The 144,179-nt window shown below is 38.7% G+C and overlaps 8 protein-coding genes across 14 annotated transcripts in view; 5 read left to right on the top strand and 3 right to left on the bottom strand.

The window, feature by feature from the left end:
- Window positions 1-17,777, top strand: part of cgnl1 (cingulin-like 1) — a 33,453-nt gene extending 15,676 nt beyond the window's left edge. The window contains exons 9-19 of the mRNA XM_081359722.1: window positions 4,241-4,447; window positions 4,720-4,824; window positions 5,724-5,876; window positions 6,120-6,290; window positions 9,858-10,016; window positions 10,134-10,223; window positions 14,113-14,196; window positions 14,326-14,450; window positions 14,562-14,670; window positions 15,106-15,269; window positions 16,225-17,777. Of these exons, the coding sequence (XP_081215848.1) occupies window positions 4,241-4,447; window positions 4,720-4,824; window positions 5,724-5,876; window positions 6,120-6,290; window positions 9,858-10,016; window positions 10,134-10,223; window positions 14,113-14,196; window positions 14,326-14,450; window positions 14,562-14,670; window positions 15,106-15,269; window positions 16,225-16,378 (1,521 nt within the window). The 3' untranslated portion in view covers window positions 16,379-17,777. The remainder of the gene's footprint in view (window positions 1-4,240; window positions 4,448-4,719; window positions 4,825-5,723; window positions 5,877-6,119; window positions 6,291-9,857; window positions 10,017-10,133; window positions 10,224-14,112; window positions 14,197-14,325; window positions 14,451-14,561; window positions 14,671-15,105; window positions 15,270-16,224) is intronic.
- A 10,528-nt stretch (window positions 17,778-28,305) lies between these two features.
- On the top strand, window positions 28,306-45,220 carry myzap (myocardial zonula adherens protein). Of its 4 annotated transcripts, none has more exons than XM_081348964.1 (15): window positions 28,306-28,469; window positions 28,997-29,640; window positions 30,416-30,490; window positions 34,779-34,874; window positions 36,148-36,306; window positions 36,430-36,522; window positions 37,566-37,679; window positions 37,871-38,023; window positions 38,958-39,083; window positions 39,479-39,607; window positions 39,689-39,783; window positions 43,049-43,154; window positions 43,284-43,367; window positions 43,649-43,755; window positions 43,845-45,167. In XM_081348964.1, exons 2-15 carry the CDS (start codon window positions 29,572-29,574, stop codon window positions 44,194-44,196), a joined length of 1,758 nt encoding a protein of 585 aa, XP_081205090.1. In that variant the 5' UTR covers window positions 28,306-28,469; window positions 28,997-29,571; the 3' UTR covers window positions 44,197-45,167. The 4 variants fall into 4 exon arrangements, with proteins under 4 accessions (XP_081205090.1, XP_081205092.1, XP_081205091.1 ...); XM_081348966.1 differs by having other exon boundaries at window positions 28,316-28,469; window positions 29,510-29,640; window positions 43,845-45,220; XM_081348965.1 differs by having other exon boundaries at window positions 28,351-28,469; window positions 29,229-29,640.
- Window positions 45,221-46,279: 1,059 nt separating this feature from the next.
- Window positions 46,280-57,864, top strand: wdr93 (WD repeat domain 93; the record flags this gene model as incomplete). The annotated part of the gene is given in 15 exon segments (XM_081389537.1): window positions 46,280-46,543; window positions 46,662-46,863; window positions 46,974-47,038; window positions 47,135-47,245; window positions 47,247-47,381; window positions 47,652-47,736; window positions 47,813-47,999; window positions 54,108-54,178; window positions 54,287-54,361; window positions 54,486-54,617; window positions 54,737-54,935; window positions 55,020-55,080; window positions 55,320-55,476; window positions 56,841-57,030; window positions 57,789-57,864. Coding segments are annotated over 15 exon segments (2,010 nt in total).
- Window positions 57,865-59,273: 1,409 nt separating this feature from the next.
- gnrhr2 (gonadotropin releasing hormone receptor 2) lies at window positions 59,274-61,232 on the bottom strand. The gene is made up of 3 exons (XM_081352115.1): window positions 60,614-61,232; window positions 60,110-60,314; window positions 59,274-59,956 (listed from the first exon to the last, which is right to left on the bottom strand). The coding sequence occupies exons 1-3, from the start codon at window positions 61,145-61,147 to the stop codon at window positions 59,451-59,453; spliced, it is 1,245 nt and encodes a 414-aa protein (XP_081208241.1). The 5' UTR covers window positions 61,148-61,232; the 3' UTR covers window positions 59,274-59,450.
- A 15,570-nt stretch (window positions 61,233-76,802) lies between these two features.
- slco3a1b (solute carrier organic anion transporter family member 3A1b) lies at window positions 76,803-96,678 on the top strand. The gene is made up of 10 exons (XM_081350277.1): window positions 76,803-77,261; window positions 79,867-80,326; window positions 86,736-86,834; window positions 86,979-87,239; window positions 91,668-91,832; window positions 91,951-92,149; window positions 92,334-92,469; window positions 92,742-92,914; window positions 93,027-93,091; window positions 94,727-96,678. The coding sequence occupies exons 1-10, from the start codon at window positions 77,124-77,126 to the stop codon at window positions 95,101-95,103; spliced, it is 2,073 nt and encodes a 690-aa protein (XP_081206403.1). The 5' UTR covers window positions 76,803-77,123; the 3' UTR covers window positions 95,104-96,678.
- A 755-nt stretch (window positions 96,679-97,433) lies between these two features.
- katnb1 (katanin p80 (WD repeat containing) subunit B 1) lies at window positions 97,434-119,853 on the bottom strand. Of its 3 annotated transcripts, XM_081394531.1 has the most exons (20): window positions 119,255-119,853; window positions 117,966-118,048; window positions 116,032-116,167; window positions 115,788-115,918; window positions 115,593-115,710; window positions 114,590-114,690; window positions 111,712-111,753; window positions 108,983-109,066; window positions 108,762-108,877; window positions 108,541-108,612; window positions 108,310-108,460; window positions 107,855-108,039; window positions 105,364-105,515; window positions 105,092-105,210; window positions 104,787-105,005; window positions 103,460-103,609; window positions 103,173-103,249; window positions 102,996-103,070; window positions 99,914-100,030; window positions 97,434-98,968 (listed from the first exon to the last, which is right to left on the bottom strand). In XM_081394531.1, the coding sequence occupies exons 3-20, from the start codon at window positions 116,069-116,071 to the stop codon at window positions 98,833-98,835; spliced, it is 2,085 nt and encodes a 694-aa protein (XP_081250657.1). In that variant the 5' UTR covers window positions 116,072-116,167; window positions 117,966-118,048; window positions 119,255-119,853; the 3' UTR covers window positions 97,434-98,832. The 3 variants fall into 3 exon arrangements, with proteins under 3 accessions (XP_081250657.1, XP_081250656.1, XP_081250658.1); XM_081394530.1 differs by lacking the exon at window positions 119,255-119,853 and having other exon boundaries at window positions 117,778-117,972; XM_081394532.1 differs by lacking the exons at window positions 117,966-118,048; window positions 119,255-119,853 and adding an exon at window positions 117,772-117,912 and having other exon boundaries at window positions 97,874-98,968.
- Window positions 119,826-123,412, bottom strand: tmem208 (transmembrane protein 208). Its single transcript, XM_081394563.1, has 6 exons — window positions 123,152-123,412; window positions 122,904-122,999; window positions 122,656-122,715; window positions 121,120-121,256; window positions 120,920-121,004; window positions 119,826-120,825 (listed from the first exon to the last, which is right to left on the bottom strand). Exons 1-6 carry the CDS (start codon window positions 123,155-123,157, stop codon window positions 120,682-120,684), a joined length of 528 nt encoding a protein of 175 aa, XP_081250689.1. The 5' UTR covers window positions 123,158-123,412; the 3' UTR covers window positions 119,826-120,681.
- Window positions 123,413-124,516: 1,104 nt separating this feature from the next.
- On the top strand, window positions 124,517-131,888 carry LOC308686888 (cytochrome P450 2J4-like). Of its 2 annotated transcripts, none has more exons than XM_081358962.1 (9): window positions 124,517-124,736; window positions 126,055-126,217; window positions 126,345-126,497; window positions 126,679-126,839; window positions 127,212-127,385; window positions 127,501-127,639; window positions 128,463-128,650; window positions 130,410-130,551; window positions 130,967-131,888. In XM_081358962.1, the coding sequence occupies exons 1-9, from the start codon at window positions 124,575-124,577 to the stop codon at window positions 131,173-131,175; spliced, it is 1,491 nt and encodes a 496-aa protein (XP_081215088.1). In that variant the 5' UTR covers window positions 124,517-124,574; the 3' UTR covers window positions 131,176-131,888. The 2 variants fall into 2 exon arrangements, with proteins under 2 accessions (XP_081215088.1, XP_081215089.1); XM_081358963.1 differs by lacking the exon at window positions 124,517-124,736 and adding an exon at window positions 125,733-125,851.
- The last annotated feature ends 12,291 nt before the right edge of the window (window positions 131,889-144,179 follow it).

The raw sequence follows: 144,179 nt of genomic DNA, 5'->3' as shown, positions 1-144,179 counted from the left end.
TTTGGAGCCAGAGTGAAGCTTGAGTCTTTGGTGTTGCTGTGGTATTCAAAGGCTGAGCACTTTGTGCCTGGCTGATAAAGTTTCAAGAACCTCGTATGACCTGTCGCTTATGTTCCTATGGTTGTGTATTCTTATCTTTCTGTCGAGTTACAGCACTTTTATTGAGAAAAGCGCCTGGCATGTAAACAGAAGTCACATTGAAAGGTTGACCATAGGAATAGATGACTAATTGGCCTTGGCTCTCACAATGAAAACACGAGCTTGCTTGCTTTCATTGAGGTAAAAACAGATCTGAATTTTGGACACAAGGAAAGCAGGATTTCCTGTAGTTTTGCACATTCTGAGTATAATGTAGATGAAATCACTGCTTACACTTGCTGAGGGACCAGTTAAGTATCAATGCTGTGAATCATTGTCATCATTACAGTTAAGTAACCAATGCAGAGCATTAAAACACTGTGCACAGTTGTGGTTTGTTGTAACAATTTTGTTACATGCGATTTATTTATGAAGGTCATTGTGTTTTAATGGGAAATTACGTGGGGGGTTTTCTAGTGATAATTTCTCTAAATCTAAACCGTTTTAACAGATCTTTAAATGATATTAGTGTGTGGTCAGTAGACAAATGTGACTTCTTTTTCCACCTTTTTTCAACTTTAACTTTTTGTCAATTTAATATATTGCGAGAGAACGCAAAAGAATTTACTTTTTTTTTCCATCCCATCTCATATTTTTTAAGGGCTTTGTAATATTTATATACTGTATAATGAAGAGTAGAGCAGGATATTTGTAAATGGTGCTGGGTTTGACCTGTGATTTAAATTTTGCTTTTGCATTCTGGATGGCTTTAAGATTATGTTGTACCCCGTCAGATTATAAATCTGACATGTAAACTTGAATGATTTGAGAGTGGATTAGAGAGGTTTAACTCTTATGAAGTACTGTGCTGCATGTGAAGGAGAAAATCATGGTGAATTTTGTGTGGCTTTAGGCAGGTTTATTAGTTTCACTGAAGGTTTAGGCACTAAAACGGTGCTGTGAAGATTTAGGACGCAAAGCTTCAGGACACTCTGTATCCTTGCTTGGAGTTCATGAACTGATTGTGATTCTCCCTCCATTGTTATTCTCAAGCTTTTAAACATACTCACAATGCTGGTTAATGCCCAACTATACATAAACAGCCCGAGCAGGCTAGAGCACCATTCAGAGCACACTGCTTTCTCTGAGACTTTGAAATGCCTCTGTCAAGAAAAGAAGCTCAGAAACAAGCATTACTCCTCTCTGCCCTTCCCTTTCTATCAGTTTCTGCTCTTCAAAGACCTGACTGCGGGAACTGGAGCATGGAGGGAAAGGGAACGTGTGAATACAAAAAGAGTTTAATCACTTTCACCCAATGCAACAGTTTCTCAGCGCTATCCTCGTGTCCTGTAGCTTATCAGTACTAAAATGTCTCACTCCAAGTAAAGGGAAGAGAATATTGCCACAATTAAACCTTCTCTGAAGGACACAGACATCATGATAAGCCACCTCATGTCGAGCCGCAGCTTTTCTGAAGACAAAAATGTTAATATTTGCAATTTGAAAAGGTCACTGCTTACTAAACTTTGTCAGTGAATGTTATCTCCTGCAGTTTTGCAAGCATAGAGTATGTTGTCTTATGCTAGGTACATATTAGCGAGGCATCACCTTCTGGCCTCTGTAGTTTAGGGGTGGTGGTGTGGCGTAACAGACGTTTTGGTTTGTTTTGGGGGTGGGTGGTCATGGTTATTTTGGGAGGTATCATAGTTAATGAGTTAAGCATTACTGACCAGTGAGGCCAGCGGGGAGAGAGAGGGAAGGATTCTCAGAGGGGCTTCAGGACTTTGAACTGAAAGCAGAACTGACGTAAATCCACCCTGGTCTGCTAATGAGTCACTGTGTTATGAGTTGCTGTGTTAGGGTTGGAATGACTTTACATTAACCCACACACACACACACACACACAAATAGCTGTGTGTTGTCGTCTGGATGTTCACTGATCATAGGTTTTGCAATTGTAGTTCCACTCCATTAGACAGGTATTTTAGACACTGTCTAAAGAATCTGGTGTCTCTTACCTGTTGCAGGATGTATCTATTATCTTGATCTAAGGTATTTACTTCTGTGAATTCTAAAAAGCGCATTAGAAATATGTAAAACAAATAACGTTGACTACAGTAACAATTTATCAGACAAAACTAATTTGATTGTTTTTATAGTTAACTAAAACTAAAACCATACAAAACATTTCCATTTCTTGAAATAAAATAAACCTTAACTGAAATTATATTTTTAAAAAAACCTTAAATTTGTTTTGTTTAAGCTAGTTGCCAGGGCAACATTTTTCAAATTTCATTTAGTTTAACTTGATGTACTAAACTAAAACTGAAATAAAAAGTACTAATAAAGAAATGACAAAAACGCACAACAAAATTACTTAAACTTTAACTAAAATTAAAACGAAAACATAAAATATAAAAATAAGAACTAATTTTAATACTATCTCAGTGGTAGTGAAATAAGGCTAGGATTTGTTTTTTTGTTTAGCTATAATTGAAGTATTGTCTTTGTCCACAGTTGCAAACAGTGGATGGTTAAACCAGTCGGGTGACATTCTCCCATGCATAGCAAACGATCTACCTGCTCATCCAGTTCTGGAACCATCCGTGTTGTGTGTAATCTTTGAGCTGTCATCAACAGGATAAAGAATATCCTTCGTTGCATGACAGCTGTCTCGGTTTGTTAGCTGAAATCCCCACAAGGAGTTCTGTGTGTGTCGGTTTAGGTGTCTTTGTCCATGGGTGTCTGAATTGCAGAATGAGTTTGAAATGGCACAATGCATTTACACGTACAGCAGCTCTACAGGACAGTCTCGCTTATTCATAGAAGTTGGCGAAGAAGAACACCGAGTGCTCTGTAATATTGGCCGAGCAAAAGCACAAACCAGACAAAGAGTCAGCCACCAACAGAGCACAGCCTAATTAAGGAACTTGTTCACGTTCGGAGACGGCTGCTGAACCCGTAACTCGTCAAAAGGCTTAAGGAATCAGGAAACTGTATATGTGTCTGGTTGAGTCATTGAGAAACTGAAGGAGACATGCTTAGCTGACTCTAAATGGACGGCGCTAATAAATCGTACAGGGCCGTTCAGTTTAACCTCACCTCTGTTGCCTGTGATTCACTGCATTTATATTGGCCCACATCATTTAAGAGGGTGTCAAAGGTCACAGGCCTGTTGCCCTAGACTCACTTTTCCATTAGTCGCATTCAGTTCAAGGAGTTCATTGACTTGATGTGTACTGCAGCTCCTGCACTACAGTCTAAAATGCAACTTTTAAACAGCTTTTATATATAAATATATATATATTTTTATATATAATATATAATGTGGGACCGTTTCACCCAGAGACATTGATTACTGATTGGGATTTTTAGTTTTTTTCCCTCATATTTCATTCTGATGGCTTAATGCAGGAATATTACTCATGCACTACCATTCAAATTTGTGGGCTTTGTATGAATATATATTTTATTTATGATTTTTTTTTTATGTATAAATTAATGGTTTTATTTAGCAAGAATACATTGGATTGATCAGAGGTAATGTAATGTTTCATAAGATTTATATTCCAAATAAATGTTGTTTTTATAAATGTGTCCAGAAAAAAATGCTTCTTGATTTCCACAAAAATATTAAGCAGTACAGCTGTTTTTGACATTCATAATAATAAGATTAATAATAGCCTCTTGAAATCAGCATATTAGAATGATTTCTGAAGGATCATGTGACACTGAAGACTGAAGTAATGATGCTGAAAATTCAGCTTTGCCATCACAGGAATTAATCAAATATATTCAAATAGAAAACTGATATTCTAAGTTGTAATAATATTTTCACAATATTATTATTTTAACTATTTTTCATCAAATAAATGCAGCCTTGGTGAGCATAAGCGACTTCTTTCAAAAACATTAAAAAACTCTTACTGAGCCCATGTCTCTACAGGAAGTTCTAGGGAAAAGAAAGCTTAGATAAATCTTTAATATTCTAAAATTTCTAAAAAAAAGTTGCTGGGTATCTGCCATTTTTATTTAATCAAAAAAATTATTTTACTTGCATCTGGTGTTAATTTTGGAGCCTGAATGAAACTATGTAGGTTTTCAAGATAATTGTGTACGTATATTTAACACTCTCTATCTTTGTTTTGTGCTCTTTCTCTAGAACAAGGTTACAGCCAATAAGGAGAGGGAGGAAGTGGAGGTAGCAAAGAAGGTGTCCGAGGGCCAGGCAGGCCGTCTGTCTCAGGAGGTGGAGAGACTTCGCAAGAGGGCACATGAGCTGGAGAACGAAGTGACCAAACTCAACCGCATCATTGATGAAGCCAAGCTGCAGGAGAGCAGGCTGGGGGAGCGAGCTGGCCGCCTGGAGGTACTTTCAATTCTCTCTTTGATTTGAGTGTGAAAAAGAAACGCTTATATTTATACACATTTATACCAATTCGATTTATATTGCATTCTAATGGTTACATCGACCTGAGGCCGTTTCCCTAGACGAAGATTAAGATTGTCCTGTCGGGACATTCCATCAGCATTGATTCCCTTTTAACTCTTCCCCTTTAGTCTGTGGGAAATGTTTAATCTGTGTCTAGAAAAGCAGACACCGAGAAGTAAAACATCTTTAATGTGTTTGTTTGTTACTAGAAAGAAAAAAGGCAGTTGGAGGAGTCTCTCGCTGAGGTCAGGGAACAGGAAGAGGAAATGACCCGTGCAAACCATGCGCTTACCACTCGCCTAGAGGATGTGCAGGTGAGACCTGGGAAGCCCAACTTCATGGGAAGCCCAAATCATGTTTGGTTGAGTTGTTATGAATTTGGGGTCGGTAAGATTATTTTAATGTTTTTGAAAGTAGTCTCTTATACTTACCAAGGATGCATTTATTTGATAAAAAAAACAGTAATATTGTGAAATATTATTACAGTTTAAAATAACTGTTTTCTATTTTAATATATTTTAAAATGTAATATATTCCTGTGATGCAAAGCTGAATTTTCAGCATCATTACCAGTCTTCATTGTCACATGATCCACCAGAACTCATTCTAATAAGCAGATCTGTTGCTGTAGTATTATTATCATTATTATTATTATTATTATTATTATTATTATTATTATCATTATTATTATTATTGTCAATGCTGAAAACATTTCTGCTGCATGTATTTGAAACGTATTGAAATGTATTTTTGTTTCAATGTAAAAGTCTTAGGCCCGGTTTCATAGACAGGGTTTAGATTAAGCCAGGATTAGGCCTTAGTTTAATTAGGACATTTAAGTTGCTTTAATAAACATGGCTTAGAAAAAAACATTATTGGTTTGCATCTTGAGACAAAACAATGGCACTGACATATTTTAAGATATGTGTTTGATACTTTTTTTTTCTTACATAATAAAAGTATTAACATTTTTCATGATCTCTCTGACCCCAAACTTTTGAAAAGTAGTGCATGAAAGTCTAAATTAGTGGTGAAACAGTAGTATTTCTTCTAAATGTCATTTTTACAACTTCAGAAATGGTTTTTTTTTGGTCACACAGTGTTAAAACTATCTATCTATAGTTAAAACTAATCAGAGTAGCATTACTGTTTCAATAATTGGCCTAAGGGAAGTCATGCTTTACTTTGTTAATTGATACTTTTCCATCCATAGAGAAACTTGACCAAAATGACTCAAGAGCACCATGAGCTGCAAGAGCGACTGAAGGAGGAGAAGAGTCAGAAAGAGCAGTTTAAAAACACCAAGAATGAGATTGAAGACGAGAGGAGGCTGCTGGACCGAACTGTGGAGAAACTTCAACGGGAGGTGAGAGACTGGACTTCACCCTGAATGATGATGTGCTTTTTTTATCATGTAAAGGTCTTAATAAACTTTTAAACAAGTTTTTGTCTTGCTTTATTTTTAATTCACTGAGGAACACAAAACCTGAGCTGGTTATACAACTTTAAGTGTGATTTGTGTCACTGACACCTAGGGTAAAACTGGAATTGACCAATTTAGTTTTCCTCGGTCCTGTTGGTTTTTCAATATCTCTCTCTCTGTCTGTAGATGAATGAGATAGTGGAGGCGTCTCAGAGCTCGACTCAGGAGCTGCAGGAGCAGATAGACATGTATAAGGAGAAGAACCGGAGGGAGATGGCAGAGCTGCAGAAACAGCTGAGAGAGGGAGGACTGGAGCTGGAGAAATCCCGTCTTACCGCCAAGACCCTTCAGGAGGAGGTGGGTGGGGGAGGGCGGCTAAAGTTCAGCAAAAAACGACCAATCTGAAGCCAAGTCGAAAAAACAAAGCAGATCATTTCTAAATTCTGAAATGCATATGTTCAAAAAACTTGACTGGACTAAACCAGCTTGGTCTGAGCCACAACTGCTTAATTAAGGCCCGTTCAAACCAAGAACGATAACTATAACCATAAGCGTCCATTAATGCGGACACTAACATAGTTATGTTTATTATAATTGTGCACTGCAGTGAAGTCTTCTGCCGCTTTAAAAGCTTACTCTCTTTAAAATCGGTGGATTCTTATTGGCTGTCAATGTTTTTAGCATTGTTTAGCTGGAAAACATTTTTTTCAGTGATAGTTCATAACGTTATAGTTTTAGTGTGGACTTCCCTATTCTTATTGAATTTGAATTATTATTAAAACTTTTATAGTTGTCCTCTATCTTGAATATTCTTTACATACTCGTATACCTTATAGACCTTGGTGGACCTAATTCCTTAAAAAAACACAGTACTGTTGTGGTGTTACTGTTGATGATATCAGGCGGTAATTCCATTTTCTGTTGTTACTCAGTGGTTAGCGTTTTCATTTACCAAGATTTTAAAGGAGGAAAGTGCTACAAAATCGTGTAAAAGTGTCCAAACACATGGTATTACCATGGTACTAGGGCTGTCAAAATTGCTAAAAAATGACGTTTGAATATTCCCTTTAAAAAACACCCGAATATTCGAACTATTCGAACATCTGGTTGCGCATTACGTCAATAACAGGACAAATTAATACAAAGAGACATAACTACTTGTATAGGTAGTTAATTTAAGTTTAAACATATTTGACAATGTATTACCAACACAAAACCAAGTAAATAAACTAATGGCCAAGACCGCAGACCTCACTGTCGCTCACTCGCAGGCACTCTCACTCTCTCTCTCTCTCTCTCTCTCTCTCACTCTCTCGCGCGCGCTCACGCTCTCTCTGCGCAAATTAACAACAGTAAGCACATGTTGAGTGCAAGAGTTTTGTGCGAGCAATTTAAGGTTGCGACTCTTGTCCCAAATATAGCAGACTTCATTCAGTGATTGAAACAAATTTATTAACATTAATTGAAGTTTTACAGTATAGAACCGACATTGAAAGCTCCGAGCGAGCTGTGCTGTGGTAAACATGGAACTTTTCTGTTTAACGTTAAATAACATGAGGCACACAATTCCGAGAAATGTGACAACAAAGAACTTTTACCCTGAGGTTCATAAAAAAGTAAAGTGCTATTAAAAAAAGAAAAAGGCTACTTACATTCTTGGTGCTTGTATTAAAAAAAGAAAAAAAGAGAAAAAACTGACAATTTATTCCATTGTCAACTTTCAGCAGTGACGCTGTGCTAGACAGTGCACTCGTGTGACCTGTCCCTGACGCCTCAGGCAGCGCGCGCGCCCACTCGCAAAGCAGACAGCAGCGCCTCTGCTTCCGCGGGCGTGTTTTTCCATATTTGAAATTCACATTTGAATATTAATTTTCATGTTCGAATTTCTGTTTTTTAAAACTATTCGAATATATATTCGAATTTAGAATATTCGTTGACAGCCCTACATGGTACATGTCCGAGAATGTCCTCTTATGCAGTTTGTTTGACTTGGAATGCAGATAGGAAAATCCCATTTTATTGGTACGATTATCCAAGCTAAACGTCTGAGAACGAAACACAGAGGAGCATGTCAGTGTTTAAGCCCTTATGCTCAGAGTTTATGGTCTATTTATCCAACAGCACAAAAAAATCATGTAAATATGGGGAAGAGTGTCTAGCCAAAGTTAAGTTTGCATTTCTTGAAAACCACGTGTTTCTGAAAAAGCACAACAGTCAGCTGGAGTTATATTTCAGTGTAAACTCCATCAAATGCCGTGTTAAATATTATTTGCATAACTTGTTATTCAGTTGCTGTCTCTGTCTCTCTGGAGATGAATATCCTCATATCAACTATCTCGGTGTCAAACACCTGGAATGTTCCTTGCCACCATTAATCATCAGCCGACATTCTTTTGGCAGATCAGATTTTTCAGTCACTTCAGTTCCTATTCGCAGTCCCTGTCTTTCAGTTTATATACTCAACAGCCCCAAGTGGGACTGACCTTTGACCTCTGCTGTTATGCGCTTTAACCCTGTCAGCACTGTGGCATTTGAGGAATGTTATTGTTTGATATGAGAATCAGGCATTATAGGTCATCCCTGTGAATGAGGTCCCATGGAACAGTGGGGAACAGTGGGGACCACCCCCCCCCCATCTCATTAACACTTTATGAGCTGAGAACAAGAGTGTAAAATGGCCTGCTTTCAGCACTGTAATTCTGTGCTGCTGCCTGTGAAATATCAGTTCATGGGTGGAGAAGGGAAGAGAGCGTCAAGAAGAACGACACAAAGAAAAGCAAACAGTTAAAAGAAGAAAGGAGTGAGACATCCTCCTCTGCACAGCTGTGTGTGAAGGAAGAGAAGGATGCTGTGTTCCCGTGGGGAGTGTTGGGTCTGAGCGATGACCTACTGACACCTCATCCTCCCAGAATTCCATCGTACACATGTTCTCCTCTCTGACACACTCTCCTCATACAGATCCTGACCTCACTCCTACAGCTGTTTCCTCTGGAGCGATACACCTCTGCTGCTAGCTTCTATAAAACCAAATCACACACATCAAAACGTGCTAGATGCTTCTTACATGCAGTATACACAGTTACTCATTTTAGTCTGCTTCCCTGAGTATTTGTTACCCAGTTTCTTCGTTAAAATCATGTCAAGCTCAAAATATTTTTTTTGTGTACACTTCACATGCGTTTTACTTCACTCTTGACAAAGGCAGCATCTTGTGGCCAAAAATGTAACTGCAACAACAGGACAGCAAAAGGTTGAACTCGTGTAAAAGAGAGATTTACTGTGCATGTTGCACAGCATGAATATCATGGTTCAAATTAAATTGAAATGATGTTTAGGGACTATATATCTCTATATATATAGTCATGGTTGTGATGTGTTTATATACGTATATATTTACATGGATCACAACCATGCTGATATAGAGCCATATCACACTTCTGCTCCTGTGATATATATAAATTATAAATAAATATATTTTATATTATAAAAAGTTTTTTTTAAAGAAATTGATACTTAAATTCAGCAAGGATGCATTAAATTGTACAAAAAAGTGAAAAATAATCAGTAAATAATTTTATAATGTTACAAATATAGTATTTCTATTTCAAATAAATTCTGTTCTTTTGAAATTTCTATTCATCAAAAAAAATCAGATTTGGTGAGCATAAGATACTTCGTTTTAAAAACATAAAAAAATCTTTGTGTATGTCTGTCTATTTATCATTATAAATCCCTCTCCATTTATGGCTTATTTAATTATGCTTTCAGATACCAATAAGAGTGTAACTCTGTCTGATCACATCTAGACCGAATTAAAATCCGCTACGGAATTCTGCACATTTTCTCCCTACATCAGTTCTGGAAATGTTCTGTTCCGTTCACAGCTATCCGAGACTAGAATGAGAATGTGTTTGTGTGTTTCAGCTGGCTCATGTGCAGGAGGATCTACGTCAGTGTCAGAAAGACAGAGATGAAGCGCTGCAGAGAGTGAAGGACCTGGAGCAGAAGGTTTTTGAACTTGAGGTCGAGACCGAGACCAAAGCCCACTCGAACGACAAAACCAGACAAGTCAAAGTCTTGGAGGTGCAGCACTAATAGAGACATGTCTTCTTTTTACTGTCATCAGCTTTACATTGAACCGCTGACTATGTTGTAATGTAAATTTGTTGTAATGTACAAGGTGTTTTTATCTGTCTATAGGACCGTCTGTCTGCGGTAGAGGTTGAGCTGGAGGAGGAGAGGCAGAGTGGAGACTTGCTGATGGAGAGAATAGACCGGGGAAGAGAACAGGTGAGATAATATTGACACTCACATTTGTTGTTAATATTTTACAGTAACAAATAGTGAAATGATTACAATTATGCAACGACACAAACTGATACATGGGAAATATGCAGTGACCAAAACTATCTCTATTTTAGAGTCTTTATTTTATCCCAGCTCTTATTTATGAGGTGTATCCTAGGGCCACATGAATACTGGACATTGTTGACTACGTTTTCCTCACTATCTCATCCATTTAAATGGTTTAAAATATTCGTTTCTAATAAAAATTCACACATAATGTATTTGTCTAACAAACTAATGTCAAATGTTTAATCATAAGCCTTTTGATTTAAATAGTTTTTACTAGTACTATGCACATTAGATGATGTTAAAAAGCTGGCATTTTTGCATTTACCTTAAAATCAACTGTAGAAATGCATGAATACAGTTTTGAATAATGCCTGTGCCGCTCATAATGTAGATTGAGATGTTTTCAAGATCTCCTTCTCCACGAGTACACTTTTGACACACACACACACACACACACACACACACACACACACACACACACACACACACACACACACACACACACACACACAGTTCAATGCTGGTAAAATACAAGTGATGGAATTAAACTTGAACGCTTGATCCACTGTTTCTTCTTTTTGAAGGGATTCTTCTTTTAAAAGTTGCACTCAAGATTCAGAGTTAATTCACACCAGAGTGAGAGAAAGATGAAGTGGGAGTGCATTGTAAATGGATCTTGCGTAATCGTTCTCTTTGGCAGCCTGCCTCTTGGTGAAAGAGTGTCCGTCTGAATTTCAGGCGTCAATTAAGAGCTCTCTCTAAAGCTTTACTTTGGCCAAAATATGCAAGAGGCCAGCCATCTCAAGTCAGCTAGTGGCAAAGCTTACTTTTGTTGAAACATCCAGAATCGCCAAAGCAGAGGTTTAAAGCAAGGGGCCGGAGAGAATTCTTCCTTCCTGACCGATAAGGCCGGGAAGGGAACATTTTTGCCAGATGAGTCAAAGATGATACATGTTTCCTAAGAAACAATGACTGTTCTACAATGTCAGTCTTAAAGTGTTGCTACGTTGCTGGACTTTTATGTGTACTTTTTTGAAACGAGCCATTTAATTTCAGGATCATGCATCATTTGGTTGGACCCATGGCTTCTTGAACTTGGACCTTTTCAAACTTTCTTCACAAGTAGCCCAAATTTGTCTCCTCTCTTATTGTTTCCAAAAGCTAAGGTCCGATTGCACCTGTCGCACTACATTTAGACCTCTTAAGAAGCGGCAAATCTAGACCAGGGCTGAAGATGTGATTAATAGATTATGAAGGAGAGGAGCGTGTGAGCTTTTTTTAATTGTCTGGAAATAGAGAATCGAGGCAAACATAATGACACAATAGTGTTACGCTAAGGCCGAGGTGAGTTTGTGTGGAAACAGTAGAGGGCTCTGTGGAGACGGGGTGGGGTGGTGTCAGGATGGGCACACCTGCGTCCATGGCAGCAGGTGCATGAGCGGCTGTCTAAATGAGAGTAATCTCCCGCTCTTTGCTCACATGCTCTCTGGCTCTCTCCCTCTCTCTCTGTCTGTATCGCTTTCGTGCTTTGATTAGTTTCAGTGTGTTTTCTGCTCTGCTGACGCAGCGCCCTGCAGGGTAGAGCGGCACACGCGGCCCATCCCTCATCCCTGAGCCCCGCTGTCACGCGCTAATTGGCATAAAATATCATCCACTCTTAGCGCCTGGCAGCAGACAGAAAGAGCCATCTTCTCTCCATCCATCGATTTCTTTTTGTCCTTTTCAATCTTAATCTTTTCTTCCATATCTGTCTTCACTGTCTTAAAGCAAGTTTTTAACATCTTTTTAATGCATTTAATGCTTTGAAGACTGGGGTCCATGAGAAATATTGTCTGTTTGGAGAATTTCAGGCATGTGCTTTGTAAATGAATTATAGAATTATAGAGAAATGTGAACATTCAATTCAAAAAAGAAGAGTAAACCGCTGTATATGATGATATTGCTCCACGTATTATCCATTATATTTTAACATATCAATTTGAGAAAAAATCCTTGAGAAAAAAGCAGCAAATCAGCATTTTAGAATGATTTCATGATGAGGTCATGTGACTCTGAAGACGGGAGTAAAGGCCTTTTCACACCAAGAACTATAACCATAACTATATTAGCATTCACACCAATGCACAATATTGGTCTGGTTTTTTTTTTTTTCTAAGCGCACGCTGCAGTTTTGCCGTCTGCCGTTTTAAAGGGGTCATATAATGTCATTTTTGTACAAGCTAATATGATTCTTTAGGGTCTAAATTAAAAGTTTGTAATATACTTATATTAAAAATTCTCATTAGTATTGTAAGAAAACACTCATTTTACATGGTCAAAAACAGCTCTGTTTTCAGCACGCCGTTTGAGTGCATGTGTCTTTAAATGATAATGAGCTTTGCTCACCCCGTCCCTCTGTTCTGTGCGTACACCGTTTATAACACAATAACCATAACGCGTTGTTTATTATAAACATGGGATTATGAATTATATTGAGAACGTCATACATAGAAAACATGCTGTAATGTACCCTGAGAGTAAAAATAGCCGCATTCATCGTGAAGCGTGCAGCAAGCGATTTGCAAAGATTAATATAAAGATTAATAAAACGTTACACTCACTCACTTCTTCTGGAGGTGCAGCAGGAACACGAATAGTTGGTAGTACCGATCCTTTTTTCAGGAACAGCTTCTTAGTAAAATCAGCTTTATACTGACCCTCGTTTGTAAAGCAGTCTGGTGAAATGATTCACGCAAACATGAAAGTATTGACGTTGATCGCGGGGAATTCCCTTCGAAAACAAACTCATCCACTGCGTCTTCAGCTGTACGGATTTAGTAACATCAAAATGACTGTTCTGTTGTGTTCGTTATTACACCCAAGAACACCACAATCACTTAGACGCCATTCTACTCCGTGCTCCAGCTATCAGCGATGAACGCGCCTATGGTTGCTATGCTAACGGGCTATGATTGACAGCTCGCTCACGAGGGCGGGTCTGTGTTGAAACGCTGCTGTCAATCAACCATTGTGGGAGGGACGTCGATTTTGTGACGTCACAAAATCGAACAGCTTGATTCAGGAGAGGGGGAAACATATAAGAAGATTTAAAAAAAAACACTGGATGGATTTTTATCATTTTATGGTGGTTGTGTACAGGCACTGCCAACACACATTTCAGTACAATCAACTTGTAAAAGTGAATGTACCATTATATGACCCCTTTAAATGCTGCACTCTTTAAAGCAGATTGTACTCTGATTGGCTGTCATTGTTTTTATTGTTTATCAAAAATCGTTCTGAAAGTCATTGCAACGATATCGTTTCTCTGTGCCATTGTCGTTATAGTTGTGGTGTGGAATATCATCTTTAGTGTGAAACGGGCCTTAGTTGTTAGTGAAAACCCAGCTTTGCCATCACAGGAATAAATTACATTTAAAAAAAATATTCAAATAGAAGTGTTATTTTAAATTCAAATTGTAATAATATTTCACAATATCACTATTTTTACTGTATTTTAGACCAAATAAATGCAGTCCTGGTGAGCATAAAAAAAAATATTTAAAAATCATACTGACTATAAACTTTTGGACAATAGTGTATCACCAAATTATTTGTTTTTTAAAATGAATTGTCATATAAATTATCATGAAAATATGAATCGTATGGTCTTTTAGGACTCCTTATTCCAAATGTGTGAAGCAAAAATGTAAAGAACAGACAAGATGGGAAAATCTTCACAAACAACTGGCATGTTTTTAGTTGAAGAGGAGGTTGTTATTGTTGGTGTGTTGCTTTAGGGAGGTTTGCCATTAATGTTTGTTAGGCTGTGTTTGTGTGACAGTTGGAGCAGATGAGGAATGAGCTGATGCAGGAGAGAGCCAGCAGACAGGATGTGGAGTGTGACAAAATCTCCCTGGAGAGACAGGTAAAAAAACAACCCCGTCTGTCTCTGATCGATGCCTTAAACCACCCGTCATCTGTAGCTCTCGACCTCTGCAAAACATTAACCTTCTTTACATAGAATTATACATTCCTTTTTCTTTTCTGTGTCAAGAATAAGGATCTGAAGAGCAGGATTTCTTATCTGGAGGGATCTCACAAGCCTAGTAAAGAGGGATTGGTGGTCCAGCTGGAGAACCGCATCCAGGAACTGGAGGAAAGACTGGAAGGAGAGGAGAGGTAAACAAGGCAACTAATGCAACTAGTGTGCTAGACGGCACATCATTGGATTTTTGTAAAATGTCTGTTATTACGTTTAAAAAAAATGTAACTTCATTAAATATTTATTAGGGATCGAGCTAACCTGCAGCTGGCGAATCGTCGGCTTGAGCGTAAAGTGAAGGAGATGATGATGCAAGTAGATGAAGAGCATCATTCACTGCAGGATCAGAAAGATCAGGTCAGCAGCAAACGTTTTTTTTTTAACCTTTATTTAACCAGGAGTGTTTAAAATCTCTTTTTTAATTAATCTAACTTTTCCAAGTTAGGCGGCCCAGTTATACAAATACACACATAACAATAACACAATAAAATATCATTAAAAGTACAATCTTAGAAGCATTTGCTAATCACTAAATCTTTTTCTGAGAGGAACATGTAAAAAAGAGAAAATCTTCTAAGCTAACTTTCTTTTTAACCCACCATTTCACGTTTTATGAAAGCATTTTTTCTTTAAAGAGTCAGTTTTCTTGTATAGATGGATTACTATAATCAAAAACTAATTCTGGAAATAATGGGTGTTTTTAGGTATGTTGCAACACTGTGCAACAATGTTGAATTGTGATGAATCTGTTGTCAATATTGTACTTTTCTAATGTGGTGTGTATGTGTGTAGTTGAACTTGCGTCTGAAGGCTCTGAAGAGGCAGATGGATGAGGCGGAGGAGGAGATCGACCGGCTGGAACACAACAAGAAGAAACTGCAGAGAGACCTGGAGGAGCAGCAGGAGGCCAACGAACAACTCCAGAGTCAGCTCAAAACACTGCGCAGCGAGATGAGGTAACGATTCAAACCTCACTGAGATGAATGCAGGACTGCCGATCTGGGTTCACTACCACTGATGGAATGGCATCTCTCAGTATGTGCTGTTGAAATCAAGCTATACTCTTCATCGGTCTGTCCAAGTATATATGACACAATGGCTACGTTCACACTGTCGGTTTATGGAGTTCAAATCGCGAAATGTTCACACAGTAACTTAGCAGCGTCTTGAATACTGTCTGTATGAACGTGCAGTAGGAGTCAAGTCCGTATTCTCTTACCAGTAACCATACAATACACACAAATTCTGACCCTTATGGTTTTTGATACATATCCACGTCACTGTAAGTTATGTGCTGAAACCACGCAGTAGACACGTGTTTGTGCCTCGCAAAGCGTCTCTCTCGCACTGGATGACGTGACAGACAAGAATGCGGTTGTTACTCCTGTAAATAACTGAACTGGGTGGAACGGAACTGTATCCAGGACTCAAATACAGGACTGACTACAGTATTCTGCTGCTGCGTGAACATGGCCTATGTGTAAAAGGGTTGGGCCGATAGACGATGCCATGACGAAGCCCCTCCTTGTGAAAAGCACAAAGTGCTCTGATTGGTCGCTGGATCTGTGTTGTGATTGGTCAACCACTTCCAGTGTGTTTCAGAAATGTCACGCCCCTTACCATAACCGCAAGTTTCAACACACTACTAACTCAATCTGCAAATGATTTGTGCGGGAATTACGTTAAATAACCATGTGTGTACGTTCCTGGAAAACAAACTCAAGACTACAAACGAGGAATTTCAGAAACAGTGCTTACCGATAAAGAGAATCACTCCCTTTGGAGTGGACTTTGTAACTTTTGAAAACCATTTTCATGCTCAAACAGCAACATGTTGAAAATGTAAAAAAGCATATAGAAAATTATACTATTCGTCTAACTAAAAATGCTCATTTTTGTTAACCCACAAAGGCGTAAGAACAACTCTGCACCAGTCCTGAACGCCGATGATGATGATGATGAAGACGATGATATCAGCACTGATGGCGAGACCTACTTCAGCTCTTCATCTGGCTACAAGCGCTCCAGCAGCCAGGATGCCTTCATCTCCAATTTCTCTCGGTGAAAACACTACTGGAAACTGAGGAGGAAATATAAAGAAAGATGGAAATATGTATTTGTGCTGTTATAAACTCTTTGCCACAATTTCATGTAACCATGAGCCCAATGCCTTTTTCCTATGATTATATATTTTTGCTAGATTTTTGTACATGTAATCTTTTATGTGTTCAACCCTATTGGAAACTGTATAGCACTGTATATCTGCGTTAAATACAATGTTTCTCAATTCTGTTCTAAATTTTTCTTTTTTTTTTTTTTTTCTTAACTCTGCAGTTCCACTAAATACACTTGCATAAACAGCCTTTAAATTATGCAGAAAATGCCATTTGTTATTTAACTATCCGGAATGTGAAGGACTGACAGATCTTTTTCAAGAAAGTTCATATAATACATAGTAAGGGAAGTATGTATGAGGGAATTATTATTTTTTTTTTTACATAAAAACATATAGTTATGGCCAAGTTTTTTTTTTTTTTTACTTAATGAACAAGCAGATATAATGTTATTTTTATATTCATTTGAAGCTGCTTTCATTTCTGTCCATTTTCAATATTATTCCAGACATAAGCAGCTCGAAAATGTGCAGAGGTGCTCTGTTGCAACTGGCTGCACCAATCTGTACACCTGAAATGTTACATTGTACTGACACATTTATGTTTCCAGGAGTTTTCATTCCTTTCTGAAGCACAAAACAGTGTTATGGATCAAATCGAATGAGCCTGTTGTATTATAGAAAACATTAACTTGTTTCGCTAAACCTTTATGCCACTCATCGGATGCTGCCATGTACCTGCTCAAATGTGAAAGCATCTGTGTGCCTGTTGTTTCAGAGGTGGAAGAGAAGTCCTTCCTTATGCAAACATTGTATATTACTGTTCTGACAATCACCCTTTGGACACTGTGATGATTTGCACTGTATGTTGAAGTGAACTCGTTGTGTGTCTGGTGCTTAAATGTTGTTAAATGGAACAAAAAGCGTTGTTATTATTAGTCATTAGTGCATCTTTTTTTTTTTAAGGTTCCAAAATGAATCCTGCCTCCTACCTCTTTGTAAACATCTACATTTAAAAAAAACATAAAAAGAAATAAACTCCACAGTTAATCCCATGATGCTCTAATTGTTTTCCATTCCTTGCTTTTCTTATTTGTCCATTTGTGTACAGGGTGTATAGTTTAAAATATAATAGAGGTAAATTCCCATCAACAGTGTCATTCTTGTGCATAAAATGAGTTTCTGGCCTTGCGTATTCCTTGTCATTCCTCTAGTCCAGAGGTTCTCAACCAGGGGGCCTCTGCAAACTTCAAAGGGGCCCCAATAAATTATTTCAATTGAGTTATTTTGCCATTTTAATTTGTTACACAAAAAAAGAAATAAAGATGTAAAACATTAAACTGACATTTTTAACAAGTTGTTATTTCTTTATTACAGCAGAAGTATTAGAGGTACGTATCAGTGTAGATTGGAGTGCCTTGAAATACTGAGAAGTTGAGAAGAACCACTGCCCAAATCTAGATCCGGGTCCTATCCACATTATTCCTACGCCCCATGACGCTTTGCTCTATGGGTGTAACAGTGAAAGACTAGCTCTATGGACGCAAACACGCAATAATATATATTTTTAAACTGTGTAAAATGACATTACATTATTCTACTCACCTTTCAACCATTGAACATTAAAAGCACATTTAAAAGTGTAAAAGCATCAACAAGTAGTGTACTTTCAACAGACCATAAATAACCCCAAAGCGTGAATCTTTCCACAGCAAAATCGGACGGTTAAATATCACTGTGGTATCTGTACGTTGCCTTAATAATAATTTTTTTAAAAAATTATTTACTTCAGCATTGCGTGATACTATTTCAAAGTGATTTCAGTCATTCTGAGAGATAATAAATTGTATTTACCTGTGAAAATAAACCTGGAAAGAGACGTGAGGACTTGGGGAGAAAAAAAAGAGAGATTCTTCGTGCATTCCAGTGAATTATCGTAAATTAAAATCAAAACAGACCACAGATGTGCAGTATATCGACCTTTTTCATAATATTACAGCGCATAATATTACGCAAAAGGAAAAAAGAAAAGAATCATGAGGAAAAGAATGCAGTGACTAATTGTTGTTATAACATATCACGTTAAAATACCAAGTGTTATGTTATTCTAATGTTATTCTTAAATAAAACATGAAAGAAAACTGAGCTCATTGAGTCAAACAGACGGATACGCTTTATTTGTTGGGCAACCTTGTGATTTGAAATTATTTGTTTCAGTCTTTTTGAATGAAAGTTCCCCAAACCGAAAGTGCCACTCATAATTAAAAACGCAGTAAGCTCAGGAATAAGGTGGATTGTGCCTTTAGTCAGAGAAACTCGTATAGTTCCTCTAGTCTAGAAGAGCAGAGAAAAAGAGGAATGCCTCCCCCAATGTTGAGAGAGGACAGCATATGTGGTGAGTGAATGTCATGTCAATATAGCTGAGCACCGGAGAGGCCAGGCCTGAACCCCTCAACAAATCCTCGTCTAGGCTGTTGTCTATGAATTACAGAAACCTTCTTAAGTTAAGATCTGACAAGTTCATTTTGGATTTTTCACAAATTCGAATGTGATTTAGGTGTTCAACTCTCAGGTCTGCTACCAAGCAACCAACGACGCGCAAAGCTGTGTGAAGTAAAACAGAAAAACGTTAGAGATTAAAATAGAGAAACAAAATAAGCTTGGTAGAAAAGGCAACGGTTAATCATTTTATTTCATAGGAGTCTGTAATTATTTGTCAGAGTTTTGTCAAAGTGCAGCACAACATTTGGGTGTTCTGTTAAAGTCACAATATATAGTTAAAATCTTTCCACCATCAAACATCGCTGTTCTTCATCTTGTATATAAATGTGATGCCATTCTCAGACAGGGCTATTATTATGTGATATTTTTACAGATGGTTTTCAAATCATTTTAAAACTAGGACACCATTGGGGTTGTCCAAAAGTTAAGACAGTTTTTAGTTTTTTTTTTTGTTGTTGTTGTTGAGTTAGGATGGTTCTGTAATACCCTTTTCCTATCTGTAGAATAAGATTATGCACTAAAGAAATGCCATTTTGTAATAGCTTTTGTTCTAAATGAGGTCCTAACTGAAATTGCCATGGTTACCAAACAGATACGATATAGGATTCTAAAGTTATCTTTCTGTAATGCTAATCTGTATTGTTACAGCACAAAACAAACTAATAACCTCCTGATGTGAGAGGAGCATCTTAGTCTGCTGCGCAGAGATTCTTGGCAAAACCAACACTCATCAAGCCAGGCGAGGCTGTAGTGTAGATCCATTCCTGAAATTCCAAGCCCACTCCTCTCTCTCTCTCTCTTTCTCTCTCTCTCTCTCTCTCTCTCTCTCTCTCTCTCTCTCTCTCTCTCTCTCTCTCTCTCTCTCTCTCTCACACACACACACACACACACACACACACACACACACTGCTTGTTTCAAAATCTGTGGTAAAGTACTCTTATTTTAGTCAAGAATATTAGAAACACGTTACTTTTTGAACCTTGATTTTTGGGGGGCGATTTACAGCTCTCTACTGTCCTCTTCCGGTCAGTTAGCAGTACTGCAGATTAGAAAATGTAAACAATGTAGGCTACCTAAGTTCACAACCATGACATTGTTTGTGAATAATAATAAACAAATATGTGCTGAAAACATTTAGACCTAGGCTAATGCTTTCAAAGCACTGAAATGTATGATACGTAACTGTAAAACCTCTTTTTCTTGTGGCATTGAATTAAAAGTTCACAACCATGCTGCTCAGACTATGACCTCTACTGGCCATTAATCACAGTATAATTGAGGAACTGACTCAAACAGATTATGATGACACCATCTGATAGTCAGACAACCTTACAGAATACATTCTTACATAGCTTTCATGATCATTAGATACAAACAGATTGCATGCCATTTAAAATTATTCAAAAAATGTGAATTGTGCTTTTCCAGAAATATCACTGCTATTAAAATGTGTTGTGAGGGGTGTTTAAAAAACTTAAAAGTCGATCTGGTCGCTTTTTAAAAGTAACACATTTCCTCAACAAGCCACACAAATTCAAATATAATTTGAGTCTGTTGCTCCAAAAGTAGCCCTACAGAAAAGCATGCATATATAGGCCTACAGTAAGTTTACTTAGTTGGGGCAATGGTTCTTAAACATATTGACTTGAGAGCCCCCAATGTCAAACACAATATAGGCATATTACACTTTATTTTACAGTATGCGTATTTACAGTGTACTTACCCAAGAAAGGACTGGTAATATACTGTAAGGTAACTACAACGAGTAGGTTTAGGGTTAGTACCTATTTATAACCCAGTCATTGTGATCGCTAGTATGTGTACATGGGGAACAGGACTGTAGCCTACCGATAAACTGCTACCGATATTGTTGCATCAAACATCACTAATAAATAGACTAGAGATAAACAAGATTAGTTGCTTGACTGAACAGTCATCAAAGAGCCATGTCTGTTCCTATCGAGCAAGGAAATGTATGATGAGCAGACTAATGAATCCTAATGGTGTGCAGTGACCCCTAACAGACAGGCTCTATTAAGGGCTGGACCATCACCGGTCTGAATGAGAACAGGAAGTGGTTTGGCCGTCAAAGCGCCTTTTATATTTCAAACTCATCTATCTACATCTCTTTTTGCTCATTCTGGGGGACGTCCGTGCCTTTATTGTGTCTCATGAGAGTCACAAAGAGAGTGTAAACAGAGCACAGGACTTTCTCTTGCCTTTCTGTGCCCTCACTCGCATGTTTTCTATTTCCTCACCACATTTATACTTATTTGGCTTTAAAGCTTTCTTCTTGAACCATTTTATCGCTTTTGTATTTGTATGCCAACACGTTTTGGTATATTTAATATATTTTGCAATATAATTTATTCCTGTGATGGCAAAGCTGAATTTTCAGCATCATTAATCCAGTCTTCAGTGTCACGTGATCCTTCAGAAATCATTAAAATATGCTGATTTGATGCTCAAGAAACATTTCTTATTATCATCAATCCTGAAAACAGTTGTGTTGCTTAATGCACGGTTGTGTGAATACCGTGATACATTTTTTCAGGATTCTTTTAAGAAAAGAAAGTTCAAACGAACAGCGTTTATTTAAAATATAAATCTTTTGTATAATAAATGTCTTTACTGTTACTTTTGTTCTATTTATTGCATTCACGCTGAATAGAAGTATTAATGTCTTTTTAAAAAATATCATACTGACCCCAATGGTAGTGTTTGTCAAGCTGACTTTGTGTAGGCAGACTAAAAAAAAAAAAATCTGCTGTGACAGGACACACAAATGGGACAACAAGTACTTCTAAATGTCAAATAACCAGTTCTCAGAGCTCAATCTTTGTCTCTTGTATGGACTTCATCACAGAGTAAGATGTTGTTAGACAGTCAAACTGCTGTAATGACTCACTTGTTAGCCGCAGGTGAAGCTGCTGTACGCAGAGCCGGATTAACGCAAAGGCAAACTAGGCACGTGCCTAGGGCCCGATTGGCGGGATGGGGCCCAGACAGAGGGACAAAATAAATAAATAAATAAAAATAAATAAATGTTCAAATGTCCTATCTACAATTTATTTCAAAATTTATTAAATAACTAAAAATAGTGACGATGTTTATCTAAACCATAGACTGTTACATTATATCACATTAACGCGAGGCGCCAGCCAGTTAAGTCCGAGGGGACGTCAGCGGCGGTCAGGGGCGGTCAACGAACGCATCCATCAGGTGCTGCGAGTGCGAAGCAAAAGCCTAAATAGGCACGCAAAGAAGCACATTTCGTAATGCAGGTCATCGATTTTGGAGTGATTGCAATGTATTTTAAATATAAACTTGTGGGCTACTGTAGATCAGCGTCATTTCTGGAAAAATAATTCATCGCTTTGTTAGTCTACGAGTTTAAAAGAGCGCGAGCGTCATTAACGTGCCCAGACGCGACGCTTTGAATTTGCGCGTACAATGAATAACATCGCGTTGGGAGCTGACTAATAAAAAAGCTACAAAAGTAAAAGACAAGACGTTTGTATTCAAAGTTAAAAAACCAACACACTGCAACATTTTTAAATGTTTCAAATAAAAGATCTCATATCTATGGGTCTATCTTCTATATTCTGCTGATGATTAGATAATACCCTGACATCATAGCCTATACGAATATTAGTTTAGAATTTTTTTTCTGCTCAGTAGCGATCGTATCTTTCTCTTCCACTTGATTTGTGTATAGCATATTTAAGGTAGCAATGCAATACATAATATCATATTACTGATATTAATAATATGACAATATCTGCAGTCAATATTGATTAAATGGGAGGGAAACATCCTGCCCATAACGTAGCTATGAAAACATTTATAAAAGCACGTTCATGTTCATCTACTGAAGTGCTATTCTGGAACTGTGAATAAACTGAATAAAACAGCAAAATAACAAGAAGAACAATAACATCTTCATTAAACAAAAAAGAGATTACCTTAGATAAAGTTTGATGTAGTAGGCTACCAGTAAAAAGTCTGGACCCATTACTATTTTTAATGTTTCTGAAAGAAGTTTCCTATTATGCTCTTCAAGCCTGCATTTATTGGATCAAAAATACAGAAAAACAGGAATATTCAGCAAGGATGTGTTAAATATATAAAAGTGATAGTGAAGACTTTTTTAAAACAACTTTTTAATAATCAAAAAATCCTGAAAAAAGTATCACATGTTATAAAATAAATATTAAGCACCATTTCTAACATTTGATAATAAATCAGAATATTATAAAGTTTTCTGAAGGATCACGTGACACTAAATTCAGCTTTGCATCACAGAAATATATTTTAAAGTATAGTAAAATAGAAAACCATTATTTTAAATTGTAATAATATTTCACTATATTATTTTTCTGTATTTTTGATCAAATAAATCCAGGCTTGATGAGCATAAGAGACTTCTTTCAAAAACATTAAAAATAGTCATTTGTCCAAACTTGTGTACTGTGTAAGTAAAAATATACTGCTTTTAAAATTAAATGTTGTATAAATAAAAAGGTTAGGAATCATATTTGTTTCAAGTGTTTTTTATTGGGGGTGGGGGGCCTCCAACATGAATTTTGCCTAGGGCCTCCAAATGTCTAGAACCGGCCCTGGCTGTACGGGTCATGGCAAATAACAACAAGGCAATTATTCCAAGACAGCAGCTGTGCTGGCTAAACAATACATGTTGTTAGTTACAACACCATTCAAGTGCCTTCTTAGATTTGTTGTTTTTAGTTCACTTTTTACTATAATGAATGTGTGTTTGAAAGTGAATGTAGTGACATGAAAGCGCTATATAAATGCAGTCCATTTACCATTTACATTACATAACATGAGCTTCTATAATACAGCTCAACCAATCATGTTAAAACCTGGGAACACTACAATAAGGCACTTAGCCATTATTTCAGGCAGGATTAGTCATTTGTGTTGGATTGCAAGTGTGGGCCCGCAAACTTAAATGGGCAAAATGTAATTGTATACAGCTCACCCACCAAACCTAAATGGTGGAATCAACCCCAACATAACAGAACAGACCGGAATTGCTAATATTCACATTTAGATCTCTTTCTATGGTCAACTCATAAATGTCAAATCTTTTATATGTTTTTATTACATGGCTTGGCTGAATTCCAATATAGAATGCGGTCTGTTATTTCTTTATAACAGACCGCTGCGAAGTATAACAGACCGTTGCCATGAAAAACAGCGCGTTGCTATGGACGCGGAACGGACTATTTTCTTTAGCGGAAGCAATACAATCGTTTTTAAATCAATAACCCCTTTTTAAATCAATAATTCGCGGCAAATTATTTATTTATTTTGTAGGTAGCCATGTAATAAGCGGGATAATGTATAGTGAGCCGGTTGTTATAGTGAATAACAACCCCTTCAGGCTGATTCAAGATCCCTCCGCTTCGCGTCGGGATCCCGTTCAGCCTGTCGGGGTTGTTATTCACTATAACAACCGGCTCACTATACATTATCCCTTACTTATTACATGGCTTGGTTGAATTCCAATGTAGAATGTGGTCTGTTATTTCTTGATAACAGACCGCTGCGAAGTATAACACACACCGTTGCCATGCAAAGCAGAGCGTTGCTATGGACGCAGGATTCTAACCGTAAAGACGGAACGGACTAGCAATACACTCGTTTTTAAATCAATAAACTCCTTTTTAAATCAATATTTTGTGTCAAATTATTGATTTATTTGGAAGGTAGCCATGTAATAAGCGGGATAATGTAGAGCGAGGCGGTTATTATAGCGAATACAACCCCGACAGGCTGATCAGGACCCTGACGGGAAAACGCCTCATTCTACATTAACGTTATCCCTTACGTATTTGTTGATTGCCTTTCTGTCTCTCTGAATAAGATTCCTTAGAAATGTAAATGTTTCTGTAATAGGTGACTTAATGATTTTAGGTCCACTCCCCTTCTCTGTACATAACATCTACAAACAAACACACTTTATTTGTCTTCCTTCCAGATAGTCGTCTTTTTCAGCCTCTCTGTTTTTCTTCCTTCTCCTGTTGTCACTCCTCATCTCATCTCAGAAATGTTTCTGATCTGCACCTCAAGGAATCCAGCCCGTCTAGTAAGATCAGGTAAGCATGGTGACAATACGTAATAACACAATGAGGCAGGAATAGCTCCTGTTCACTTTTTCTTTTCCTTGTTAACTGGGTGCAGTCAGACATTAACTGTAGGTGAGGTGAGCTGGATGGATGGATGTAACAGTGTTTACCTGTAATTTTGTGTTGTAGGTAATGATGCATTTTGTAACTTGAATAATATGTCACGTGGTGAGGAAGACAAAGCAGCTGTGTAGATTTAAAGGTGGTATCAGTGATTTCAGGCCCAAAAATATTTGTATTTTTTTTCCTAATGATCCGCTAGCTGCCCGCCCCATAAGCATGCCGTCAAAAAAACGCGTCTGTGTAGGCAGCCTAGGCTCTGAGATCTGCACACAAAAACAAATGGTTTAGCCAAACACTCAAAACCAAAACAAATAGTGTTCCAACCAATCACTGACAGGGGGAGGGTGTTGTGAGGTTTTGAGCCAGCTTTTTCTTCAGCTCTGACTTTGCGTGCAGCCGTGCACAAGCACAAAACCTCACAACACCCTCCCCCTGTCGGTGATTGGTTGGAACACTATTTGTTTTGGTTTTGAGTGTTTGGCTAAACCTTTTGTTTTTGTGTGCAGATCTCAGAGCCTAGGCTGCCTACAGAGACGCGTTTTTTTGACGGCATGCTTATGGGGCGGGCAGCTAGTGGATCGTTAGGAAAAAAAATACAAATATTTTTGGGCCTGAAATCACTGATACCACCTTTAACTTCAGGTCAGATTGGGAGAGAATTCATCTGACATAGACTACATCCTGTTTTAGCATTAATGTGGAAAAGCTCCCACAGCCAGGAAAATGCTGTAATTTGTTGTTCTTTAAAAACAGTCAATAGTTCCTTTGAATAATTGATGTAGTACTGTATAAAGCCATTCAATTTGATTCAGGCATTGTGTGCTTTGAGCGCTGACAAAGTGGAGAAAGACAAAACATAAAGAAAAAACTTGAAGAAAGACAAACATGTGCTGTAGCCGTACACAGAAATTGTTGGCATGAAAACAGCATAATCGATCCAGGCACACGACTCACGTCTTCTGAGAAAAATGTTTATTTGTTGTAAGGTTGTGTCTTATTTATATTTGTATATAGCACCTTTTCCTAGAAGATAACCTCATGTGATGTTAAAGACTTGCCATACAGCGTCTGCTAAATGCGTTAAATTTAATATTAAAGGAACACTCCACCGTTTTTTCATATTAAACTATGTTATTTCCTTAACTAAGACAAGTTGATACATACCTCTCTCGTCTCAGTGCGTGCACTCAATCGCTCTGGCACGCGGCGACACTTTGATAGCACTTAGCTTAGCCCAGTTCATTCATTAGGGACCAAACAGAGATGACGTTAGAAGCGACCAAACACCTCCACGTTTTCCCTATTTAAATACAGTTACACGAGTAGTTACACGACCAAGTATGGTGACACAAAATAAAACGTGGCGCTTTTCTAAGCGGGTAAAAAGGATAACTATAATGTATGGCGGAATAGCACTTGGGACTCGGGAGCTCTTCGACTCGGCGCAGTAAAAAGTCATATGAGAGAGGTATGTATCAACTCGTCTTAGTTAAGGGAATAACATAGTTTAATATGAAAAAACGGTGGAGTGTTCCTTTAAGATTTAATTTATCACAAAATATATATGTGTGTGTGCGTGTGTGCGTGTGTGCGTGTGTGTGTGTGTGTGTGAGTGATTCATTCATTCAATTGTCTATAGTCATAAAAAACAACAGCACAAAAATGAATGCAGTACACTTGCAGAAACAGTGATGAAACCCAATACCTCTTTTTTCTTTAGCACTTTTCACAATACATATCGTTTCAAAGCAGCCTCACAGAAAATGCTTGTGCATTACAATTTAGAGTGATCTGCTATCAGAGTTGACTATTTCTAAGTTATGCTTTAGCTAACAGTGTATTAAAGGCAGAAAACAATGAGCTCATTGAAGTAATGAATACATTTTGTTAACAAATGATTATGATATATAGAAAATGTAGCATTGGTGCATGTTGATTCAAAGTTTGCTTCATCTGAAGTCCTTGCTGGAGCTGGACGCATCTATTCACTGGTGTACCTCTTCAGTGCCTTATTGAGCACTATAGGACTGAATGGGACTAGCAAACCTCCTCTAGTAGGAGACCACTCCAACAGGGATCCTATTTTCCATCATGAAAGGCATGAAACATAATCCCTGTGACCTTTCACATGCAGCTTGATCTGATCGTCCTGCTCATGGATTTCTATATAGTGGAGACCTTTGTTATATTCCAAAGATTGTTTGTCGCTAAAACAACCAATTTATCCCTGAGATGAAGATTAAATTGGGCCAGGTCTGTGTTTATGTGGGAAAAAAAGCCATAAGACATGAGATTTACAGCCTGTAGGCTATATGTTTTCCAAGGGGTGAATCTCACAAATATGGAGGGTTAATGATTACACACTGTAGTAGACTATCTGCTTCCTATATTAATGATTGACCTACAACTTGCGCACTTTGAAATATGTTAAGCAAACAAAATCACACAGATGAAAGATTTCATAGAGCAAAGTTTAAGGCATCTGCAGTGCAGTCTGTTTGTATATGACATCAATTGGTGTTGGACAAAATTAGAAAAGAATAAACAAAATTAAAGGGTTAGTTCACCCAAAAATTATGTCAGAATATGCCAACTTCCTTCTATATAGGTGAAAAACACTATATGAAAAGAGTAGTTTTCATAAAACAGTAGGTGAAAAGAACCCAGATTATCTACTACTTATGGCCATAGACTGTAAAAAAAAAAAAAAAAAAAAATATGGACGTAGTGTTCGTGACGTCACCTGTAGGTTTCTTAAGACCGTTTTTGAAGCCTAAAGTGGGCGTGGCCGACCGTCGCCATCTTGGCAGCGCGCCACTCCCGAATTTATTTATTTTTACAGTCAGACAATTAGCTGAGGTAACGTGACGGCTAACAAACAGCAGACAAATGGCTTATGATGACTAATGACCACATCAGCGGGAATTCACCTGTCACTCAAAAGTGGACACCCTTAGGCAGAATTTAAGGCTTAATATAATTTAAACGGATGAGTTATAAAAAAATTCACCCCCCTCGCAGTTGTCATGAAGGGCAAAATTAGCTGTATAGACCAAAGCCACTTTTTGCACCAGGCTGTAAACGTGTTTTTTTCTGCTCTAAAGTTAGGTATTTTAACATGGGGAGATACAGATTTGACTCACTTCTAGACCCAGCCTCAAGCGGCCAGTCGATGAATTGCCGTTGAATTCACTTCCGTGGTTTCAAGAGAGAGACAGGGAGGTTGCCGCTTGCTTATGGCGGGAGCATATATGAACACTTTACAATCCCATGAGGCTACAGGAGAAGAGTTGTAAATGGCAGTGAAGCTATGCAACTGATGCTGGTAGGTCATACAACCCAAATTTATACTATAGCCTATCAAACATACTTTTTAACGGTTGCAAAGTTGTACCTAATAGACTCATCATTTACTCACCCTCATGTTATTGCAAACCTGTATGACTTTTTACTCCTGCAAGAAACAAGTAGATATTTTGAAGAATGTTGTAAATCAAACACTTCTGGTGACCAATGACTTCCATTATATGGACTAAAAAAGCAGACATTTCTCAAAATATGTTCCACGGAGAAAGAAAGTCAAACAGGTTTGGAATGACATGAGAGTAGTAAATAATGTCAGAATTGTCTTGATTACATGATTTGAAATAATAACACATTATTACAATTATACAATGCTTTTCTCTTTTTGTTCCCACTTCTCATTGTTATGATCCAATTGATAATTTTTATGATCCAATTGCTAAATTAAATTAAATTAAAATCCACCACTATTATTCTATGCATAATAACAAGTCACACTACAATCAAAAGTGGTATAACCCGCCTAAGGTGTGACTCCTTCCCATGTAGAAAGAGAGAGGGCTCCACCCCAATGCCATTAACCCCACCCTATTAAAGCAGCCAGAGGTGGGAGCTGGAGACCGGTGGTGAAATGTGGCTCAACGGGTCTGATGGGAAACAAGGCTTACGTAGCCAGCTCAGATACTGAAAGACTGACTGACTCTCTCTCTCTCTCTCTCTCTCTCTCTCTCTCTCTCTCTCTCTCTCTCTCTCTCTCTCTCTCGATCTATCTCCCTGTCAGGAGGAGTCTATATGGGATGTTGTCACTCTGGAGTTGTCTGCACACTGGAGGGCTGTGTTTCTACTGACCTCTGCACATTGGAATACTGAGCCTCTTTTTTCCTCCTGATTCTCTCTCACTCACTCTCTCTGTTCTCATCCGGGGGAAGGAATTCTGGCAAAGCTGTTGAAGGGAACTTTTCCCCCCATTCTTCCTCTCTTTCACACACACACACACACACACACACACACACACACACACACACACACCACATTTATCCTGTTTTGGTGTGTCGCCTGCAGTGGTGGGCGCAGACGTTGCTAGTGTTTGTGTGGATGTGTGACTTGGACAGTGAAAAGGAGATATGCTGCAAAATGGAATGACTGGTGCCATTCGCACCACAACCACCACAGAGCTACCAGACCTCAATGAGGTAGGAAACACTAGTGAATAGTGCTTTTAGCTCGCTTACGTTTTCTTGCTCTTTTGAACTTTGTTTCCTTGTGAATGTTCGACTACAACTGATTCTCAATGAGGTGTTTATGTTTGTCTTTGTTTTGTTCATTCTCAGTCCTCTGTGTCTCTCACTCTGCTCTGGACTGTGCCCTAATGGCTTGTCCATATCCAGGCTAATCGTGCGCTGTTGATGTGTGCGAGGCAGCGTTGTGTTGTTCAGAGAGGGGCCTGTAATAAGAGCCACTGTCCTGGGAGGCAGGGCCCTGTCATGTTTATTTTATCAGGGCCTGGCGCTCAGCCGCTGTTGCTGCGGTCAGCTGCCATTCAGAGACATTCTTACAGCTAATCAACTGACACCCTCTCAGATGGTGCTAACCAGCGTAGAGGCCATCGAAACGCTGAGAACCACATTTTTGACTGTAGTAATTATTGATTTGAATTGAATAGACAGCCACATCTGAAGTGGTTAATCAGTGAAGCATTTATAAGGGCAGTCATATTTTAATACAGTATTGTTATTCTACTAGTATCAGCAGCCTTTTTCCTCCTCTTCATGCGTGACATTTCTCGGATCAGATAAACGTTATCTTTGACAGAACTTGGAAGTTTTTGTTTTGGTTTCAGTGAGATAATCTTGAGATAACAATCATCAGATTGTCTGCCTAATTAAACGTAGATTGTGACTAATCATTGTTTGTTTGTTTGTCTGTCCATTTTTGCATCTGTTTGTATCTGTGACGAATGTCCACCAGAGGAGAATCAGGCGTCTCAGATTAACCCTCCGGCCCGAGGACAATCCGAAAACCCAGAATGAAATCGGCAGCTCTGTAAGTATCATTTTAGCATCTTTCAGTACAGCCAGACAGTTTGGCGCTGACCATCTCTTCACGTCATAGTAAAACACTTCCTCTTTTCCCTGACTTTGATATCTTCAATCTGTTTGACTAGCTCCACAAATGGCATGATTACATAAATGACTGATTTCTTCAGATCATGACACTTCAGCTGGAGATACTCTAGATCTAGGGTTTATAACTCGGCGTCTGTGGTCCTATAGTGGTCACTGCAGATGTTTTCTTCCATTTGCATGACATTCTCAACTATTTTAAAATATTAATCTTTTTTTAATATATATATATATATATATATATATATATATATATATATATATATATATATATATATATATATATATATATATATATGAAGAGTTCAGATGCAAAAGCCTCTAAGTGCCATCTGAAAATTTCTTCTAGAATGACCATTTTTATCAAGCTCGTATATTTAAGTTCAATAATTTCACTTAAATGGCAATGCAAATTTACTATTAATTGTCATTTAAGTGAAATTACTGAACTTAAATATACAAGCTTTATAAAAATGATCGTTCTAGAAGAAAATTTCAGATGGCTGTTAGAGGCTTTTGCATCTGAACTCTTCATATATATATATTATTGTGTTTTTTTCACATTATATACAAAACAAGGAATACAAACAAAGCAACAACTGTAGACAAAAAATTATGTACACTACCTTTCAAAAGTTTGTGGTCAGTGGAATTTTTTTAAGAAATTAATACTTTTAGTCAGTAAGGACGTATTAAATTGATCAAAAGTGACAGTAAAGACTTTTAAAAAGACTTTAAAAATGATTTAACATAAATTATATGTATCATGGTTTCAACACTGATAATAACAAGAAATGTTTCTTGAGTTAGTTTCTTGTATTAGAATATAATCAGCATATTTGAATGATTTCTGAAGGATCATGTGATACTGAGGACTAGAGTAATTGCTGCTGAAAATTTAGCTTTGCCATCAAACAAATTTTAAAATATATTAAAATAAAAAACAAAACTGCTATTGCTAGTTTGATTAAGGTTGGAGATGAACTGTGCAGGACAGTCGATCGGCAGGAGCAGGATTGGGCACCCCTGATATATCGGATATATCTAGATGATTGACAAAAGGGGAAAAAAATGAACAGCCTTTAGGCTAAAGGGTGTGACAAATGGAATTTCAGAAAGGGGAAAATTTTCAACGTTTTTTTTTTTTTGTCTATGAATGATGGGTCCGTGTTTCAGAGAGATAAATCAGAGACTGTCTTTTCTCTAGGCCCATCACTTTGTGCGTCACAGATCCATACAGCCTTGCCAGTAGCATGATACGCACCTAAAAACACATGCAGATATGCACACAAGTGCGTGATTTCACACACCTACTCCCATTCTTGGAACTAGGCCTACCTGTAAAGATTTCATAGTTAAACGTCACTTTCCTTGCCAAGCCAATATGTTTAGAAACAAGTTAGACTTATAAATATCCTTGAGCTGCCCCCAAAGTTCAGAGTCACATGAAACAAAGCTCATGAAATTGAAACACCTATTTACCAAGGGAGGTGAAGTTAATTTTGAGCTTGTTTACAGATACAGGTTAGTCTGTGTGACAAATTAATATGTGTATTTGACAGTACCTGCGATTATAAGCCTTCTACTGACAGTGGTGTACTGAGAAAGAAGTCAAGAGAGGTGTGTCTGCACGTTCATGAGAGTTTTTATCTGTACCTTGGCCTGGAACTTTCACTCTGCAGCTCTTAGTCCTTGAAGTTCAACTGATATCCGCCCTGTTTGGTCTCTGATAGGAGCTGCTTTGGGAACATCAGGCACTTTCGTAGCCCAGACACTAATGAGAAATAGAAATCCAGGAGCTCAGCCAACAAAAAACTGTTGATGGCCTTATCAGTGTCTGTCTCATGGGAAGGGCCAGCGTCAATAAACAAAACCCAGGCCTGCCTGATGAGCTGCCAATGGCCAGTTAGTTTGGGAATTTGGCGATTGCGAATTTCAAGTGAGGGCAAAAGATTTCCCATGCAGATTTCACATTGTGGTCACATCGGCCATAAACATACAATTTTGCAGATATTTTGCTAACGTGACTGCACCTTTATGCATGTAAATGAGCTTTTTTTGTTAACATATTGGAGAATATTAAACTTTTATTTAGCTTTTATGTTAATATTAACCAGTTATAAGTATCTAGTTGCCTATCTTGGTGAGGTCAGGTTTCACATGGGGATTTTGCATTGACTTTCAATATAAAGCTTGTAATGTAATTCTTTGCAACATAATTGGTGACATAACTGTACAAAAGTGAAACAAAGTCAATGGAAGACAAAATGAGGAGAGGGATAGTTAAGTGTAAAGACTAACATTTCATTTAAGTGAGATATTCTATTACTGTCTTAACAAAGAACCAAGACCAGAATTCACTGCAAAATTAAGATGGGTGTGTGTGGTAATCCTATCCTCCATTGGATACTGTCTACCTGTGGCCTGGATTGCCCGAGTTACAGCTGTTGGATTACAGGAAGACTTGAAATTTGCACTGATCCAGGACCAGTATTACAATAAAAACATTTAGCTAAACAACAAAGAATGACAACAAAACTGGTCTCAGCAAAGCCGGGGAGCGCAGCTCTATACCGACAACACCCCCTGCATGGAAACAGATATAGTGTACTGTAAAATACACCCTCCAGCACATCTTTCTACAACAACAGACCTCAGTGAATAGTGTTCAATTCAATCAGTAAGATTATGTGAGCAGCATAGAATATGAAACAGGGAAAACACTCTAAGATGGCAGATGGCAAAGTGGTATATTAATATTCTGCACAGAAATGTTGTCAAAAAGAGCATTAAAGTTTAATGCAACTGAACTTTGTTAATGTTGTCTGCAATTGAATTGTTTGATGCTTTTAGTAAAGCATTTCTGTGAAATGTTATACTGTCTGGAGGATTGTTTATACCAGTAACTGTATTTTCTAGCATAAGTACGGCGCTTAGTGTTTTATTATTACATTTAAATGGACAGTTCACCTGAAAATGAAAATCTGTAAATTTTTACTCACCCTCGTGTAATTCCGAATCCATAAGACTTTCATTTGCCTATAAAACGCAATGAAGATGTCTTTATTTTCCGTTGCCTTTGTGAACTTTTTTTTTTTTTTTTTACAATTTTATTATCTTTTTGAAGCAACGTTTTAATGGAATAGACTTTTAATAGGACAGAAATCTGCTTTGATTAAAACTATCTTAATTTTTGTTTTAAAGATGAATGAAAGTTTGGAATGACATGAGGGTGAGGAATTGATTTTTAAGAGAACTATCCCTTTAATACTTTATGAAGTAATCATCTAATTGAAGGAATAAGGCACTCGAGGCTGCTCTGTATCAGGATGGCCACCCCAAAAGATGAATTACTCTATTAGATTTATTAGGCCTTTATTAGATTTATTATGAAATCCATAAAATGATTCCTAAACATAACTCATATGGCTACACATAAGGCCAAAAAAACTCATATGGCTACACATAAGGCCAAAAAAACTCATATGACAACACATAAGGCCAAAAAAGGAGGTCCTGTGTTCAACTATTTAAATTTCTCTCCCTTCTTTGAGTAGCCTACCTTAAATGTACTCTCATGGGCTTGTTTTTGTGGATTATCTGTCAAGTTCTATGAAGTCCAGTGCAGAAGGCCATGATAACACTGGCATCATTGTTCTATCTTATCTCCACGCACTCCCACACATCTCTCCCCGTCTGTCAGAATCAGAGGAAAACATTTATCCAGCATTCTCAACATCTGATCCTTTTTGCTAATGAAGAACTGTTCTCATGTTCGCCGTAACAGAGTTCAGTCTCTGTCAGATAGGAGGCTGAAGCTCTGTGCTTTGTTTTGGAGAGGAGCCCTGAGGAGGTGTGGTCATGACATGAATGAGATTACAGTTCTGAGAAACTATGTCCTGAGAAGAGCAAAGGGGACGCCGCACCCTGATCACAGCTGGAATTCATTAATGTTGTTTCATCTCGGTACAACGTGAAAACAGCACCATGTAAAAGATGGAATATGGTTTCTTATAAACAGGAAGACTGAGCCTTTTTACAATTGTTGCACAAAAACATCTAGCAAGGGCAAAACCTGTGATGTCTGATAATGCCTTTTCCTCAACAATTTGTGAACGCAACATTGGTTTTCTAAATATCAACCCAAGCATCAATATGTGTCTGAAAAATTTGATAAACCTCTAAAGATACCATGTGTTACATCGCAGGGGGAGAAATTGGTCAATGGTTCCTGGAAAAAGAAAAATGGGCTCATGCAGAGAGAAAGGCCGCCTGGGAGAGAATCACCTCAACAAGAAGAAAAGGTATGACAGCTTCACAAACAAACTCAAATGTCTATTACTTGTGTAAAGATTAATCATATGATTCTTCTTGTATGATCATAAGTTGTTCAAACACTTGGCGTCAGTAAAATTTTTAAGACTTTTATTCAGCAAGGGCACATTAATTTGTGTTAAATATTAAATAAAATATTACACGTTTTCCTCAAAAAATATTAAACTGTTTATTAGAATGATTTCTGACGGATCATGTGACACTGAAGACAGGAGTAATGATGCTGAAAGTTCAGCGATGCATCAGGAATAAATTACATTTTAAAATATATTAAAATAGAAAACATTTTAAATTGTAGTTATATTTTACAATATTTCTGTTTTTACTGTATTTTTGATCAAATAAATGCAGCCTTGGATCCATTATATAACTGTGCTTTCAAACACAATAGACTACATATATTTTCTATATATGTTTGAATGTCTTTGTACCACCTGGTAATATTATTTGAGTTATTTTATCTATGATAGTGATGGAGTTTAAAACACAGGTGCTGGTTTCCCAAAAGATATTTGTGTTTGGTGTGTTATTGTTTGCCAAGCAAGCATGAGCTGCACTGTATCTGTACAATTTGGCTTCAGGGCATTCTTTGCACAGTAAAATGCTTGTTCACTTTCTTAAACATCACAAAAGAGCTTTCTTAAGGCATGCAAAACATGAAATATGACTCCTTTAGACACTGAATCTTAGAGACATAAACAAGTTCCCAGGACCTAGAATCCTGCAGCAGAATCAGAATGAATTGCAAGGCCATTGATTGCTTTCACTTTGCCCTTGAGCGAGAGCTTCTCACCTGTAGTTTGCCCAGGAGGAATGCTATTGGCATTTTCCTTTCGCCTTGGCATTGTCATGAAAGACATATTTTCGCACTGGATAATGTTAACACAACAGCATTCCAAGTTTCAAGTTCCTTTTCATATTGCTGGTGAAACTAGCAGATAGAAAAAGGACTTGGGTTTTTAATTCTTTCGGACTGGGATGCAGAAATACGACACCCTTGCTTAGGACTATTGTGACTGTCTGCATCCCAACCTCTCATTGTGAACACTCAGCAGCAATGATAACATATCACAAATATACACCCATAACAGCAAAAGTCTCACTCTTATTTGTTAACCAGGATGCTCTAGTAGGCATACATACACAGCCGTGACATTGGTCTTGTAAACACAACAGTGGCACTCTCTCCTTTTAAACACATCCACAAGCTGAAACCTGACCCCTGTGGTCCTGTTCCCCCAGCAGCCTATGACCAATGGCATCAGTAGGGAACAGCTCGCTCAGCGCGGGCCCAGGGTTTATGGTGTGGTGCACAGCACAGGCTCCGACCACCAACCGGAAGTGATGGCACGAGACTGGTCTGCCAGTCACCTGAGGGATGAGATGAAATACATCAGAGAGGTGAGCGCAGAGACTTTTCTTCTGGTACCTAGCTAACTGTAAGGTTAACTCTTATTAGCAGATACTTGATATTCTCCAGGAATGTACATCCAAGCAGATAACGTATTTCTTCTGTCCTCAAAGGTGCGTGACTCTTTGGAAAAAGTACGAGAGCGGATGTATGGCCAGTTTGGAGGGATGCAACAATCAGTGCAAAAATTATCTCAGGAATTAAAGGTGAGCAAAATGCTGCATGGTATTAAGGTTATAATGTATAATGTACTAGTAAAAATAAACCCCTGATCACCCTGTAATAATGTTACAATGACAGGCTGACTGCAGATTATTACACAGCTACTCGGCAAATAAATGAATGGGCATCAAATATTTGACTTCAAATTATTTTATAATTTCAAAAATAAATATTTATACATTATTATGTAATAATAATAATTAAAAAATATATAATTCTAAAAAAATGTGTCCTTTTCAATGTACAAAACATTCGGCCTAGCAATAAGACAAACACTGCAACAATTACTTTATTATTAATACTCACGCCCTCCCAGGTTTGTTTTACTACAATAGGTAAAGGTTGGAATAAATTAGATTAGGCTCTTTGCACAGACTTTTACCCCAATTTGCTGTCTGGATGAGTCGATGCTGGCTGTCGGAAATCAGGGTCAGTCTTCCAGTTGTCAGATTTGACAGAAAATTGCATAGGTGTGTGATGAGCACAAGATTTTTTTTGCGATTTTAGAATACATATTATTTTTATTTTTTCATGTGTCTCCTAGCAACAAAGTGCACGTTTCTTCATGAGTTTGTTTTCAGACTGACTTGAAAAGTCTGGTAGTGTGTGAATAGTTCACCCTCAAGTTGTTCCAAACCTGTATACATTTCTTTCTTCTGTTAAACACAAAAGAAGATATTTTAAGGAATGTTGGTAATCGAACAGTTGATGGGCCCCATTGACTTCCATAGTATTTTTTTTTTCCTACTATGGAAGTGGTCTGGTTACCAACATTCTTTAAAATATCTTCTTTTGTGTTCAGTAGAAGAAAGAAACTCATACAGGCTTGGAACAACATGAGAGTTAATAAATGTTGACAGAATTTTCATTTTTGGGTGAACTATCCCTTTAAGTGTATGATGAACAGTTATTTCAGTTACCCAAAGTCACTCACGATTAACCAATCAGCCAGCTGTGTAATAATACCCAAGATTACATTTTATAGTGGTACGACAAGTTCTCAATGTGCTGACTGTGTTTGTACTAGGCGGCCAACTCTCATAAGCGTTTCCTAGAGTCAGAGGTGAGGACGAGAAGTGCAGCTATGGACAGCTTTGACCAGATGAACAGCTCCCTCTTAACAGCAAACATTGATCTGCAGGTACACAATCAATACAGTCATTGCCATTGGGACAAAGGTCTGTTCAGAGAAAGCTCTAGACGTTGTTTTTGTAGTCAACCTGCTTAGACTGGTCAACAAAAAAAACCTTTACTGCCAGCATAAATGCATGCTTTCAGAAACTACCTTTGTATTCATCCATATGATGTGATGTTGATCATGTCTGCTTTTAGAAATCATTGCTGGAAAGCTGTCATAACCGTGTGGGGAACAGGGATGAGATGAGATCTCTGCGCAGCTCGTTGGAGAAGACAGAGGAGAAACTCAAGGAAACAGAGAGACAACTAGCAGCAGCACAGGCTGAAAACCAGTCTCTCAAACATCAGGTGCTTGCAAGCACACACAAACTGCTATTATACAATGCTATTATTATCGAGCAGACCCTCCATGGTATGAACATCCTTATACCATAGACTATGCCTCTTTTTTTGTTAGTGAAACATAACGTCGAACACCTAGGCTAGTATGCAAATTTGGTCCCAATTTACAAAAGGAATATTTATGAGATATGCTGACATGAGAAGTGGTCCGCAGCGTGCTATATTTTATCTAAAACTCTTCAAAAGATTTTGCAGGTTTTTCATTTTTCTAATTATTACATATACCGTTTTTAAACCTCATATTAATTGAGAGACTTCTGTACATGGATTAATAGTACACCGTGAAAGAAATCCACCTATTTCAACTCATTTGCTGCCTTAAATTTGTGCATAATCAACTTGATTGCACAAATCATTTAAACTTGAATTATATTAAACTGACTTGAAAATGTTAATTGAATCTCATATAATTTATAAAGAAAGTTGTAAATGATTCAATTATTTTGTTGAGTTAATGTAAAAACATAAGTTGCCATGACTTCCTGATCATACTGTATAATTTTTTCAGTAGTTAAAACCCTTAGACATACACTGTTACATACAGTGAGGTCTTGTACTTGGATGTTTTCATTTTCTGCATAATGTATTTGTTATACTTATAAGTGAATGTCAAAATTGTACTGTATTGTATGCAGTATTTAGGTTCAAAATAAATATATAGTCAAAAAAAAAAAAAGTTACAAATTTTGTCCAGTTTGCTTTAATGGCTCGACAAATGTTTGTAAAACCTGATGATAGTGTTCTACAGCATGATTTGAGATTATCCAAAGAGTATCTCTTGTGCTTCATTGGAAACAAGAACATTAAATGCTTAATGTCACTTTTTTACATGTTAATATCCATGCTATTTGACAACTAAATTGCTTTTTTTGGTGTGTAGGTGGAGACTTCTCAGGAGGCGAAGACTCAAGCATTGAAAGAGTTGAGTGCTAAGCTACAGAGGGAATATGAGGAACAGCTGCAGGAACAGCAGAGGACGCACAGAGAAGAGATAGAGGCTTTGCAGGTACAGATATGACCGAACAAACAGACTCTCACAATGCCTTACTGTCCAACTACTTCAGCAAGAACTGCACTGCATGGGAATGCGACAAAAGCGTTAGTTTATATGTGTGTGACTTTTTAAAGACTTTGTTATATCTTGACTCTTTGCTAAAGATTACTTTTGTATTATACTTTGCAAGCAGGGCATGATGATTCCAATCTCATAACAGGAAACATCTGTAGATATTCACCAGGGAGGAGAGAAAAATGTCCATTTGTTTTGCTAAGTAAGGGTGCCACCTAGTGTTGATAGTGAAGATTTCAGTCAGAGCGGGTGACGGTAACTGACTGATGAACAGAGGCAAATATAAGTGACTGTCGTTCTGAGTGTATAAGGAAAGACCTGTTTGTCCACAGGCACAGCTTGATGACTACATGAGGAGACTTGAGGAGGCTGAGAGGAATGCTCAGATAGCTGAGGCAAAGATCGCTGAAAGGGACCAAAGAATTACTGAGGTGGAAAGGCTACTAAACTGTATGGCTCAGGTAAATAATATGTTTGCTCAGTCGTTCCCTGTCACCCCTGAAGAAAACTATTTATAAAACACTTCTCTCTCTCTTTAACAGGAGAAGGGTGACCTGATAAAAAGACTTGTTGAATGTGAACAACGCCTACGTGGTTTGGACCAAATTGACCACGTAGACAAAGCTGCGGCCAAACAGTAAGACATCTAATGTATTCCTATAATGAGTTTGCAGCTGCTGAGTCCAGTGATGTCATGTTTGCTTCATTCAGGATGGTTTCAGATAACCAGATACCATTACTATAATAATAATAATAATATTTCAAGTAGGCCTAGGAAAATAGTACATTAATATTTGCTTTTTAATGCATTCAAATAATTAATGCAGCATAGATTACTGACAGAGATGCTATGTAAAAAGCACAGCTAAATATGACATTTATTATAATGGGTTTAGGTGACTATTATTTGTGACCCTGGACCACAAAACCAGTCACATGGGTCAATTTTTCGAAATTGAGATTTATACATAATCTGTAAACTGAATAAATAAGCTTTCCATTGGTGTATGGTTTGTTAGGATAGGACAATATTTGGTCGAGATACAACTGTTTGAAAATCTGGAATCTGAGGGTGCGAAAAAATCTAAACATTGAGAAAATCGCCTTTAAAGTTGTACATATACAGGGCTCCTGACTAACTTTTTTTATTAGGAGCGCTGTAGCCCCTGACTTAAAATTTTAGGAGCACAAGCAGAAAATTTAGGGGCGCACCTTAAATCATCTTACAATGCAATTATTCACATTTTCCCCCAAAATAACTGTATTACTGACAAATGCTTTGATAATAAATAGCCTTAACGTGCAGAAATGGTGCAGTTTTATTTTAAGATCACAGGCTCCAGACTAACATTTGAGGGCAGCGGCACTAAGTTCTACAGAAAGTATTTGGTAGCACTGTGGGATGACAAAGCAAAGCACTGAGCTAAATTTGAGGTGTATAGATAAAGTTAACTTTAATTATTATCATTCATAATGTCTTAATAATTCAAAAGCAAAATGAGTGACAAAATAGATATTAGGGAGTGAAAATAGCCAATAAGCGTCCTCTGCAGCTATGTTTACAATAGTAATTTAATATTTTTTTCTTTTCTTTTTTAAATAAGTGTGAGTTTTCCTACTTCTTGAAACTTTTAGTTTTATAAATAGGGACAATCTTTAAAGGATGAACAAAAAATGTTTTGGTCAACACATTAAAAATAACATTTAAATATGATATTATAGTTTTCAAGTGCTGGAAAAAGATGTGTAGGCTACTGTTATAAACACAATATACCATAGTTACAGTAAGTGGTGTTACTACATTAAATCCATGGTGAATGTTGCTGATCTGTGGACCTAAAGCCTTCTATAACTTGTTCGTTCATTGCACATGTTTCTCCTGGTTTCCACGTCAGCGCTGTTTGATCTGATATATGGTTTATAACAGAGAATTCTGCGTCAAATCTGAATGTTTCTCACTGGATCTCGCAGCAATGTTATTAATTCTGTCGCGAACTCAATGGATTTCTTCACTGGATCTCCACGATGTAACTGTTTCGCGTAATCGCGATCGGCCCGCGACTGGCGAGAGAAGCTCTGCGCTGTCTATTATTGGTTCGAACTATTAAACGGTCTATGAAGTAGAAATGAGTAGCGCAGCGCAGTTTTTTTTCATTTTATTTAATAACATGTCACGGAATACTCTGCTTGAGGCTGAGATGCGTTTTGTGTTTAAACTGCGAAGTGCCTGCAAACTTCTATTTCCCCGCAGTTCTGGGGTAGCGACTGCAACATTCGCAGCTCATGGAGTTCGTCACCTTACTTACAGTACCTCAACCAGCTGAATTTTCGTAGCCAGTCTTCCCGAAAATAGTGGGTTCAGGCCTTTATCATCACCCGACCGACTGTGTCTGTCCCATAGACTGTAAAAAAAATAGGTCTGTCCGTGACATTGATATTTGTCTCCGTCTCCTTCCCACAGACGTTTAACTTGCGCGCGCTCGCTTATCTCTAGGACCCTCCCCCTCCACACATTAGCCAGTTACAGTGGCCATACGCTGATTTCACGCAGCCGTTATTTTGAAATCGAAAGCGAGGCTCCGGTGGGAAGAAAACCGGAAGTGTCGCCTTTAATCACAGGAGAGTCGTGAATGCGATGGCGTATTGTTGTGTTTAATGATGTTGTGTCAATTCTAAAACTGTACATACATTTCTTTCATACTTTAGACTATATATAGTGAAATTCATTTATAAATAAAATATTTTTTTATATAATTCAGAAAGTAAAAAAAGAAGCAGGAATGAACTATATACATATCCTATATTGGATATTAACATCCAAAAGTGTAAATCGCGGCAGCAGCTTCAGGTTGGTAGTCCAAAGGCATTGTTGTTTATCTTTACTTCCGGGGTTTTTCCCACCGGAGCCTCGCTTTCGATTTCAAAATGGCGGCTGCGTGAAATCAGCGTATTCCCTATTCTTCTCACACTCATTGGCCTGCTACACATTCCGGATTCTTTGACGCGCCCCTTCCACATTTAACGTAAAAAAAAAAATTACTGGTCGCACATGTGCGACTGGATGTAAAATTCAGTCGCACATTCTCAAATTTTGGTCGCAAAATGCGACCATTTGGTCGCAGTCTGGAGCCCTGCATATATGTTCACGATTGTGCTGCATTCACTCACAAAAATAAAGGTTTTATATATTTACGGTAGGAAATTTACAAAATATCTTCATGGAACATGATCTTTACTTAATATCCTAATGATTTTTGGAATAAAAGGAAAAGTTTATCATTTTGACCCATACAATGTATTGTTGGCTATTGCCACAAATATACCCGTGCAAATTATGACTGGTTTTGTGATCCAGGGTCACATTTATGGTTTACTTAAATTAAAAGTTGTTATAATATTTGTAATGTTCTGAAATAGTTAATAAGTGATAAATAAAAACATTCTGATAATTTGCAGTTTAGGCCTGGCCTTCAATTATACTGTTATTGAGTTATTATGTGGCTATAATTACTTAGTTTATCTCCAGAAATTGAAAAAACAATTCAATTAATAAGTATCAGTATTGGTATCGCTGACACTTGCTTTCATTCATAGTAGATAGTAAAAAGATGACATGAAACAAATATTTTATCAATACTGTCTTTTTTGTTTCTACATTAACTTGGAGATTCCGTGTGAAAATATATGAATGATTACAAATTTGTATGTTACTCTTATGTTAATCGCGATTAATTATAGAAACCTGTGCGATTAATTAGTTATTTTTTATTTAGTCTGAAAATGTCTTAATTTTGCCCTCTCAGAGAAAAAATAAATGCCACCAAAGATTCTGATGGTATAATTTGATTTCAATATTTTATTGCATGTATTATATCTCTCATAAGCCGCATGTTTCCTCCCAGGTCCGAGCAGCTGAAAGGAGAAGCCGCAGAACTGCGAGAGAGAATAAAGCACCTCAATGACATGGTGTTCTCTCAACAGAGGAAGGTCAAAGCCATGATAGAGGAGGTAAGGATTTACAGAGACTGTTTCTTCTGGTAATAAAGAGTATTCCATGTACACAAAATGAACCAAAACCAAAAATCATGACACCATTATTGTTTTAATTATGAAACAAACAAACAAACAATTCTGCAGGTTGAAACCTTGAGAGCAAAAGTTGCACAGAAGGATATATTCATCGCTGAGCTACTGGACAGGATTGCCATTGTGGAGTGTGAGGTAAGAGCAACGTTTTCCATGTAGCAAAATGTGATTTTTGCCTGTCCCTCGCCTCTACAATCTGGAAAGCACAGATTGGTTGGAATACGCATGCTGAATATGATTATTCCAGAATCCATCACTATTCTATCAGCTGGACTCTTTGAGTCTCTTTGGTGGTTATTCAGATTTCTCATACAGTACATCTTATTTGAATCTGTCTTTGTCCATTGTCATCTTTATATATCTGTGAAATCAATTCTCCACTCTGATCTGACTCTGTCCTTTGCTTTGCTTCCTAGAATAATGAGTTAGAAGACAAGTTGAAGTATTTTATGTCTGTACAGAAAGCATCTGAGACTAAAGTAGTCACCAGGGACGTTGGAGTTGGCTGTGACCTGCCCGTTAGGTAATGAGCGCAAGATCACCTTGCCATAAGAAATGTAAAACTGCTTTCGAGGCCACGGCTTTACACGCATGCTCTCCCTGTTCTCATAGGTCTGAGGAGCCGCTGTATGTCGCTCCTTTCCAACCCAGCCCTGTCTCACCGACCCCAAGATCCTCTAGCAGACTGAGCAATAGTCTACTTAAATACACCCCTGGCCAGTACAGCACAATGCTGCGGTCCAGTGCAGCACATACACAAGAAACAACGAGCAGTACCACACAAACCGCAACTCTATCTTCAAGTTCTGTTCAGACAACAAGCAATGAAGACGGGAATGCCGAATCTCCGCCGGCCTCAGAACTGTCCTCTGCCACCAGCCCTCAAGCGAGAACCAGCCCGTCACAGATCTACACTCCTTTTATGAAACTGATGGAGATGAGCGCGAAGAGGAACATTGATTGAAATGGCAGTGGCCGAAGCTGATGGAACATGAAGTATTTTTGTTTTGTCACTGCTCGTGTAACATTGCAGTATATGTAAATAACCTACTGATCTGTGAATAACTTATTTTAGTAGTATACTGATGCACTCTATTTTGCTTTGTTTACAAAAAAAGTGATTTTATGTGAAAGCCCTCTATATTTTACAATTATCTATTTATATTTTCATTTTTCTGAGTGTATAACCCATATATTATTTTGTTTTATATATATAAAAAAACTCAATAATAGGCTTTTTCAGCAAAGAAATGATGGTATCAGCTGTGATCAAAGCTCAAAACTTGAGTTTTAATAGATGTTTTTCACTTTAACGTGTGCATTTAACGTGTTTAATGGTTCCATTTATGTGTACAAAGAGAGTTGTTGACATCAGTGGTCTCATACTCTATTGCACTTTCCACCTGGAGTTGCTTGATGCTCATGCTCCAGCTTATTCACCTGATTTTTACCGTTCATCGACATTTATTCAGAAGGCCAGTTTAAAGAAAAGGTGTTCGTTCTAGACCAGAGTGCATCACCCAGACAGAGCGAAGATTGCTGAGAGGAATCAGGGCTCTGTGGATTGTTCAAAGCGTTAATGTGTTCATGCACTTTTCTGAAGACTTGCTTCAGTTGCCAAAATCTCATCATGATTTATGATGACTGCAAATTAAGGTTTATAAAGTGCTTTTGAGTATTAACCTGTCATACAAAACGCTAAAATACAGTATATTTGGTATTAAATATTTTTCACTGACTGAGCACTATATTTACACAGAACTGGGTATATTGTTCAATAAATAAAATGTCCAAATCTCCCACTCACTGGACTTTTTTTAAATTAATGGTTATAGGTCTAACTTACTGATCTGTGAGAAATCTCTTTTTAAAAAGAACGCTAATTGTATGTGTTATAAATAAATTATTGACGTTATATAATTATGCAATTAATGTAAAATGTAACTTTTTATGTATAATGCTAGGCATAAGTGTATTTTTTATTATTCTTAGATCTGAGTCAGTCTCTATCACACACACACACACACACACACACACACACACACACACACACACACACACACACACACACACACAAAACGGGTGTTGTTTATCACACTGGATAAGTCCGCACGCGCCGCTCCACTCAGTGTTGTCATGACAACCTAACAATCCGGAAGAACTCCACAAGCGCGTCTGCGGTGAGCGGTTGTGTTAATAATTATATTATTTTTTTCATTTAGATCATTGTTGTGTTACAGAGTGATTATACATTGAGTATTCACAAAAGTATCTTGTTGACCACCACCCAAATCAAACTTTTTATTGCCTTTTTTATGGAGGTCTGATCAAGGGGTCAGACAAACATTAGGCTAACGTTATGTGAAATAGCAAACTAGCAAGCAACTATAAAATTTACTTGCTGCTTGAACTAATTATTGTCCAGGTAATTTACTGTTGCAGTTGTAATACTATTATGGAGGTGTTATGGTATATAACCATGGTAAGTTACTGTTTTTTACTTGGTACTCCTGGTATTAGTAATTCCAAGAATACCATGGTAAGTATTATTATGTTAACCTACATGGCCAAAAACATAATAATACAGTAGTGCCATGTAAAAAAAAAACACCATGGTACTCTCTCTCTCTCTCTCTCTGAAGATATTACTGTTTGATAGTTTTTCTGTGTCCATTTTATATGACTGGTACTTTTTTTTTTTTTTTAGGTATGTTTAGCTTATGTGTAAATGTGATTCAACAATGTGTGTGTATAAATGTAACGACAAAGGGGGATTTCAGTTTAAACATTTTTTGGTAACACTTTATTTTACAGTGTCTTTGTTACATATGTTACATGTACTTACCATAGTAATAACAGTAAATGATGCATAATTACATGCAACTAACCCTCAAATAAATCCTAATCCTACCCTAACCCTATTGTAAGTACATGCTGTTAATTAATATTACTCAGTACTTAAATATATAATTCCATTGTAACAATGACACCTTAAAATAAAGTGTAACCCATTTTTTTTTTTTTTTTTACTCCAGAAATAGCACAACATGGCTGTGAACGTCACACCAGGTTTGGAGATCCCAGAGCCGTCAGACTACAGCAGCTGTGAAGATGATGATGATGCTGTGACTTATTTCACAGATCTGCATCAGCCTGATATAAATCATCCTGAGCCTGCGAGAATGATCGATAAGCTGTTAAATAACCTTCTTGACAGTGCATGGGAAGTTATATCAGAGCAGGAGAAGATCGACAAGGATGCACAAGCAGCAAGACAAATTCCTGTGCTGAATGCTACTAAAGAAATGAAGGTACTGTTTTACATGTACAGTACAATTATACAGCCCCATCATATTCGTTTGCACATGTGCTTTGAGTGCATTTGTCCAAAATGCTCATCTTACACACCCTTTTTTTTTTGGTTCTTAGCTTCCAGCCAGAACTAATTGTGTTGTGTGCTCTGAGGATGGACTTTACCTGTTTCTGGGTCATGCTCATGGTCTGTCAGTCATCAGTTCATCCACTCTCACATGTGTAACAACGTGGAATAATGAAAGAGTGGAGCTTACCAGCATCTCCTGTGCCTCTCTGGGAAACCTCACACACCTCTTATGCACAGTGGATGACATGGGTAATTTCCTGAGAGTGGGGAATATTTTTAGACAATTTCCATTTAAACCTCTTCACTTTATATTTTCTGTATTTATTTATAGCCTACATAATTATTCTCTGTCTCATAAGGTATTGCACGGCTTTTTGTGCATCACACGGAGAATATTTATCTAATAAAAATCATCAATGAAACTGTGAGTTCACAATAGTGTTTTAATAATAGTGCTTTTTGTATGTTTACTGCTGGTTTTAAAAGGCTGTAAAAGTACATTGTGTTATATTTCTCACAGGAAGATATAAACCAAAGAAACATCTGTGCAAAATTTGAAATGTCTATAAGAGGAGACTTTGGAGCTGCAGTCATGATGTGTAAGTTTTGTATTGAAATATATGGGTATATAATATAAAACTGAAACTAGTGATTTAATAATGCCATTGTTATATATTGTCAATGTCATTGAAGCCAGTGGTTCTGTTTGGTTGGATGTCTATCGCTTCCCACGAGATGTGTGGCTCAAAGAGCTGGAAGCAAAACAGGTAACTGTTATAGTCATTGGAAAGTTACCTGGAAAACCACCTATTCTTGTTTACTGTATTTACATTTTAAAAACGAAATTTGTTGGTCATTTGTTGATGTCGATTCAAAATGCACAACAAAATTTCCTTGGAGGAACAACTGGTATGCATTTATTTCAGAATAAAATATATTGTTTGTTTTTGTCCTATGTATAAGTTTACTTTTTTTCTGGCAGTTTTTGCAAAATTGCTCCAATGAGCTGATCATTTTCTGCCCTGTCTCTTCTGTAGGCTACACAATCTTCTTTGGCCACAGAAGCCAAATGGTCTCCAATAGTCTTACTCATGAAGATCAAACCTCCAGAAATCCCTGCAGGTATTGCATTGCTGCAAATACGTTTCTTTTAGAGGTCTGTTATGTATTTCTGTCACAAAGTGTTCATGTCTTTAAGGAACCTCTCTAAAAAGTCCATCCGAGGTCCTGCAGAAGACAGAGGAAGGAACTATAATAGGCTCAGGCCAAAATCACCTCATTAGTAGTCATCAATGGGAAAACCAGGATGCGGCATTTAGGAAAATGTTCATGAAGTATCTCAGCTCCAGCTCTATGAGACCACAGCAGAAAGCAGAAGGTCCCAGGTAGGCTTGATTAAAGAGTTTTTGAAGCCACATTTTACTTGATTTAGGAGATATATACTAGAGTCACCCCAAAAACTACTGTATTTTGACCCTTTAGCCACACCTATATGTATATAACAGCTTATATATATATATATAACAGCTTATATATATATATATATATATATATATATATATATATATATATATATATATGTAAGGGATAATGTATAGTGAGCCGGTTGTTATAGTGAATAACAACCCCGACAGGCTGAACGGGATCCCGACGCGAAGCGGAGGGATCTTGAATCAGCCTGAAGGGGTTGTTATTCACTATAACAACCGGCTCACTATACATTATCCCGCTTATTACATGGCTACCTACAAAATAAATAAATAATTTGCCGCGAATTATTGATTTAAAAAGGGGTTATTGATTTAAAAACGATTGTATTGCTTCCGCTAAAGAAAATAGTCCGTTCCGCGTCCATAGCAACGCGCTGTTTTTCATGGCAACGGTCTGTTATACTTCGCAGCGGTCTGTTATAAAGAAATAACAGACCGCATTCTATATTGGAATTCAGCCAAGCCATGTAATAAATATATATAATATATATATTTATACCATGGGCTGTTATTCTGATTGGCTGGAAGGTGTGCAGTAAAACCGTTTAATGCACAGGTAGTTCCAGTCAGTTTGATTACAGTTCGAAATTAATCCGCTACATTGGTAACCATAGTAACACAGATACACTTGCAAGCAGAGTGAGAGACGCATATGGAAACGTTTAGGTAGGCTAAATGGATGATTTTTGAATATCGTTTAATTTGTATCAGTGTTGCCTGTCATTCATAAATAATTGTAATAAATCCATTAAAGAATCATTAAGTTAGCTATATGCTTAAGCAACGAGGGGACTGTAGCTGCTAGACTTTAAAGAAGAGATCGACGCACACAGGTAACTCGCGCACGCATCTCTCTCTCTCTCTGTTCCTTCTCCTTCAGTTCTCTGTCTCTCTCTTTTAATAATGAATTTAAATAAATGTGAATTCATTCAAATAAAAGCAATCTGATGGCTCTACTTTATTTAAAGCGGACGGAGTGCAAGAACTGACGAGCCTTAACTTAAGAAATAACCGTCATTTTTACACGTCTGTTAAAAATATTGAGAGTGAGGAGTCACGTGCCGACTTGGGTTGATTTGGGCGGGGTCTGAGCCTGTCGGCCATGATGGAAGGAGACGCTATCGGTTGCCAGGGGCAACGCCTTCAGAACTACACAGAAGCGCGACTAAACATTCCAGAGCTCTTTCATTTTTGCGCATTTATTAGGCTATTATTATTAGGCTATTTATTATTTCAGCGGGACACAGACTGATCTACGAATACGAAAAAGAAAAGGAAGAAAGTAAAGCAATGCAAAAAGATAAAGCGAAAGAAAAGGGACCTTACAGGAACAAGCTCACACCAAGCGCAAAACAGCGGTATTTAGAGAAGATAACATATAATTCGTCTTGTGTTGACCTAACGGGCGATCTTTGGTCTTGTGAATCTTGTTCCCTGGCCAAACTGAGGGCTAAGTGAAATTTCATAACTTTATATTTAGGCTATTTAACTTTACCGTTGTTGTAATATTAGACTAGAGCGCTGACTTTGTATGTTTGACTGAATCGTTTGCTTTATTTCTTATTGTATAGCTTCTTGTACTTTTTACTTATAGGCTACTTACTTTTATAATGGCTATTATTGATAAAACTGAAATTCAACAAAAAGAGACAGGGTTTAGTTTTTTTATTATTATTTTTTTTATTACAGTGATGATCAGAGTACAAATGCACATTATATATTGCCTGAACCATATTAATAAGTTTAATATTTTTAAAATTTAAACGGAAAGAACAATTTAAATATAACAATTTAAAAAAAAAAGTTTTGTTATAAATATGCTAACGTTACATGTAGTGAATATAATAAATATGCGTTGCCTGAACCACATTTGTGTAATGTTTAAGATTTCTTTAAATGAAAACGAAAAGAGGCAGTGTAGTGTTTTATAACATATTTCGTTTTATTGTTGCCTAAAATGTACATACAGAGTGAGATAACCGGAGTAGCAGAGCGAGCTGAGCAGGGTCCGAAATTAACACCCGCCAAGCGCCAAATGCGGGTAGATTTTCCGTTTGGCGAGTATATCTCAAAAGGCTATCCGCCACAGTGGCGGGTGAATGTTCATACCAAAATAATAAAATTGTCAGCGCGCACGCGCTCTTCTGCCTCCGAGCAGGGAGAGAAAGAGAGAGAGAGAGAGAGCGCGCGCGCACTCACTATTTAGAGCGGACAAGCGTCAAGCTTTCCTGGACTTTTTGATAGAGCTTCTTTGCAGCTCAAGTCGGCGGCCGTGTGTAGGCCTACGTACAGTTAACGCTCTATCTGTTGACGGCGCTGAGGAAAAAGGATATGTGAAGCTCCCGCCACTGGAAGAAGCGGTCGCCCCAAATAAGCCGTGCAGAGCGTCTTCAGCACTCGCGGATCGTGCATACTCCGCCGCTGGCCAGGCAGCTTCTGCTTTACATATTGGCCGTTCTTTTCTCGATATTAGTTTTCTCATAGCGTTTGCAACGCAATACTCGTTCCCTTATATCTCAGGGAACCGAGGTTACGTAAGTAACTTAACCGAGGACGTTCTGCCTTCCCTTCCACATGAGTCAGGAAACAACTGACAAAAAAAAAAAAAAAAAATTTCACCCCAATGATAGTAATATTTCATATATTTTGATCAATATATATATAGTTTTTTAATTATACATTTCAAATTTTGCTCTGGACAATTTTTTACGTTTGTATTCAACATAATTTGCCTACCTTATAATCTCAATTAAAAGTACTTGAATGAATGTATGTGTAATGTGTGACCAAAAAAAAGGCTGTTTATTATTTTGGCCGGTAAAAAATATGCTTGGCTGGTGCATTTTTTCATCTACCAGTCCCCGTGGCAGGTGAGCCAAAAAGTTAATTTCGGACCCTGGAGCTGAGTGACGCGCGTCCTCGGGAGTCATTCTCCTGAGCTGCACTTGACATTGAAGTCCGAACTTTGCGTACTTGATATTGAGAAATGCCTAATGTCGGCGCTTGGCTTCTTGTGACAAACACTGGAGCAGTTTTTACTTCCAGGCATGGTAAAACAGTGCGGAATTGCGAAAACCTCCTCTACTACCGAGTTAACAGCACACGTAAACAATGATGTTTTGCCGCTGGAATCCTGCCAACATGGCGGATCGAGGGGAGGGGCTCTATACCGTGACGACAACTCCTCACTCTCAATACACTGTAAACATCAGTTACAGCTTTAACTTATTTTTAACTTGGCAAATAACCAAGGTATAAGCGGGATAATCCACGGCTAGCCATGCATTAAAGAATTTTAATGCACTTCGTAGAGGCAACCACACTTCGCTTCGCGTCGGGTGGTTCTTCGCCTCTACGTCGTGCATTAAAATCCTTTAATGCATGGCTAGCCGTGGATTATCCCTTACATATATATATATATATATAAAAGATACACAAACAAACACACACTTTCGTCCAAAATATTTTACTCGAGAAAATTGCTATAGGTTTATAGACTTGTTGTTAAAATATTTTTGTATTTAAACTGTTTATGAAATAAAAGTGGACTTGAATTGAGTGAAAAGAATGTTTCATGTCATAAATACATGAGCATATTTAGCTTACAGTACATTTATGTAGAAAAGTATGTATCTGCATGGCCATACAGCTCAAACCCTCACTACAAATCTTATTCTGGGGCAATTGATTAAAACCAGTAAATAGCTCTAAGAATATATCTCAAAGTGATATTTCACCCCATATAAAATCATTAAAGGTCCCGTTCTTCGTGATCCCATGTTTCAAACTTTAGTTAGTGTGTAATGTTGTTGTTAGAGTATAAATAATATCTCTAAAATTATAAAGCTCAAAGTTCAATGCCAAGCGAGATATTTTATTTAATAGAAGTCGACTACATCGAACGGCCCGTTTGGACTACATCCCTCTTCTTCCTTCTTTAATGATGTCATTAAAACCGTTTTTTGACTAACCTCCGCCCACAGGAATGCTCCCTCAACTCTACCGAAATTCGTTTATGTACTTGCGCAGTTCTAATAACTTACTGTGTTTACTCAGCTCTTACGGTGATTTTCTGAAGTAAAACTGACGCTTCATCTTTTGTGTGATGTACAATAAACTTTATTAAACTCATCAGTACATGTTTGATCATCATTCAGACAGCAGACTTGTAGGCTATTAATAAATAATGGATACATACAAGCAGATGACAAATACGTTATAATAACCGTAATTAAACTACTAAACTATACCTGTTCCATCTCTATACAGCACTCTGACTCTGTAGGCATTATTATCCGACTCGAAATGAACACCGTTACTGAGAGTTTCTCATCATGATTATCATCATTCCGTGAGATGAAATTGTCCTGAGAGACTGTGCGAGCTCATGAGGCTCCGCCCCCTGTGCCGTCCAGCAGCAGCTCATTTGCATTTAAAGGGCACACACTAAAACAGCGCGTTTTTCTGAGCCCTAAAAAATGACAATTTAAACATGCTGTAAAAAATAAACTGTTGGGTATTTTGAGCTGAAACTTCACATACACACTCTGGGGACATCAGAGACTTATTTTACATCTTGTGAAAACGGGCATAATACGGGACCTTTAATAAAAGATGTGGTAACAGTTTACAAGAAGGTTTCATTAGTTAACATTAGTTAACTATTTTAGTTAATACTTCTACAGCATTTATTAATTTAAGTTAATGATAATTTAAACATTTACTAATACATTATTAAAATCAAATGTTGTATTTGTTAACATTAGTTAATACACTTTGAACTAATAAGGTTATGATAAAAATTATTAATAATAAAATGTTGTTCCAAACAGATATTGTTTCTTTTTCCAGAATGTGAAATGAGCTCTTTTCCATACAGTGAGAGTTATGCAAATCAACAAAATGTTTGTCAAAAAGAAAGATGAAGATAAATTCCTTATTGCTGCACTCATGAAAAATAAAATTGATATCGCAGCTACATATTAAGAATTCGTTCCCACAACTTATTAATTTGTGGCCTCATTTTTATTAATTCACTACCTTGTTTTAGTTAAGTTGTGGAAATGTTTGATTAATTTATTCCTTTGTTTTAATTAAATCGTGGACATGTTTGATTCATTTATTCAGTAACACTTTAAAATACTATTCTATCATTAAATAACTACACAGGAACAAATGAGTAACACACTATTAACATTCTAGTTATTAACGAACAAGAAACTCTGATTAAAGAATTAGTAATAGTGTTCAGTTGAGTGTGGTAGTTCACTATTAGATAATCAATAACTAAGAACTACTATATACAGGTTCATAATTAATGTGAAAAATGCATAATTAATTCTGAAGTGAAGATCATGGTAACCCACTGGTAATGACTCAAGTATTACCAAATCAAGGAAGGAATTGTTAATTATTTGGATCAGTATTCTAAAGCGAAAAGCATGATAACTCCCTAATACTGACTGAAGTCATTGTTAGCTTTTAATGTTTTTGTAAGGTTTTGGATAGTAATGACTCAAGTGTTACTTCATACATCAGAAGGAATGACTAATTATTTGGATCAGTATTCTAGAGTGAAGATTACTATCCAAAACCTTTCAAAAACGTACAGAAACCTCAAAAGCTTACAATGTCTTCAGTCATTACTAGAAGGTTATCATGCACTTTAGAATCCTGATCCAAATAATTAGTGGTTCCTAGTTCTAAAGTGTTACCATTTATTCCCTTGTTTTAGGTATATCATCATGACCACATTGTACTAATTCATTCACTCATTTTAAGTTAGTTAATTTGTGGGCACGCTTAAAGTAAAACGAAGGAATAAGTTAAAAAGTTGCATATAGGAAAGGACAGCATTAACCACGTGGAATGAGAAACATTTGGCAAACTGTGTGGTGAGTCACTTTAGAGCCTCTAGAGATTATGAAAGTTGTCAAGAAGGTGTCAAGGTTATTTTTCACATTACAAAATTTGTTACAGTTTGTCAGTCTTTTTTCATTAAAGCAAATGCACTTGTCACTTCTTACTGCGTGAGGGGTTTTATTCAACGCCTGGGGAAACGAAGGCAGCTAGAGGTGAGTTATGGACTCAAGAGATTATTTCACGTGTACGGTTTTCAGTAGATATACTAAGCCTTCTCTCAGAATGTGCATTTATGATATTTCTTCGGATTATCTTTGAAGATATTCCCATTTCCATGTGCCTGTGGTGGAGTGGCAGTCATAATCTCTTACAGTATCTGTTGAAGAAAGAGAAAGGTACTCCAGCCTCTAACTCGTACATTTATAATGCATGGATTAGAAAGAAAATACAGTATATTCATATTACATGGACACATTTGATCATGTTTATAAATGATATTTGAATTTGTTCCTGAATCAGACAGTGAACCCAGACCGGATGTTTTGTGGCCCAATTCTCAGGAAATCCGTTGCTCTGCTGTCAGTGCCTGCACACGGTTCATTGTTCTAGGACTTGATGCTCAGCTGGTTACTATATGGGACAGACGATTTGGTAAGTTTCCCTTAGTGTCTAGTCATTTCAGATATTGTTTATGATAGAAACTGCGTGGTCATCAATGATAAAATTATATAATTGCACAATAAACCCCTGATTGTCTTCTGGTGGTGCAGGGTGTCCATATGCCAACATTGTGATCCCAGGAGACAGCCCCATTTGCAGGATGAAGCTCCTTTTGCAGAGTCAACTACCGGTTACTCAGGGTCCAGTTTTACCCACACTCCAGTTAGTGCTCACCTGCAGAAGTGGGGAGTGCTACAGTACGACAGCGAGCAAAGGAGGAGACACATGCACTGTTCCACTTATTGAGAGGTACTGAACACCCACAGTTATTATAAAGGTTTTAGAAATACTGAACATGGTGTATAAATAAATACAATGACTATCTCCCATCAGACCCGCAGACCCCAGCAGTTCTGTCTCTGTTGCTGTACCTGTGCCCTTCCTGAAGTGTCTGGTATAGTACAACTTAGCAGCAGCATAATTCTTGTTAAGCTTGTTCACGCCAATGACGATAACGATAACTATAAAGTTATCTAAAGTTATCACTCTAATTTTATGAGAATAGGGAGGTCCACACCATAATGCTATCTACACATGTTAGCTTCTGGATTAAATGATTTCAGATTGCTTGTTTTAAAGTAAAAACTATAAAGTGTAAAGTGACTATATTGTAATTCCTGAAGTTGTTTACAGGTTTTGTTGATGCAGAGAAATGGGCAAGTATCTATATGGAAAATGGAGGATGGCACACCAATGTTCATCTTAAACCTGCCTCACACTCATGTGCTCGGCTCACTCAGAGAACCTGTGTATGTGCTCGAGCCAGTCCAACAAAATCTGTATATTACAGGTAAACTGAAAATTATTTGATTGACACTTGCATTCCACTGCACTGCTTTTCCATTGTTTTTCTATGTGAATTGACGAACATGTTTGACTGTGTTACTTGCGTCTTGGGTCTTTTGGAGTCTCTCACGTATATGACACAGCATTCTAAAAACACAAAGGTCACGTTTGAAAAAAAAGTAAAAAAAAAAAAGTATATTTCTCTCTCTCTCTCTCTCTCTCTCTCTCTCTCTCTCTCTCTCTCTCTCTCTCTCTCTTTCCCCCTCTCTCTCTCTTTCCCTCCCTCCCTCTCTCTCTCTCCCTCCCTCCCTCTCTCTCTCTCTCTCTCTCTCCCTCTCTCTCTCTCTCCCTCCCTCCCTCTCTCTCTCTCTCTCTCTCTCTCTCTCTCTCCCTCTCTCTCTCTCTCCCTCTCCCTCTCCCTCTAACTGCATTAGACTGCTGCTATCAATGGCTCAAGCCTCCGTTGTAGCTCTAAAATGACTTTTTGGAATTAGCAACAGAGATTTGGGCTTAGATGCGTAAGAAAATTAGTCCTGCACACAAGAGCCTGACAAATGTCTTGAAATACATCATCTGAACAATGTTTTGAGGTCTGGTAACTGTAGGATAAGTGGAATAATTGACTCCGGGCCTGTGGTGTAACGTGTGCATTATTTGTCTAATAATTCAACGGCCCATCGTCATTTACTCCTTACTTAAAGGTGCATTGCGTAAGTCTCTGAGTTTTTGCAGAACTATGCCCCCTTCTGGCGACACGCGAAACTGCAACCAGAGTTGTGCACGCGGTTACGTGGAGTTTGCGTTGGGGTTTGGGATGAACTAGAAGCCGGTCTCTTTGAATCCATCTTCTACTTTTGCCAAAGTCGCTTGAGTTGTCTTCGCTGATGCGGATAATGGCGGCGAATACACAAACCTGCCAGACATAGCCAGGTGAGCGTGAACGCGCATGACGTCACGCCCAGTCGATTCCGTCCCGAATCCCTCTTATTTATTTTACTGTACAGGATTATAGAGGCAATCGCAGAGATCATAGAAGGGCTCATTCAGCCCATCAGGCAATTGTTTAAGCATGTATGGGTTAGAAAAACGGGTATTTTTAACATGAAAAGTTGCTTAATGCACCTTTAATGCACAGCTAGCTGTGGATTATCCATTACATAAAAAAACCCTGCGTCTCTAGACCTCGCTTTTTTTATTCCATTGCCCTGCATCTCATGTTTCAACACAAAAACGTGTTATGTGTGAATGGCGTCTTATACTGTTTAAGTTGTGCTGCAATGTGTCGAAGGTGTCACATACTGTTATTTATTCAATGTCAATTGCAGAATTGAGTTCCTGGTGACACACTGCCTGATTTGTGTTTTTTAGGTGACAGAAAAACACCTTTAGTGAAGGTGACCGAAAGGGGAGAGGATGAGAGCTCTCTCTTCATCTTCAGCTTTTCTGAATGTTCATTGATGGATCTGTACCGTGTCACAAGGCCAGATGTAACTGAAAAAGAGACCAGAGCCACCCTTTCAGGTTTGGAGGAGGCCTGCAACCTTTACTTTCAGGAAAGGTTTGTGAACTGTTGTTCAGTATTACATAACTGAGCTAAGAACAAATTTATGTGTACGCAACTGAAAGAAATGTTCTCTTTGAACCTTTTCACCACATAAAGGTATGAACACTGTTGTTAGTGGATGAGACCCAATGTGAGACTGCACTGCAATCTGTTCATCAAATGTAAAATTATTATACAAAATTACTACTATGGTATAGTAATAGATCATGCAAATACAAGATAAGACAACAAACAAAGAGCAAAAATTATTATGATTATATATATATATATATAATTATATTAGCATCTACATCTACACCAATGGCGTGCTTCACTTATGGTCATATTTGCAGCATGTGCTTTAAAATAGGAATGATTTTGGCTGTCAATGTTTTTTTAATCATTTATCATTTAAAAAAAGTGATTCCTACAATATCATTCCTCTGTGTAGTTATTGTTACAGTTGTGGTATGGACTATTCTTTTAGAGTTAGAACGTTTTTTTTTTTTTTTACTTGATCATAGTTCATAGTTATTGTTCTAGTAATCATAGTGTGAATGGGCCTTAAAGTCACCATGAAATCAAAATGGACAATAATTATTATTATTTTTTTATGGAATATTGCAGTGTTTATTATAAATGATTTATTTGTGCACATCATTATAAAAAAATAAATAAAATCATGTGGTCTCATAATCTCTAATCAAAATAACTTTGGCCTCTAACCTAAAATACAGACTATACTTTATATGTGTAATGTCTTGTGTGTATAGAGCCGCCTCTTGGAAAGAGAGGAACAGAAATTTGGTTTTCCAGTGGGAGCAGTTACTGAAGCGTGCTATTAAATGAAACGTCACACAATAAGAAGAGAACCAGACACCACATGCTGACAGACAAAGAGTGCATTTTCTTATGTATTTATGTGGATCACATACATGTATGCATTCATTCATTCATCTTTGGTGATGTTGATGCCATCAGCCAGAGAAAATTTTAACTTTTGATGTCATCTTCTTTTTTTTAAATATAGAATTCAGTTAATTTGACAAACTTCTGTAATGAAAGTTCATTTTAGGTCGGGGTTGTGAGGAGGGTACATGTCAGTTCTCACAAGAAGCTCTGCTACATCATGCAAATGTGTTTATATCTGCACATGCCTTAATATATATGTGTTTATATATGCTTGAGTAGAGTCCATAGCAAACTGACTGTTCTGCACAATCTCATGGCCTGTTCTGAAGAAAATGTACATAGCATCAAAGCTAATGAAATCTCCCACACATTATTATACTGAATGTCAACACCAATTTCCTGGTTGTATTGTTCTTATTCATTTCATATGACAGGCCATAAGAACTGGTTTTCAGCTTTGCTCCACTTAAGTCTTTTCCGGCAAGCAAATCTTTTCACACTTAGTGCCATTTGTGCTGAACATCAATTTAATTGAACTTGAGCCTCAATATTAATCAGTGTAACTAGTAACTAGTTTAGCTTATTAAAAACCACTAATTGAAAAAGTTATTCATGTCATTTTGTTTATTCAGATTTTTTAGTCACATTTGTACTTGTTCAACTTTTAATTGGACTGGCCATGGGCAGTTGAGAGGCTGTAACATGGTTTTATGAGGTTATGGAACTTAACATGATCTGAGTCTCAACCCATAACCACATTGAGCTGCATTAATTTAATGATCTGTGCAAAACACCTCAAGCCATTGATTTCCAATTAATTTTATTGTGATTTCAACTTTTAGACCACATGACAAAACACTGAATACTCAATATCAACCCTTATATTTTAATTTCACTGTACACATAAAAAAGATCTGTTAAAATATCTGTAAAGCCTTAGCTCATGAAATGCATGAAGAGCCTTTCAAAGGACAGTATGAAAAAGAGGACTTTGAGAACCCCCAAAAATAAAAAAGTAGATGACAGTATTACGTTTCTTTTTCCCAAAGAAGACTCTTTGCTCACCAAAGCTGTATTTGATCATGATTACAATAAAAACAGTAATATAATGAAATATTTTTCCAATTTAAAATAACTGTTTTCTATATAAAAATATAATTGATGATTCCTGATTTTCAGCATCATTACCCCAGTCTTCAGTGTCATATGATCCTTCAGAAATCATTCTTATATGCTGATTTCCTGCTCAAGAAACATTTATTATTATCAATGTTGTAAAAAATGTGTGTTGCTTAAATTTTCTGTAGAAACCCTGATACACCTTTTCATGACTCTTTGATAAATATAAACTTTAAAAGAACAAGCATTTATTCGAAATAGATTTTTTTTGCAACAATGTAAAAATCTTTGTCACTTTTGATCAATTTAATGTACTAATTATAGTAAATAACTTATTTTTTTAAATCATTTGTAAGCCATAATGGCAAAGCTATTGTACATATAGACAACTCATGTTTTGACCTTTAATCGCTACAGGTGGAATAATTTGCAAAAGCCACACTATTCTTTGGCCCATCATCTCCAATCCTGTGCACATACTCTCCATCCCATTCTAGCTTTTCTCTAGAAGTCTGCTGAACCGTCAGTCTCTTTAAAGTGAGAGAGGAGGTGGAAGTTCTGATGGAAGTCATCAGAGAGTTATTAGTGTTCTCCAGCTCAAAAGCTACAACTTTATGTTCACGCTGTTGGCGCCTCATGCCTCTACACAGTGGAATGGTGAAGAGACCGTAGATGAGGGGGTCCAAAATAGCATTTAATAGGCCAAAGATAAAAAGGATGTGCGAGAGGGACTGGGACACTGTTTCCTCCAGGCCAGCGGGACAGAACCAGTACCATAGGCCCAGCATGTAGTAGGGTGTCCAACACACCATGAATGACAGGACGATGACCACAGTCATCTTCAGTGTGCGCATGCGTGCCTTAGGGATGTTGTTTTTTGACCTGCGCAGCTGCACTTTGCTGGACAGCACTGGATGTGACATAGATCACAACAAAAGCAAGGCGTTAGCTTGACAGTTAAAGCAAAGGCACCTCAGGGTAATGTCACATGCAAACTGATCAAGAAGCTCTACTGTTGGATTCAATAATCGATCTTCCTTTAAAAAAAAAAAAAAAAACTTACGGCTGTCTTCAGTCATTTTCTTGGAGATCTCAAACAGTATCCTGGTGTAGCATGAGATCATGATGAAGAGTGGTACGAGGAAGAGGAAGGTGAAGGTAAACATGTTGTAAAGTGTCTCCTGCCAGCGTGAGCTAAAGCTGCCGTAAGTCGTACACTGGATAAACCGCCTGGGGGAATCAATCACCACAACATGGAAAACAAACACCTGCACAAAGAAGATATCACAGGCATAGATATTGCAGATATTCTGTTGCAAGGTTACTTTTTGTTATGAAATATGAGAATAGTTTATATATAGGCTATATATATTACCATTCAATAGTTTAGTATTGGTAAGATTTTAAAAATGTTTTTGAAATAAGCCTCTTGTTTCTATTTTAAATAACTGTTTTCTAATTTAATATATTTTAAAATGTAATTTATTCCTGTGATGGAAAAGCTGAATTTTGGTCGTACTGTATATAAATTTTAATAATTTGTTTCTCCCCCGTCCACGTCACTTACCTGTGGTATGGATAACACGACACTCGTGGTCCACGCGACACTCAGCATAACTTTATTTCTCCTCTTCGCTTTGTTGATAGACAGAGGTTTGAGAATGGCAGCCTGTCGGTCCAGACTAATCACCACGGTCACGAAAGCGCACGAGTACATGGCCACGAGTTTGAGGAACATCAGCGTCCGGCACGCGAGGTCCCCCGCGAGCCACTGCACCGTTATATTCCACACCGCGTCCAGCGGCATGACGATGAACGTCACCAGTAAATCCGCCACAGCCAGATGGGTGATGATCAACCGGACGTGGGAGCGTTTTCTGTGGTTGTGGTTGGCTAAATAAAGCACGGCGAGATTGCAGCAGGCGGACAGCGCGCACAGGACGAGCGTGAGCGTCACTCGGACCTGAGCCGCGGCGGTGAAGCGCGGGAGATGAGGAGGATGAGGGAGATCTTCTGTGCTGCTCGAGTTAAAGTTTGTGGCATCATACTTACAGGTGGAGTTCTTCTGAAAAAGATCCTCGATGTGATGAGTTGAGTTCATGCTTCTCAAGAGCTTTAATAGCCAGATCAGTAGATCAGATCAGTAAAGCTATGTTGTTTGTTCAGACCCAGTAAATGCGTTGAAGCTGGAAAAGAATCCCAAGAGGTGTCATTCCAGAAACTGTCCTTACTTTAAATGACAGTCCATAAAATCTATTTATTTTTCTAAACTTTTCAACTAGAAACGTAAACAATTATAGCCTACCTTAATGTTCTCCCCTTGTTTGGTCATGGCTCGTTGGTGACCCCAGAGTTCAGTGGTCATCTGGATGAGCTGACCATCAGTTGTAAGTGTCCAGATGAATCGCAGCATCACCGGGGGCGTGGTTACTTAAGATATTGAGGGCATGCATGACGTCATTATCCCGCCGGAAAACGCCTCCCTTATCCGGACTGAGTGGCAGGCAGAAGAGTTGCTGCGTGACTGGATTTAATAGGGGAAACTGCGAAAACGCGAGTAAAGCAAATTTTCAGTTTAAATTAAAGGTTGGACTCGATATATAGTGTTACTTACAACTTAACAAAGATCCAGTGAACCATGGATATTGAAATGCAGCCATTAATCGTGTTTCCTGACATGTGGCTGATTTCGACACCGGGGAAATAGGCCTACATAAAGCAAATTTGCCTGAACGCTTTATATAAATACAATATAGGTAGGTCTAAATCTGGCCGATCATTCATATCAATGTTATATATATCGTACAGCCCTAAAACTTGTAGTTTTTTTGTCAGTGTTTATTTAAAAACATCCGATTATGCTTAATAAGCCGACAATGCACGTGGTCATGTAAACGCAGAAACCCTTCCTTCATATGATGAACAGATTGAATTTAGGCTTTTATTCACATGTAAACATTCATCGACTCACACATCAGTTGTGGTAAGCAGAAGCTCAAGCATGTTCGCCTGATGTGCGAGAACCAGTGAGGTTCTTTCTCGTGTGTTACGCAGCGTGTTTGAGCTTCAGCAAGAGGTTTGTTCGCACACATAAAGCAGATTTGGTTGAGCTTCTTTTTATGTTCGCTGATCAATGTTTATATAAAATAATTGAGTCTCTTCAGAAAAGTTGGACTAAACCGTCATATGGATTAGTTTTACTATCTCTTTATGAACTTTTTTAAGCATCAAAGTGGTAGTTGCGTAGCTGCCAACGGAGGGACAGAACAGAAATCTCTCGGATATCATCAAAAAGATCTTCAGTTGTGTTAACTTTAACTTAAAATTAACTAAAGTTTGGAGCGAGATGAGGGTAAGTAATTAATGGCAGAATTTTCATTTTTGGGTGATCTATATCCCTGAGTTTGCTAAAGCATTTTACAAAGGGATTGAGATAAGATAAAAGGGTGTAATTTAAAGGTCTATAAACTGCAAAAAAGCATGATAAAGATTAAATTGAGCTGTTTTGGTAGTTTGATACTTCTCTAAAAAACGTGGAGGTTACTTTTAGTCACTTGTATCATAAGGGTCTTTCTGTATGTGTGTATGATTTTGTTTTTGGTTTGTGATGTGCTTAGTAATATCATGCTCAGAGGCAATAAAGAGACACGTGTGATGTGAAAGAGTGTTGTCAGGAAGGTCAATGTGTCCCACAGCAGGAAAAACGCTGAGCTCAGCAGTGCTAGTGATTCCACTGAAAGCCTCACAGCCTTAAAACGGTTTCAGTTTCAGGGACGAGAACATTGAGCATCTTTAGGAAATCCAAGTCCTTTGTTTTTATCCAAATGTTCCAACACTGGTTTTGTCATGTCTGATTTTGTCATCTTTATTCAATTATTTTAAATATGAAATGAATTTAAAAGGTTTTACGTTTGTTTAAAAAGACCTCCATTAACAAATGTCCTTTTCATACATTAATAACAAGGTCTGAAGTATTTATGTTAATTTAAAAACATTTACTGACAATTTAACAATTTCCCAACACATCGTAAAAAAAAATCGAATTACCTGCAACAGTCTGAAAATATGAATACTTTTAGAAAAACAAATACATTTTCACATTTTTAAAAATTGAGTATTAACAGTCATGCAGTTTCTTAAAGGCCCCCTGAAATCAAAAGCTACGTTTTTTTAGTATGAATATGTTAGCCTTAAGGTTATGAATACGCTGGTGTGTTCCAAAAATGACAAAATTCACATTTAGGAGATATAAGCATTCAAAACTTGTAGGCTAGTCCTTCATTTCCGCTAAAAAGAATCACAGATTTTTCAGCTTTTCATCTTCTGTCCAATCAAATGCTCTCTAGAATCTAAAGTGTCCTGCCCCCTATGCTATAAATACCACCTGGCCAAAGCGATCATTGACACGTCACGGAGAAATATGGGTTGGAGACACTGATCTATATAATGACTGGATAGCTCATGACGTTCTAAACTGCCAGTAGGCAGTGAAGCCACCGGAAGTGTTCGAGCGGCCATCTTACGATTCCCTACCAGCAGAGGGCTCCAACGCCCGTTATACAGAGATTGGTAGATCCGACGGCACTTTTAAGATGACCCGCTGTGCAGTAAACAAGTGTAAAACGACGTTCACAAAAGGATGTAGAAAAACTGCCCAAAGGTTGTAATTCAAGCCCTATAAGTACTAATTTATATGCAAAATTGTCGCTATGCCCGTGTTGTTTTCTCCGAGGCAAGAGTAATGCTGCTGCTTCAAAAAACAACGATAAAACAGTCAACAGTAGCCTATAAGAAACCTCAGGGCAGCAATAATCACAATTACGGTAAGTGTCCAATAGCGACACCATTTGACAGCTTCAAAAGAGCTTCGTCCAGACTCCGTTTACCGTTACATTAACCCATACAATTTGTATTATGCATTTCCTGAACATGTTTGCTAATCAAACACTTTATATGAACAAACTACTAATCTATAAAACACAATCGGTCTTCCGACCTATGTTGATATGAGCGAGGCAGAGAGAGCATACAGCGCTCGTGTTGTTTGAAGGCGGTGAGAGTGCGCGCGCGCGCGGCCGGGGCTCTCTGTCTCTCTCTCTGCTTGTTCTTATACGCCCTGTCCACTGGTCTAAATAATTCGTTGTTACGACGACTTATTTGTTCCCCCGTTTTAATAAATCGTGGACACGTTGAACTAATTCCCTCCCTCATTTTGATTTAACGAATTACAACGTGGCCACAAGATAACGTGCTGAGGTATTATTAATTCGTGGCCACGAAACAATATTCACCTGAATATTCACCAATTCACAAAAATATAGGTCTTTAGCATTCACTATTTAATTAATATTATCTAACTGTTTTTCTTACCTGTGAAGATAGCTCTTCAGTGAAGGCCGACTAGTGTTCTCGTACAGCTTTTTATTCCTTTTGCAAAGAAATTGCCGTTTTTTAATAAGCAGGAAAAATTTCCCGACTTTAAACAAATACCCATTTAAATGCTTAGGATGTTTGCGTTGTGAGAATATACAGGGAGACTTTAGATTTAAAAACTGTGTCTCGTTAGGCAATGTTTTCTCAGTCAAATCATAAAATTTCCTATTGATTCAATAGAACGCGTGAGCTTACTAGGGAATACCAATATGGCGGCGCGTTGGCTTCACTGTTTATGACGTCATGAGCTATCCAGTCATTCTATATAGATCAGTGGTTGGAGATGTGTGTTTGGTTGCTTAAACGCTCAAGTTCTCTTACGAGAGTTCTCTCGTACTGCGTTTGAATAAACGCTGCGGGAAAAGTCTCTTTTCACGAAATACTGAAGCAAAATTATCCTTAATTTTCATATTTGTAAAACGCATTGCAGCAGTGCACAGCCATGGCGAGACGGCTCGCTCACTCATTGGCTGTTCTGCGGCAACTGCATGAGCCTATCGAGCGAGGGCTGATGCAACATCAGACCAATGAGAGCGCTTCGCGCGCTCCTCGTCACATCCCGCCGAAACGGGTGTGGCCATCCCCTATAAAAGGAGCTCGAGTAGGCTGATTCAACTGATTTTCATCTCTTCAGCGAAGCTCACGCATCGCTGGATCACGAAGAAGCAAGCGTCGTCGAGGCAAGCTTTTCAGCGGGACGAGCCCTTGAAGCCGCTGGCCTTCGCCGCCTCTACTGCCGTACCTGCTGCGCTTTCCGGCGCTTCATATCCTTTACCTGCTCTGTTTTGTGTGTGTGTGTGCAGTGTTCCCCGAACACTCACCCCTAAAAGAGCCGCGTCTTTTTCAAGATGCCATCCTGTGGCTCGTGCCGAGCCCCGCTCACCGAGGGAGACCGCCACGTTATTTGCGTCTCCTGTCTGGGCGAAGATCACGCAGCGCTCGCGCTCGCTGACGGCGGCTGCCCTCACTGCGAGCTTTTGCCGATGGTGACTCTGCGGACTCGCCTGGCACACTTCTCCGAGCCTGCGCCCCCCGCCGCGGTGCCGCGCCGTAAGAAGCACCGCTCGCAGCGGGCCCCGGAACCCACCTCTTCCCGACAAAGCTCGCCGGCTCGCCCGCCAGCTTCGCCGGCTTCCCCCGAAGCACTTCCCGATGCTCAGCGCCCGCAGTCTGCCGCCGCTTCATCTGAGGAAGTTGTTTCTGAAGTCGAGTCGGTCGATAAGGATTCCTGCTCTCTGCTAGCTTCAGGCAGTGAGGACTGGGCGAGCTCTGCGGATCTCACGCCTCCTGCCCGAAAGCCGTCGGCTAGAGCTAGCATCGAGGGGGAGCTCATGCGAGTACTCGCGTTGGCCGCGGCGAGCCTCGGCCTCGAGTGGTCTGCACCGGAACTCCCCTCGCGCACCCGGCTTGATGGTAGCTTCCTCCCTGGTGAGCGCACTTCTCCTGTGTCTAAGCCCGCTCCGTTTCTTCCTGAGCTTCATGAAGAAGTGGCGAAGGCCTGGAACGCTCCCTTTTCTGCACGAACACGTTCGTCTGTATCCCCAGCATTTTCCTCCCTGGATAATGCTCAGGACCGAGGCTACCTCACTCTGCCGCCGGTGGAACAGGCGATAGCAGCCCACCTTTGCCCGCCCTCTGCTGGACGGCGGACTAAGCCAGCGCTGCCGTCAAAAGCCTGCCGCATGACGTCGTCGCTGCTCGCGCGGATCTTCTCCGCCGCTGGGCAGGCGGCATCGGCGCTGCACACCATGGCCACGCTTCAGGTTTTCCAAGGCGATCTCCTCCGCAAACTGGACGAGATAGGACCTGAAGCTATCTGCATCACGGACCTGAGAAGCGCGTCGGATCTTTCCCTCCGCGCTACCAAGGCTGCAGCACAAGCCATGGGACGCTGTATGGCTTCCGCTACCGTAGCCGAGAGGCATTTGTGGCTGACGCTCACGGAGATGGCTGATGCAGAGCGCAACGCGTTCCTCGACGCCCCGCTATCCTCCGCTGGCCTCTTTGGATCTTCTCTCTCCGAGTTCGTGGAGAGATTTTCCGAAGCCCAGAAAGCGTCACAGGCGTTCAAGCACTTCCTGCCGAAGCGCTCCAGTTCTGCAGCGGGCCGTGAGAAACAGGCCCCTCGGAGCTCACAGCCTCAGCCCCCGGCCGCCCCCTCACAGCGACAGCAGCGCAGCTCACGCCCTCGCTCTCGCTCTACCAGCCGCCGCCCCACTCACCGCGGGCCGCGACCAAGGGTTGTGTTGAAGCCGGAAGCCCCAAAGAAATCCTAGCACGCCTAGGAAAGCGCAGGTGTGTAAGCCCCGTTGCGACCGGGCCCTCACCAAAGCGCACCGCTGTCTCAGTCCCAGGAATTGCGACTGCTTCAGCGTTCTCAGCAGAGCACAAGCCCGCACAGCTGCCCGCTTGCCTGCACACAAAAGCCGTTTTTACGGCTACCCAGATAAATCCCGAAAAGAGTGTATTTTCTGGTGTCCCGGCCAAGGCCGATGGTGCTATAAATGTAGTGTTGATGCCCACTTCTCTGTGCCCATCCCTACACACAAGCACAGCCCTGCACACAGGGCCCGTACTCATAAGATCGACGCAGTTCGATCGCCCCCCAAACATAGTCAAAGTGCCCACTTCCCAGTGCCCACAAACGCTATGTCTGGCAAGCCACAGGCTCCCTGTAAAAACGGGACCTGTGCGCGCCCGCTCTGTTCAAGCAGACAGCGCGGCCAAAGCAGTAAACGTGCCCGGTCCCCGCCCACGTTCACTTGTAGGCTGCATGAGTCCCATGAGACCTTCTCAGACCTCCCTCGTTCAGATAAACACTGTAGCGGGGTCGAGGATGAGCGTTTTGCCCGCTGTATTACGCGCGCTCCCCGCCTCAAATGTCACAGGCGTAACGCCTATGCTAGCGCGCCCCGAAGCGCCGCCGTCGCACAGCGATCAGAGCGCGCTTCGCATCCAACCCCTAGCCGGCCATGCAGACGCATGGGCCGCGCTTCCAGGGGTTTCGGACTGGGTGCTAGACATTATAAAGAGAGGCTTCTCGCTACAGTTTTGTCGACGCCCTCCACGCTTCACAGCGCGCGTCGAAACTACGGTGAATTCAGAAGTAGCACACCTACTTCGCGCCGAAATATCAAAACTGTTGAGCAAAGGGGCGATACAACATGTATCCCAAGCTCAAAGCGAAGGGGGGCTATACAGCAGATACTTCCTAGTCCCCAAAAAGGACGGTGGTATCAGACCCATACTAGATCTAAGACGACTAAACAGAGCTTTAGTGAAACGCAGTTTCAAAATGCTCACGACCAGCAAAATCCTCGCGCACATTCGCCGAGAAGACTGGTTTATGTCGATAGATCTAAAGGACGCGTATTTCCAAATACAGATAGCGTCACGCCACAGGCGATTCTTGAGATTCGCCTTCGAGGGTCGGGCATACCAGTATACAGTCCTGCCATTCGGCTTGTCCCTGGCACCCCGTACATTTACGAAGTGCATGGACGCAGCGCTCGCTCCCCTCAGACTCAGGGGCATGCGAGTGCTGAACTATTTGGACGACTGGCTGATCATAGCTCAATCACGATCTCAGCTCGTGGAGCACAGAACCATGTTACTCGATCACCTCGAGAATCTTGGTATCACGATCAATTGGACGAAGAGCTCCCTGAACCCCAGCCAAACTATATCGTTTCTGGGCATCGTTCTGGACTCTTGCTCTATGACGGCGCGGCTGTCGCAACAGCGCGCGCTGCGCATACAGCACGCAGCGAGGTCCTTCCGCTGCGGCGCGATTATCCCGCTCAAACGGTTTCAGAGGATGCTGGGCCTCATGGCCTCAGCATCATCAGTTCTCCAGCTGGGCCTGCTTCGCATGCGCCCTCTGCAGTTCTGGTTGAAAGCGCGAGTGCCACGCGGAGCGTGGGCACTCAGCCGATTGCGCCTCAAAGTCGATCAAGACTGCGCAGCAGCCCTGAGACCATGGGCGGCGGGCGATTGGTACCGTTCAGGTGTAAGCCTGGGGACTTCCTCGAGAGTGAAAGTGGTGTCTACGGACGCATCCACCTCGGGATGGGGAGCGCTGCTCGAGGGCAGGCCGTTCTTTGGCCTTTGGTCAGAACGAGAAAAGCTCCATCATATCAACTGCCTGGAAATGCTGGCAGTTCACAACGCGCTAACGCGCTTTTGTCCCCACATCAAAGACCAACACGTCGTAGTCCGCTCGGACAACACGGCCGTGGTGTCCTACATAAATCGCCAGGGCGGTCTCGGATCCAGTTCCCTTTACAGGCTGGCCGAGCGCCTCCTAATATGGGCTCAGCGCAACCTGAGCTCGCTGAGAGCGGTGCATGTGCCCGGGACACTCAACCTGGGTCCAGACAGGCTGTCCAGGAACAATGTTCCCACGGGCGAATGGTCTCTACACCCACAAACAGTCCGGCTGTTGTGGCAGAGATTCGGCAGGGCGGAGGTGGACCTATTCGCGTCCCCAGAAAACGCTCATTGCCCCGTGTTCTTTTCAAAGAACAACAGCGCGCTGTCCCACAAGTGGCCGCACTGCCCGCTATACGCGTTTCCCCCAGTCTCCCTCCTACCTCAGGTGCTGGAGCGAGTCAGGGAAGTGAAATGCCCAGTACTGCTTATAGCACCGTTCTGGGACAACCAAGCCTGGTTTCCAGTCCTGATGCAGCTAGCAGACTCCGCTCCATGGCCAGTGCCATTGAGGAGAGATCTCCTCTCGCAGGCCAGGGGCTCGATTTGGCACCCACACCCAGAGCTGTGGTCTCTTCATGCGTGGACGCTCAACGGTTACCCGTTAGCCTCACGGATGGAGTGCTGAACACCATCACTCAAGCTAGAGCGCCTTCCACCAGGCGGCTTTATGCCTCGAAGTGGTCGGTTTTCTCCAGCTGGTGTACAGCTCGGGGCCTGTCACCCCTCGATTGTGAGGTGACGGAGGTTCTCTCCTTCCTACAAGAGCTGTTGGACAAGGGCAGATCCCCTTCCACGCTCAAAGTCTATGTGGCGGCTATCGCAGCGTGCTCGACAGCAACGCCAGGCCAGTCACTAGGAAGGAACGATTTAGTCATCCGCTTCCTCAGGGGAGCTAGGAGGCTGAATCCCCCCAGACCTCCCTCAGTCCCGGTGTGGGACCTTTCTACGGTCTTGGCAGCCATGAAAGGTCCCCCCTTTGAGCCTATCCAATCTGTTAGCCTCAAACATCTGTCTTTCAAAACGGTGTTTTTGATGGCCCTCGCTTCGGTGAAGCGCATAGGCGATCTGCACGCGCTCTCTGTGAGTCCAACGTGCTTGGAGTTTGGGCCCAATGACTCCAAAGTCATACTCAAACCTAAGCACGGCTACGTGCCGAAATCCCTCAACACTCCGTTTAGGGCTCAGGTTATTTCCCTGTCTGCCCTGCCGGGGTCAAACGAGGAAGGGGACTCGAGCTGTCTTTGCCCCGTTAGGGCTTTAAGAGCTTATGTGTCCCGCTCCGCTGCCTTCAGACAGACGGAGCAGCTCTTTGTCTCGTTCAGTGGACGTTCCAAGGGAATGGCTGTTTCGAAACAGAGCCTGTCCAGATGGGTGGTTGACGCCATAACAATGGCTTATACTACCAAGGGCCTTCAGTGCCCGTTGGGCATTAGAGCGCATTCCACGAGAGGCGTTGCCTCATCGTGGGCCTGGTCTAGCGGGATTTCCTTACAGGAAATATGTACGGCGGCGGGCTGGGCCTCGCCGTCTACATTCATAAGGTTCTACAACCTAGAAGTTCCCGCCTTGCAGGCCAGGTTGTTTTCGGTTTAGCCGTATCAGCTGTCTACCACGACACTGATTTCGCAGGCGCACAACGCCACCGAAGACTTCACCGCACTTGCAAGCCAAGTATTTTCGGTGTATTCGAGTCAGCTGTCTAAACACGGCACGTATATCGCAGACGCACAGCGCCGCCGAAGTTCTCTGGGCAGAATTGTGTAAGACCCATGTTTTTCCCACATTAGCCAGGCTCCCTCCTGCCTATGTGATGTTATATCGCGTCTAGAACGCACCTATTTGGGCGAAAGTGTGTAAGTCCCACATTTCCCACATCAGCCAGGCTCTCCCTGCCTATGTGACGTTGTATCGCGCTTAAGGGCGCATCCATTGGGCGAAATTACGTAAGACCCACATCTCCCACATCAGCCAGGTTTTTCCCCTGCCTATGTGGCGCTGTTTCGCGCCTAAGGGCGCATATATCTGGGCAAATTTGCGTAAGACCCACATTTCCCACATTAGCCAGGCCTTCCCCTGCCTATGTGATGTTATATCGCGTCTTAGGACGCAGCTATCTGAGGGTGGTTGTCCCCCCCCCCCCTCCAGACTCTCCGAGTCTACCGGGTGATTATGCACTGTATACCTGGACTAGCTTCCAGTGGTCGGTGTTTTCTCATCCCAGCACGCACGGCGTCTTACAAGTGGTTCCCGCAGCGTTTATTCAAACGCAGTACGAGAGAACTCTCGTAAGAGAACGTACTCGGTTACTAACGTAACCTCGGTTCTCTCTAGAAGAGGGAACGAGTACTGCGTTCCCTGCCGTGCGCGCGGTTCGCTCTGGTTCGCTTCGGCGATGAAAACCAGTTGAATCAGCCTACTCGAGCTCCTTTTATAGGGGATGGCCACACCCGTTTCGGCGGGATGTGACGAGGAGCGCGCGAAGCGCTCTCATTGGTCTGATGTTGCATCAGCCCTCGCTCGATAGGCTCATGCAGTTGCCGCAGAACAGCCAATGAGTGAGCGAGCCGTCTCGCCATGGCTGTGCACTGCTGCAATGCGTTTTACAAATATGAAAATTAAGGATAATTTTGCTTCAGTATTTCGTGAAAAGAGACTTTTCCCGCAGCGTTTATTCAAACGCAGTACTCGTTCCCTCTTCTAGAGAGAACCGAGGTTACGTTAGTAACCGAGTACGTTTTATTCCGTTTTCCAACTGTACGTTGGTTAAGAATGAAATGGCTAGAATTTATTCCAACCTCTACTATTAAATCCAACATCATCAATGCTCGGATTTGCTTCCATGGTGCTATCAAGTACAACTTGCAGTCTGTGAGGTAAACTAAATGCTATTGGCTATTTGAAAAGGGGAAGGAGCCATTCAGTATGTCCCGCCTTAGCTTCCTGTTTCAGTGGAAATTGTCAACGCTTCATACAAAGCTGCATGTTCCTAGGCACTTCAGTGGGCCTTTAAAATTATGAAATAATACATATTTTTAAAATTAACAGAGAACATTAAACAAGAATACAGGTGCTCAGAAATGCAGTGTGAACACCAATGAGACTACACAACAAAAGCAAACAAGAACACAGCTTAAATAGGCAAACACCAACAGGCTAATGAACCACAGGTGAAAACAATTAGGCATGATGAGTCCAGGAAGAGAGTTATGGGAAGTGTCAACCGGAAGTGTATATATAATAAATGAATATATAATTCCTTTTTATATCCGTATGTATATGTACACCTGGTTGGTTCTATTTCCAATTACACAACTTTTTTATAACTTTTTAAAGAATGTGTTGCTTAGTTCCTATGGATTATATGCTGTTACTGTCTGTAAACAGGGTGTTGGTGTGTGCTATGAACAAGGAGATTTTTCAGTGAATTTTTCTGCAGGTTACATTACGCCAGTAGGTGCTCTATTGTGACTGTCTTTATGAGTGAGTCATTGAATGATTCATTCAACCAATATATGTTCAACGAACAAGTGACATCTCTTAAAGTGATAGCCCACCCAAAAATGAAAATTCTGTTGACAACCAGTTCCCTATCGATACAGTTCACTCGTACTGCGTTGTTAGACGCATTGGGAAAACTTATTTTTCTCCGATTTACTGAAGCTTAGAATCACGCAGTGTAACTTCATGAGCCAATGGTCGTGCCGCGTAGTTGGACGAACCAATGGCTAAGCAGTGTAGCTGCACGAACCTATGGCGTGACCTATGACTCTAAGCCAGAGTCTGAGCCTCGACAGTGCTACCAGTCCGCCAAGCGCTAGCCCTTTACGAATCACCCAGGTCCCCGGCCTATGATAACGCTGGATCCTACGCCTCAGTAGCTGTCCTGATCCTTATGGAATGAAGAGGAGAGGGGGCTAAGTCTCGCCTTGGCCGGACCACCCCCCAAACAGCCTCGATTTTGTCTTCAGATCCTACGTTCAGTTCCGGGTGTTGGAAGCGATGTGTGTGTTGCAAGCATTGGGCCCGTTCAAGTTGTCGTGAACAAAATAAAAAATAAAAAATCTCAAAAAGAGAGCAGATTTCTTGTCCAGTCTCCTGCACAGGCCTATCACTTGAACCAATTCAACCCTTAGCCACCTGGGCCGAGGCTTGGGAAGTCGAGAGTGTCGAGTTGGGTTTAAAAACAGTACAGATAGAAGGCTGTTCTGATTTTACGTCATCTTATCTGAGTGTTTCTTGGCAAATATTTTAATATTAACATGAGCGGAGTGGAGTAAAGAAATTGATCAGCAGAATTGATATTCAAAACGGTAAGCACGCGCTGCTTTGTTTACGGTTTGTGTATCTAAAGTCTGCAGCGTCGGTTTCCATTTCTGAATGACGAATATAGATTAATACATCTGCAGAAATAGACAGTTGTCTCATTTACATGCAGGCGCAGAACGTGCATCCTAGTTGACAGTCGGTAGTAGTTCTCTCGGTGTGTTCAAGTGCAGGTTTTTTTGCCCAGACGCAGGCGACGCGAGGCGACAATACAGTCAGCTTTCATCAGTGCTAGTTCTTTGCCGTCGGTTTGGTGTGTCCCCAACTCCCCATACCTTTAGAGTCACAGAGATGTTGATTTGCGGCTGTGGACTCATTTGGAACTTTTTTCGATTGACAGAAAAATAGATATCATTTGTGTAAAATGTAAGCTATTTAATATTTACTTCTTGTTTATTAACCTGTTAAAGCAATATTACATGTTGATCAGATCAAACATCAGTGCAACTGTGATTACCTGCGGCCACATTTGTGCTGATATTCGAAAAAGCTCTGTTGACAAGCTCAACCTTGGCTGAGATGTTGTCTCCCGAGTGGAGTGATCTATGGCAAGCCAAATTAGCTATAATGTTCTTAGCGTTACTTGTCTTAATTGCATTTTTACTTGTAACAATTGAATTAAAGGGCTCATTAATTAAATTCTTACCAGTAACAATTACAATTACAATAGAGAGATCTCTAAATCAGTTCTTATTAAAAAATTACTTGTAACAATTACAATTAGAGAGAGCCATAATTGTTATTGGTAAGAATTGAATTACAGAGCTCTCTAATTGAAATTGTTATTAGTAAAATCTGCAATTTGCAAACTGTAGAGCTCTGTAATTAAAAATGAATGACTGCATCCTTGAATGTCAGATATATTTCAGTTGCCCCCCCCCCCTCCCTTCTTCGAGCTTGAGAAGTGAGGCAATTTACACATTAGAAATAACTTTTTTTTTAACTTGCCAGTACAATGATTTAGACTTCCCTCTTACAATGTATTAACTATATAAATGTTAAAATAAATGTTCATAGTATCCAGATTGTATGTGAGTCTAAAGCGACACTGTGTAATCAAAGCTCCAAAAGTGAAACTGATCAATTATTATGATCCATATAATCTAAAATATGTGAAAGCTTACAGCTTTGAAAGCTAAGTGAACATAACTCAAAGAGCTGTACAATATGAATGAAATGGTTTATCTTACAATGTCACATTTATAGAAATTGTTCAAAGATCAATGATATGATTCTCCTGTTGTCAACTTTGTGATGTTTGCTTTCGTTCACTAAATGCAGTGCACTACACCACTGGACCACTAGATGTCCCTCTGCACTGTAGGTGAACGTGATTTCAAAAAGTACAGCATGTTCCTGGATCAAACATCTTTGTTGATTCTGGAACAACATTCCAATCAACCAATCAGATTTGAGGGACAAATTTACAGTCTATATCAAGTTTAGGCTTACAAACCAGGGTTAGGTGCGTTTGCATCAGTGTTATTCAGCGAACATTTTCAATTTTTGGGATAATGTATGGGGATTAGGGTTAGGCTTAGGGGTAGGGATAGGGTTATAGGACAAATTTTTTGGACAGGAATGTTGTTTTTAGGATCAACAAAATATGTTGCTCAATGAACATGTCTTGCTTGCCAAAATCACCGTGACCATTCTCCATACAGAGAGCATTTATCCATCTTTCCCTAAGCTCAGTAATAACATGAAGTGTACCAAGTTGCCTTTTATTGCCCTTTAATAAACACATCATGACAATTTGGAGTTTACTGTTTATATACCAGCAAATATAGCCTATTCATTGAATATCTGGAGTTTTAAAATGTAAATTCAAACTTGCACAAAAGCAGCAGTGTTTAGAGTGTGTCAGTCTTTATTTATTTTATACTTTAATGTTTAATATTTTACATTTATTTTAATGTAGCCACAGTCAAGACCACAGGGTTCGATGGTAGAGACAAGACCAAGACCAGTGTATGGCCATTACATCAATACTTTACAGTGATCAATACTTGTGTACTAAAGAAACAGTTTGCCATAACCTTTTTTTTTTTTTTTTTTTTTGTGGGATAGTTGTTCCATGCTTGAATTTTGTGCATTGAAAATTACTTGAGACCCATAAGTACACATCTGTGGAGTGCCCTTGGGTCTCTTTATGTACAATACACCCTGTCAATCTGTTTTATTGACATTCAGTGTCAGACTGCTCCTGCAGCAACACTTTCAAATCCACTGCCTGATGCCTTTTGACATCATTGTGATGAATCAGCCCGTTACATCTTATCAACTGATGAATATTAGGTTTTGGTATTATTTAAAACCGAGACATCAAGCAAGAAAATAAAGCATATAGTTTAATTCAGTATATGGCCGAGATTGAACTTTTACAAAACTGAATTGTAACCGAATGCCATATACAACTGGTGCTTTTACGTACTAGCTGAATTGTTTAATTTAATTGTAAAAGACAAGAAGATGGTGGGATGATGCAAGTGCTGGAAAAAAAGAGGGGTCTATGATGCTATAATTGAGTACAGCGCTGTTTGGCTCAATATGAATCACTGTAAGAGCCCAGCAGAGCCATAGACAGATGGGAAAACACAAGGAGTGGTGAGTCTTGCTCTGTAGGATGGATAAAAAAAAGAAAAAACAACCAGTCAATACTGTGTGTGCGTGAGTGTGTGAGTGCGTGTGTGTGTAAATCAACCCTGCCTCTAAAGACAGTCTGAGATATACTGTTATGCTATTGCTGAGTCCATTCTCCAGGCAGCAGTAAATTGTCTTTGCCTCAGAGTATTGAAGCACAGAGACCTTCAGCGCAAAACCAGTGATTACCTACAATCACACTTGCTGTGAATATAGCCACACTAAATGACTGCTGCATGACGCAGTCAACAGTATTGTCTTTTATCCGAAAGACTGGCAGAATGATAGTGTGTGTTTTGACTATTTTACTCATTCAAAATATTTAGAAGGCAAAAACATATTAATTATAGAACTACAGTGCAGTGGCTTAAACTGACAATGATTCCGTACTGATGCATGATTAATATTTAACCTTGATCTTTATAGGGGAGATAAAGAAGAATGTTTTTGATAATTTTGTCCTGAGAGTGAGAGCGAATGACCTCACAGAATAAAGTCATGCGGGGGTTTGGAACAACATGAGTAAATGATAACAGAAGTTTTATTTTGGGGTGAACAGTACCTTTAATACAGGCCTGTGTGATCATTTGGTCAGCAGCTCATACATTTGGCACATTGCTCTCAGGGGACACATATTGAGGGTTATTTTTAGTCTGGGAATAAAATTCACTTTGACAATTCAGAAACAAGTCTGACACAAAAATCTATTTTTTTTCCGTGATTGAGCCCTTTTATTATTGATAAAATTATTAATAAATCTGTTCATGCATCATCTTGAGGTCGGTCTATCTATCTATCTATCTATCTATCTATCTATCTATCTATCTATCTATCTATCTATCTATCTATCTATCTATCTATCTATCTATCTATCTATCTATCTATCTATCTATCTATCTATCTATCTATCTATCTATCTATCTATCTATCTTTCTATCTATACAGTACCAACCTAACTAACTACCTACCTACCTATACCTAATAGAAGTGTTTGTGGGAGGAGGAAATAAAGAGAGCCAGTAGAAATGAAAAGGAGAGAGAGGTCATCATTTGGTGCAGGCTGTGGTGTAGATGGGGACACGCATGAGCTGAGTCCTCCACACCGGCAAACTCTCCTCCTCACGGAAGAACAGCGGACTGACTGTAACCGCCTCACGTAATACTGTATATCGCAGTTTCCGCGCGTGTCGCTGATGTTCATGGTTATTAATAGGCTGCATTGGTCTTCCGTCGGTTTCTTTGAACCATTCAGATCAACTGATCAGATGCGAGTGCGCAGTTTTTGAGGTGACAGTACTAAGAACGCTCAAGATTCATTTCATAAGACTCGATTTGAAAGCGGACCGGAACCGGAGGCGATATTAATGGAGCCGTGCACGTCTTGTTGAGGATCCATCTGCACTCGTCCTCAATGGTCACCTTCTGTCCGAGCCTGTCTTTCTGCTTGCTGCAGTCCGCATCAGAGGATGTACGCTGAGGGAAGCACGACAGACACTGAGCCAGACGCGTGCCAGAAGAAGACATCATGCTTCTCCAACATCAAAATATTCCTCATATCAGAATGTGCCTTAATGTTGGCACAGGGCACTGTAGGAGCCTATCTGGTAAGTCGAGCCGATAACACAGGCATCTCATACTAGGCTACGTGCGCACTGTATGTGGATGACATTGAATGGTGTCCGGTACGCATCGCTTACCTTTACCCTAAAGCAAGATAAATAAACCACATCATGAGGTAGTCTATAGCTGGGGTTTTGCGTGCGGTACTGCGACTGCTTTATTTCTACATGATTTAGAGGCGCTATAATGGAAGATGATCATCAGTCTAGTGAGTGGCCCAGTGGTCGATTACCTTATTTTGTCTTTGAGCCACGGATGCACTTATGGTTGGAAACAAAAATATGTCACAATGATCAGACCTTCTATGGAAAGATGTTTATCCCTTGAAAAAAAAAAAAAAAATAGTTGGCTATGCTAATACTATTTTTATGTTACTGTAGGCTAGTAGTACTAAAAGTTATCTTACAGTGACTACTTTTATCAATTTAACTATTAACTTTTAAATATATGCTATTAATTAGATGCTATATATGCTATTCCAGTATTGACTAGGCCCTATCTGTTTACTAGTAGCCTACTCATTTATGAAATAGTAATTCCTTTACGACTAAGTTCATAGAAATTCCGTATTTAGGCCTACTCATAATATGAGAACGTATCGTTTTTTACATGCTAAATTAATACATCATTTTAAAACAAAATACTTAAAAAACAAGTTTAATAATTTTGTCATTTTAATTTAATTTTTTATTTTTAGGGTTGTTTTTACTCTGTAACTTTATCTCCAAGGATGATGAAAAAATGTATTTGGCTAACTCCGGCGCATTTACAGTATAGTGTTTATTAATGTGCACTAATTCCTGTTTAGTAAATTAATAAAATAAAAAAAATGGTTATTTTTGATTCCATCTATTTACTAGATGCATTTCAGTTGTTGCTGGTACTTATTTTAGTTGCACTAGTAACTAGATACTAGTAGTTATTCTTTAGTTATTTATAACTATTAAAATGGATACCAGTTATTACATGTAACATTTTTAACTGATCTAAAGTAGTGATTCCAGTCTTTACATATGACAAGCAAAAAAATAAAAAAAGATTTGTAAACTCACAAGATAAGAAATGTTATAACAAGCAGAATAAGTACTAGTGTCTCAGAAAAAAAAGTGCAATATGTTGCCAATGACAATAGTGAGTGGGGATTGAGATAGTGACTAGTAGAGGAGAATGTATCTAAAAGTACTGGTGACTAATGGGATTAATACTAGCCACTACTAGATTACTTACAACTAATTAAAAAACAAGTACTGGTAACTGAAACATAGACAATAGTTAGTTTAAAGGAATAAATGTTAAAATTAGCTTTCAACACAAGAGAAAGATTCACACAGTCACGTCACTACATGAATGCATCTGCTCTTGAGTAAAGTTATATGATTGATATATTATTTTTCCTAGGATGATGAGTAAAGTTATATGATTGATATATTATTTTTCCTAGGATGATGATTTTTGTATGTAAGTGCAAATATGCCCTACCTTTTGCTTTATCTAAGGTATTTATGTTATGTTGTGACCTAAATGGCACATGTATAAATCGCTTTTTCAACTCTCAGAACATTTGATTTACACCTTCAATATTGTGTAAATGAGTTTTTCATCTCATCAATCTATTCTATTGCTTAAAGGGGGGGTGAAATGCTCATTTTCACTCAATCTCCTGTTAATCTTGAGTACCTATAGAGTAGTATTACATCCTTCATATCTCCAAAAAGTCTTTAGTTTTATTATATTTATAAAAGAAAGATAGGCTGTACCGAGTCTTTCCGGAAAAAAACGAGCGGCTGAAGGCGGGCCGTGTGGGCGGAGCTAAAGCTAAAGCTGTGCTAACGCGCCGAGCTAATAACACACAGAGACATTTGTTCAACAGTTTTACTCACCGCCCGGTTCCAACCACGACCGCAAACCTTTATCATTGTGACTGCTCGATCCGCATTAGACGATCTGCAAATCCGTCGATCTGGGCTTTGTTTATAAAACAATCATCGTCGAAATGCAGGGAACAAACAGTCTTGCACAACCTCCGTTGATGCTCTGAAAAAACAAACTCCATCCACTGGTCCCTTAAGGCTGGGTTCTTTGGGAATCTGTGCAGGGTTGTCTTGCCCTGGCAACCAAAAACCCACTTCTTTGGTGACATTGACTTCCCTAAAGCCGAGCATAGCGCTTTGATGGGCGTACTGCTTTCGCTCTCTCGCTCTGGTCTACGGTTGCGCGCGCGCCCGCGTACTTCCGGAGAAGTGCCCTTAGGACCCGTATAAGGAAATTCCGCTACATCTGACGTCACACATGCCCATACTCGAAAAAAACTTTCCGAAACTTGTGACAAACCGGAAGGAGCATTTTTGGAACAGAAATACTCCTTCAAACGTACAATTTAATTTTTGCAACTTTGTCCATGTTTAGCATGGGAATCCAACTCTTTAACAGTGTAAAAAACTCAGTATGCATGAAATAGCATTTCACCCCCCCTTTAAGATCTCCAAGCCACGAAAGCATAAACAACATATGATGGGTGTGAATATGGCACGTGGTCATTGCTCATTGTCTCACAGCTTTGTAACAGTATATTTTTTCTTTATATTTTAGGTCAGTGTCCTCACCACACTAGAGCGACGTTTCAACTTGCAGAGCGCTGACGTGGGTGTGATCGCCAGCAGCTTTGAGATTGGCAACCTTGCCCTCATCTTATTCGTCAGCTACTTTGGGGCCAGGGCCCATCGGCCTCGGCTGATTGGTTGTGGGGGCATCGTGATGGCACTGGGAGCGTTACTGTCAGCACTGCCTGAGTTCTTGACCCACCAGTATGAATATCAGTCTGGAGAGCCACGTCCTGTGGGACAGGGAAAAGACGTGTGCTCCAACAGCAGTCGGGGTGGGCTCTCTGATCCAAGTTATTTCTGTGGGAATAGAACCAATACCAACATGATGTACCTGCTGCTGATCGGAGCTCAAATGCTTCTGGGGGTTGGAGCGACGCCCCTGCAGCCGCTGGGCGTGTCTTACATCGATGATCATGTCAGGCGTGAAGACTCCTCCCTTTATATTGGTGAGAGTGATCTACACAACCATTACTGTGTTATGTGCCCCCTCCAGCCCCATCAGTAAGGCTTCAGTGCCCCTTAATCAGAGATATTGTGGGTGACAAACAGTAGCACATATTTATATTCATATACAAACATATGAAACATGCACACATTATACATACACATTATTTTGTTCTCTTTCCTTAACAATGAAACAGAATAGTAGTAGAAATTTTAGGGTACCTGGTGAATTTGATTTTACTTTATTAAACCTAGTGTTAAAAACCTTTATTAAAATAATCAAATGATTCATAATTATTATTGTAATTAAATTAGTATTATTATTATTTTAACTTTTGATTCAGTTTAGGATTTAAAAAGTAAAATTACAAAGTAAAAAATGATTATTATTATTATAATTGGTTCAGTTTTGGGTAATGGGTAACACTTTGCAATAAGATCAGTCAATGCATTAACAAACATTAGCTAAAAATGCGCAATTCTTTTGTCACAGTATTTAGTATTCATTTAGTTAATCAAAATTGTTCAAAAACTGTTTATTGTCAGATACTATGTTTGATTTTAATAATGTATTAGTAAATGATGAAATTGACATTAAATAAGATTAATAAATGCTTTAGAAGTAGTTTTCATTGTTAGTTCATGTTAACTAATGTAGTTTACTAAAGTTAACAAATGGAACCTTTTTGTAAAAATGTTATCAATAAATGTAAAAGTATTATTCATTGTTGGTTCATAATAACTAACATTGAACATTAGGTAACACTTTAGTTTAGGGTCCAATTCTCACTATTTACTCATTTCTTATCAACATGCATATTACAATGATATTGGCTATTTATTAGTACATATTATAAAGCACATAAAACTTCCTTATTCTTCATGACCATATTCTATACATTCCCTAATCCTACCCAATACTTAAACTTAACAACTACCTTACTTAAGTTAAAGACAAATACTGTCTTTAAAATGTTCTCAAATGGCACTTCTTGAACTCCTGGTAAAACGTGCTGGTCAGGCACTAAAGAAACACTACAGAGTGTTGTTTTTATTTTAGGGCATATCATGTAGCACTACCGTCAATATCCCGCGTTGAAACAATAACAGCACTTATCATTATTAATGATTTATAAGCCACAAAATGTTGTATGCTTAGCACATCAGCTCTTTACCGCTTCCTGGAGGACTCCCTAGCAGAAAGCTTTTGTACTATGAACGTACACAAACGCATAGTTATAGTGTGTGGCTGGTTTAGGTTTGGGGTGAACTCACTTGGGAAATTTCCAAGAATTGAGCTTAAACCCATTGGTTTAGAGTGGTGCACCATTGTCTTAATCTCCTGTTGCTATGTTTTCAGGGTGTAAACAAGAAGCAATGATGGCCTTCAGTGCCTGTTATTTCTGCGGTAAAGCTAATGTGTGCTGGCTGCTCTGTCATCCCTCAGGCAGCTCACTCTTTCTCACTATTCTTCTCACTCTCTCTCTCTATTCTTCTCACTCTCATTCTCTCGCACTACGACGATGATTCTCCATATATTTGATACAAATAAAGGCTAGATCATCAACCCCAGACTCAAAATATAACCCTATAGCATGGGAACTGACTATTGTAATTGAGTAGCTTTCCACAGGTAATTCAAGGTCTGGATGTGAATGTCTGTGGGTTTGTGTGTGTGCGTTTCACATCATTTCTGCTGTGTCTCCTTCTCTGCAGGGTGTTTGACGTCTTTGCATTGAGCTGACTTGACTGTCTATGAGCATTAATGTCTGTGCAACCCCAGCAAGCTTCTTTCTCTCTCACTCTTGCGTGTTTTAATCCTTTGTAACCTTTAAAACTGGACCCGTCTCTTATTGAAGCATAGTGTGTAAACTAGCACAGCCATAAACATCCTCTTTGGAGACAGTCATTGCTGGTGGGCATAATGGAATCAGTCATTTAGCTGTTTGATCACAGAGGCTTTGGTTAACAGAAATGCATTTGGCATCTTTCACAAAGGCACAAGCAGAAAGGCCTATCTGTTTAAAGTGAATTATCCAGCGTTTGTATTCATACAGAATCCTAGAGTAAGAGCACTGATCTAGGATTACATAGTGGTAACATTAGGACTAACATGCTTGATCAATTTCATCCAGACTAATGGATAGAACTAAAACACTTTTTAAAGATCCAGAGCAATACAACTTTGAAGTTCATGTTACACAGACCCTTCTGCCCCTTTACAGCAATGAGATGAGGTTCACTCTTTCCATAGTAAAGGCCTGTTCACACCAAGGATGATAACTAATAACTATAACGTTTTAATAACCATTCTAATTCTTTGTGACTAGGGAAGTCCACGCCACAACTATAACGATAACGTCACATAGGAAAGATATAGTTGGAATCACTCTCAGAACAGAAAGATATCGTTGGACTCACTCTTGTTTTCCAGGTGATGATTGATGAAAACATAGACAGCCAATTAGAATCCACCAGAATTTAAGGAGCTCAAGCATTTAACGCGGTAGACAACATAACCGTAGTGCGTGCTTATAATAAACAGAACATTATCATGCATTTGAACTTCAACTCAAACCAATTTTTCATGTCCGTGTAGGTTTTATTCAGCTGTGTCATCACAGAAATAAATTTCATTAAAATATATATATATCAAGACTTCAGATGCAAAAGCCTCTAAGTGCCATCTAAAATTTTCTTCTAGAATGATCATTTTTATCAAGCTTATATGTTTATGTTCAGTTATTTCACTTTAATGGCAATGAAAATTGCCTATTAATTGTCATTGAAGTGAAATTACTGAACTTAAATATACGAGCTTGATAAAAATGCTAATTTTGGAAGAAAATTTCAGATGGCACTTAGAGGCTTTTGCATCTGAAGTCTTCATATATAAAATATATATTTTAAATGGGAAAATCCCCTGTTTTTACTGAATTTTTGATCAAATAAAATAAATACAGCCTTGGTGAACATAAGAGACTTATTTCAAAAACATTTAAAAATATTACCAAACCCAAACGTTGGAATGGTAGTGTATTTATTTATTTATTTATTTTGTGTATAGCCGTATAATGCACAGGATAATGTACAGTCAGTCAGTCATTACTTTAAAATAAACCCCTTCAGGACAATACACGATCACCCCTTCAGCTGCGTCTGACTGTACATTATCTGTTACGTGTTCATTTATAGTGTTCTCTGATCATGCTTATGCTGTGTCTGGACAGATAATTACCCGCTGAATGGTAAAACAGCTGATAGTACAACATTTACTAACGCATGCATAATCTATATGCTGGCTACCCCCCTTTTAGTATTCCTATAATATACAATAATCAACACAGAAATGTTTGTGCTCATCAGCTTTATCACAAACTCATCAGGTGCCAGTTATAGCAATGAGAGCTTTAGATTATTTTTTTTTAATGTACACAATCATTAAAGGAAATAGCTTCTTTACTTTGGGCTACTTGATGTTGTGTCTCAGAAGGGAATAAAGTTGCAATCAAAATGATTCAACCCCACGGAGACTGTAATAATTTACTTAAAAAACTGTAAGCTTTTCTAATGATACAAAGTTTTTAAAAAATTGCATCTGTAAGAGTTTAGTGGCAAACTAAAGTGATAATGTCAATATATAATGTAATGCTTTTGGGTAATAGCATTTTTTTGTAATACAGCTATGTCAATTATTGTCATGGCTGTTTTTAAGTCACTTATTTGTACAGTATGGTACAAAGTTGTGTTAAAACACAATTAAGCATTTGGAAACTCTATAACAAAACTGAATTAGCTTGTGCTGTTACACATACATACATTTAGCTAATCCATGTGCTAAAGTGGATTAGCAAATATGGCCAAGTCAAAAAAGCTCTCACAAAAGCTACAGAGAACAAAATGTTGTATTACATTAGAAAGTCTATGGCTACAAGAAGATTTCCAAAACACTAAACATTCCAAGAGACACAACTGGCAGCCTTATTCATAAGTTTAACATTTGTTGTACCAGAAAACCTTTAAGGGTTTTGAGATAAAAAGCACAATATCATCAAGGGGAATACAATTTTTGATCAGAGCAACCGAGAAAAACCCTCAATTTACTGCCAAAGACCTGCAAGATGACCTGATGAAAGGAGGAAAAAAACATTTGCAATGCAAAGAATAAGAAGAACACTAGACAAGCATGGCCTTAATGTTGGGACATCTTGCCGAATGCCACTCTTGACCAAGAAAAACATAAAAGACAGGCTTGAATATGCTAAAATTCATTTGGATAGACCTGTGGAGTTCTGGAAGAATGTGGATATGGAGTGATATGACCAAACTGGAACTTTTTGGACCTATGGATCAGTGGTATGTCTGGAGCAAAAAAGGCAAAGCTTATGAGCAGAACACCACCATCTCAATGGCCAAACATGGCTGTGGTCCAGTATAGTTATGGAGGTGCTTTGCTGTTGCAGGAAGTTCAAATCTTGACTGTATGAAGGACATAATGAACTCTTTGAAGTATCAAGCCCTTTTAGCAAAGATGTTGATTCCTTCGATGCAGAGATTGAAGCTTGATGATCAATGGACTTTCCTGCAGGACAGCCATCCCAAAGTATACACCCAAATCTACTTAAGATTGGTTCAGGGATCAGTCGTGGAATGTTCTTGAGAGGACTGTTCAGTCTTCAGATTTAGATCTCATTGAAAACATTTGGTGGAATTTGAAGAAAGCAGTGGTAATGTAAAAACCAAAGATTATCAGTGATCTGGAAGCTTTTTCAAGCAAGGGATGGTCCAAGATTGAAGTAGAGAGGTGACAGAAGCTTTTAACACTTACAGGCAGCATTTATGGGAGGTTATAAAGAATAAAAGATTCTACACAAAATTTGACTTTTGGGGGTTGAATAATTTTGAAAACTAATGTTTAGAGTCAATTCGATTTTTCTCATTTTTCACCAACTTTATGTTCTCAGAATCACTCAAATGTGTATTGATAAACTTTCTATAATAGTTTACTAATGCCTTTGTTGAATTGTTTTCATGAAATGTTGTTCTCTGCAGCAAAATACCTTCCAGTTCAAGGGGGTTGAATAATTTTGATTGCAACTGTACGTTATAATTCCCCTTCTGCAATAATAATAATAATAATAATAATAAACTCTTAAACTTTGCCCTAAAAAGATGCTATTTACATAAGCATCTAGATAATTAGCGCAAATGCCGCCTTAATAACATGTGAAAGATTTAAATTAACTTAATTTAAAGGCACAGTATGTAAGTTTCGCCGCTAAAAGTAGCTTAATTAAAACAATAATAAAGGCGTAGCTTGATGACGCCGTGAATGAGTGTGGAATCATCGAGTTGTCATCTTCACTTCCACAGCCAAAGGAAATCCGACGGGATTCAAGGCAGAAATCATGTTCATGGATGAGCTAATGTGATAAAGTTTTATTATCATCACTGTGGTGTGAAGCAGGGCGGGGCCGAGAGCCAAGGACATTTTACTTTGTTGTTTTATTATGCTTATATGCCGCTGTCGGCCACTGTCCTTTCGTTTTGTTTCTTATGTTTATTTTACGATTAAAGTTACGCTTACCGCCTGTCTCCTTCTTCGCTGAACTTGAACTTTGTTACAGTTACAGTTGATGACTTAAATTCACATTATTTCATTTAATTCTAATAAAACAGCCGCAAATGCTACATATCTACTCATACAGGTGACTTTTTTGGAATTTTTTAAATTGTGGGGTAAGTTAACGTAGCGCTGTTTTACTTGGTCAAAACAATCATTCTATAATACGCTTGAGTGAGTTGAAAGTTATGACTCTGTGCGTTCACTCAGTAGCTTCGATGAGACACTTGTTGCACACTGCACTAAGCTAAATTGATATTAGATTATCATATTAATACAAATAAAATGAGTGTTGTCTCTGAGCAGCATTAATACAAACATGTAACTTGCGAGAAAACAAGAGATTAAAAAAATAAGACTAACCGTTGAACTATATAACAATGATTAGTTTTCTGTCGATAAAGGTATCCAAACAGTTGCTTACCCGTCAAATAAAACACATAATATATTAAAGCGTGTTTCCATGGCTTCTACTGAAGTAAAACTATTGAGGGTAATGCAGATATGACGTCATTGACAGGCAACGCAATGACACGGGCCATTACACTGGTTAAAAATAGCTGGTTTCTCTGGACTTAAACATTGTTGGAAACATTTGGGATAATGTAAGTACACAAGTCAACAAAATATTTAATATTGTTTTAGTGGTTTTGGATATTTTAATCCAAAAACCTTACATACTGTGCCTTTAAGTGAATTGACAACAATCTGGCCAAAACTCTGCATGAATGAATATAATTTTCCCACGTAACTATTTTGACTATTTTGTGTGTTGTATTGCATTACAGGTATCTTATTCTCTACACTGGTCTTTGGACCAGCCTGTGGTTTTATTCTTGGCTCTCTGTGCACCAAAGTTTATGTTGATGCAGTCTTCATTGACACATGTGAGTATCGGCATCAACAATCAATCCCTTTATTTAAATGTTTTCCTTATTTGTTAATGGCTTTGGATAAAAGCATCTGTTAAGAATTATGAATGAAACTGTGTCTCAGTAATATCTCATCAGATCTCTGTTCACTCCTAACAGCCACGCTGGACATCACTCCTGACGATCCACGCTGGATCGGTGCCTGGTGGGGCGGCTTTATCATATGTGGCCTTTTCCTCTTCCTCTCCTCGTTTTTCATGTTCGGGTTCCCGCAGTCACTGAACGAGCCTGGGGAGGGCCCGGGGGGTGAGAGCGAACAGGCCATGCTGCCTGCTGAGCTGGTGCAGGAGTACGAAGGAGTCAAAACCTCAGATGACCCGGAGATCAGCACTGGCCTAACCTGCTGCCAGCACCTGCAGGGTGAGACAGAGGGCAAAGAGAAAGACTGTCTAAACACACAGAGCTTGATTTGTCAGTGTTCATTACTTGTAGTAGTTTTAGATTTCATTTCAGAGTAGAGAACAAGACTCATCTCTCAAAATGCTGTTAGAGGGATAGTTCACCCAAAAATGAAAATTCTGATTAATTACTCACCCTCGTGTTGTTCCAACCCCGTAAGACTTTCGCTCATCTTTAAAATACAAATGAAGATCCTTATGATGAGCTTTCTGTCCCTCCAATACACAACTAACACTTTGATGCTTCAAAAAGTTCATAAAGAGATCGTAAAACTAATACATATGAATAGAGTGGTTTAGTCCAAATTTTCTGAAGAGACATGATCACTTTACATGATGAACAGATTGAATTCCGGCTTTTATTCACATATAAACATTCATCGACTCACACATCAGTTGTGGTAAACGAAACTCAAGCATGTTCGCTTGACGAGCGAGAACCAATGAGGTTCATTTTCATATTACGCACGTTTGAGCTTCCTCAAGAACCAATGAGGTTCATTCTTGTGTTACACTCGTTTGAGCTTCCTCAAGAACCAATGAGGTTCATTCTTGTGTTACACTCGTTTGAGCTTCCTCAAGAACCAATGAGGTTCATTCTCGTGTTACGCATGTTTAAGCTTCCTCAAGAACCAATGAGGTTCATTCTTGTGTTACGCATGTTTAAGCTTCCTCAAGAACCAATGAGGTTCATTCTTGTGTTACGCACGTTTGAGCTTCCTCAAGAACCAATGAGGTTCATTCTTGTGTTACACTCGTTTGAGCTTCCTCAAGAACCAATGAGGTTCATTCTTGTGTTACACTCGTTTGAGCTTCCTCAAGAACCAATGAGGTTCATTCTCGTGTTACGCATGTTTAAGCTTCCTCAAGAACCAATGAGGTTCATTCTTGTGTTACGCATGTTTAAGCTTCCTCAAGAACCAATGAGGTTCATTCTTGTGTTACGCACGTTTGAGCTTCCACAAGAACCAATGAGGTTCATTCTCGTGTTACGCACGTTTGAGCTTCATCAAGAACCAATGAGGTTCATTCTTGTGTTACACTCGTTTGAGCTTCCACAAGAACCAATGAGGTTCATTCTCGTGTTACGCATGTTTAAGCTTCCTCAAGAACCAATGAGGTTCATTCTTGTGTTACGCACGTTTGAGCTTCCTCAAGAACCAATGAGGTTCATTCTTGTGTTACGCACGTTTGAGCTTCCACAAGAACCAATGAGGTTCATTCTCGTGTTACGCACGTTTGAGCTTCATCAAGAACCAATGAGGTTCATTCTTGTGTTACACTCGTTTGAGCTTCCACAAGAACCAATGAGGTTCATTCTCGTGTTACGCATGTTTAAGCTTCCTCAAGAACCAATGAGGTTCATTCTTGTGTTACGCATGTTTAAGCTTCCTCAAGAACCAATGAGGTTCATTCTCGTGTTACGCACGTTTGAGCTTCCACAAGAACCAATGAGGTTCATTCTCGTGTTACGCATGTTTGAGCTTCCACAAGAACCAATGAGGTTCATTCTCGTGTTACGCATGTTTAAGCTTCCACAAGAACCAATGAGGTTCATTCTCGTGTTACGCATGTTTGAGCTTCCTCAAGAACCAATGAGGTTCATTCTCGTGTTACGCATGTTTGAGCTTCCTCAAGAACCAATGAGGTTCATTCTTGTGTTACGCACGTTTGAGCTTCCACAAGAACCAATGAGGTTCATTCTCGTGTTACGCATGTTTGAGCTTCCACAAGAACCAATGAGGTTCATTCTCGTGTTACGCATGTTTGAGCTTCCACAAGAACCAATGAGGTTCATTCTCGTGTTACGCATGTTTGAGCTTCCTCAAGAACCAATGAGGTTCATTCTCATGTTACGCATGTTTAAGCTTCCTCAAGAACCAATGAGGTTCATTCTTGTGTTACGCACGTTTGAGCTTCCTCAAGAACCAATGAGGTTCATTCTTGTGTTACACTGCACGTTTGAGCTTTTGTTTATGTCTGCTGATCAATGTTTACATGTGAATAAAAGCCTAAATTCATGCTGGAGGATGCTGAAGAAAAAAAAATTTTTTTTATAAAAGTATATGTTAAACTTAGCATGTTAACTCAAGATATTAATATGTGTAACAATATTTTTTAGCACAACCAAATGTTATATTCCTACTGTTTTAGTCTGCTTTCTAAAGAATGGCTAGAAATTATTCGCAAGGCAATTATAAGGGAATTACATTTCTTTAGGCTATTAAACATAAAGCTGATTTGAATTTTTTTCTGTTGTGAAAAGCTCATATTAACTCAAATGAAGCTGAATTGTAAATTGAATTAAACATTTAAAATATACAGTATATGAGCCATTCCACCGAATGGGTGACATTTATGTCCCCAGAACATCATATGTAAAAAATTGCATGAAAATAACTCTAAAATACATTTTATTATTAAGCAAAATGTCTTGCATATTAAGCTAACTACAAATTATAAAATTTATAATTAAAAACATTAATAAAAACTACATAGAACACAAAAAATAGCATTTTCTGCATGTCCCCACTCTCTGTCTCTAAACTTTGCCATGAAATATAATGATTAAAATCCTTCAGAAATCTTAAGTTTTGGGGATTGTTGTGTGACTTTATATCCAATGTATTTAAAATGTTTGTTTGTTTTTATGAGAAAAAAATATTTTATCTAATATTTTAGATAAAATACACATTTTAGTCATGTCCCCGGGTTTTCACTCAGTCCTGTTACCCTAACACATTCCCCCCTCTGAAAAACTTGGAATATTCCACAAGACACATTTTCAACAGGAAGTTGCATCATCTTGATCTTCTAAAGGCAATGGGAAGACCATAAGTTAGTCCTCTTATTTTAATTTCTGTATATTTGATGAAATTGTAACTATGACTGAGAGGGTCAATCTCAACATACTATCCTGTTACCTAAATAATTTCTTAGAATGTATTTGTTTATTTTAAAGATATTAACATTTGTTAAGTTACTAGAATTTGCTCAGTGTCCTCATGCTATTAGCATGTATGCTATGTGGCCATATGTCATGTATTTGATAACTTTTTGCTTAAAAACTCAATCCTGTTACTTTCAGTCCTGTTACTTATATGAAAAAATAACAGGAGTGAGTTAACGTAACAGGAGTGAGTAGAGTCCTCTGTTTTGTTGATTTAATACTGTAAATATTATTTCTCTTTCCATCTCCTTTGCTGTGAAGTACTACTAGCATATAGTACATCACTTCAACATAGAAATCTTATGCACACACAGTCATGTACACTCTCTCTCGTGCACACACATATGGACACTCATTCCTGTTACCTGTTCCTCATTCCTGTTATGAAATAGTTCATTCCTGTTACCAAGTGTTCAGTCCTGTTACTATTATTTATTTATTTTCTAAAAAAATAAAGTTAAACCACTTTTTTATCAGTTTTGTTTGGTCCATCATTTATACAATTGTTTAATAAATTAAATTATAAAAAAGAAATGTATAAACTTGAGGCTTCGGTCTTCTTTAAAATGAAAAAATGGCTTTGTGTTTTTTATTAAAATACACTTTGCCTTAATAGTGATTTTTTTGTCACAAATATCAGTTATTTGAACATATAACCAACAATATCTTTAGAATAAACACTTTCTTGTGGGGAAAACAAAGGAATAATTGACATGCTTTTAAACATGCTTTTTAAATGTCACATGAGTTTCGGTAACAGGACTGTGAAAACATGCATCCATCTTCTGCTTAGAAACCTTGTAAAAAATTAAATAAAGTTGCCTGAGATTGACCAATACACATTTTGAATAGGTAAATATTTGAGTATTAGATTCAGTGTTGAAAAAAAAACAAAAAATTAAGTTTAATTTTTAAGAGTTACAACAAGCAAATGTCACCCATTCGGTGGAATGGCCCATATATTCCTATGTTGCAACCTTGCTAAGCTGCTTTCAATTATTTTTTTTACATACTTTCACAAGGCACTGTATACACACACACACACACACACACACACACACACACACACACACACACACACACACACACACACACACACACACACACACACACAGTGCCTTGCAAAAGTACAGTATGTGAAATAAATAATTACACAATACAAATAATTTATTAATAGTTCAACTTTACATATCTTAATCATTACTTTTGGCTTTAATTGCAATATAAAAGAATTATTTAATTTTTTATATTTTAATATTTTTCTTACACAGTATAAATGGATATTTACATATAAAAATAAACAGCTGTCTTTACATTTTAGTAAGAGGATGGGGAGGGGCATCATATTTGCGGATCCTTGACATCAAACATTCTCTTCAGCTACATCTTTATCCATTGATATGAAATCATCCATTTAATATCAGTGTAATGTCGTCTCAGTTATCCCTAAGGTGACTAAGCATCTGCTGTCCAATCCGGTGTTCACCTGTGTCATTCTCGCTGCCTGTATGGAAATCGGTGTGGTGGCTGGATTCGCCGCCTTCCTAGGGAAATATCTCGAACAGCAGTTCAACCTCTCAACGTCCTCCGCCAATCAGCTCCTAGGTAGGCAAGTCCACAAAAACATCCAAGTCATAAAACACAGTTTCAAATAAAATCACTGCAAGTAACTGAAAGCTGCTTGTCAATTGTTATTTAATTTTTTTTTTGCTTGTGTGTACAGGTATGACAGCAATCCCCTGTGCTTGTCTGGGCATTTTCCTAGGCGGCCTCCTGGTGAAAAAGTTGGATCTGTGTGCATTGGGGGCTATTCGCCTGGCCATGCTAGTCAATATCATCTCTACGGCCTGCTACGTCTCCTTCCTTTTCCTTGGCTGTGATACGGGCCCAGTCGCTGGGGTGACTGTTGCCTATGGCAACGAGTGAGTGGAGCGCTACAACATAAAAGCCTCACAAATTTTTAATGGTCCACAACAATTGGCAATAAATACAGTCACTTAGAGTATAAAGACTTTTGTGCTTGTAGCATTAATTTTACAGAGGATCATGTTTATAAATTGTGAATTTGTCATTCTTACTCTTCTCGTAATTATTCTCTCCATTTAGGAGTCTAGGCTCATGGGAGCGGACGGAGGCCGCATGTCTGTCGGGCTGTAATTGTTACACGTCTTCTCTAAGCCCCATCTGCGGCTCCAACGGCATCACCTACCTCTCCGCCTGCCTGGCCGGCTGCACCCGAGGAGTGAGTCTCGTTCATACACACACTCCCCAATTCAGACAGATCAATAGACTCCAGCACACATCTGCTTAAATGCTTCCTAAAGTCATAAGTAGCAAGAGTTCTTTTGGGAATGCTCATTTTTCCTCCCTCTTTTAGATACATCAGTCCCCTTTTTCTCAAATATTCAGTTCTTTTTTCCTCTGGATGGTCGCTTGAAATCCCCAGAGCAGCACTTAAGATCCATCATGAAATATGCACTCAGCTCTGCTCTCCTCCCTCCCTCCCTCTCTCAGAATCTGACAGGCTGTAAGTGCATCGCCCAAGGCGACGGACCCGGGACAGCCACGCCGGGGAAGTGCTCCAGCCCGGGCTGTCAACAGGCCTTCCTCACGTTCCTAGCAGTCGTGTGCGTCTGCAGCATGATCGGAGCCATGGCCCAGACTCCATCCGTCATCATCCTGATCAGGTAATGCTGCTGACACCAGTAAATTTAAGGTTTCGTGAGTCTTAATCAGTCTGGTTGTCATCTGCACATCATAATGAACTAGTACTAAGCTATAAGTCATTGGTGTCTGTAGAACTGTGAGCCCAGAGCTGAAGTCTTACGCCCTTGGAGTTCTTTTCCTGTTGCTCCGGCTGCTAGGTAAGATATTTGCATAACAATTTGTCCAAGTATTTTAAACATGCATCCATATCTTTATCTTGGTTTGGTTTATATCAATTAGCTTAAATAACATTACCTTGTAAAAGTTTGGGGTCAGTAAGAAGTCTCTTATGCTCACAAAGGCAGCATTTATTCAATCAAAAATACAGTTAAAATAGTAATATTGTGAAAGTAGTAACTATTTTCTATTGTAATGCATTTTAAAATGTAATATACTCCTGTGATGTCAAAGCTGAATTTTCAGCATCATTACTCCAGTCTTGATCCTTCAGAAATCATTCTAATATTCTGATTTGCTGCTCAAGAAACATTTCTGATTATCAATGTTGTGCTACTTAATATTTATGTGGAAACCGGACACATTTTTCAGGATTCTTTGATAGATCTTATCAAATTGATTTGAAACAGAAATCTTTTGTAACGTTATAAATGTCTTTAGTCCCTTTTGATCAATTTAATGCATCCTTACGGAATAAAAGAATTTATTTCAAAAAGAAAAACACTTTTATAGGGTAGATCATAACAAGAACTGATAAAATGTAAATGTGCACAACGAATGCAATGTACTGTGCAAGTCTCTTTGGATAAAACCCTCGGCCAAATGCGTAAATGTAATCTTTAAATAACAAATTTGTGAAGCAATTAAAGGTCCCGTATTATGCCCGTTTTCACAAGATGTAAAATAAGTCTCTGATGTCCCCAGAGTGTGTATGTGAAGTTTCAGCTCAAAATACCCAACAGATCATTTTTTACAGCATGTTTAAATTGTCATTTTTTGGGGCTCAGAAAAACGCGCTGTTTTAGTGTGTGCCCTTTAAATGCAAATGAGCTGCTGCTTGACGACCCAGGGGGCGGAGCTTCATGAGCTCGCGCTCAGTCTATCAGGACAATTTCATCTCACAGAATGATGATAATATCAGAAACTCTCAGTAACGGCGTTCATTTCGAGTCGGACAATAATGCCTACAGAGTCAGAGTGCTGTATAGAGATGAAACAGGTATAGTTTAGTAGTTTAATTACGGTTATTATAACGTATTTGTCATCTGCTTGTATGTATCCATTATTTATTAATAGCCTACAAGTCTGCTGTCTGAATGATGATCAAACATATACTGATGAGTTTAATAAAGTTTATTGTATCACACAAAAGATGAAGCGTCAGTTTTAAGTCAGAAAATCACCGTAAGAGCTGAGTAAACACAGTAAGTTATTAGAAGTGCGCAAGTACATAAACGAATTTCGGTAGAGTTGAGGGAGCATTCCTGTGGGCGGAGGTTAGTCAAAAAACGGTTCTGGTGACGTCATTAAAGAAGGAAGTAGAGGGGTGTAGTCCAAACGGGCCGTTCGATGTAGTCGACTTCTGTTAAATAAAATATCTCGCTTGGCATTGAACTTTGAGCTTTATAATTTTACAGATATTATTTATACTCTAACAACAACATTACACACTAACTAAAGTTTGAAACATGGGATCACGAAGAACGGGACCTTTAAATAACAAATTTGTGAAGCAATTAAAGGCAAATTCATATATAAAGGAATGAAAAATCTTATTTTTACATTTAAAAACAAGCACTGTACAATTATACTGACCTCTGTGTTGTATGTCCCAGGTTTCATTCCTCCACCTCTGATCTTTGGCATTGGGATTGACTCCACCTGCCTACTGTGGAGCTCTGTGTGCGGCATTAAAGGAGCCTGCATGCTTTACGACAACATCACCTACCGCTACCTTTACGTCAGCATCGCCATCGTTCTCAAATCCAGCGCCTTCATTCTCTACACCATCACCTGGCAGTGTCTGCGTCAGAACTACTCCAAGTACATAAAGAACAGTGAGGAATACCTGACCCCAAGCCAGCTGTTCGCCTCCAACCTCACCCTGGACAACCTGGGCAAGGACATTGCACAGAACCCTTCCAACCGCACCAAGTTCATTTACAACCTAGATGACCACGCCTGGAGCGAGAACATGGAGTCAGCCATATAGTCCCACCCCAAAGAGGGCCAGCTGGCCTATATGCACATGCTAATTTAGTCTCATAACGCTCTTATTCAAAAGAAAGTCCATGTAAGCCGATTTCTGCACATTCCCGCTTGGGAGAAATGGGCACTCTTTTAGCGCATCCAGGGTGTTTTAACTAAACAGAGCCAAATGAATTTGACTGTTACTGTAGTCAGGACTTGTATATGCTGGATATATGATATGTGTAGATGAAACGCATCTATCGTATTAGGGGATGTATTAGGTTGCAGTTCCAAAACCGAACAGTTAAGGCCCATTCAAACCGAGGATAACTATAACGAAAAAGACACAGTTCTATAAATAATTCTTAATATAAAAGAATAGCAGAGTCCACACCACAACTATAACAGAGAAACGATATCATTGGAATCACTTTCAGAACGATTTTTTCCAGCTGATGAACGATAAAAACATTGACAGCCAATCAGAATCCATCCTGCTTTAAAGAGCTCAGGCATTTAAAGCGGCAGTCGCCAAAATATAGCGTGCGTTGGTGTGGACGCTAATCTTTATAGTTATAGTTCTTGGTGTGAACGGGCCTTTAATCTTCCATCAGTCGAAACTAGCCCCAGCTTACATATATAAGCACCTTTTTTAGGTTTCATTTTGGATGGTCTTTTTAGTATTTTTAAAAAAAATGTAAAGAATATTAGCATATGAGTTCTATGAATATTAGCTAATATGTTTACTTGAATATCGTGAGGCTCTAATCAGTCTATTTTTATGGAGGGTCTTAGAAAGCTTGATGTTATTACTCAATCTCTCCTCTGTACAGTCATTAGACTTTAAAAGAAATAGATACAAGTGCAGAGTTCACACAAGTCATGTAACCTATTAATCAGCCTAAATACATAATGGTGAACATATTAGGCCCGTGTCTGTGAAAAACGTATAGCTTGAATAGACAAAAGGTTCATTAGTTTTGTGATGCCTCGTTATTTGTCATCTGCAGAGGTCCTGAGCAACATCTAAAGCAACATGTAACATTAAATCAGTAGTTGTTATCAAGCAGAGGACACTGAAGGATGGAAAGATGGATTTATTTCAATGCATGCAGGTATTGCATGTTGATGCATCAGAGTAGGCGCATGGGAATTTTAGGGGATGTATTGTTTTGGAGAAAGTAGACATTTCCCTTCTATTACTCCAGCATCTTCTTAAATGGTGTTTTATACAGCGTGCGCAGAGTTATTAACGGTATTACGGCGCCTTGTATACATTTTTTCTTCCAATCTGTTCAAGGAATTCGCTTGGAAGACCAAATGCAAAGGATTAACAAAGTTTTACAACAGTTGTAAAACATGTTTTTTTTCCTCTTTAGCAAAATATATAAAACAAGGAAATAAACATAAGGAAATTATTAGTGAGCTACTAAAATATCAATCCAAGTTACACTAAATAATTATAATATGAACAAATATTTAAAAATGACTTCAGAGTTAATTCATACATTTTTGTATGGCATTGGACCTAAGAATTTGTTTCATATACTTATGACTTATTTTCTATGCTTTTTCTAAAAAAATCAATGAATAAATGTAAAAAAAAAAAAAAAAAAAAAAAACGCAGGGCCGAAAGGTGATGGATCCATGGTAAACGTAACAAAGCGGAATGCTTTTTATAGAGGAAAATGATGTTTCTGCTGCTCTTGAAAGATGGTTTAACTGGATGCAAGTACACTGAAGAGACCCGCATAGGGCAAAACCCAAACCCATTATCACCCTTCGTGTAAATGGCTTCCCAAGCACATTATTTTAATGCATTGCAATATACGGCGAAACGCTTGATTGCTTGAATGTTGAGGCCGGAGTCAATACAAATGGGATGATACAAGAATGATGTCATTGTTTATATAATCATTCCTCTCTATAGATAATTCATTGCCGTAAAAGTGCCAAAGTGATGCCATTTAAGTGTTCTGAGTTCTCTCTGAGAGGCCGTTCTTCATAATGCTGGAATTGTATATGACCGCAAGATGCTTTATTGTATTGTATGTAGACATATGTGATATCTTTAGCAACCATTACACCTTGTACATAGTGACATTTAAGTCTATTCTCTCCAGAATGTAGAATATAGCGATGCTTTAGGCTTTTACAGGTGATGTTACAAGTCTTAACTTTGGACAAAATATATATTATTGTTAAATGCAGATGGAGATTATGTTATGCTTACAGAGGAATGTTGTGGTATATTTTTCTACCCATGTCTGTATTACAAAGCTTATGTGTAATGGCCATAAAAGGTGTAAAAAAAAAAAAAAAAAAAAAAAAAAATTACATGAACGACTATCTGCACTAAAGGATCGTCCTCGCATTTTTATTATGAAGCTCAAATTATTTATTTTCCTCTGTTGCACATTAAGCATTCATAACAGAACACGATTTTAGATGAATATGAACCTGAATAATGTACAAGCACCTTTGCTCTTCATTTCAACCTTACCATAAATTTATTTGGAAGGCTGATAGGACTCATGTATCTCCAAGAGAGTTTAGTATGCCTCACAACATGTTTAGATGCATTTTACATTTGTTTTCCTTCTTGAGATGAATAGACTGTTTCTGCAGACCTTTTTAAACCCTAACATCAGTACCATATGCTGCAAACACTAGTATCATACCACATAGATGATCTGATTATATGCAGCATTAGTGTCCATTTACACAGCTTAATGTTTTAACCTCTTATTAAATAGCACAACTTGGATTGAAAACATTACAACTGATTTGTTTGCTCAGTCTGTGTTTGGTTTTAAAAGCTTGATACTTGATACTGTACTTGCTGTTCACAGTGGCATATAAGGAATTTAAAATGGCTTTTAAAAATGCATGGACACATTTGGGTCTCAAAAAAAAAAACCCAGCTAATTATTTATTACATTGTCATTATGTGTCCTAACTAATACATTATGGAAACACTGCATTTGTTGCAATGTTCTATCACATACATTAGACAGTATTTTTACTGTCTGGATTCATTACCTTAAAGTCACATTGACAAAACTTTGGCAGAATTTCACGGGATTAGGTCCACTGTCACTAGTGTACTAGTGTCAGTCCATGTAGCACTGCTTACTCAGAAGTCACTTACCAAGAAGCTTTCTGTTGGTCAATGGGGCGAATTAATTTTTTAATTAATTATTTCTTAGGCAATTATGCTATGATGCTAACAAAACTAAAATCAGACTGGGACACGTTCGTCCACACGCAGAACTCCAGATTGCACAGATATCTATTGGAATAACTGGATTTTGCCCAAATAAAATATAAATGCGTCTGCAATTTTACATTATTATATATATATATTGCAGTTACAAGTGACTCACTTTCAAAGTAAATCTATGAATGAAAAAGCGGTTACAAACACTGGAATAAAGCATACTAAGCACAAAAAAAATTTGTCCAAACACCACTTAATATTTTTTTTAGGAATCTCTCTCATATGAAAGTTCATCTTTATTATTGACAGTGCTTAGAAAAACAACTTGTGCATAAAAAAGGTTTATGCACAAGGAAAAAAACCATCAAAAGCCTATATAAATACTTCTCCAAAGTGTGCTTATGAATGCACATACAAACACACACGTGTAAGTGTATCGCTCAGTCATCGAGCTCAGTGCTTCGCCCATTGTTGACTCCTTCTGACTGAGCTTTGTGTTTGGAGATTGAGGAGTGTTTCTCTGTGCGTGTGTCAGTAGTCCAATGGGGCCATAAGTAGTTGTAGCTCTTTGAAAGTGCTGCCATGACGACCAACCTGCTCGGCCCGGTTCTTCACTACATTACTGAGGTTCTTCAACTGCTTATAGCAAGCTTTACATTTCCGATGCCTGAAAAACATGACAACAGTCTCATAAAAACACATTCCAGTCACACGACTCCAAAAATAACAGACTAATAGTTCACCATAGGGAAGCTATTGACTCATTAAAGGAGAACTGCGGTCAATTTTAACATTGAGCTAACTTTTTTGTAAATTTGGAGTGCTGTCAGTACAGAGAACAACGACAAAAATCGGTGAAATGTGAAAGATATGAATAAAAATGATGTTATTTCAGCCAGCGCACATACCTGTATTTTCTTCCTGTTTTCGGTCGAAGTCCATAGTAATCGATTGTCGAGTTCACGCGCGTGATCATAGGTAACTAAACCTATGCGTGTGAACTCGACAATCGATTACTATGGACTTCGACCGAAAACAGGAAGAAAATACAGGTATGTGCGCTGGCTGAAATAACATCATTTTTATTAATATCTTTCACATCTACTGTAGTCAGATTCACCCGTGATCACTCTGAAGGAATCACTCACATTGGCTGTGCACTTGTAATGACACATCAAGAATGTTAAGAGGGTAAAAGCAGGTTTAAAAGCTTGCCCCATTAAAGTCAACAGGGTGCAAATTTTAAAAAGAGGATAACTTGGTGTAGTTGCACTGTTGGTCATGTGAAGAATGTTTGAATAAATTGAGGATCATCAGCAGATCAGCCAGCACTGCGAATGTTTAATTAAACTTTAGTGTATGTGTTTAAGTTCTTTTGCTGAGCACAGATTGTAAATTCCAATAGATTCTGAATTGTCATCATGCATTAAGAACTTTATTTATATGGGGGAAAAATATTGTAGAGGCATCATTTCAGTCTTGTGCCCTGGACGGTTAAGAATCCAATAAAATCAAACCAACACTACAGAAAAAGGTTTAAATCAATAACAGTGTATAATTTAGACAGACACTTAAGGTAAATCACAGCACAAGTGTTTGTTAGGGTACTAACCTCTCCTCTCGAGTAATGTCCACCCCTACAGATGGAGGAGCAGTCAGTGTGTCTGAGATTAAAGGCCAAAAACGCTTCAGTATCAGCTTCAAAGACATACAACCAGTCTGGACGTAACTGTTGAAGGAAAAGAGAGCATGTCTTACTACTTGATCGCATGGCTATGACCAGTAAATGTAAATAATAATAATTATTATTATAAATATTATAATAGATAACAATACACTTGTACACTATTGCCACTAACAATAATAATATAAAAAAAAAATGTATATAATTTTTTTTTTTTGGGCGGAAACATTTGACGGAGGTGAAGTGGTAGGCGGAGTTTCCTTTGCAGCGCTGTGTACGCCACGAGTCTTCAACTGCAGGAGCAGCAGGTAACGTTAAGCTAATATGGAAAAGTTACATTTATCCTACCATGCTACTGTAAAAGTTGTGTCAGCATGCGAGTTACGCTTAACTAAAATTAAAGTATAACTCGATTTCAGCCGCATTCTGAGTCTGTCATTCGTTTTTATCCAAGGCAAGTGTTATTAGCTTGGGGAAATACATTGAAAATGAAATCTTAAGTCCATGTCCAGCTCTGAATTGTAAGGATTTATATCTTTAATTTCATAGTAACACTTTACAATAAGGTTCATTTGTTTATTATTAACTAACCATGAGCAATACATTTGTAACTGTATTTGTTAATAATAATAATACACCTGTTAATTGTTTGTTCATGTCACAGCATTAACTAATGTTAACAAATACAACTTTTGATTTTAATAATGTTTTAGTAAATGCGGAAATTAATATTAACTAAGATTAATATATGCTGTAGAACTACAGTTCATTATTAGTTCATGTTAACACATTTAACTTATTGTAAAGTGTTACTGATTTCATGATAGCTAACACTTTAATGCATATAATACATACAATTTACAACATCAACTAAATTAAACATGAATTTACCTTCTTGATTCTCACTGTTTTGTTTGAAGTAAATAATATTTAGTAATATTATCATCATTTCCCTATCTTCGTTTGATGTGTTATGCATTCTAATTGTATCAACGTCTTTTCATCGAATGCCAAGGAAATAAAGGATAAAAAGAAAAAACAAAACAAGGAACTTTTTTTTTTTGTTGTCCTTTTTGGTCCTTCCGCCCCTGAGGAGGTCTGTGCACGCCACCAGCTGTGACTAGTAAATGGCCACCTCAAAAACTTGTAAACTGGCTCGCTGTTTACTGCCTTATGTGCTGCTGCCCAAGCAATCAAAATTAATCCTCTTAAGCAACTGATTTGAAATGCTCTTCATAAGCAGGAAATTCATTAACAGCCACTCAAGCACTCCTCATGAGCTGCACAAGAGACGTAACTTACGCTCACTTGATTATGAGGTTAACGAAGCATTTAAAAAAAGGGGGAAAAAAGTAAATAAATCCAATATATTTTACCCTTGTGTCATGGAACAATTTCCATTTAATGTATTACTATACATTTTTTTATTACACATCAGTAGTAATACTCATTTATTATTATTAATATTATTAATATTATTATTATTAATAATAATACTAATACTAATAACAACAATTATTATTCGTTTAATTATAATTAAACTTCCGATTTATTAATAAATTTAACCATAATAATATATAAAAAATATATACAAACAAGTTTATTAAACAAGGTACTACTACGAAGTATAGTTTAACAACAACATTTAAAAAAAAAAAGGTTAATATAATTGTTTCAAATATTAATTATGGTTTAACAAAACAATATTTAATACATTTGTTTAATAATTGTTATTACGGTCCGGTCTCTATATTTCCTTCCGAGGTCCAGACAATAGTTATTTGTTATTATATTTATGTAATATTTATCTATTAATAGTTATTTTATTATTTTGTAAAAGAAAATAATCCTAAACCCAAAATAGTCAAAGATGATACTTTTTTCCAACTGGATATGAATATGAAAAGATTAGACCAGATGTTTAATCAGGCTTTTTTTATTTTTATTATTTATTCTACAATTATTCGAGTACTCGATTAAAAAAAAAAAAATCCTCGATTGCAATTTATCCGTGTCGATTAACCAGCAAAATACCGGAAGTGGCGTATTCCACGGACCGCTTTCAATGGCTGCACGAATTAATATATATATAAAAACCATTTAAAAATCTAAATATAGCAAAGTGCTATTGTCACATATTGAAAGTAAAATCACAATGGCTGCGATTCAGTTAAATAAATATATACGTTACAGTTTTCAGGGTGAAGCACAATGCTTAATTTAGTATGTAGCATTTACATTACTTACTGTAGCATTTCTATTGTAAAGTGTAAGTATTTGATCATGCAGTAAAGCGTAACCACAACAATCAACAGCAAGTTGATTGTTTATATTATGTATATTACATTATATACAGTATATTACATTATATACAGTATATTACATGTATTTAACAGTGTTGCTCAATAAAACCATATGATAACTTGCTTTTGAAACTTTATCTGAATCAGTTATTATTGTTTCGTTGTTATTATACCCATGTATTTTAAGTTATTTTAATGGTCATTAGCCGCGTTTCCATTACCCTTAAAGTTGCGCAAATCGGAATTGAAAATACGGCCAATAGAAACACGTAATTTTTGCAAAAACTCCATTATATCGCAAAAACAACTGCAATGGAAACGTTTTTTTTTTCTCGCATTTACACGAGAATTTTTTTTTCTTGCATTTACACGAGCAATTTTTGCAAAATTCGATCATTCTTTAAAGACGTGGTATGTTTGGACAGAAGATAAGACATAGTTCTTTATTTATCTTTATTTTTTAAGTTTTAGTCGCATAACATCGGTTAAAGTCATTTTGCAATAGTTTTTTTTTAAATCGACATTTAAAAAATATTGCCAAAATTTAGCTATTGTTCACTTAGATCTATTTATATTACCATAAATTTTTTTTATCCGATTACCAAAATAATCGTTATTGACCGCCTTACTGTACATGATCAAAATCTAGATAGAAGGCTCACCAATTTTTTGCAGCACAGTCAACGGCATAAGCATGAATGAGTCACCTTTCATATTTGCTCTGCAGCAATTCCTCAATCTGTGGCAAGATGGATGTACAGAGGTCCAATTTCCACAGTGATCTGAAAGATAATTATAACTGCACTTTTTAGTGAATTCAGCTAAAATGAAGCCAGTTGGGACAGAAGCATTCAGTGCGACTGAAAATGTACATGGATGCTTACGGTTTGAGGTTGATTATGTTAAGGATGTCCACCACAATAGACAGATCATTCATAGACACAGCTGAATCCAGGGAAGTCTGGGCAACATGAAAGGAAATGCAAACACTGCTTTTAGAGTACCGCTGCTTTCAATAATAGCCCTATACAGCATTTACTAGATTACATTAGAAATACATTTTCGATGTGTAGCAGTAAATGTATCCATCAGCCAGTAACAGATCTCTCATTACAATCGGTCAGTCCCACAATTTATCAAAGCTCATCAGCTTGAGTGCTGTTGCACTTACCTTAACATCCCCACTGGCCCAGACAGAGCGTACTGTGTCCAGGTTTTTATATCGACTGGTCAGCATTACGCACATGGTGTCATGCCCTTTCCTGATCTGTGCCAACGCCTCTTCATCTCCCATCACGCTGGCTTTAGCGTTTCGTGCATGCTATTAAAACAGAGAAATAACTCAGAATCATTCCGTATTTTACATTCTGGTACAAAAGCTGTGACTGTGGCAGTACACTTTCAAAAAAAGATATTAATATGTACCATTTTAAGTGCCCTTATTATGCTATTTTAAGGTTCCTAATTTTGTTTTGGAGGTCCCCTACAAAAGGTTTACATGCATCCAATGTCAAAAAACACTTTAATTTTCTAATAATATACTGTCTTGCAGAATCACCTCTTTTATCAGTGTCTGAAACGACTCGATCAAACGTCTCTCTAAACCCCTCCTTTCCGAGAGCCTACTCTGCTCTGATTGGTCAGATGGTCCAGTCTTTTGTGATTGGTCTACCGCTTACAGCGTGTCAGAAACAAAACGCCCATTACCATATCTGAATTTCAGGCTTCCTCAACACTTGTACACAGTGATACAAATAGTAATGAAGTCATCGGTATTACCACATAAGTCCTCATCCATTGGAAGTGCATGCAAAGTGGATTTGCGCTTGCAGCTTCTTCTCGACATGTCAACAAGAACCAAATTCTTCGAGGCCTCAGCTAAAATTACAGTGTTTGAGGGCGGATCAAAGCAGACATTGCCCGTGGGCAGCCAATGAAGACCATGGGGGGGGGCATTATGCAAATCTGTTACAAACCTATATAGGTTTATGCAGGATGTAAGACTGGAATTACTGAAGAATCTTTTCAGTCAGTTCAGAATCGGTTCTTTCTTTTGGGAGACAAAATCTCCATTTATTGTGAATTTTGATCTTTGAAACTTTGCAGACCTTTAACATTCAAACACTACATAAAAAGAAATATCGAACAGTTTAAAAGGGTATCACCCTGGCGACATCTGTTGTACCATTTTGTTCGGTGAGTGTAGCAATCTCTGACTAATAACAAATGTCTTTGTTCTTCAGTATTTTGCAAGAGGTGAATTAGTAGTGATGAAGTATTTTGCTATCATTATCAACAAAGCGACTCATGGATCCATTTAGGGGTTATGAACATTGCCATAGAAACAGAAAATTATCACAAGAACGGCTGCGGCAGCTCCAAGAAACTCCATCTAATAATTACAGCAATTCTGACACGACATGAACGCAGCATAAAAGAGAATCATCTTAAGGAAACAATAGTGCTAGACAGTAATGTTAAACATCCATTGAACTCACAGAAAGGAAGTCCCCTACATTGAGGCCAATCGGCTCGTTGCGTGTTGAGAGAATGATTCCTGTAGAGGGTTTAGGTTTGGTGGTAGTAACCACAGGACGCGAGGGAGAGGTCACTGATGTGGTCACCACAGCAACTGGACGGGGAGCAGCAGCGATCACAGTTGGTTCCACTCTTTGTACTGGAGTAGAGGAGATAATAGGACCTTTCAACTGTCCTGCCTGAAAATACAAACATTCATTATACACAAGTCACAGCCTACACTTACTACTTCATCAAAAGACACTTCAGAAGTGGAAAAACCTACCCTGTCTATTACTGGAGTCACAATCTTAACTGCTGGGCTGGGTTTCTCTAGCACACTCTCTGAGAAAGAGTGCTCTAGGGGTGCTGGGAAAGGTTCGGTACTTTTAGGTGGCGTCCGTGCTGCATGAACAGGATGGAAAAATGGGAAAGGAATGACCCAGAAACAAGAGAGAAAATATTAAATGTTCATGAGAAAGATTATATACCATGGCACATGTGAGGGAGAATGTGTGAACATAATTGCTTAACTTAAACTGCACAACTAAAACTCACAGATGACACTGCGGGGCTGAAAGATCTCTTTAAAATCTTCAGGGTTGGTGATTTCTGCACTGCTTTCTTTGTCTTCTTTCTCATCCTCACTGCTAGGACTTCTCCTCTCTCCTTCTGGACTCCGGCGATCGGCCTCTGAACTCTGCTTCATCCTACACAAGCACACAAGATCACCATGTTTAAATGCATATAAAAACATCTATATCAGAAAAAAATCCTCACAAAAGCTGTTTTTTGACCTGGCATCATATGTTGTAAAGATACACTACTGTTTCGTATGTTTTGGGGTGGGGAAGTTATGCCAGTGTATACCAGCCCTGTTCCTGGAGGCACACCAACTAGGGCTGCTCGATTATGGAAAAAATCATAATCACGATTATTTTGTTCAGTATTGAAATCACGATTATGTAACACGATTATTTCACATGACTTTGGGAATGTATTGCATTTATTAAAAAGACACGTTAACACTTTACAATAATGTTAATTAGTTAACATTAGTTAATGTATTAACTAACATGAACTAACAATGAGAAATACATTTGTTACAGTATTTATTAATCTTTTTTAATGTTAGTTAATAAAAATACAGCTGTTCATTGTTTGTTCATGTTAGTTTACAGTGCATTAATTAATGTTAACAAATACAACCTTTCATTTTAATAACATATTAGTAAATGGTGAAATGAATATTAACTAAGATTAATAAATGCTGTAGAAGTATTGTTCATTATTAGTTAATGTTAACTAAGGTAGTTAACTAATGCTAATTTGTAAAGTGTTACCAAAGACACCTTTCAAAAATTCTTAAAAAAAAATCAAAATTTGAACATTTATTGTACTTTTTGAATTATTAAAATAAATAATATAACAGATAATACTTCAATGAGTATTTTAATAATTCCCGCAGGTCTACCACTTATAATGCGGGAAATTCCCCCGCAAACATTGACTCACTTTAGCCTGTAGATTGTATGAGTATCCTAAATGAATCCACAGAGATATAAAATCAAATCAATCATTTTAAAACTTTCTCCAAGACGCAATTTCACAAACCGCGCGAGTGTTCAGCGGCGCCGCGTCTTCTCTCTCTCTCTCTGAATGTGTTGGAGAAGGCAAGCGTCGAAACTACACTCTCGCGTTCAGGAGTCGGGACATGACGGAATTGTCAGTTGCACAATAAGGCCAGCATTGCATCGTAACTAAAGTTTATCATTTTCACTTCTTTTTAAGTCTTATCAGTTTAAACATTCGAGCTGAGAGAGTTTATGGCATCGGGAGGGGCGGATGTGCGCGTGCGCGCGTCATTCAGAACACAAGACAAAATTAGAGCGTTCTTTCAAAACAGAATATGGCAAAATAATCGTTTTTACTCGATTGTACTATTTTGGTAATCGTTGGGACCCAAAATCGAAATCGAAATTCAATTAATTGCACAGCCCTAACACCAACAGTACACATTTTGGGCATCTCCCTTATCTGACCCATCATTTTCTGTTCTTGAAATCTCTACTAAAGGGCTGATGAGTGGATGCAGGTGTGTTTGATAGGAAGAGTTCAAAAACGTGTCCCACGATTGTGGAAAAACTAGCTGAATCCAAAATCGCCCCCTTAACCCTCAAATAGGACAATGTTTGAGGGGACAGCCATTTGTAGTGGTGTCCGAAACCATAGTGGATGTTATTGAGTGTTATTCAATCCCACAATACACCACAATAACAAGTGAACAACCGATTTACGCTCAACGAGTGAGCGAATTTCGGACAACCGTTTTCCTTCACTCCTTTAAGTGAACAGTATTAGTCCACTAATGTAGGGAATAGTGAATGAGGGTTTAGGGGGCGATTTCGGATTCAGACTATGTCTTAGGCTGCATTTATTTGATCAAAAACACAGTAAAACTACAAGTAATACTGTGAAATTTTACTATAATTTAACATAACTTTATATTTAAACACATCTTTAAAAAGGTAATTTATTCCTATGATGGAAAAGCTGAATTTTCAGCAGTCATTACTCCAGTCTTCAGGATCACATGATTTTTAAAAATAAAATCCTTCTGACCCCAAACTTTTTAATGGTAGTGTCTGAAAGGTCAGTACAACATTGATCCGCCAATTGCAAACCTGGCACATTCATGTTTAATAACTGAAGAATAAAAGCTTTTGGTCATAATTTTGTGCTCCAGGTACAATGATGCTTTAACCACAGAAAATAATTGACTCATCCCTCAGTTTTATTTTAGAAAAACACTGCAATTTTACAGTTAATTAGAAGGCAATTAGAAGTGGAAATACACAGGGCCAGAAGGTAAATATTAAAATGCAAACCATTTCGATTTTTAATGCTTTAATCCAAGGCAACTACATTCGAGGTGTGCATTTTATAAGCTCATGCATTCCCTGACGTTCTTTTCTAGAAGGAAATGCTAAGTTCTACACGAGCACATGCGGTGTATGTGCGCGAGACAAAGACAGAAAAAGAATCTTACTCCTGTCCCGTGCAGGAAGTAGAGGGCCGCTCGTAATTCCGGCGTAGTGTTGTTCCCAGTGCAGATGTGGGAGCTGGGATCGGCTTGTCCTGAATCAACCCTTGGATCACAGATCCGGACTTCTTCACTCGGTTGAGATCCACAACATACCAGCTCACATTAGTTTGATTGTAGGACACCGCAATCTATTCAAGAGACAGGTGAAAATTCTTAAAAGGCATTTTAACAGTTTCCGTCTTTGTCTTCCATGTTCTCAATAAGTGTTTCTGGTCAGATGGCCCCTGTGCATGTCTTCAGAGTTCAGAGTGGAAGTGGTCACTACAGGACCTCTCCCACCAAACAGGTTCGTTTAATCATCCCAGAAAGCAAGAGGAATGCTAGTTCACCCAATAGCACTGCACCCACTGATTTATGCATGTAGAAAGAAAAAGAAAGATTGTGTATGAAGTACAAACCATTTGGTTGTTGCTGATGGCCAGGTCGGACACTTTGCCCCAGCCTACATGCACTACATCAAAGCAGCGGTCAGGCTCCCAGCCGTACACTCGTAGTGTGTTCTCTGAGCCACTGTACAAGCAGTTACCATCAGGATTAAACAATATACTTCTGCAAAAAAGGGCAGAGAATTCAGCTAGGGGTAAAACAGAGAAAAACAAACACATCCAGCCTGGAAAACTGATAAGAACCTCACAACTCCCGTCTCGCCTTCTGACGAGCCAATCATGTTGAATTTCTCCAGGTCCCACAGCTTAACAGTCCTGCAGCAAATATACAAAATACAGATGGTGCCAGAGTTAACAAACCTGGGCCAAAGCAGCACGAACACATTCAATTCAAGCCGCATTATGTATAGACAGACACCAGCCCTTCATTCACTCACACACTCACACACAAAAACACTCAGTACCGATCTGCACTCCCAGAGGCGAGCAGGTACTCATTGGGGTGGAACTGCACAACATTGACTGCTGATGTGTGTGATGTGAATTCAGTGATCATCTTGCCTGCTATGAGATCCCACAGCTAGATAAAGAGCAAAATGAGAGTACACATTAAAAACTACATTTCCTACATTTACCTACAAGGCAACACAATTTCTGAAAGTGAGAAGTACAGGATAGCTCTTACCTTTACTGTGCTGTCATCACTGGCTGAAGCAAGCCATTTCCCATCAGGACTGAAGGCTAGACAGCGCACAGCCTGAGTGTGATCCTGAAATAAAACACATATTAACCACATAAATGAATCCATCATATCACATTCATAGAGATCTTGTGCACTAGTGACGCGTAGGTCGGGCGGGCCAAGTAATAAAAAATAATTACAAAAACAATTAATTGCAGGTTGGATGAGATAAATTATGATGTGTTGATTTTAATAAAAACACAAAACTCATTTCACGATAAAAAAGTACCCCACTCTTTTACTTCGTTTTCAACGACAACATATCTCTCCTCAGGGAAAACCAATCAAGGAAAACATGCTTAGAGCACCTCCTGTTGGTCATATAAAACACAAAAGGAAAAAAAACCTACACAAGATTTAGCTTAATAACTTAGCTTTAACTAAAAATATACAAAAGCTTAACAGAAATTATTCTGATAAGAGTGTTTTCCAACACGATGAAAATATTAACAAGCTTAAAGCTTAATTTTTCATTAGACACTCATTTGCAGACTCTATGCTACACAGTTGTGGGGTCCAAGTTTGCTTAAACAGCAACGGAGGCTAAACTGTTAAGAAAATTTCAAAAAGGATAATTAAAAACAAAACAAAAGTAATGAAATAAAAGTACCATGTGGGAGCATTTTAGTGAAGTAGTTGAAGGGATAGTTCACCCAAAATTTTTTTCACCAAAGAGTTCTTTCTTTCTTCTGTTGAACACAAAAGATGATATTTTGAAGAATGTTAGTAACAAGACAGTTGTTGGCACCCAGTGATTTAATAGTAGGAAAAAATATATACTATGGAAGTCAATGGGGTCCAGAAACTGTCTGTTAACCAACATTCTTCAAAATATCTTCTTTTGAGTTCAACAGAAGAAAGAAACTTGAGGCCAAGCTAATTTTTGGGTGAACTATCCCTTTAACCAGGACCAGTCAAGTGCTGGGTATATGATATGTAACGGCAGTGAAGCACTGTATAAGCCTGGCTCCGCCCTCCTACGTACTTCCGCTCAATTAAAATTTTCCTTCAGTACTTCGTCTGGGTTTGCGGTATATTCTTGGGTTTTATCTGGCCAATTTTTTGGCGGTCCAATAACCCAACAGAGGGAATGGCTGAGAACGATGACGTTGATGTCGTGCGCTAGTTTGAGTTGTAGGGTTACGTCACGACCAAGCGTTAGCGATTGGTTACGGGAGATCCAGAGTGGCTCTGGGCAGATCCAATAGTTTTAAACTTCAGAGTACCTGCCTTCAAGGAAGTTAACGCTTGTCAATGGAGAATGGCCAGACTCTCTGTACAAATGAAATGTACGAGAGTCTGGTAGGATCAGGCTAGCACTGTATGACAAACTAATAAAGCCTATATCCAGCCTTAGTTTGGGATTAAACACATTTAATTTCTTGTGTGTGTGTGTTCGGGAAGTTGCAGTGACAGAAACGGTGACATTCCAAATTAAGTTTGAAGAGAGTAAAGCCTGTGTTTAGGCAATTAAGGAAATGCAATTTTGCAGTAGAAGAACTTTTACTTTAAATAAATGTTCATTTAAAAGCAGCCTACTTCAGTGTAATATGATGCCATATCGTGCGTAACACAGAATTAGAATAATTAGAATGTGACGATCGGGTGCGGATATCTAAATCAGAGAAAATCATAGGTTAGGGTTCTATCCAGACTGGACTACTGTAATGCTCTCCTGGCTGGTTTTTCAGCCTGCACTGTCAAACCTCTGCAACTGATCCAGAATGCTGCAGCTAGAGTGGTCTTTAATGAGCCGAAGAGAGCACGTCACTCCTCTCCTCACTAAATTGCACTGTTTGCCAGTTGCCATCTGCATCAAATTCAAGTCACTGACATTTGCCTACAGAACAACCACTGGCTCTGCTCCCTTTTACCTAAACTCTTCACTTCAGACCTACGTGCCATCCAGAAACTTGCGCTCTGCAAGTGAACATCGTTTTGTGGTGCCATCTCAAAGAGGCACAAAATCTCTTTCTCGAACCTTTACTTTAACTGTTCCCTGCTGGTGGAATGATCTGCCTAACTCAACCAGAGCTGCTGAGTCCATAGCCATTTTCAAGAAACGGCTGAGACACATCTTTTTCGGCAGCACTTGATCCATTAATTACTAACACTTTCTCTTCGATTCTATATCTATTTATAAAAATAAATAAAAAGTACTGCGATAGATTAAACTGGGAAGAGTCATAGCACTTGCATATTATTGTCGTATTGTTAGTTTAACTGCTTCTATTGTTCTCATTTGTCAGTCGCTTTGGATAAAAGCGTCTGCTAAATGAATAAATTTAAAATGTAAATGGATGATTCATTTTTAACAGGGGATTCGGGTGACGTTAGAGCTGATCTGCGCATCTCTATTCTGCACAGTGTACCAGATAGAGACTTTCTAAACTAACGATTATCATTAAACCCAAAACATCCTGCTAAATGCCATTATACAAAATGAATATCCAGTGATTTAAAAAAAAAAATGGATAAACCAACGGCTGAATCTTACAACATGAGACTAAATATACACCATTTCACAAAACAATAGGGTAAGATAGATTGAGAGCGCCTCACTAATCCACAGTTTAATCATGTACTCAGACACAACTGAGTGTTAAGGGTGATTAGCCTGGCTTCTGATTGTACAGACACACACACACACGCTACTTTAGTCTAGTACTTACCTTGTATCTGTACACACATCCTTTCCTTCTCACATCCCACAACTAGAAAAGAAATTAGACAAGAAAAATTCAATGTTCAAGATAGACATACAAATCTTATATATGCAAAAAAAATTGTCTACACAGACAGTAGTGGGTCTCATTCACCAACTTTGCCTAAACAAATGTGTGTGAAATCTGTGTACAAACATTTCCACAAGTTTTATACTAAAATTAATTCTAAATGCATGAAAAAAAACATAGTAACAACTTTTTTTTTTAATGTACGCATTTCATCTTAAATAGCATATGATTTATGTATAGTTTGCGTTATTGGTTTTGAGGAAGGCACACTTGGATCTATTGGTGCTATTAGACAAGAGTCTATCTTCTGAGAGCATATGGAGATGGTTTGGGCACGTTTATGGAAACCTTGAGCACACAGGGGTTAAAGTGAAAAAAAAAATCCTGAGCCTGAAATTTTTTGTGTTGGGGGGGGGGGGGCTCCATTGGCACCATTTATTTTCAAGCATGTTAATGGCATATTTTTATGAATGAAGACCAGTATCACTGATATAGCTACTTATGTCTCGATGAAAATTAATTTTTCCAAAATTTGAAACATCTATTAGGCTTAAAAAATAACTTAATTTAAGTGAACTTAAAACTTAAACCCATAATAAATGTCATATTTACCTGTACCTTACCTGTCTAACTGATGTGAATTATAGAGAAATTGAATACGTTTATAAAACAGTCCGCACTGCATAAATTATAAATGAAAAATAGATTTAAGGCCCGTTCACACCAAGGACGATAACTATAAAGATAACGATAAAGATATAATTCTAAAAATCGTTCTCCATATTAAAGAATAACAGAGTTCACACCACAACTATAACGATAAAGATATGAGGAACGATATCGTTGGGATCACTTTCAGAACGATTTTTTTCCAGCTGTCGAACGATAAAACACTGACAGCCAATCAGAATCCATTCTAATTTAAAGGTCTCGCGCATTTAAAATGGATCTGGATCATCCGGGCGCGCGCGCTTAGAATAAAAAGACCGTTATCGGTCGTTGGTGTGGACGCATATATAGTTATCTTTATCGTTATCTTTATATTTATCGTGCTTGGTGTGAACAGGCCTTAATCCTTAAGCGTTGAGCAGTTAGTAATTTTCTCTGTTCCCATTGTTCTATGGTTAACTTTACTAACAGAGAGAATTGCTGTCACTTTAATACCCGCCGCTGCTGACAGGATCTCATTCTCTACTCTTAACTTCCATTTAAGATTGTATTTAACTCATTTGACTGTTCTTGTGAAGATACTCGACAAAACTGACATTTTGGCATAAATGTGTGTGTTATGGTTCGTTCAAGCGCGAAAGAGAACTCGATGACGCGCTGTCGACTGCGATACTGGCGCGCGTCTTTCTGTGTGTCTGTGTGTGTTTCAGAAGGACATTCACTGACAGCGCGTTCTCTTTTGTCTTCTCACGCATTGATAGTTTAAAACATTTGCGTGAAGGAGAGCATGATCATATAACCCAAAGGATGACAGAAAGAACGGACGCTGCGATAAATATTTTAACACATTAAAGCTGGACAAAAATTAATCGCATGCGTTTACGTTGACAGCACTAACGTTACTTGTCATACATTGCTGACAGAAAATTCTGCGGTTTAAAGTGGACTCGTTTTCATGGTAGGCCTACACAGAATTTTTTTTTGTTTTTGTAAGCTACACAGAATATTTAATTAAAGGTATAGTGGAGGATCTTTTCGAATTTTAGATAAGACCCGCCCTCTCCACTTTTTGAAAAGTTTGATTGATTCACCAGAATGATTGACAATTAGGAGGACCAATAGTATAGGTGTATAATAGTATATACTTCCACCCGGAAGTAAAAAATTCTCCGCTATACCTTTAAATATTAAAATGAAATATTTAGCCAAGTCTGAAGTTACCAAGCAGCAGTGTATGTTAACGTTAGCTCAGTTATCAACAGGTGTAGACAGAAAATATGATTAGCCTGACCTGAGCTAATTTACTGAATCAACCAACTCACATCTCCTTTCTTTCTTTTCATCCATGATGACATTAAAGTCACGTACCGTTACCTGTTGTTTCTGGCGTTTCATCGCTGTCTGTGCCGCAAACGCTACTTGCTCATTAGAACATTCAGTGAGCTACTTTACACAGGCTCGGTCCTGCTCCTCCGTGGAAATGACGGCGTGCGGTTGAACATCATAACAAACGAATTTGAGTGGGGGGGGGGGGGGGGGGGGGGGGACAACGAGATTTTGGAAAGTGTCCCCATAGGAAATTACGCCCGTGGGTAGGACATCATCCCCAAGCTTTATGAACTAGCGCTGCTTTCCCCGACAACGCTAACGTGACGTATAAATCTCAATCACACTGTGTTGCCAGGCCCCGCCCTGCTCTGCTTCTGATAGGCTTGTAACGTTAGTAAGAGCTGCGTTCCTTTAATATGATTGGTAGGTGAAATCAATTGACTCGAAAATATTAAACCGCATGCAAGTTCCAAATTTTATTTTTTATTTTTCTTCCTCACGGCCGCACGCCGGAGATCCGGCACGGTGCCGGAATACTTAAGCCCTGAGCACATCATGGCCGATTATTTAGAATACTCAAGAACAAGGTTAACAACAAATTCATATGCATACACAAGTGTTATGAACTAGGCAGACATCTTTCATGAGAAATTATCCTGTGCAAATGAATACAAATATTTAGCACAGTTAATGAATGAGAACCCAGTGTTTGGGATTGACAAGTTCATTCATCAAATCTTCAACATGAGATTTTTCAGATTCTTTGATTATTCTATAAAACTAGTGAAAACCTTTAAGGCATAAGCATTTAACACACCTTAATGTTGCTATCCACAGAACCAGATGCCAGGTATCCTCCCATGGGATGAAAGTCCAGACTGCAGATACTGGCTTTATGCCCCATCAAAGTGCGCAGAACTTACAAAAAACAAACAAAAAACAAGAAATCGATTCAGCTGTGGATAACAAATACTTTGAAAAAAGTGTCCATCTCAATAAGTGTTTCTGGTCAGATGGCCCCTGTGCATGTCTTCAAAGATCAGAGTGGAAATGGTCACTACAGGACCTCTCCCACCAAACAGGTTTATTTAATCATCCCAGAAAGCAAGAGGAATGCTAGTTTTCTACATCATCCATCTCTACATCAAATAACGACCATCAATGTGCAGAACATCAATTCTAAAGTAAGCAGGCACATTTTTAACCATGACTTGTCAATTAAGATCGACTAAGTGAATCTCATAAAGCCTGTCAAGAAATTCATCATATTTCATCCTACAGTCCTAAAGAAATGGCAGTTTTCTTAGTTTATGAAAATTTAAAATGTATTATTATTTTTTCAGTATGGTTTTGAGGTTTTTTTAATTTTTCACATTGTGGTAATGAGGTAAAATTTGCCTTTAAAATATAAATTCTAATTAAATTGTTACCTTTAATTAAATGTCTTTAACCATCATGTACTAACATTTAACTTAATCATTTAATACAACACTACTAATTACGTACATCTTTTTACATAATACTTACACCTATTCTCAAACCAAACCTTATCACAAAATCTGTCCTCAACCATAACCACTTCCCATCTCAATACCAGCAAACATGTTTTGCATAAGTACACTGTACTTAACAATTAATTTTGACTAATACATAGGATCCCACTTTAAATTTGGTGTCTTGAACTACTATTTTTCTTTCTCTTGACTTTGGTGATCAACTTAACCTGGACATTTTCTTTACAGGTTTCAAGAGAATCGCTAGGTTTCTTATTTTAGGTTTATGTTAACCAAAGTGCATAAGGTGCAGCACAAACCACTCACTTTTAGCAGCCTCCAAATCCCAAAGTCGGAGAGAGCCGGATTGAGAACCAGCTACCACACGCTCTTCAGAACTGTTGAACTGGATACACTCCACGGGGCTGGTGTGGCCCGTCAGACTCTGCAGAACAGATAAAACACTTCATTATATAGTCGTGAGACTCTTATTTCTCGCAAACACATAACACAGGGTTATACCATAATGCAGCTCGGTTTGTTGACAGCCCAGATGTTGACTCTGCAGTCTTCGCTGCCAGTGGCCAGTAGACGACCCGATGATTTCCCCAACACCAGTGAAGACACATTGCTGGAGTGAGCCACAATCTCCTCTGAACAATACATATGACAAAACAAAAGCCAGTCACTTCTCCCACAACTTTAAACAGAGATCTTGACTATTTAAAACATTCTGCAGTGTCATGACTGGGATCTTTGTACTCACGCAGTTTCCATGCTGTTATTGTGGTGTTGGTGAGAGCCATCGTGATGATAGTGCGATTGAGTCAACTCACTCTGCTCATTTCACCAACACATAAATGTTAGGGATTCGACAATATTAATTTATCTTCTCTGTCCATCTGTCGAATTGAAAAAGTTCATGTAAGTACAGAGTCAGACAAACAGCAGAGTAAATAGGATGAACATTAAGACTACTCTCTAAACAAAGGCAGGATAAACAACTATGACAAAAGGTGACCATTCAATCATTTTTTGCATTTCATAATCTCTCACGTTCTGTTAATGAATGGTCTATATCTTAAAACTTCAATTATAGTTGTATTAGGTCCACATTGCCTTTGTTTTAGGAGAAAATTACACTTTACTTCAAAGAGAACAATGTGTGTGAGAGGCTAAACTGAAGAAAAATAATGAATACGTGCAGCTTAAAAAAAAAAACACTTCATCATTGACTTATGACTGTTTTTTAAAATACAGGTCAAATATTGATACAAATAAAAAACTGAAGTCATTATTTTTATAAAAACAATTCCATAAATGGAAAACTTGCATTTGAGATGTTCCTGATAATGTCACAAGCCTGGTTCAAAACATGGTTTAGTATTTATAGCCTATTCTCTACCGAAAACAATTTAAAAATTAAAATAGAAGGGTTGAGAAAACAAAACTTATTTTGACCAGAGATGGCACAAAATCTCAAAACATTTAATGAATGGATGGATAGGCTCTGCCGCTGCTCTTAATTTGGTAATTTAATCTGAATATCAACATTTTTGAGATATAGTTAATGTATCCAGTTAATTTGTAATTTTGTCCCTGTGAGCTGTGACATAGTATTATGTTTAATACCAAAGTTGTGTCTCTAGGGACCCTAAGATTGAAAACCATTAGTGGTTTTGCATTTGCATTTGCTTAACCTTGCTTGTTGAAAATTAATGTTTTAAATTTTGTTTAAATAACTTTCTCCAGTAGTGGCCTTTTTGAAAAATGTAAATGTCATGCTGTGACAACTAAATTAGCAAATGTTTCTATTTATTTTGCTTAATGGCAAATTGGCTGATATATCTTCACCATGCTAAACTCATATCTAAGCTATACGTTACAATTTAAAGGTAAATGCCACCTTTTTCTTAAGCGGGCATATTCCATATTTTACCCGAATCTTGCGAAACCCTTTAACACCAGTTAAAGCAGGTATTCGATTTTATCGTGAGCGTGTATATTAGTCAAAGTAAAGGCGTAAGTTAATGAACAAAGAGCAGCCAGGTATCGCCGTTTCAAGCGATGATCTTTCTGAACCTTTTCTTGATGAAACCTTACCTTATTAACTTAGTCTAACAAAATATGCATAACATCACATAGACAAAGACATTAGATAGACACACACACATTATATCACTCGCATTAAGTCCGAGATTAAGTTAGTGGTGTCGATTAAATCATTTCCAGTTTAGCAGCTAAGTCACTTGGCCACGCGAGCCTGTATCACAGCTAACGTTAGCAGTTCATTTATGAAAATTACCAATATGCAAGCGATCGATCAACTTTCTGTCTTTGTTTTTTTTTTCTAACTTTGTTAAAAGACTTACTACCAACTAACATACATAGTTATAGGTTAAAGTCTTAAACTTGTTGTTCCTGGATAACTTTAAGCTAGCTTCGCAATGTAACGTTAGCTAACGAACTCATCTGAACTGTAAACAAACTACCTACGTTACGTTACCTTTACCTCGTTGTCTTATCTGTTCTGTGCTGCTCAAGTCCAAGAAACGTTGGCATGTATTTATGAGATGAAAGCTGATAACACACTCGACCGACAAACGTCGATTCGACCCAGTTTACACACACATTTTGCTTTTGTCATGGTGTTTCTGATTGGTTGCTAACTAGCAGTAGCTTAGCAACAGTTCCTCTTACCTTCCCTGTTCTGGTGACGGTCAGTCTGGGTTAATTGGGGACTATCATGGCTGCAGTCTGCCGATAGACAGATCAGATCAGCACTAATGAATGAGAAAAAGATTAGTTTAGGACGAGAAAAGATCCGCGTGCGCGCATTTTCAGAGTGCGCATGCGGCATGCGCGTTGGAACTATGTGTCTATCTACTGTTCAATTCATTTATTTAGACCAGTGGTTCCCAACCCTGTCCTGAAGGCCCCCCAACACTACACATTTTCTTTGTCTCCCTAATCAAACACACCTGATTCAACTCATCAGCTCAATTAACCCATGTGATAATGAGCTGATGAGTTGCATCAGGTGTGTTTGAGTAGGGAGACAAAGAAAACGTGCAGTGTTGGGGGGCCTTCAGGACAGGGTTGGGAACCACTGATTTAGACAATACTTGTTAATAAGCACATCATAATAATCTTTGTGGACTGGAGGTTTTTCAGATGTAAGAAGGGCAAAGCAGCTTTACAGAAAATGCATGCCTACATGCTACATTATAATTTAGAGTGATCTGTTATCAGGAGTGACTTTGTCCAAGTTATGTATTTTAGAAATGTACATATACAGACCACCATACAGTTAGTAAACGTACTGTTGGGAGGGCCTCTGAGAACAGGGTCAGGGGCAGAGTTGTGTTTTTAAAAAGAAAACTCATCACCATTTTATAATCATTTATTTATAATCATTGGGTATTCATAAATTTCACCTGAAGCAACTTATTTTTACAAGGTTGTCAAGATGTAGCTTGTATGTTCTTTTGCTCATTGCTTCAGTCCATTGAACTGTTAAATTAGCCGCGTTTCCACTGTCGGGCCAGGGCCGGGCCAGGGCTTTAAACGGGCCGTGCCGGGCTAATGGCCTCGGGCCAATAGCACCGGGCATGCGTTTCCACTGTCGGGCCAGAAGCTCCACAGCGCTTCAGTAAAACACGCCCGTAACACGCCTCTCTGGGACAACGTCACACTAACCCATCATTTCACCAACAAATGGAAGTTTTATCGGAAAACTAATCAGAAATCACTGGAAACAGCGTTGAAAACAAACACGATAAAAGCGGCCATTTGCTAGCTTTTTTTTGTTTGTTTGTTTAGCAGCTACTTGAATATTTAAAACCCAAGCATCGATGTTTTACCACAGGTTTACAATAAAAAGTGATACATTGATCATAATGAATTAATTTATGTAAAAATTGCACATTAGTCACTCAGAAATAAATTACCGTTAGGTCTATTTCACAAAAGAAAGAGGACACACTTACTTTTTCAGTCGCGTCTGTTTCTTTAGCCTATCTGGTAACTTAGTTACAGGACATATTTACATCACATTTAGAAAAAATGATAATTTCTACAAATATAGGCCTACGCCATATGACCTGAGGAGCTTTAGCAATCCCATACAGATATTTTCAGTCAGAGAAACAGAGGAAGCTCCCGAAAAAAAAAAGTTACTTTATTTTTTGATAGTCCGGTTTAAAGAGACGAGACGTAGGCTATGACAGATAAAATAAAAACATGACTGTGATAGCCTTTAATATTGGTCTGATTTCTTCAAGCGTTCGCTGTTGTTTTTTTTACTGTGCGTATCTTCAAGCGTTTACTATGTTTACTATGGTAACGGCTAGCGCGCATAGTCTTTTGCATCACAAACAGAAGGCATTCAAACATGAACGCGATTTAAATTATTTTATTTTTAAGTCTTTAATGCTGACAGAATCATCCGGCGCTGCCGTCTCCCAACGGTAAACTCCTCCTCTGTTGGTAACCACTCCTCTAGTCCGAGCTGGCCCGCTTTGGCCCAAGGTATTCGACGGGCCAGAAATCCTGGCCGTTGGCCCCGAGTAAGCCCCGATCAAGCCCCGGAAGTGACAGTGGAAACGCGACTGGCCCTGGCACGCACTAGCACGGCCCGGCCCTGGCCCGACAGTGGAAACGCGGCTATTGATGTTGGGGGCCAGTCAATACTGTGACGTCATGTGTATTATATATTTATATATACACTGACCCATCCAACTGTATACAAACAGTATCATTTAATTTGAACAGTTAAAAATGTGTAACCAGACAGTCTTTTGTTGCCACACAAGGTATATGTCTTATCTTGCAATCCCTCAAAGCAGCACCAGGCTGCACCTGTAACTTCAGCAGAACATCACATCTCAAAGACTTGATCTTTGATACAGAATCAGCACATGATTTTCTAAACAGCCTAAAGAGGGAATTCTAATAGCTGAACTCCAGTGCTGTGAAATTTCATGTGGTTGGCGAGGTTCATACAGCCTCAGGTCTGAATTGCTGAGGGCAATGGGCCATGTAGCTGCACCTGTTGAGAGGTCCTCATTAACAACTCAAACTAATGATATGAAAGCTCACTATGATAAGCAAAGGCATTCTGTGTGCATTTAACTCACTGCAAAAAAACAAAAACAAAGGCAGATTTATGACTGTGGTGCACCTGAGCTGGAGATTTTAAGACGGACATTAAGTAAGAAAAAGGATCCAGAGGGCTGAAAAGGACGGAGCAGTTGATGACAAGTGAGGAAAATAAAAAAAGTTGAAGACACTTTACAGTGCCTAATCTATTGTCTGGACTAACCTGCCATATCAAATATCTCAGAATAATTTAGATTGCATGTTCTTTGTAATTGTCCAATTAATGTAAAAAAAAAACATTTTTTTTAAACAGAGTCTAGAATCTCTTCATCTGTCGTCTTTCCTGTCGCCTCTGTTTCTTGTCATTCTTCTCGTTCTCTTCTGGGGCTGCCTGTGAATCGGCAGAAAACCAGGGGCCCAGGAAGTTTGCCCACAATAAATGCAAAGCCCTTGCAGGTGCCTGGTGTAAAGAGAGAGCAAATAATACATTTACAGAAAAACTGGAATAGAGAAACCTCCATGATGTTACAATCAGAGCAATTCCGCAGTCTCACCAAGAGCCAGAAGTACCAGAAGTAGGATGACAGAGTGCTGAGGACTTGAACAATGGCAGTAAGGATAATCACATCCTTCAGGTGTCTGCATGTCAATATAAAAAAGTCACTTATGAATATTACCATCAGGAATATTTATCACCAACTGAAAATGCACATATAATGGGGATATAAATATACAGATAAAACATCCAACTCACTCCGCCATGCCCTGTTCCATATTAAGGTCAATCCCTCCATCTAGCAAGCTACCATCTTCAGCAAATGCAGATTTAGCCATTGCTGACATTGATCTGTAGCTGCCAAAGTAGACCGCCACTGCAAACAGTAGCGAGAACTGGTACAAAAGAGACAAAAGAGGGATTCAGCACCAGACTGGAAGAGGAGTTGAGTGAATAAGATTGAACTTTTACCAAGATTATCTCACAGTTGACTAAAAACCACACATGCAGTGATCTAAAGCCTAAGCAAATATAGAGATGGATATTATTGTCTATATGAGGGTTTTTCAAACTGGTCCGTGGAAAAGCGTAGAGAAAAGAAGTTTAAACTTTGCAAAATAAAGTAAAACTTGAATTAAAAAAAATAACTAATACATCTAACAGTACAATACTACAGTGAGTATTAAAGGAGAACTCCGGTCAATTTTAACATTGAGCTCATTTTTTTGTACATTTGGAGTGCTGTCAATACAGAGAACAACGACAAAAATCGGTGTTGCCTACACCGAGTTATTCTATTTTTAAAATTTGCACCCTGTTGACTTCAATGGGGCAATATTTAAACCTGCTTTTAGCCTCTTAACATCCTTGATGTGTCATTACAAGTGCACAGAAAATGTGAGTGATTCCTTCAGAGTGATCACGGGTGAATCTGACTGCAGTAGATGTGAAAGAAATGTATAAAAAATATGTTATTTAAGCCAGCGCAAATACCTCTGTTTACATCCTGCTTTCGGGTGAAGTCCAAAGTAGTCGATTGCCGAGTTCACGCGCATAGGTTTAGTACCTATGATCACGCGCGTGAACTCGGCAATTGATTACTTTGGACTTCACCCGAAAGCAGGATGTAAACAGAGGTATGTGCGCTGGCTTAAATAACATAATTTTTATACATTTCTTTCACATCTACTGCAGTCAGATTCACTCGTGTTCACTCTGAAGGAATCACTCACATTTTCTGTGCACTTGTAATGACACATCAAGGATGTTAAGAGGCTAAAAGCAGGTTTAGTACTTGCCCCATTGAAGTCAACAGGGTGCAAATTTTAAAAATAGAATAACTCGGTGTAGGCAACACCGATTTTTGTCGTTGTTCTCTGTATTGACAGCACTCCAAATGTACAAAAAAATTAGCTCAATGTTAAAATTGACCGGAGTTCTCCTTTAAAAAAATAACAAAGTAACAAAAACACAAACTAAAATAACAATATTTTACACATAATACTATTTTTTCAAAGTATAAATTGGGTCTTTATACATGAAAATATATAGCTGCCTGCCTTATAAATTTTAGGGTGGAGGCTTCTCACATGAGGATGAGAATTTATTAAAATTTGGGGGTCCATGGCAACAAAAAGATTGAAAACCACTTGTCTATTTCCATTTGACACGTGTAGATACCATAGAATGTAAAAAAAAGAAAAGAAAAAAAGACACGCATACAACAATCTGGATTTGCTCATTCACATCACTGAACAAAACCAAACAAAATATGCACATCATACTGTGACTTACCCATGTCCAAAATGTAGATGAGTTGTAAAAGAGCAAGAAATTGACTGCTGCATAAATAGCCTGAAAATAATAATAAAACAAAAACAAATTACTGCTTTAGACAGACAGACAGATAGACAGATAGATAGACAGATAGATAGATAGATAGATAGATAGATAGATAGATAGATAGATAGATAGATAGATAGATAGATAGATAGATAGATAGATAGATAGATAGATAGATAGATAGATAGATAGAGCCTTACGTTTGCTCCCAGGATGATTCTGCAATAGAACTTTAGAGTAGCCTGATTTTCCTCATAGATTTGTCTTTTGCCTTTGGTTCCAACTTTACCTTTCGGCTAACGAGAAATATATTACTTCACAGGACAGCACTGACACAACACTAATACCTCGCCAGTCATAATTTACAATTATCATATGAATAAATGTATATGACACACAGTTAATTAATCATGTTTCTTTTTAAATAGTTGTTAAGCTTGACTCATACCGGCATCTTCCCTGAGTTCTTCTCGTGTGCCTGTTTGTTTTGTTCACCCGGTGTTGACGCCTCCCCTTTTAGGCATCTAAAAAACTAACGGTTTCTTATTTTTAAGGAATAATCTTCAAAATTAAACTATTACCATATACTGCAAAATAACACATCAGCGTTCGCGAGCGGGTTTCCGGCGCTTGGAAAATGCGTCACAGATGCAATAAACTGGGTTTGACGCCACCTCGTGCTAATTTCATGTACGTACAGGATTACTGCAAAAACTAATTTAAGGCATTCGTTTTAAAATTACTTGTATGTACTTGTTTTGATCCCCACTGCCATAAAACACCAAAGAAGAAGATAAAAAGATTACTTGTCTGTATGCTAGGTAAAAAAAAAAAAAACATTTGCATTGCATAATTGTCCTAATCCAGGTCATTTACATGGTCTAAATGTTGTTTTGAGGAAAGATGATTTAATGTGTAGCTTAACATTTTTTTAAATCGTTCACAATTAGCTAAAGTGGATTCTGGGAGGATGGAATGGTTACATATATTTTGAGACAAAATACTTTATATATGATTAAATCAGTTTTTCAAGTTACTTTCACAAGCTACTAAATTGATGTTTGGGGTAAGAATTCCCCATGCTGGAGGACATAACAGCAATAATTAATAATAATAATAATTGTGCATGATGTGCAAACTGGGCCCACATTGACTGCACCAATCACAGCTGAGTGGTCAGTACTGATATGCGAAATATGCTTGCTCTGAAAAATTGTGTCAGTTCATTTTGTTTTCAGAATGCCTGATGTTGAAAACTAAACAAGGGCATAATACCATTGTGACTGAGAATAGGTAACGGTGAGTCACTGGATAAAAATGGAAAGATACAAATAAGCATAATTTCATTTCTAGCTATGGCTACTACAGAAAGACAATCCAGTTTAAGCTCTGTTGTGCATTTCTAAGAGTAGACTTTATGCACCACCTAATAATACACAAAACAGACATGTTTTCTTCATACATTTTAAAGAAACTACAGTAAATTGAAAATTCAACTTGGGTTTGGTCACCAGAATATTATGGCTATCGAAACCTAAAAAAGAATTGGTTACTGCTGCACAAACTTGCAGTCATAGATCCGTAAACTTGGACAATGTTATAGGGCGTGTTTGTTGGACCTTCAGGAGGAACTTTATCAAGAGTAGGCTACTGTGTGACATGACTGGGATATTACCTCTCCACTCATATCATAGTTTAACTTTTCACCTATAGTCTATGTTTCCAGACTCCAGTTCAACAAAGTTCTAAGAGTTCAGCAGAGTTCTAAGAGTTCAGCAGAGTTGAAAGAAGTAGTTTTGTGTGCATGCGTATCAGTTCTCTATTTGCATAAATAGCAGGTTTCAGACGGGCTGTCCAGTAGATCAGTAAACATGTTGACCGCACTGGTTCTGTTGTGTCTCGGAGCCTTTCTTCTCTTCTTGCAGTTCAGAATTCGGCGACCTAAAAACTTCCCCCCTGGACCCACTCCTGTTCCATTTTTTGGAAATTTGCTACAATTTGACCGCATAAACCCGTTAAAGGACTTTGACAAGGTAAGCACATCAGTCTCAAACAGGAGACTGCTGCATTAAAAGTACTAAATACATCAAACTAAGGGTACGTTTACATGACAACAGTAGCCTATGCTTAAAACTGAGAAATCTTTCCTTTGAGTTCTCCGTTTAATATTTTTTACACTAGCCTATATGTTGGATTATTGTAATGTTTATTATTTGTATGTTACTGGCTTTCAATAAAAAAAATGAAATAAAATAAAACCCAATGAATACAGCGTTTTTAGTTGTTTTCACGGATCCGTGTGAATGGGGATCGTTTTGCCAATGGTTGCGGAAAACTCAAAGGAAAAAACTTTTCCGTTTTAAGCATATCGTTGTCTGTAAACGTACCCTTATGAAAAGAAATCAGACTACTGTCAGGTTGGGGGTGAAGGAAGAAGCGAGGACTCAGGTGCAGAATTGATTGGCTTTATTTTAAAAATAAAATAAAACAGGAACAAACAAAAACTACCCCGAAGGGGAAAACAAGACAGACTTGACTTTGACTCGGCTTGACTTGACTTGACTTGACGGCAGGGAAACACACAGTGTAGATACGACAACGAACCAGCACAGAACTGCAAACACAAGGAGAATAAATAGGGAGAGCAAACAAAGCAGGTAACGAGGGAGGACAGGTGGGGAAAATGAATCAATAATCAGGTAACAAGGTGGGCGGGGTTAGACAATCGACAGGAGAGCACATGGCACAAGGAAACACATGACAAGCCATGTGCTCACAACAAACAGGACTAGAACACAAAACGAGACATGAACACGCAGCTAGTGAAAACTCATAAGCCACGTGTTCACACAAAACATAACATGAAAGCACACAGCCAGTGAAAAACTAGCTGTGTGCTACACAGCACAAGACAAGAAAAAACGCAGACAGGAGAGCGCGCGGCTCGAGCGAACTCGAAACCGCGCGCGCTCACGTGACAAGACAGAGCGCACGAGAACGAGCGAAAGCTCATTGCGTGCGCTCACAAAAGAAAACAAACACGCGGAGCATTGATGTCCGAATCCAGACACAGAACCGAAACCTAACTAGACAGACATGTCGGGATCCAAACACCATGCCCCGCACATATAACAAGGCATATAGACAAGTGAGTGCACGGCCCGAGCGCGCTCGGAACCGCACACTCACACAGAGACGAGACAAAACAGGGAGTGTCAGAGCTCTGTCACAAAACCAAGAAATTAACTAGACCGAAGTGACAGAACCCTGACAACTACATTCATACAGCATGACACAGCAATAACATTCTGCTCTGAGTTTGTGGTCTTCAACTTGAATGTTTTTGTACAGTTTGCTCAGCGCTATGGATCAATCTACGCACTGAACATTGGTAGACAGCCAGCAGTGGTGTTGACAGGACAGAAAATGATCAGGGAGGCACTGATCACAAAAGCGGCGGAGTTTGCTGGTAGACCAGAGAACATGATGGTCAGTCATATAACAAGGAGCAAAGGTAATGCAGCATACACAAAATACTAGAGTACTCAAGCAGCAAATCATACTCACATAACACAGAGCATTGCACTGCAACATTCTCTCTGCTGGGCTTAGAGTGTTCCCTGATCATTTTGTGTGTTTAGGGGTGATCATGGCAGATTATGGAGACAGCTGGCGGGAACATCGGCGCTTTGCTCTGACCACACTGAGGAACTTTGGCCTTGGAAAGAGAAGTATGGAGCAGAGGATTCTGGAAGAAGTCAAATATATCTGCGCACAACTGGAGGAATCTGCTGGTATACCGCCTCCTCACCTGTCACTTTCAATCTCTATATTAACGTAACACATCTAATCACACGTTCAGTGTCCTATGTTTGAATATAGATATTTTTTTTTTAAATCTCAAAGTTGCCAAAGAAAATTCGAATTACTGAATGGAAAACATTTCTTGTCTTTATATCTCTACAACTCTACCAGGAAAGTCAATTGACCCTCAACATCTGTACCACCGAGCTGCTTCAAACATCATTTCCTCAATCATTTTTGGCTCACGTTTCAATTATCAGGATGAATATTTCCAGACATTGATCACAACTATGGAAAAACTTGTAAAGATTGTCATTGGACCATGGGCAATGGTAAATACAACGAAAAATAAAGGCAGCATCTAATTACATATAGCCAACCTTGTTGTTAAAGGCTATTTTCACAAACTCCGCCCCCCATTGGACAGATATAGGCAATAGGCATATTACTAATATTTGCACTTTGTGTAAGCAAGCTGCTATTTATTCTCTACTGTTATTTATAGTGTTTGTTTTCACTTAGGGTAAATTTTTCTGTTTAATGATTATTTTCCTGTTTATCACTGTAAAGCTGCTTTGAAACAATCTTTATTGTATAAAGCGCCATATAAATAAAGGTGACTTGGCATATATATATATATATATATATATATATATATATATATATATATATATATATATATAAGCTTTTATTCTGAATTGCAGTTCTATGAAGTAGCCCCAGTGTTAAGGATTTTTCCACTGCCATTCTGGAAAGCTTTTCACTATTATGAGACAATCAGAAAACATATTCTTAAAGTTGTGGATGAGCACAGGAAGTCACATGTTACCGGGGAGCCAAGAGACGTGATTGACTGTTACTTGGAGGAGATGGAGAAGGTAATACTTACAATGGTTTGTGTGTGTTAGTATTTTTATTGATTTTTTTCAGCGGCATATGAGTTTAATATTTGTTGATTTAAAATGGTTTGTGAGTAGATCATTTTATTTTCAGAGAGAAGATCAACGCACAACCTTTGATGACTCACAAATGACCACTTTGGTGTTTGACCTGTTTGTGGCTGGAACTGACACAACCTCTAACACACTCCGAACTTTAACACTCTATCTGATGAAGCACACTCATATTCAGGGTAAGGAATGTGGATAAGATGTGTCTAATTGAGAGTTTTTATGTTAAAAACTTTTGCATGTCAAACTAAATTATCTACATGTTGGTGAATGTCCATGAATAAATCCATGTCATTTTGATATATTTTATTTGGCTAAAGATTAGTCATGAAAAAATTGAATATTCATCCCCCCAAAAATGATAGATGTGTGTGTGTGTGTGTGTGTGTGTGTGTGTGTGTGCGCGTGTGTGTGTGTGTGTGTGTGTGCGTGTGTGTGTGATTTAGGTAAACCCTACGTTATGGGGACAAAATATCCCCACAAAGATGGCAATATCTGAATTATTTGTCCTTGTGGGGACATTTTTTGGTCCCCATGAGGAAAACAGCTTATTAATCATGTTTATATATATATATATATATATTCAAAAAATATATTATATATATATATATGTGTGTGTGTGTGTGTAAAAATGCATAACGTTTTCTGTGATGGGGTTTAGAGGTAGGCTTTTAGTATTAGAGTAAGGGGATGGAAAAACCATTAGGCCTATGGAGAGCCCCGTAAACCACATATTCAAGAATGTGTGTGTGTGTGTGTGTGTGTGTGTGTGTGTGTGTGTGTGTGTGTGTGTGTGTGTGTTTTATTGCAAATTTCTGTTTCTAAAAATGAGGTGGGCTGGGTTACAGATTTCTTTATGGATTTTGCATTAAAGAATAATATGCTGCAAAATAAGATTCTGAAATGATATAATGCATTTTTATTTTTGTGTTTTTTTTTGTAGCATGCATAGTTTTTCAATGTCCATTTGTGTCTTTGTTTTAATATCTATTTATACATCTTCAGAGCAATGTCAGCGGGAGATTGATGAAGTCCTGGGTGTTCGTGAACATGTCACATATGAGGACAGAAACGCCATGCCTTTCGTTCAAGCAGTGATTCATGAGGGTCAGCGCGTTGGTGACATTGTTCCTCTCAGTATGTTTCACACCGCTAGAACCGACACTCAACTCCAGGGCTACAGCATCCCAAAGGTGGCGTTTACTATAATTGCTGTGTGGCAACAAATGTTTCTTTACATCAAAGGTGTAGAGTTAATATGGCACATAAAACTGGCATAAAAGAAAGAGTATAGAACATATATCCATTATTTAAAGGGGTGGTTTACTGCCTTTTTTCTTTGCTTGATTGTGTTTATGGGCTGCAATATAACATGTCTTCGTGTTTCGTTTGTTAAAAAACGCCTTATTTTTCATAAATTTCACCTTTATTGTAAGCCGCTTCCTCCTCTGTCATTTGAACGACCGGTTGACTTCCTGAGTCTATGAAACCACTCCCTCAGAAAGAGGCAATGAGCTCAGATTGGTTAGTTCGGCCGGTGTGTTGTAATTGGCTAAACTGCGTCCGGAATCTTCACGCCCATTTCCTTTACGGGCGACAGTTGCATGTGCTCCGGTCAAATGTAATGGTGTCAATATTGCCTCATCAGTTTGAGCCAGAATCAGACCCAGAGAGCGGTGATGAAGAGAGTCAAGCAGAACCTCCGCAAACACGGCTCTTACTAAACGTTTCTGAATGGTAATTTATTTTATTTTATTATTATTCTCTCAAAGAATTTCCATACGCTGTTACTTGAAAATGCTACTGCTGTTTGTTAGCTTTTGAGATACGCTTTCCCCCTGATTAAACATTTAATATAACTGAATACATGACTGAGTAATACCGTTTTTTAAAGATATTGTTTTATTGGTAGAATGAACAACCGTTTAACTATTCACAAAGCTTAGTTTACTCAGTTTGTCGTTTTCTTTAGGTGTACATGTGATAACAGCAGCTGAAGTTTGCTGTTGCGATAATTTTTTGAAGTTTGTACACGTTTGTCTTATACACACAAAATAGCATCGAACTAACTAGCTACTATAAACAAACAGCTTTGGCATTGGTTTGCGTTCTTGATCAAATAAAAAAATTATGTCATTAAGTATACATGGAAAATACGTTTACAAAATTTGTACATATTACAAATTCGGGTCCAAAATGTTTGTACGCGTTTGTCATATACTAAAGCCAGCGCTGGCATTTTTTTACATCCTTGATAAAACTAAAACATTACGTCTTAAATTATACAGGCAAATACATTTAAAATGATTAAACCTTACTTGCAGGTTGTGGCCTCTGGTTTTAAAGCTGTAACTGCTTCATGTTGGAGTAATAGTTTCTTGTTGAATCCGGCATTGAACTCGTGTAGATTCTGGAAGCTGTCTTCTGTAAAATGTGCAGCACAGAGAGCTAAACTACGATTGTAATTGTCAGGAACATAACCAAACTTAAATTTTAACCATTGTTGACGAACTACAGCGTCTGTAGGAAGCCTGAACACAGAAGACCTGACAGCTACAGCTCTCCACTATAACTCCTCCTCTTCGACAGCAGAACATGTTCCGGAGGGAGGGTGGATGTAAATGTATGGGTTAGTTACGTATAAAACCCGGGAAGTATCTCGTTGTAGTCCCATTCGAGACGTTTTTGTAGGCATTAAACTTCCTGATTTTTAAAAGACAATATCTCCGCTTATGTTGAACTTTAAGCGCAGCAACTTTGCAGATACTGTTCATGCACCAACAGCAACATTACACAGTATTTAAAATGAAAAAAGTGAAATAGCAATCAACCACCCCTTTAATCTTATCAAAACAATCCATCACCCAAACTGTTATTACTGCAACTCCTAAACAGCATCTTCACTATGAAAGGGAGGTTTGCTAATCTTGTTAAAAACATCTGCTCTTACAGGGGACAGTTATCATCCCCTATCTGTCATCTGCTCTCAGAGAGGAAAGTCAGTGGAAGTTTCCACATGAATTCAACCCTCAAAACTTCTTGAATGAAATGGGGGAATTTGTGAAGCCTGATGCATTCATGCCTTTTTCTGCTGGTATGTTGTGCATGTTTTATTAGACAGTGTAAAGAAGTATTTTAATCTACATGGTGGGCCATTTATACGGATACACCGTAATAACATGGGAATGGTTGGTGATATTAAAGTCCTGTTTGTGGCACATTAGTATATGTGAGGGGGCAAACTCCTCAAGATGGGTGGTGACTATGACATATACTAATGTGCCACAAACAGGACTTTAATATCACCAACCATTCCCATGTTATTACGGTGTATCCATATAAATGGCCCACCCTGTAGACTCATTTTGCTTATTTATATGTAATCCAGACAGAGGTGTCCCTTACACACTATACAGACAGGGTCATTGGTATGATCAAAACAATATGTGTAGTAGAATGTGAACAAACTGTGCGTTTGTATTATGTACATTCACTTTTCTTTTTCCTAGGATCTCGTGTGTGTTTAGGAGAAAATCTAGCTCGCATGGAGCTCTTCCTCATCCTGGTCACGGTGCTGCGACAATTCCGTCTGATCTGGCCGAAGGATGCAGGAGAGCCGGACTTCAAATATATATTTGGTGCAACACAGTCAGTGAAACCTTACCGTCTGACTGTACAACTACGTACACCTTACGAGACTAGTGAAACTGTTCATTGAACATGTTGCCCTTCAGTGAAAACATGCCCCAGAAGTGGGTTATCACATCACACTATACACATTATACTATGCCATTAAACTAATATTAGCTTTTCAGCTAAATTTAGCACGAGACATTAAATCAACAAATATTGTAAGTTACTAAACTACAAAATCACAACATATAAAGCACATGTGACAACTTGCACTAACATTTATGAAAAATTCCTTTGTCTGTTAAGATGTTAAACTCAATATGGTTTTATTGTATTTGCCAAATGCCTACAGCAAAAATAAATTAGAATTTGAATGGCGTTTAAAACTAACATACAAAAATCACTGCCAGGGAAAACTAGCCTATTTACTGAGACTGTAGCTCCTGTGACAACTAGCCCCAGTCTCTTAAATGCATCAAACGTGTTAATGGTTAATGAAAATTTGATCACTATAATTGGCAGCTTAATTGCATTTATCTTTTAACAATTATTCACAACTATTCCGTTGTGCAATCATGACACTTCCAGTGGTAGCGTTTTAGTATTTGTTTTTATTTTGCTTTTAAATACACTTTAATACCATTTAAAATACACAAGTAGGCCTATATTGTATGCTGCTAAAAAGCTCAGCTTCATACTGACTGAGCATGATGTAGCCAGGCTACAAAATAAATTAATGTTGGAACTATGATTTATATTGTAAAAATATGCAAATAAATAAAATATTTAATTTATCACAAAACATCAAATGGCACGGTTCCTCTTCTTGTCCATTGATTTGTTCTTCCAGCTGCTGTTACGCATGAAAAGAATGGAAACAAAACATGAGTGAAAAGTTTAAGCAACACAAAAGCTTATATCTCAAGTTAATATTCAGAACATACAATATTTTGTTTCTCTTTTCACAAGGGCAGAACCAGCAGTAAGATAAAGCCCAAACGATAGAGAAAGAGAGATACTGTTGCACCGCAGCGTAGCTCCAACGGTCACACACAGACACGGAAGCTTAAATACGGTGCACTTTAGAAACAGAATTAGACAGCAGTATCAATACAATCGATACCGATTAGTAAAATAACTCTTTGTCAAACCGACAATAATACACTCTTTACCTGATTATAAACCTCTTCCATGGCTACATTTACACACGTGTGCAAGAAGACTGACTTCACTTTATGCCTTTCTCCTTCGTCAGTTCGTCTGTCTTGGGGAATACGACCAAGTGAAAGCTATGGGTGAAAGTAGCATGTACCGCCCCCTACTGTACATTATTAACTGATAACAGGTGACTATCAGGTGACTATTCACCTTATTCCGCCCCGCCCACTTTTACTTCTGTTCAGGACTTCCGTTGTAAACCACCTTCCGGTTTAGCGGACCCTCATTCAATTTCGAGGAGAACTGCAGAGAAGTCTCACTGATAAAATGTCACATAAGATAAGCTAATTTGTGCCAAATGTGCTATGTACGTGTGTACCAACAGCACAGCAATGCACTGTTTCTCGGGGTAATTTTTAAACGACTTTTAGGTGTTTATATGACCCGTCTGCCTGTCTGATCGCAGCCCGGCCGATGTGTAGTGTTTAGCCTACATTAGCCACAAACATCTAATGTTGTAATGGTCTCACTACAGGACACATACACATGCTATACCTTGTTTGAAAGCTATGGTCCTCTAGAATTCAATCGCTGGATTTATTTTACAGCCATTACTTGTGTTAGAGATCAAACCATAAGAAATTGCAGTTAGCTAAGCTAACGTTACCCTCTTGTTCATCTACCAGTTCGTGGCTATTTTTTTCTCATCTGTTGGCTATACACTGCAATTTATGTATCTGGTGATTAAGCAAACAAACTGTGGTGGAATAATGTTTCAAACTTTACATGTAGTAGTGTTTGTGCACATCTTCATAACTAAGTAATAGCTATTAGAAAGACACAGCTATTGAGAGTGAGGAGTTGTCGTCACGGTATAGAGCCCCTCCCCCGATCCGCCATGTTGGCAGGATTCCAGCGGCAAAACATCATTGTTTACGTGTGTTGTTAACTCGGTAGTAGAGGAGGTTTTCGCAATTCCGCACTGTTTTACCATGCCTGGAAGTAAAAACTGCTCCAGTGTTTGTCACAAGAAGCCAAGCGCCGACATTAGGCATTTCTCAATAGCAAGTACGCAAAGTTTGGACTTAAATGCCAAGTCCAGCTCAGGAGAATGACTCCCGAGGACGCGCGTCACTCAGCTCGCTCTGCTACTCCGGTTATCTCTGTATGTACATTTTAGGCAACAATAAAACGAAATATGTTATAAAACACTACACTGCCTCTTTTCGTTTTCATTTAAAGAAATCTTAAACATTACACAAATGTGGTTCAGGCAACGCATATTTATTATATTCACTACACGTAACGTTAGCATATTTATAACAAAACTTTTTTTAAAAATTGTTATATTTAAATTGTTCTTTTCGTTTAAATTTTAAAAATATTAAACTTATTAATATGGTTCAGGCAATATATTATGTGCATTTGTACTCTGATCATGACTGTAATAAAATAAAATAAAAATACAAAACTAAACCCTGTCTCTTTTTGTTGAATTTCAGTTTTATCAATAATAGTCATTATAAAAGTAGCCTATAAGTAAAAAGTACAAGAAGCTATACAATAAGAAATAAAGCAAACGATTCAGTCAAACATACAAAGTCAGCGCTCTAGTCTAACATTACAACAACGGTAAAGTTAAATAGCCTAAATATAAAGTTATGAAATTTCACTTAGCCCTCAGTTTGGCCAGGGAACAAGATTCAAGACCAAAGATCGCCCGTTAGGTCAACACAAGACAAATTATATCTCATGTTATCTTCTCTAAATACCGCTGTTTTGCGCTTGGTGTGAGCTTGTTCCTGTAAGGTCCCTTTTCTTTCGCCTTATCTTTTTGCATTGCTTTACTTTCTTCCTTTTCTTTTTCGTATTCGTAGATCAGTCTGTGTCCCGCTGAAATAATAAATAGCCTAATAATAATAGCCTAATAAATGCGCAAAAATGAAAGAGCTCTGGAATGTTTAGTCGCGCTTCTGTGTAGTTCTGAAGGCGTTGCCCCTGGCAACCGATAGCGTCTCCTTCCATCATGGCCGACAGGCTCAGACCCCGCCCAAATCAACCCAAGTCGGCACGTGACTCCTCACTCTCAATTAAATAATTTGATTGTGGCATTGTGTTTCAAAAGCTTCAAGTGAAATGTACTTTAGTACGTTGCAGCAGTTGTTAAAGCTGCCGTCGGCAACATTTTTTTGATCAAATTCAGTGAAATTGACTCTATCCGACAGAACAACATAGATAAGGTGGTTTTAGAAAAAACCCGAGCTTCTAACTCCACCTGGAGCGTGTTATTTGTTTTGCAAAAATCCACCGCTCCCGTCTCATCGTGTCCAATCAGCGCAGGGGGGTGTGAGATCTGGCTGTCAATCACAGGTCGTGTACACGCCACAGATCCCCTCTCCCTCACGCAGACGCGCACATTACAATATCACATGCACACGACACGCCCGAAGATTGTACGAAGCGTGATGGCGGAGAGAAAATCTACTAACAAGCTTCCAATTCCTCGGTTATTGCTATCTATGGATAGATTAGCCAGGGCAGCCTACCTCCGAGTCCATGGTGTTGATCGATGCTGAAGAGATGGACGCGTTCACAGAAAATCAGGTACACACGCACTGACGATGGGCGGGTGCTCGTTGGTAGTGGGGGAGGGGCATGAGAGTTGTAAACATTCAAAATTTTGGCTAAGTCCACTCAATCTGCCAGACTTGCCGACTGCAGCTTTAATAACCATAGGCCAACGCATTTGGCTATAATATTATAGTCTATCAAGACAGATAACAGATTGGACCAGGGCAAACAAAGCGCTAAGTAGCTAAACCAGGAAGTGAGATTACGCGGATGGCGCCACCCAGTGCTACTTCCGGAATAAGGTTCCGCCAACCACGTGCGCAAGAAAACTGAAGCCGTTTCTCAATACCAAGTACGCAAAGTTCGGACTTGAGTCCTTGGTAGTTCGGACTGACAAGTTCGACTCAGGAGAACGAACTCCCGAGGACGGGAGGACGCGAGTCCGGGAACAGCGGCGTACTTGATCGCGTCACTCAGCTTGCTCTGGCTACTCCGGTTATCTCTTTATAGGCTACAAATAAAACAAAATATGTTATAAACCACCATTTTGCCTCTTTTCATTTTCATTTAAAAAAGATCTTTAACATAATGGCCACACAAATGAGGTTCAGGCAACGCAAGATTATCTTCACTGCATATTTACAACAACACGAAATATAGGCTAAAGCACAACCCTGACTCTTTTTGTTTTCATTTTTAAAATATGATGAATAAAAAACATTATAATATTGATCATTAAAACGAACATTTAGCAAAAAGAGACAGGGTTGTGTCATATATGTATATACAGTGAAGATAATGTAGGCTATTATAATAAAATATTGTATATGTTTTAAATATATCAAATAAAATGACAACCTTTTTTGCTAAATGTCAGTTTTAATGATCAATAATAGCCATTCTAAAAGTATAAGTAGCCTAAAAGGTATAAGAAGCTATACAATAATAAAGCCAACGATTCAGTCAAACATAAGTCAGCTCTCTAGGCTACATAGTTAAATAGACTAACGTTAAATAAAGCTATAACTTCACTTTGCCTTCAGCTAAAACGTTTTGCCAGGGAACAAATAATACATAAATGAGACTAGGGCTGGGCGATAAAACGATAACGATATGTATCGCGATAGACACCTAATCAATATCAATTAAAGCTGCAAGCAGCATTTATCGGGGTTCAAGCAGTTAAGGCCTTTAAGGCCTTAAAGCACAAAAGCTTTAAAATCTATTAAGTTTTATTTAGCAAGCATGTAACCACTGACATAATAGATGGAAAAGACCATTTACAGCCAATACAGGCAATGTAACAGGAAATACATGGTTTTAAAGCTGTTTAACATTTATAGGATTTCTATACATTTCTGCACTGGTTTGGGGCGAAAAACCTAGGACTAGTTAGTAAAAGTACGTTGTTGACAAAATTCAAAATGGTGGAAAATTTATCATGGCGGAAATTAACATTATCTAAATCTCGAAGATCGGATCAGATCAGATCGAATAATGATAATCGATTCAATCTTGAGAATCGGAATCGAATCGATTCTTGAAATTTGAATCGAAACCCAGCCCTACACAACACTGTGTAGCATGTAGTGCGCAACTTGACTTGATGTGCTACACCTAGATATAGTATTCGGTAGGGCATAATTAAATCAGAAGCAAGGATCATCTACTGGAGGGAGGAAATGGTGCAACAGGAGAGCAAATAGTTGACAATTTTGTTCTGATTCAAAGAGAAAATGATATTGATAAATTAAAAAGTTCTCTTTGTAGTTTGTTTCAGAAAGATGAGTGACAAATAAGAACAATAGAGAGTTAGTAAATGAAAACAGACATCACCGACTTGTTTCTTTTTAATGATTCAACAGCCTAAAAGCTTCGATTAAATTAGGTGAAGTTCGAAAGTGGAGCTTAAAGTTAAAAATAATTACCACCTAGTTTCATCACATCTATCTTTTTAACGAATCAGTGTTTTTGAACATGTTTGTACATGTACGGTTTAATGACTCAAAGACAATCCGTTGCTGTAACAATGTGACTGTGCACTGAGTGACAGCCTTTCAATGCACAGAGACGCTGTTTAGTTTTCGCTACATTCGTTACAAAAAATGTCCTTGATTTTTGTGCATGCTATACACATCGTAACACTTATTTATATAGCAACACATAAATATAAAAAACAAAAACAAACAAAAGAAAATTGTAGTTATCCTACCAGTTGATGGTTTCAAATTACAGTTCAAATGGGAAACAGGTCCATGGGCACTGGTTAGCATTTGTGCATGTAATTGCATCCACTAGGCAGACGATTCACCTTCACAGGATTATTTATGGGACAAAACAGGATACACTTGACGATCACGTTCACATAGGGAAAAAAAATAGAGAACAAGAAAACGCAGCCTTGGAAAACACAAGGCAAATGTACAATAATTAATTTCTGACTCAACATTTCAGTAACAAATGACATGCACAGCTCAAATGACACATTAATCCAAATTTATTTAACACATCGATTCGACACTCATAAAACAGTCACTGTCACAACTCATGATACAAAGATGTTAGCTACACGCGGTAGCTTTAGCCCACGGCTAACTAGTTCAGCTCGCGCTGTGACTGCGGCCTAGTCAACTCAGCTCATATCAAATCATTTCTGAAATAGATATCTGTCATAAGATAACATATGACAAAAAAAAGTCACTCACCAAAACGAGACTGCATCACATATTCAATTTAAGAAGATTGTTCAATAAAGATTATCACACTATAAATCTTACTCCGATTTCACCTTTTACATCTTTCTCTGACGACAAGTTGATGCATCCAAAGTTTCCAAGTGCACACAATCACAGTTCCCGATAGATTATGATGATCATTTAGTACAAGGAGTTTCTGAAGAAAGTTTCCGTGCTGCTGTCTCATCTGATCTATTCTGTTCTCTCATCATGCTGACAGCGGCAGCGCCTGCGCGAACAGTGGGCGGGCCTTAAGAATATGCCGCTACTGTTGGCTCTCAGGGGTGTCAGTCACTGCAGCACAATCAGTGATTGGACGACTCGCGTGTTTTTGCCCAGTGGTTTTTACCAGTGCATCAAGTAAATAAAAAAAATGGATGTAATTGAAAAAATAAATTTGTCCAGAACAGAGCGACAGGACTGAATTTAAACTGTTATAGAAGAGCTAATATACTGAGAATGAACTGGTGAAGGATTGTCTCTCTGCTTTATTTTATAAGAAATATTTCTGTGTCTAGAGTTCCTAATGCGCTGTACTCTCAACTTTTGTATAATAGTACTAGTCATATTTTTTTACACCAGGCATGAATAAAAGGAATGTTTTTTATTTCCTGTTTCGAAAACCACTGGAAACCAACGGACTGTAATGTATAGAGGAATGAAAATATGGAATCATTTACCATTGATATCACACATTTTTACAAGTAAAATAAGTTTTAAAAAAAAATTTAAAGGAATATTTAATGGCAAAATATATTAAATTGTTGATTTTGATATTTGGAATGGATGATGGGTTAGTGCGTTTCATTGACTTGACTTTTTATTGTTGTTGATTAAATGTAGTTTTGTATGATTTACTTTTTGGGACCCCAGGAAGAGTAGCCACTGCCTAGAAAGAGGCTAATGGGGATCCAAATAAACAAATAAACTTATATCATTGATGGAAAATACCATTTACAGCCAATACAGGCAATTTACTGAGGAAAGTTTTTTTGACAGTTATAGCACCACATCTTGCCTGATCTCCACCACTTTTGTTAAGTGTCCTCAAAGTGTGCCCATGCAGGTCTGTCAAATTTGTTGTAAATATCTCATTTTGTTTTGAAGTTTAGACACTTCTGTTTATGAGAGAATAAAAATGATCCATGGGTGACAATGATTTAAAAATTTTATTTGTTTATTTATTTTTGTCAGTTCCTATCTTAATTGTGACATTTGGGCGTTATTGTTTAGCTATTGATCTATGTTTTCAAATTTCACGAAATTTGGACTAACGGTTTCGAAGATAATTGCAAGTTTTTTAAGTGCTTAATGACAATGATACACAAACTATAAGGAGAAACCTGGCATATTTGGTATTGTTGGACTCGGGAAGGATTGAGGATTTCAAAGGACTAACGGTTGGGTGCGTTTATAGCCATTTTCATAAAGTTTTTTCCATGTTGTAGCGCCACCAAGTGGCCAATCGTCACGATTTTTTTCAAGTAATCTCAGATTGATCTCATAAACACGTTTCCCAAGATTAGCGAAAATATCTCTTTCCGTTCACGAGTTATAATTGTTTTAGTAAAAGTGGCCCTGGTGCCATCAAACATTTTGATTTCCCTTAGCGACCGTGAATTTAAATTAAGAATTTTTTTGATGATTATTGATAGTCTCTGTCCAGAGAATATTTCTGCATTGGTTTGGTTTCGATCGGGCGAAAAATCTAGGAGTAGTTCGCAAAAGTAGGTTTTTCAAAAAACCTCAATTTAATCAAAATTGACGCCTGAAGGGCGAGCAAATCCGAGGCATGCATCTGGTCCGCCTCGAGCCAAGGATTCCAGCGATATAAGACACTTGAGCCTACGCCTCACGGTTGATGAGTTATGAGCCGTTTCGTACTTTTGCCCGCTGTAGCGCCCCCGTCAGGCCGATCGGGGCGGGCCTTGGTGACGCTGTAGGCGGTGTGAGTACTATCAGCCCCCAAAGTTTCAAGTCTCCACGACTTACGGTTTGGTCTGCCCGATCAGTTTTATGTCTGAATGTTGCATCATGGGAAAATTAACAATTACAATAGGTGTTCAGCACTGAAGTGCTTGAACCCCTAATAAGTGGCTAAAAAAGGGCCACAAAAAGGCCTCTAAAAAAAAACTATAGGGTCTAGGCACTTGCCGTCTGCGCTGCTGCGTTCCAAAAACTTTATCCAGCCTTCTAACATGTGCCTCGGAGAGGAAAAAGAATGTTTGTTGCCCTTTTAGCTCATTTATCATGGAAATGTGGTGCATTTTTTTTTTTTACCTTTTAAACTGTGACACCTCCACCGATGGCCCGATCTCCATAAAAGTTTGCACGCTTCTTTAGAATAATATGGCGCATGTGCTCAGCTAATTTGGTGAAGCTCTGCTCTTTTCCCCCCATTTTTCAGTCATTTAAATGTCATTTTGCATAGGGTAATACAGAGGCCTTCTCACCTTTATGACAGTTAAAGCGCCACCAATGGCCCGACGTCCATGAAAGTTTTCAAGCTTCTTCAGGATCACGTGACGCATGCGCATGCCCGATTTTGTGAGGTTGTATGCAAATCAGACAGCAAGATGGCCGCTTTCAGCCATTTCATGTGTTTTTTCCATAGAAATACATAATTTTGACACCCTTTTAACAGTTATAGCGCCACCAAGTGGCCAGTCGCTGCGCCCTTTTTCACGTGACCACAGAATGAGCTCGTACATGCGTGTGCTGAGTTTGGTGCAAAAATCTCGTTCCGTTCACGAGTTATAGCCAATTAAGCAAAATGGGCTCCTCCCACTTCGAACATTTTGGCGGCCCTTAGGGACCGTGAAGCGAAATTTACACTTTTTTTTGATAATTATTGACAGTCAGACTCCAGAGAATCTTGCCGCACTGGTTTGGTTCCGGTCGGGCCAAAAGCCTAGGACTAGTTCGCGAAAGTAGGTTTTTGGAAAAACCCCAAATACCCGAAAATTTTCCTGGGTGACGAGCAAATCCGAGGCATGCATCTGGTCCGCCTCGAGCCAAGGATTCCAGCGATATAAGACACTTGAGCCTACGCCTCACGGTTGATGAGTTATGAGCCGTTTCGTACTTTTGCCCGCTGTAGCGCCCCCGTCAGGCCGATCGGGGCGGGCCTTGGTGACGCTGTAGGCGGTGTGAGTACTATCAGCCCCCAAAGTTTCAAGTCTCCACGACTTACGGTTTGGTCTGCCCGATCAGTTTTATGTCTGAATGTTGCATCATGGGAAAATTAACAATTACAATAGGTGTTCAGCACTGAAGTGCTTGAACCCCTAATAAGTGGCTAAAAAAGGGCCACAAAAAGGCCTCTAAAAAAAAAACTATAGGGTCTAGGCACTTGCCGTCTGCGCTGCTGCGTTCCAAAAACTTTATCCAGCCTTCTAACATGTGCCTCGGAGAGGAAAAAGAACGTTTGTTGCCCTTTTAGCTCATTTATCATGGAAATGTGGTGCATTTTTTTTTTACCTTTTAAACTGTGACACCTCCACTGATGGCCCGATCTCCATAAAAGTTTGCACGCTTCTTTAGAATATGGCGCATGTGCTCAGCTAATTTGGTGAAGCTCTGCTCTTTTCCCCCCATTTTTCAGTCATTTAAATGTCATTTTGCATAGGGTAATACAGAGGCCTTCTCACCTTTATGACAGTTAAAGCGCCACCAATGGCCCGACGTCCATGAAAGTTTTCAAGCTTCATCAGGATCACGTGACGCATGCGCATGCCCGATTTTGTGAGGTTGTATGCAAATCAGACAGCAAGATGGCCGCTTTCAGCCATTTCATGTGTTTTTTCCATAGAAATACATCATTTTGACACCCTTTTAACAGTTATAGCGCCACCAAGTGGCCAGTCGCTGCGCCCTTTTTCACGTGACCACAGAATGAGCTCGTACATGCGTGTGCTGAGTTTGGTGCAAAAATCTCGTTCCGTTCACGAGTTATAGCCAATTAAGCAAAATGGGCTCCTCCCACTTCGAACATTTTGGCGGCCCTTAGGGACCGTGAAGCGAAATTGACACTTTTTTTGATAATTATTGACAGTCAGACTCCAGAGAATCTTGCCGCACTGGTTTGGTTCCGGTCGGGCCAAAAGCCTAGGACTAGTTCGCGAAAGTAGGTTTTTGGAAAAAACCCAAATACCCGAAAATTTTCCTGGGTGACGAGCAAATCCGAGGCATGCATCTGGTCCGCCTCGAGCCAAGGATTCCAGCGATATAAGACACTTGAGCCTACGCCTCACGGTTGATGAGTTATGAGCCGTTTCGTACTTTTGCCCGCTGTAGCGCCCCCGTCAGGCCGATCGGGGCGGGCCTTGGTGACGCTGTAGGCGGTGTGAGTACTATCAGCCCCCAAAGTTTCAAGTCTCCACGACTTACGGTTTGGTCTGCCCGATCAGTTTTATGTCTGAATGTTGCATCATGGGAAAATTAACAATTACAATAGGTGTTCAGCACTGAAGTGCTTGAACCCCTAATAAGTGGCTAAAAAAGGGCCACAAAAAGGCCTCTAAAAAAAAAACTATAGGGTCTAGGCACTTGCCGTCTGCGCTGCTGCGTTCCAAAAACTTTATCCAGCCTTCTAACATGTGCCTCGGAGAGGAAAAAGAACGTTTGTTGCCCTTTTAGCTCATTTATCATGGAAATGTGGTGCATTTTTTTTTTACCTTTTAAACTGTGACACCTCCACTGATGGCCCGATCTCCATAAAAGTTTGCACGCTTCTTTAGAATAATATGGCGCATGTGCTCAGCTAATTTGGTGAAGCTCTGCTCTTTTCCCCCCATTTTTCAGTCATTTAAATGTCATTTTGCATAGGGTAATACAGAGGCCTTCTCACCTTTATGACAGTTAAAGCGCCACCAATGGCCCGACGTCCATGAAAGTTTTCAAGCTTCTTCAGGATCACGTGACGCATGCGCATGCCCGATTTTGTGAGGTTGTATGCAAATCAGACAGCAAGATGGCCGCTTTCAGCCATTTCATGTGTTTTTTCCATAGAAATACATCATTTTGACACCCTTTTAACAGTTATAGCGCCACCAAGTGGCCAGTCGCTGCGCCCTTTTTCACGTGACCACAGAATGAGCTCGTACATGCGTGTGCTGAGTTTGGTGCAAAAATCTCATTCCGTTCATGAGTTATAGCCAATTAAGCAAAATGGGCTCCTCCCACTTCGAACATTTTGGCGGCCCTTAGGGACCGTGAAGCGAAATTTACACTTTTTTTTGATAATTATTGACAGTCAGACTCCAGAGAATCTTGCCGCACTGGTTTGGTTCCGGTCGGGCCAAAAGCCTAGGACTAGTTCGCGAAAGTAGGTTTTTGGAAAAACCCCAAATACCCGAAAATTTTCCTGGGTGACGAGCAAATCCGAGGCATGCATCTGGTCCGCCTCGAGCCAAGGATTCCAGCGATATAAGACACTTGAGCCTACGCCTCACGGTTGATGAGTTATGAGCCGTTTCGTACTTTTGCCCGCTGTAGCGCCCCCGTCAGGCCGATCGGGGCGGGCCTTGGTGACGCTGTAGGCGGTGTGAGTACTATCAGCCCCCAAAGTTTCAAGTCTCCACGACTTACGGTTTGGTCTGCCCGATCAGTTTTATGTCTGAATGTTGCATCATGGGAAAATTAACAATTACAATAGGTGTTCAGCACTGAAGTGCTTGAACCCCTAATAAGTGGCTAAAAAAGGGCCACAAAAAGGCCTCTAAAAAAAAAACTATAGGGTCTAGGCACTTGCCGTCTGCGCTGCTGCGTTCCAAAAACTTTATCCAGCCTTCTAACATGTGCCTCGGAGAGGAAAAAGAACGTTTGTTGCCCTTTTAGCTCATTTATCATGGAAATGTGGTGCATTTTTTTTTTTTACCTTTTAAACTGTGACACCTCCACTGATGGCCCGATCTCCATAAAAGTTTGCACGCTTCTTTAGAATAATATGGCGCATGTGCTCAGCTAATTTGGTGAAGCTCTGCTCTTTTCCCCCCATTTTTCAGTCATTTAAATGTCATTTTGCATAGGGTAATACAGAGGCCTTCTCACCTTTATGACAGTTAAAGCGCCACCAATGGCCCGACGTCCATGAAAGTTTTCAAGCTTCTTCAGGATCACGTGACGCATGCGCATGCCCGATTTTGTGAGGTTGTATGCAAATCAGACAGCAAGATGGCCGCTTTCAGCCATTTCATGTGTTTTTTCCATAGAAATACATCATTTTGACACCCTTTTAACAGTTATAGCGCCACCAAGTGGCCAGTCGCTGCGCCCTTTTTCACGTGACCACAGAATGAGCTCGTACATGCGTGTGCTGAGTTTGGTGCAAAAATCTCGTTCCGTTCACGAGTTATAGCCAATTAAGCAAAATGGGCTCCTCCCACTTCGAACATTTTGGCGGCCCTTAGGGACCGTGAAGCGAAATTTACACTTTTTTTTGATAATTATTGACAGTCAGACTCCAGAGAATCTTGCCGCACTGGTTTGGTTCCGGTCGGGCCAAAAGCCTAGGACTAGTTCGCGAAAGTAGGTTTTTGGAAAAACCCCAAATACCCGAAAATTTTCCTGGGTGACGAGCAAATCCGAGGCATGCATCTGGTCCGCCTCGAGCCAAGGATTCCAG

The sequence above is a fragment of the Scardinius erythrophthalmus genome, assembly GCF_964197995.2.
Source record: "Scardinius erythrophthalmus genome assembly, chromosome: 2".
NCBI classification, from domain to species: domain Eukaryota; kingdom Metazoa; phylum Chordata; class Actinopteri; order Cypriniformes; family Leuciscidae; genus Scardinius; species Scardinius erythrophthalmus.
Note: the sequence above shows the minus strand (reverse complement) of the source record. Positions and strands in the feature narration are given on the sequence as shown.

Bases quoted from the DNA above. Each gene is read 5' to 3' on its own strand.
- slco3a1b (XM_081350277.1), top strand. From the start codon at position 77,124: ATGTACGCTGAGGGAAGCACGACAGACACTGAGCCAGACGCGTGCCAG. The intron at 87,240-91,667 runs GTGAGACAGAGG...ATGTCGTCTCAG, and splicing joins CTGCTGCCAGCACCTGCAGG to TTATCCCTAAGGTGACTAAG. The intron at 92,150-92,333 runs GTGAGTGGAGCG...CTCTCCATTTAG, and splicing joins ACTGTTGCCTATGGCAACGA to GAGTCTAGGCTCATGGGAGC.
- myzap (XM_081348966.1), top strand. From the start codon at position 29,572: ATGCTGCAAAATGGAATGACTGGTGCCATTCGCACCACAACCACCACA. The intron at 30,491-34,778 runs GTAAGTATCATT...GTTACATCGCAG, and splicing joins AGAATGAAATCGGCAGCTCT to GGGGAGAAATTGGTCAATGG. The intron at 43,368-43,648 runs GTAAGAGCAACG...TTTGCTTCCTAG, and splicing joins TTGCCATTGTGGAGTGTGAG to AATAATGAGTTAGAAGACAA.
- LOC308686888 (XM_081358962.1), top strand. From the start codon at position 124,575: ATGTTGACCGCACTGGTTCTGTTGTGTCTCGGAGCCTTTCTTCTCTTC. The intron at 127,386-127,500 runs GTAATACTTACA...TTTTATTTTCAG, and splicing joins ACTTGGAGGAGATGGAGAAG to AGAGAAGATCAACGCACAAC. The intron at 130,552-130,966 runs GTATGTTGTGCA...TCTTTTTCCTAG, and splicing joins ATTCATGCCTTTTTCTGCTG to GATCTCGTGTGTGTTTAGGA.
- tmem208 (XM_081394563.1), bottom strand. The intron at 121,005-121,119 runs GTGAGTTGGATG...ATTGACATGCAG, and splicing joins ATGGAACAGGGCATGGCGGA to ACACCTGAAGGATGTGATTA. The intron at 120,826-120,919 runs GTGAGACTGCGG...TCTTTACACCAG, and splicing joins TCTGGTACTTCTGGCTCTTG to GCACCTGCAAGGGCTTTGCA.
- katnb1 (XM_081394531.1), bottom strand. From the start codon at position 116,071: ATGGCTCTCACCAACACCACAATAACAGCATGGAAACTGC. The intron at 108,613-108,761 runs GTACTGAGTGTT...TATTTGCTGCAG, and splicing joins GCCTCTGGGAGTGCAGATCG to GACTGTTAAGCTGTGGGACC. The intron at 105,006-105,091 runs GTAGGTTTTTCC...TTGTATTTTCAG, and splicing joins TGACTCCAGTAATAGACAGG to GCAGGACAGTTGAAAGGTCC.
- gnrhr2 (XM_081352115.1), bottom strand. From the start codon at position 61,147: ATGAACTCAACTCATCACATCGAGGATCTTTTTCAGAAGAACTCCACC. The intron at 60,315-60,613 runs GTAAGTGACGTG...TTCTTTGTGCAG, and splicing joins TCGTGTTATCCATACCACAG to GTGTTTGTTTTCCATGTTGT. The intron at 59,957-60,109 runs GTAAGTTTTTTT...TGTCACATCCAG, and splicing joins GAAAATGACTGAAGACAGCC to TGCTGTCCAGCAAAGTGCAG.